Genomic DNA, 143,781 nt, shown 5'->3' on the forward strand with positions numbered 1-143,781 from the left:
TGAGGAAACGCCTCTATGAGTTTGGCCTGTAGGCAAGTCTGTGAGGAAATCTCATGATTAGATTGCCATAGAGGATCCCAGCCCACTGTGGTCCTAAGTTGCATAAAAAACTCAGGCCGAGAAAGCCAGGGGGAGTAACTCAGTAAGCAGTATTCCATGGCCTCTACTTCAGTTTCTGCCTCCAGGTTCCTCCTCAGTGAGTTCCTTCTCAGACTTCCCTTCATGATAAATTATAAACTTTGAGTTGAAATGAACTATTTAAGGTTATCCTCCAGGGTCTATCCTAATGATTGCCCCCTACAACCAAGTTTCTCATATTTCCTCAACCTATTGGATCTAGCCCAGATCCCCTAGTGAGTGCCCTGGCCTAGTCCTCCTCCAATGCTGAAGCCACTATCTATGCTTCAATCAGGACCTGCCCTTTATGCATTGATACATAGGTCTCTTTGCACCATCTCCACTCTGCCTTCCCCTACTCAGACTGCCCTAGTCCACCTCCAAGATCAAGCCTGGTGAATACCGCATCCTTCTCCACACACTTTCCTTAACCCACTAGATTCAACCTGGGTCTCACAACCATTTCAGCAACCTAATATGGCCTTCCCTGCCATCACTAAAAACCAACTCTAAGCTTGAGCCAGGATGTTGCAAATCTATCTGTGAAACTATATGACTCTCTCATATCATATCCAACCTTTCCACCCAGATCTATCTACTCCCACAGTCCACCTTGGAGCAGGAAGCACACCCAGTTCCCTATGTCCACATGATTTCATTTCACCAAAGACATTTCCAACCTCTAGACCCAACTATCTCCACAACAATATAAAAGATCAAGCAATTATCTGCTCTCTAAAATGTAACAGTCTAACAGAAATACTTACCAATGAGAGTTATCTAGATGATGGACAGGACACAGAATTTAAAAGAACAATCACAAACTTCAACAAAGATTCCAAGGAGTTTAAAAAGAATTCAATGAAATAGCTCAATGAAATCAAGGAGAAAGTGCTAAAAGAAAATAAATACCTGAGTAATGCCCAAGAAAATTCAAACAAGACTTGAGAACAGAATTCAAACAGAGATAGAAAAATGAAGAAGACTCAAGCTGAAATGAAGATGGAATTGAAAAACCCAACAGCCCAACTAGAAGACTCAAAGGAAAGCCTTATAAGTAGAAGGAGTCAAGCAGAAGACAGGATATCAGCTCTTGAAATAAAACAGAAGATCTAGACCAAATGAGCAAGGAACATAATTTTAAAAAATCACACAAAAGAATCAAACACGAAATGTAAGACACAATGAAAAAAAATCCTTGAATTATAAGTGTAAGTGAGGAAGAAGAATCCCATCAATAACAAGAGCACATCATCAAAAAGATCATTAAAAGAAAACTTCCAAACTAAGAAAAAACACACTCATACAAATACAATAAGCACAAAGAACACAAAACAGACAAGACCAAAAAAGAAAATCTCCACAGCATGCAAAATTTAAAAACATTAAGTGTATTTAACAAACATAGAGTATTGAAAGCTGCAAGACAAAAAACACAAGTCAAGTACAAAGGAAAACCTATTACAATAACAACAGATTTGTCAATGGAAAGTCTGAAAGCCAGAAGATTCTTGATCAAGGTATTTCAAGCCCTAAAAGACTATGAAAGCAAACCTAAAATAATACCTAGCAAAACTGTCTGAAAGGTTTGAAGAAGAAAGAGAAAATTTTCACAACATAAAAAGACTAAACAATTTATATCCAACAAAATAAACCTAATTATATTATAGGAATCATTATTTCAAGCTGAAGAGAGGAACTAGTATAGCAGAGAGACTGTGGAAAGAAATATGAAGCCATAATTATTAAAACATAAAATACCACTGAAACCACAAAACAGCAGCAAAAACAACAACATGATGACCATAATTAACACAACAATACCTTTAGATATCAATGTCCTCAATTCCCCAATCAAAAGACACAAACTGGCTGAATGGATCAAAACCTAAATTTATCTATCTGCTGCCTATAAAACATCTTTGTTTTCAAGATAGACACCACCTTAAGTAAAAGGATGAACAAAAGTACTCTAATCAAATGAGACCAGGTAGAAAGCAGACATCACTATGCTCATACCTGGCAAAATAGACTTTAATTAAAAAGTTCAGAAGAAATAAAGGGGAACATGACATTCTATTCAAGATAATACTTAACCAAGAAGATATTACTGTCTGAAACATATATGTACCAAGGTCTGGTGTACATAGTTTCATTTTAAATGGGACTACTGTTTTGTTGTCATTTTTGTTGTGTTGTTGTTAGATCAGTAGTGTTTGGTTTTACCCTAAGTCTCTGGTCTATCTAGTTTCTGGTTCTTAGTTACCCTGCCAGGGTCAAATACGGGTTCCATCTCATGGAATGGGACTTAAGTAAAATCAGACATTAATTAGTTACTCCCACAAATTCTGTGCCAACTTTGCCCTAGTATATTTTGCAGGCAGGACAGAATGTAGGACAATGGTTTTGTGGCTGGGATGGTGTCCACGTTTCTTTTTCAGTAGCCTGAAAAGTACCTTCCTGCACCAAGGAGACTATAACATGGGTGTGAAGGTTCCATATAGGCACCAGCTCAACTTCTCCATGTTCAATGAGTTTTGTGGGTGTTGTCCTCACCTTTGGGGCTATACTGTCAGTTCGTGGAGAGCAAACCTTTGTCTGAGAAACAGCCTGAGTTGTTTGGGGATTTCCATGAGACACCCCTGGTCCAACAACTCAATTAAGTGTATCCAAGTCCCACCACTGGAAGCCTCAACTGGCAACAAGAGATAGCTTGTCGAGACTCTGCATCCCCCGTTACTAGGAGTCCTCATTAGGCATTAGGATCACCTTCACACATCCCAGAAAGTTTCTACTGCACTAGGTTTCCACACAACCTCCCAAACACCAGTGGTCCTAAAAAAGTATCATAAAATGACAACAATGATATTGTGCTACACTCATAGATCAGTGCCTAATCCAGTCATCATCAGAAAAGCTTTGCCAGCAACAGGTGGAAACAGATGCAGAGACATTACATCTCTCAGAGCTCAGAGAACACCAAGAAAGAGGAGATGGAAAACATGTAAGATCCAGAGGGGATGGAGGACACCAGGAGAACAAGACCCTCTGAATCAAATAAGAAAAGTGTATATGAGTTGACATATAGTGAAACAGCAAGCACAGAGCCAGCATGTGTCTGGACTAGGTCTGCTGGCTACATATTATAGCTTTTAGCTTAGCATTTTATAGGGGAAAGAGGGGGAACTGTGGTTGGTATGCAGAATGAAAAAAAATTTTGAATGAAAAATACAGAACTAAGCAGAAAGTTCTCAAAAGATAAAACACAGATAACTAATAAACACTGAAAGAAATGTTCTACATCCTTAGCTACCAAGGAAATGCAAATCAAACTACTTTGAGATTTCTTCTTATCACAGTCAGAGTAGCCAAGATTAATAAAACATGGTAGCACATGCTAGCAAGGATGCAGAGAAATGCTAATTCATTGTTAGTAAAAGTACAAACCTGTACAGCCACTTCAGAAATCACTGTGCTTGTTCTTTAGCAAGCTAGGAATAGATCTACCATAAGACCCAGCTATACCACTCTTGAGATAATACTCAAAGGCCTCTACATCCTACTACAGAGACATTTGCTTATCTATGTTCATTACTGTTGTACTCATAATATCCAGATTTTGGAAACATCCCAGATGATTGGAAACATCCATTAACTGATTAATGGATAATGAAAATGTGGTATGTTTGCAGAATGGAATATTATTCACATGTTAAGAAAAATTAAATTATTAAATTCATAGAAAAATGGATAGCACTAGAAATGATCAACCTAAGTGAGGCAATGTAGATGCCCAAAACAAATATTGTATGTTTTTTTCTAAGTATGGATGTTATCTTTTAAGCTTTCAATATGTGTGCTGTAACCTGAATAACCCCAGAGGTTTGGTACCTAGTACAGGGCTACAGGGAGGAGAGAATCTTCCAAGGAAGGGGAAATAGAATATATTGTTATGGAGAGACAAAGAGTAATATAGAATATTGAGATTAAACAGGGAGAAGCTGGGAGAGAAAATGGAAGGAATATGGGGAGGAACAATTAACACTCAAAGACATTTAAAAACTATATGAAAACCTACTACTGTATAAGCTTCCTAAAATATGTATATAATATGAAAGGAATATAGAGTCACAAAAAAATAGGGGATAATGCTCCAATTAGACATCTTATGCCACCAAGTAAGACACCCAGTGCCAAGAATCAGCTACATTTTGTTAAGTCATTGAATAAAGGGGTTCTATGGAAGCCAGCAAACATCATAAGCTATGTGACCAAGACCAAAGTGACCAAGACCAGTGGAGATACCACTTACTTATATCATGAAACATGGAGAAATTGAACTGGTGCTTAATTAAAAGCTTCACCTCTACTGACTAGCATTCATGATACTGGGAGGTACTTTACATGATACTGGAAGGTACTCGGCATGCTACCAGAGGAGAAAGGTAATCATCAATATCACCCAGCTACAAACCCTGGTACCTACAGCAGTGACCTATCTGCAAGAAATACTGGTACAAGAGGGGCTCAAATGTTACAAGAATAACCATTCACTTTTAGATTGGACTTAAGGCCCATTCTATGAGAAAGAACCCATTCCTGACACTGTTAAAGTAGCCAAGAACCAGGGAGTAGATAGGATATGGACCTACACAAAACCCACTACCATTATTTGGCTAAAGCAATATAGCAGTAACATGAATCCTAATGTCATATTGCTATACCCATAGATCAGTACCTCATTCAACCCATATCAGAGGAGCTGCTTATTATTGTAGATGGGAATTAATACAGAGACCCACAACTGGACAGGGCATAGAGAGTGAGAGACTTTGGATTACTCAGTCCTAAATGGGATGTTTTTATCAAAGCCCTCTCCTCAACGCTCAGAGATCTATATAGGAAAGGAATGGGAAATGTTGTAGCAGCCAGAAACAATGAATGACTCTGAAGAAAACAGTGTCTTTCAGACACAACAAAATTGGTATACATATTAATTCTCAGAGGCTGTAGCAGCAGTCACAAGACCTGCACAGGTTCAGTTCAGACAAGGTCCAAGCACTGAGACGGGTAAGTGGACAAATGATTTTACCTCTAACCAAGAAGCTATCTGCAATGGATGCTTGATGGCAAAGAGAAAATCAGTTTTCTCCAATGGAGTGTCATTGTATGGACCTTCCCGAGCAGGTCCATGTCTTAGAGTAGTCTGCCAACACACAATGAACTCAATGGTATTTTTGTGTAGATTTTGTTCATTTTTTTGGCATTTTTAGTCTTATTAGTCTTTTGTTTGTTTATTTTGATTTTCACTTTTTGTGTTTCTTGTTCTTGTTTCCTGTGTATTTGAAGGAGATAGAAAGAGAACATAAAGTTGGGTGGGTATGGAAGTGAGGAGGATCTGGGAGGAATTGGAGAAGGGGTAAATGTGATCAAAATATATTATATTAAAAATTAAATAAGAATAACTAAATAATAATAATAATAATAATAATAATAATAATAATAGTAAATTAAAATCCTAAAAATGAAGATTAAGAGCTAGGATTCACAAATAATAGATATCATGCAGTGTTTGTCTTGCTGAGTCTGGGTTACCATGTTCAGTATAAAATTTTCCAATTCTGTCCATTTATCTGCAAATTTGATGATTTCATTTTTTAAGAAATCCCATATGGGTCTACATCTGTTTGCAGTTTTCTAAGTGTTTCAGGCTACCTGGTATTTTTTATGGTCAAGGATGTGCTCTTAGTACTTACTCAGGACTTTAGCATTCACTCCTTGCAAGCCCTTTGTCTCTTCTTTTATATTGATAACATTTGCTTGTAACTGATACATAAAATAAGAGCTTTCGCACAATTATGTGATACCATAGGATGTTTTACTCTCTGTGAACACTGTGAATTGTTTAAATCTGAGTGAATATATATCCTCAAACACTTGTTCATTGTGAAAACATTCAATATCCTTTTTCCATATTTTTCAGATGACAGTACATTTGTGTTGTCATAGTCACCCTACCTTGCTGTATAATATACTCGATCTTGCTCTCATTTAACTTGTAGCATAGTATCCAGTAAACAACTTTGCCTTATTGAGCACTATTCTGCACTCTTGGATCTTTCATTTCCACAATTCAGCTTAACTTTTAGGAGATAAAACTATTTATTTAAATTACATTTATGAGGAACAAAATGCAATATTTAAGTGAAACAGCTCTCTACACATAATGCTTTATTGTGACTCGTGCTCTCGAGACTCCTGACAATTAGTTGGTGTAATGTCCTCACAGTCCTTCCTCAGTCTTATGGATCTGAGAGAAAACCTAGGCTACTTTCTCTATGATTCTGTTTGCTATGATATATTTATCTCTTTGGTTCTTATTTATGTGAGTCTTCTTATTGGTATTATATATTCCTTGGCAAGCATCCAGCAAAATGCTACTTCACTTCAAATTCTTAGTCATTTAGCCTCTGAAGATCTTGCCGGGAATAGGCTGAGTCTCAGTAGCAATGTAAGATGTAGAAGAGGAAGCAAAAATAAAGATCTCAGGACAGATACTGTGCTGTCAAGCACAACATGATAATCAGCAAGGCTTAGGTACTTATGCAACTTCTATGTAAATATGTATAATTTCTACAGGACAAAGGATGAATCTTATGATCTTTCAGTCCTTAATCTTTGAATTTTACTCGCATTAATTTTGTTGCCAGTGATACTTTCAAGTAGGTACTCTTCGTTTTGAGATGGTGTATGGCCCCAGGCAGGTCTCAAACTCACTATGTATCTCAGGTTGGTCTCAAACTCACAAACCTCATGTTTTAATGTTCTATTCATAATTCAAAATTATTCAACCATTTTCATTGCTTATTCTTTGGACTGTGTATTGAAAATGATCATTTCTGGCTTGAAGTCTTGTATTTAGCAACAGAAAGACATTTTGAGGTAATAGGTAGACAATTAATAAATGATACAAGGTCTGCCCCAGGCTTGGAAGAGAACAACAATGTAGAGAGAAATTCAGAGAATGCAGTTAATCCAACGGTACCAATCTTGCAAACTTCAGAAAGTAATAAGTTATTTTATAGCAGAGTGAGCCTGATAAGGCCTGCCAGGTAGGATTTAGGTATGAATGGATGTAAATCGTGGCAAAAATTGTGTCTTTAGTCAATAGCAGTTATTGCTGTGATTATTTTCACCTAGGATTGTAAAAAAAAAATTCCTTTACAGAATTCTATTTTAAGCTCTATTAGAGAATATACAAGTTGCAGGGCACCCAAGGCTTTACAGACAGTTTATGTTCAGACAATGTGGTGATGATATAGATTTCCAGTATTAATCAGCTAAAAAACCTGGCTAAAAGCAGGTGTTCAGGGAACCATGAGTCAGTCAATAATGACTGACACTAGACATCCTTGAAACCCCAAAGTAAAAAGGGATGTTATCTAACTATTTTGGAAGAATGTCACTTTTGTGTGGCTCTTGTATAAATAAGGCCTTGAGGCTAGATTCGTTAGCTTTCACGTTTTCCATCTTGGCTCTGTGCGTCTGTTCATAGGCCTGCATGGCTACCTGGATGTGGTCTGTGTGGTGTGCCTATTTGTATACATGACTGTACCCACCTATGTGTGGCACCTGTGGGTTGCTATGTGCCCAGGTGCCTGACAATACCTTCCTGCCTAGTGACAGGTGTGTCCCTAAATAGAATATGAATTATCTGTCCATGGTTCCTAGAATTATTTTCAATTTCCTATCTTCCTATGACTCTCCTTTTCTGCCACTAGAGTGGACTGCAGCACACAAGTCTGGGACATAGATCAGTCATAGATCAGTTTTACTCTAAGTGAAACCAAGTATGTTTCCCAATTAAACAATGATATTAAATATATCTGGATATTTGTAGCTGAACTTGTTCTTTCTCAGCTATTGGTATTTCAAGTTCTTATTTCTTACTAAGGGCATCCAACTTTCTCCTTAGTGTTTCTATTCAAAACACTTTTGTATACTGTTGTAGAACAATATTTTAAGATGTGTCACATTCGTTTATGCTGTGAAGCATTTGTTTTAATGATGTAACAATGTGTTGCATTATTTTATGCTGCATTTGTTTAACTCTGTGAAGCTGTGTTACTTTGCCTGTCTAAAACATCTGATTGTTCTAATAAAGAGCTGAAAGGCCAAGAGGTTGGCAGGAAAGGATAGGTGAGGTTGGCAGGCAGAGGAATAAATAGGAGAAATACGGGATGAGAAAAAGAAAGAATGAGAAAAGAAGGAGGAGAACATCAGGGGCCAGCCACCCAACTACACAGCAAGCCATGGAAAAAGAAGAAAGGAATATAGAAATATGTTTGAATGGGAGCTCCACCTCACACAGCCCCTCCACAAACCTGCCCCTTCAGAGCCCACCAAGCACAGCTCCTCCTCCAGAGAGGCTCAGGATGACTCCCATAGGGGGTATATAAGCAGCATCCCCCAAAACAGACTCCTGGTTCTTTTGGTCTCATCCCCTTCTCCTCTCTGTGGAGCCAGGGAATCACCAGGGAGCACATAACCCATTAAACCTGAGCTTTCCAATTTGGTCTGATTTGGTTTGTTGCAATAGTAGAGAGGCCTTCAGCAGGCCTAAAACTTATCATCTGGAGGTCCCACCAAGGTGGGGGGGGTTGATTTTTTCTTCACTGGCCCAGGGCCACGTGGTAGGAAAACACTCTTCTCCCCCATACCTGCTCTCTGCCAGACAGAGATCAGCTCCTGGCTAGGTAAGTTTCCTTTTCAAGTCATTGCCTAGGAGGCCCAGGGCCTCTTCGTTTTGGGGGGTGTCCTGCCAGAGATGCAGCCATGCTAGGCCACTAACCCATTCTGGAGCACAGGGCTGCCTCTGCTCCACCTGACCCTTTCTGGTGTGGAGAGCTGCCTCCGCTCCACCTGACCCTTTCCAGAGCAAAGGGCTGCTTTTGTTACATGGGACTCCTTCTCCAGAAGATGTTCTGTTGAAGGGAATTTCCCACACACCCCTGGTTTTTTTACCCAAAACTTACCACAATGGATGCATTGTGCTAGGCTTCAGGTCTCCAGCATAGACTTGAGAAATGGCACTTGCCATTCAAAACCTGATCCCCAAACACCCTGCAGGGTCTTTTACAAAATTTATTCGAAATAGGGCTACAGAACTGCCCTATGGTTTTTGGGTTCTGCTTCCACGCTCCCTGCAATGGCCAATGTGGCCAATGTCTCACAGCACCAGCCCATTCACTGCTGGAGACACTGACCCCTCCTGCACTTCCCCCAAACTCTACCTACCCAACTCCCTCCTCAGGGCCACAAATCTAAGACCAAATTCCTCCTCCTTACCCTCCTTCCTGTCCTCCCCTCCCCCCACTGCTTCCCCCTACTCAGTCTCGCCAGACTCCTGCCTTCCCGCCCATTTCATTTCTCAGTCAGCACCAGATATTACAAAAAATTAAAAAAGGCTGAGGAAGATCCGCAAACTCCCCTACAGGAATTGGTGAAAATGGCTTCTAAAGTTTGTAATGCTCTAGAATGACAGCCGAGTCAACCCGACAGACAAGGCTGCAACAGAATATGCTCCAAGCCCAAGCCTTAGCAGCTTCTCTGAGGCCACCAGGGCCCCCACAAAGGGGTACAAGGGAAGTCGGATATGAGGCTCCATCTCACTGGAGCTCAGGCCAAGTCAACTCTGCCAAAAACTGGCTTCAAATGCAGAAAACAGGGCCACTGGCCATAGTATTGCCCTGACCCCCAGCCGCCTAGGAGGCCATGCCCTGTCTGCCAACAGCCTGGGCACTGGAAATCAGAATGCCCCCATGCAGGCTCGTCCTCTATGCCATGCCATGGAGGTCCAGCCTCACCAACTCTGGCAACTAAGAACTCCTAAAGCTGGCAGAGAACTGACGCGGCCTAGACCTGCTGACTCCCATTGCCCTCTCGGAGACTAGGGTGACAGTGTAGATAACAGGTAAGTCCATTGACTTTCTTTTGGACATGGGGCTACCTATTCTGTTTTGACATCTCATTCAGGTCCTACAGTTCCCTCACCAATTTTTTTGTCACAGGAGTGGACAGGATCCCTTCCTTCCCACTTAAGACCCTGACACTTCCCTGTATTTTTCCAAGGTGACCTAATTGTCCTGCACCCCTGCTTGGTCATAATGTGCTCAGCCTTTTTGGGGCCATACTCACCTTGGCCACCATACACTCTCCTGAGTATTTCACAGGTCCATCCACAGGGGCCCTCCAGATATGTCAGCCTCTGTACCACCTTTGAGGACATCAACCAGGTGAGGATTGTCAGGTAGACTTCATTCACATGCCCATACCTAAAGAACTCCATTACCTCCTAACTATGGTTGACACCTTTATCCTCAGGAAAGGTTGAGAAGGCCAATGGACTCATCAAACAACAGCTCACCAAGCTCTCCATTGAACTCAGGTTATCTTGGCCCTCCCTTCTCCCCATTGCCCTTACCTGCCTCAGGGCCACCCCATGCTCTCCTACAGGTTTGAGCCCTTTTGAGCTCCTTTACTGAAGGCCCTTCCTCCTCAATCACCACCTCCCAGCCCAAACTCCCCCACTGGCCAGGTACCTCCCCTACCTCTCCCTTCTGAGGTCCCTTCTCCATTCACATGCTGACAGCTATCTCCCTGCCCCAACACCAACAAACCCAGCTGCCCCTGAGCCTGCCCCACTCTCCCCAGGGGACAGACTACTCCTCAAAGAGCTAGCTCCTAAGTCTCTTGAGCCCTGATGGACAGGACCTTATACTGTGATCCTCACCAACCCCTCGGCTGCCAAGTTCCTGGGATATCCATGCTGATACCATCTCTCCAGGCTCAAACGGGCACCTATTCAGGATACATGGTCTATCCAACAGCTGGGACCCTCCACCCTCCGGTTTTCCAATATGTCCCACTAAAGGGCCTATCTGCTCTTCTGCTCTATACATTCATCTTTACAGTACAAAAAGGGCAGATGTTAATGATCTATTTTTTTTCCTACAAACTTGCCTTCTTTGCTTCCTCAGGTCTCCAGGATGACAATTAACCAGATGCTCCTCCACTCACACCTCCTGCTGAATGTGAGCTCACCAATTCCGACTCCTCTTCCCCACATCACCCCATGCCCACAGGAATTAGTCAGACTTGAATGGGTGTTCCTATACCCAAAAAGTCTGGAATGTTTGGATGGGAGCTCCACCTCAACCCCTGGCACCCTGGCACCCTGGCATCCCTATACCCAAAGAGTCTAGAGTAAAAGCTCCACCTCACACAGCTCCTCCCCAAACCTGCCCCTTCAAAGCCAACCAAACACAGCTCCTACCCCAGAGAGGCTCAGGACGACTCCCACAGGGGATATATAAGCTGCATTCCCCAAAACAGACTTGGGGTTCTTCTGGTCTTGTCTCCTTCTCCTCTCTGCGGGGCCAGGGAATCACCTGGGAGTGCTTTAACCCTTAAACCTGGACTTTCCAATTTGGTCTGATCTGTTTTGTTGCAAAAGTGGAGAGGCCTTCAGCAGGCCTAAAACTTATCAAAATAGAGAAAGATAAAAGCCCAGAGGCAAAAGATAGACAGGACAATTTAAGAAAAGCTGGCTAGAAATAAGTCGAGCCAAGGCCAAACATTTCCGAGAATGAATAAACCTCTGTGTGTATTTATTTGGGAGCTGGGTGGTGGACCCCCAAAAGAGTCAAAAGAGTAAAAAGAGAAAAAAAACCAACAACAGCATACCTTTCTTCACTACCAAAATATGAACCCATCTCTTAGAGTATGACAAACTATACTCTAAATAACCTAATTAAGATATTCTCTTGGGACCCACACTGAAATATTAGGACAAGCTCAGGGAATCTTGGGGAAGAGAGAGAAGAAGGATTGCAGGAACCAGAGGGGTCAAGGACATCACATGACAACCCACAGAAAAAGACTAACCTGGCTCGTGGAAACTCACAGAAACTGAACCAATGATCAGGGAACCTTCATGGGACTGACCTAAGCACTCTGCATATATGTGACAGTTGTGTAGCTTGGTCTACTTGTGGAACTCCTAAGAATGGGAGCAGAGACTGTCTCCAATGCTTTTGCTGGTTCTTAGGAAGGAACTTATTTCAATCATACTGGGTCACCTTGCCCAGCCTAAACATAAGAGGAGGTGCTGAGTCTTACTGAAACTTGATATGCCACGCTTTGTTGATACCCATGGGTGGTCTGCCCTTTTCTGAACAGAAACAGAGGAGGAGTATATTAGGGGTGGGTTGGGGGAGGGAATGGGAGAATAGGGGGACTGTAAAATAAATAATAAATTAAATAATAAAAAATAATGTCCTCTTGGAGGATGGGAATATGGCCTAGTCAGAAGAACACTTGCTGTACAACTGTGAGAGTTCAAGTATCAACACCCATGTAAAAACTTGGTGCATAAAATGCACCTGCAATCCCATAGCTGTTGAGAGGAAAAGTCAGAAATAGGAGGATCCAAAGTTCTAAACAGCCAGCTCATGCACTAAGGACAGATCCTGACTCAGCCTGGGTGTAGGGAGGAGGGGACTGGACCTGCCTCAACTGAATCTACCAGGCTGAGCTGAATCCCCAGGGGAGTCCTTGCCCTGGAGGAGATGGGAATGGGGGGTGAGCTGGGGGGAGGGTAGGGGGAGGCTGGAGGAGGGAAGACAGGGGAATCTGTGGCTGATATGTAAAATTAAATTCAATTATAAAATAATTTTTTTAAAAAAGAAATAGGAGGATTCATTGAAGTTGCTGTCTACTAGCCTAGCTCCAGGTTCAGTGAGGGAGCCTGTCTCACAAAATAAAGAGTGTGATGGAACAGGACATTCAGTGTTCTTCATTGGTCTCAATGCAAGAGTGCACACGTGTGTGTGCATGTACCACATGCTTGCACATTCATATGTGCATACATACAAACACAAAATATGTCCCTTTATTAAAATAGAATATGGGTCTACCAGCCCATACCAAGAAAGACAGCTCAGTGGTTTCTTGGTCCTCTTATCAGAATAGTATTACTAATACTTGTTAGAGAATCCTAGGACATCATGTGTGTAGTTTTTGCATGGTATTTACATGCACTAGGGCAATCACTTAGACTCCTTCCATTCTTATCAGAGGTGGCCACTTACTTCTGGTACTTTTAAAGTTCCAAATAAATGCTCAAGACTTGGTCTCTCTGCTGAAAGATAATGCTACCTGAGGTTTTGGACCTTGATCACCATCCCCACATTTTCACCTAACCCACTATGCATCACTGGAAGTTTTGTGCACTGAAAATGGAAATTCCTAATGTTCCAAACTAACTTCATAAAATAATTTACATTTGTCTGGTGTTTGAGATCTCTAGTTCTTTCTATTATCTTTTTACTTGTCTTCATATCATATCTCACCCTCTTCCTTATTTGTAGCTATGACTAGTCTCTAAATTCCTCTTGAATGCTGATTGAATTGGGTTTGGGGGTCCAAAGAACAGATGCTCTAATAAGCATTGGAGATAATAATGACACAATAAAAGAGTGAATAAGAAGTTTATTATAATTTATTAGTTCATACATTGAGTAAAGTAATCAAATCCAAGTTTGTATCAATTGATATTACAAACAGCAGACAAAACCATACATCCAATTAGGAATTTATCATGGTATCTGTTTCACCAATGTGTGACACTACATTTCCATGGGACTCACTTTTACAATTTCATGTTACCTTATCCAATACTAGAAAGAAATTTATGGAAAAATTTCAGTTGGTTTTTAAAGTAACAAAACTCTTTGGTTGTAAAATTGAAATGCAATAATAAATGTGTCAAGCATAACATCAAGAAACAAAGGCTGTGAAACAAATTCATTTTCCATTAATGGAACATCTGCAACTCACCAAAGCAATTATATATATATATATATATATATATATATATATATATATATAATCATTTACTCATTGTATAACAGAAAAAAAAAGAAAATATACGCTTTATTCCTGTGACCCATAAATCCCCCACTACATAGAAGGCTGACTCCTTTTCAAACAGAAAGTGAAAGCTCAACCTTGGTTGCACCTATTTGTGGGAGGAGTTGCAGGACATGCACCTGGGTTGAGCACTGGCCATGACAGCTGTGCAAGCCAAGACTGGAGATCCTGGCTGTGCTCTCTCCATTTGATCTTTAAGAGCTTCTTCATATGGAGTAGGGAAGAAGCTAGGAATGGTGTCATTGATCTTAGCCCAAACTTCCAGGACTTTCATTTTGCTGGTTTCTACATGGGCCCGGGAACCCCACAGGAAATAATATCTAGGGGATTTACCCTCAGACATCTTGTGGATCTCAAGGTAATTTTGCTCAACCAGATCTTTGGTTATGAGCCTTCGGGGCTCCCCAAAGATCAAGTGCTTCCTCCCTGCATACACTCCTAACACACTCAGGAATTTCCAGACCTCTTCCTCAGTGGCACGATTGCCTTTTGTGAATATCAGACCCAAGACGGTCATCAGGAGACCCATCTTTGGCAACCCCCTCTTGCCACTTAGAATTTCAGCAGTGGAGAGACCTAGCTTGCTGACAACAGCATAGGACTGACTATTGGGATTGATTTTCTTCAACTGCATTGCAAAGATCATTTCCATGCGGGAGGAAGATTTCCTGAGGATGTCAGAAAACTGCGTTTTGTATTTCTTGTTGACCACCTTCAGCATATCAGCATCTGTAAACTGCTCACTCTTCTTAAACTTCTCAAGCAGGAACTCTACCAACATGCTAGCCTTCTTGGTAAGAGCATCTCGGCATATCGGCTGAGTGATGGCTTCTACCTGGAATGCACGTGGACTTCCCCCAACAGCACGGGCATCACGACCCCCAGCACCTAGATCAGAGCCTGTGCAGGACATAACTGCATCAGGAGAGGCAGGAAATGCAGCTCCCTGAGGAGCACAGGCATTAGAAGAGCTTGGGGAATTAGCTTGGCCAACAGGAGGACATGCTGATTCTCTCTGAACAGCAGGTTGAGTACCCTGGAGACCTTGGCTCTCCTCAGGTGCCTGATTACCACGACGATGTTTGGAACGGGAGTGGCCCTTATTCTTGTGGCCCCTAGGCATGACTGCAGGGGTCAAAGACAAAGGTCAGGACTGTAGTTGGAGAACTGGCAAGGCAGGAACCTGGAGGGATACAATGACAACATGTGAGCACCATATCATCACAAAGTAAAGAATACTTAGCTTTTAGGAAGGTCTCCTTCTCTGTTTTCCTGGAGGGCAACATACTGTGTTCCTGCTCTTGTGTTCAGCTTGGTCAGGACTCCTGTTCTGTAGGTCAGCTTGATTCCCAAGAACCTTGCAAAAGAAATTAGAGTTTGTTAGACTGTTGTATGATAGCCCAGTTGGGGATTCCTAGAGTGAGAAAACAGGGTGTGCCCCCTGAATAAGAGTCAAAATGCTCATGGTTTACATTCCTAACCATATATCCGTGGTTGGTAAAGTCTGAATACCCACTTGTCACTGTTACTCTGAAGTTTGTGCTACAAACATCTATAGTTGCACGCAGGAAAATTCAAAGAGCATTTTACTGCTACCACTTTGTTCAAGGGACCTCAGGACTCCTAGTGCTGGCATGAGAGGAGATATTCTAGAGCCCTTGCTGTTACCAAGAATCTGATTCCCACAATGAACAAAGTCCTTACCAGGTAAGGCCCCTAGCAACAAAGTACCATCTCCCTATCCTATCAGAAACAAATGGAGGTAATATATCATTTTGGGGGGTGAGGGTGGGACTTCCCTGATCCACTCATGCTATCATACAGAGTTCTGGTGTGTATTGGTGAAATTATTTAGGCCACTCCACGTAGTTAAAAGGAGATTTATTTAATGGCGTAACTTACAAATTAAGGGATAGGTAGGTCGCGGGGTCTGGGGAAGGTGTATCACAGTCCAGCGGTGTTCTCTGGAGCTCTCCTCTGTCTACCTCCACCATCCAGCGTCCTGGAACCACGAGAGCGTTCGCCGATCCGGATCTCGGGTCCCCAGGCGCCTCCCTTGGCCCCGCCTTGTAGGCGTGACAGTTGCCGAAGTCTCAATGGGGGTTGGAACTTCCAGAACAAAGCTGGAATGGCTACCCACTACAGGTGTGTGCTCCCTTCCCTACCAGTTATGGAACATGAAATCTCCCTAATCTTAACAATGAACTTATTTGTAACACAGCAAGTTCCAAGAATTCTCCTTCTGCTGCCTGAATCAACCAGCCTCGCACCTGAGACGTCATTCCCTGAGAGATGCCTTGGTAAAGTTAATGGCTGCTTGTCCTAACTACCGTGTTCCAGAACTCTGGAGACAAGAGTAGGGTAGGACTTGCATGACCTCTTTTCCAGGAAGATGAATTATAGTTTGAGGGGAATCACTGAGGTTTAGGGTTGTCATCATTTTAATTCAGATTATCCCCCAAGGCACATAACAATACTTAGATGACTCTCTTACTTGATCAGAGGCCACACTTCTCAGATGAAAGCCTTGTCCCTGCAGGCTGGGGAAGCAGAAGTCAGAGTCATCTTCTTCCTGCCAACCCCCACACTCTTTTCTAGTTCTTGGAATAGAACCCCGAGGGTGGTCAGTTCCATTGTTCCAAAGAGGAGGAGGAGAGTTCATAGGTGGGAAAAACAGACTTTTTTCCTATTGATTTTTCAGGGGCTAGGATACCTTTTGAATGAGCTGAGTTGGGAACTAAAGACCTCATTTCCATTAGAGTCCTGAAATGGGAAGGAAGATGAAGGAATTTTGAGCTTAAGATTCATGCCCACCACCTTACCATAAATTATGGATAGGGCCCTAGGAGGTCAATTTTCTTTTGGGGATAGAGCCCTGAGTCATCAAAAAAGTTTTCTCTCCATTCTTTCTGGGAATGCCTGTATAGCCCAGGCTGGCCTAGAACTCCTGTTCATCCTTCCTGAGCTTCTAGAACCCAGAGTTAACACTAACACACTACATTGTTTGCTTGTTACAAATTTTTAAATTAGATATTAGTTTTTATATTTTTATTTTCATTTTGAGGCAGCTTCTAGCTATGTAGTCCAATATAGCGTCAGACTTGCTGTATAACTCAGGACGTCTTTCAATATTAGGAATTTATTTTGAAATAGTGTTTCATGGTATATTTTTTTAATTTAATTAGTTTAGCTTTTTTATAATTTCATATGTGTTTTACGTCATTTTCTCCCTTCTTCAGCTCCCTCTAAAATTCACAACTTCTTTTTCAATTACACATACACATGTACACACATTTTGATAGTATTTTGGGTTAGGACCACAGTTTGAGACTCTCAGTAAAAGTTTTACTTCTCTGTAGACTTTTAAACTCATTTATATTGGTCGTTTAAATTTAATTCATGTATTTAGAGTAATATAATAAATATTTCAATGAAAATATCCTCAAAATTTAAACAATAGTACAGAGGATAGAATAATAAATTCAATTATCTGACCTTCCTCGTCTTGAAGCTATATTCTTATGAGAAGCACTGTGTTCATTTAAAAGTTTCTTATCAGTAGTTGCACATTATAGGCAATGTTTTGTAAATACATTAGGTGTGTTGTCTTTTATGTTGCTATGTTGTCAGACATTACTTTTATTCATTTATATCTTAAGAAATACAGGATGTTAATTTTTTTAATTCTAAAATTCCTATCAGTTTAACTGAGACAGTCAATTAGCTTGAACTGTTTGGGAGGCCCCCAGGCAGTGGGAAATTAGCTTGAACTGTTTGGGAGGCCCCCAGGCAGTGGGACCGGGATATGTCCTTAGTGCATGAGCTGGCTTTTTGGAACCTAGGGCCTATGCTGAGACATTTTGCTGAGCCTGGGTGAAGGGAGGAGGGGACTGGACCTGCCTCAACTGAATCTACCAGGCTGAGCTGAATCCCCAGGGGCGTCCTTGCCCTGGAGGAGATGGGAATGGGGGGTGAATTGGGGTGCAGGGGGGCGCGGGAGGAGGGAGGACAGTGGAATCCGTGGATGATACGTAAAATTAAATTAAATTATAAAAGAAAAAAAAGAAAAAAAATTTCCTATCAGTTTATTACTAGAAATTCTTTGGGAAGACTCTTCATTTTCCTTCATTTATCATATTGTCATATTGATAATATGTAGTTATAACACTCCATTATTGATAGTAAATCCTTTATACAAACAAGATTCTTGTCTTTTTAGTTTACTGATATCATTTTTCTGATTATTTCATTTTTAGTTGGAATATGTATACATTTATTTATATAAATTATTATTTAACAATATTTTTATTCTTTGCAAGTTTAATACATGTATAGAATGCATATTAGTCATATCTAGCCAGCCAGCCTCCTTTCAACTTTCTGTACTGTTCCCCAAACTAACTCCCTCCCAAATTTATGTCCTCTTTCATGTATTGTTATTAATAATACATTTAATCCAGTTAGTGCTGCCCACAGGCATGTGACTATGTGGACATATACTGGGGCATAAGTGACCAACAAGTAACCACATCCAGAAAAAAGAGTAACTTTCTCTCAAAACTCATCAATTGCAAATAGCTCCTTCAATAAGGATGGAACTTCATGGGCCCCTCCCCATCTATGTGGAAATTTTGGCTGGCTTCATCTTGTGCAGGCCCTGTGCAGGTATCCAGAAATGGGTGAGTTGATAAGTGCAACAGCCATGTCATGTCCAGAACTCATCTTTCCTTCCTGTCTGCCAACTCTTACACTCTTTCTGCCCCTTCTTTCATAAATTTCTCTAGGCCTTAGGTAGAGGAAACTTAATATAGATAAATGGCCCATTCACAACTGAACACTCAGAGTTATTTGCACTCAATAATTTGACCAATTAGGAGTCTCTGTAATAACAACTACCCACTGCAAAATATCGCTAGTGCTATTTTGTAGGCATTCAATTTTGCATGTATCTTCATTATTTTTATCAGCAGTTTCTCATTAGTGTGATATTGATTCTCTAGTTTCCTGAATTTGAGGATATGTAAATTTTTTTCTTATAAACATGTTTTATAGTTTTGGTTCAGTTTTTTTTTTCTTTTAGATAAAGTCTCTCTAAATGGCCTTAGCCACCCAGGGACTTGCTTTTTATCTCACATTGACTTTCAACTCCAGTCTTTTTGCCTCAGCCTCCTAAATGCTGGTTGTACATGCGTGATGCAGAGCTGTAAATATTCAATGGAACAAATGCTCCTATAACCACCATAATTGCCATTTATAAAAAGTAATATTAATGAAGTTACTGAGTGGAGCTTAAATATTCGAAAAATTGAATATATCATTAATGTTCTATACTAGAGTTTATAATAGTTTTAATATGGAGATCTATATTAATATATTTTGAGAATATAATTATGTATACAAACACTAGGAAATGCAGCAGAATTATACAAAAGTTTCATAGTAATCCATGTGTTTGTTTACTGTGTTATATTTTGCTTATTAATGATGAGAAAGAAACTTGATGAAATTGAATCTCTAGTGACATATGTCTTTATATTTTGTAGAAATGAAAGTTTCACAAATACAAATTAAAAAATTATCCTACTGAATGTGTTCATGTATGATCCAGTAAAACAAATTCCACTCTAAATAGATAATTCGAAGAGATTTATTTTATGCATAGACTATTTTAGAGAAGTTTCATATTTTAAGAAAATTGGACAAAATGTTCTTTCACCAGAAATTGCCACATCTAATCTGCTTTTGTATCTCTTGATGTTAACATCTTGCGTTAGTGAGCTATATGTGTTACTATAAATGACTTAATATTGATGTATATTTATTAAGCAGCATTCACATTATGATTCACTTTAAGTATTCTATGATCTCATAAAATATTTGTACATCTGCCTTTATGGAATCATGTGAACCATATTACTACAGTAAGTCTTTTGTGCTGGACTTAATCATTTATATTTCCTTCTTCTTGAACACCTTAGCTTTTTGTGAAATGATTTATCTTTTAAAAATTATTTATTCTTTGACATTTTTATACGCACACACACACACACACATATATATATATAAAATAAGTTTTTTATCATATTCACACATAATTCCTTCTCTTATCTCCTTTTTCTATGCCTCTGGTACCCTTGTCCCTAACTTATTGCTCTCTTTTGTCTGTTTTTATAACCCACTTCTCTTAATTCGGATTATTTGCATAGACAAAGTTGTGTAATTATTTCTAGTGTCATGGTCAACTTAATAGTGTCTATGTTACTGAAGGAAAAATGTCTTTCTATACTCCAGCAGCCACTAACTGCCAAAAGCTTCTTGATAGAGATGGGACCTCATGAGCCTCCTCTCTTATCCTTAATATAATGCTGACAGGCCAATCTTGTACAGTTCTTATGAACATATCCATAGCTTTTAGTAAGTTCATAAGTGAAACAGCTAAGTCAACTCCAGAAGGTATTATTTCAAGGTACTCCTCCCCATCCTCTAGCTCTTTCCACAACTACTTCTGTAATGTTCCCTAAGCCTTGTTAGAAAGGTAATGCAGATGTTCCATTTAGTATCGAGTACCCTATAGCCCCTTATTCTTAGCATTGACTAATTATGAATCTCTTCATTAAAAGCTTTTAAAATTGTTTCCATGATTTGGTCTTTTTTATAACTGTATAAAGTTGGAACCATAGCAGGTTATCTTTTTCAGATAGGCTATTTCACTTTGCTGTATTCATTTAGGATTTTTCATGTCTTAATGACTTTTTTGAGATTAGAATATAATTACATCATTTACTCTTCCCTTTCTTCCCTCCAAACTCTCTAATATATATATATATATATATATATATATATATATATATATATATATATATATATATATATATATATATAAAACCCTCCACCTTGTTCTCTTTCAAATGCATGGCTTCCTTTCTGTTGTTGTTACTTATGTGTTTGTATATATTTCTAGATATATAAATATAACTTTCTCAGTTTATATAATGTTGTTTGTATGTATATGTTCTCCTGGCTAACCATTTGGTATTGGACAACCAATCAGTGTACTCTTCCCAGGGGAGGACTGTTTCTCCTGCTCTCAGCATTCCTTACTTGCCTACAGTTATTTTTCCTCCTTTGGAAACTTGCATAGTTGCTTTTCACACCATGAAAGTTAGCCATCAGAGAGGAGGCTTTGTCCAATACAGCTTGAATCCTCTGGACTCTGTGCCCCAAAGGGCATGCTATCTTTAGCAATAAGGACTTACCTTCCACCTCTGAGGGGCAACCAAGGAAATAGCCTACAATATTTTAGGACTCTCTTGGACAACTCTGACTAACAACTCAAAAGAAGACTTCTTGTTGGGGTTCAAGTGGTCCATAGTTCACTCCCCAAGCACAAACCCTGACCCAGATGTCGTCCTATGACTTCATAAAACTGTAGGAATGAAATAAAGCCTACAGTGAACATCCTTCACAGCAAAAACGAGACCAAAAGGGCAGGGAAGTGAAAAAAGCAATAACTCAAATAAAGGAGTCAAAGATACTGTTTGTTCAAATTCTGCTTGTAGTGCTATCTCCAATAGTTAGAAAAATCACATATGAACAGCAATGGGAATAATAATAATTTCATTCTTGAAGTAAACCCAGTCCTTGGTCTCTGTCTACCTGTACTTAGTTCTTTTTCTGGTTCCCATGATCCCCACAGCTGTGCTGGTTGTGGCAGCTTTTCATGCCTGATGTTGGAGTTATTGTTAGACAGTGCATAAATGTTGAGAGAAACATTGTCAGCCCAGATGGAAAAATTTCATTTAAACATTTTATGTACATTTATACAACAGCATACATGTGTTATAGGTCTTTTAGTTAAATAATTAATAGTATGTGCTGTGCTGACTAGTTCTTCAGAATCATTTATTTTGTTTTTGAAATTGTAATATAATTCCATCATCTCCCCTTTCCTTTTCCTCCCTCCAAACCTTCCCATATACCTCTCCTTGCTCTCTTTCAAATGCATGGCCTCTTTCCAAGAAATGTTGTTACATAGATATATGTATAACCTGCTCAGTCTGTATAATGGTACTTGTACATATGTTTCAGAGCTGGCCATTTAGTATTGGATAATCAATTGCTGTGATCTTCCCCAGGGAAACTATTTCTCCCACTCTTGGTATTCCTTGGTTGCCTGGAACTCTTTGTGTGGGATTGAGGTCTCATGAGCTTTCCTCTTCCAACATTCAGTATGTCATTGTTGTTGTTCTTATTCAGCTCATGCTTAATCAGTCTTACTGGTGAGACTCTATCTGGTTGTATCTTCTGACATTACTAGAAGACACAATCTCACAGAAAACTGGCTCTTATATTTTTTTTCTGCCCGTTTCCAACAATGTTCCCTGAGCCTTAGGTGTAGAGTTGCTTTATTTTTATGACACCCTGATGCAAGCTAGATTCATTTTGGAAGAGAGAGAGCCAATTGAGAAAACACCCTCACCAGATTGGCCTGTGGGCTCAACAGATTGGCCTGTGAGCCTGTGGTACATTTTCATGATTTATAATTGATATGGGAGCACCTTGCTGACTGTGGGAGGTGCCACTTCTGGGCTTGTGGTCATAGGTACTATACAAAAGCAGGCTGAGCAAGGCCTGAGGAACAAGCCTATAAGTAGCATTCTTCCATGACATCTGCATCAGTTCCTTCCTTCACATTCCTGTCTTGAGTTTCTGCCCTGATTTTGCTCAGTGATAATCTGAGACATGAAACTGTAAGCTAAAATAAACCCTTTCTTCTTCAAGTTGTTTTTGGTCATGGTGTTTTATCACAGAGATGCAAATCTGAACTAAGAAGGTTTCCTTATGTCTTTTTCAGACTTTTCTAACATTCTTTTACTCTCCTCCTTCCCGTCCTTTTCTACTCACCTCCCTCCACTCTCCATAATTAGACCCCTATTTCTCCCTATCCTTCCTTCAGATATCTTGGGTACCTTTTCACTTTCCTTGTTTCAGTAGACTTTTAAGACTTAGAAGATAGCTCAGTTAGTAAAGTGTTTGCCTTATACACCTGAGTTCAAATCCAAAAGCCCACATAAAATTCCGCTATACTTTTAATGCCCACACAATCATTATTTATGGCCTATCTTTGTATTTTTTATTTTCATAGCTTATATTTTTTCCTTCTAATGTGCCTTGAAGTCTGTAACTTTCACCAATCTTATGAAAAGGTTAGAATTTGTTTCTATTGGTTTTCTCTATTAAATTTTAGTTTCATTTGTTCATTTTAATTTGTTTAAATTTTCTTTTTATTATAATTACCTATGGTAGAAATTTTGCATGATTATATTAGATACCATTTCTTTTTTAACACATAAATTCATTCATATGAATTTCCCACTAAGTACTGTTTTCTCTGCCACTCAGATATTTTGATGAATTTGCATTCATTTCGTTTATCTCAAAGCACTTTTAATGTTTTTCTTTAAAGACTCCTTTGATTTGTGTTTTCTTTAGAAGTATGTTCTACAACATCTAAATATTTTAGGGTGTTATGATGATACTGTAGTTAATTTCTACATTAATTTCTTTATGGCCTTACAAAATACATTGTATGGTTTCTGTTCCTTCAAATTTGTCAGTGGTGTGTTATTAAATGGGGAAGAACCTGCTCTTTGTGTGTATGTATCTTTCGTAAGCTTATAGATGTGGTCTATTATGATCAATATTGTATAAAGAGATTGAGATAAGTGAAATGAAAACAAATTCTTTAAGATATCTGAGGGGCAGAGAAAGCAGTACATAGAAGGACTCATGCCTTTTGGCTTGTCAATGACTCATAAGATAATGTTTAAATGTTTAACTACACAAGTGGATTTGTCTTTATACCTATTTTGTTTTCATTAAAATTTTATGTGTGTGTGTGTGTGTGTGTGTGTGTGTGTGTGTGTGTGTGTGTGTCTCAGCGGCTTCCTTGCATGCATGTCTTCTTACCATATGCATCCCTGATACCTGCAGAGGCTAAAAGAAGGTTTAAGATTTCCTGGAACTGGAGTTACAAATGGTTGTAAGCTGTCATGTGGGTGCTGGGAATTAATTCTGGGTGCTGTGGAGGACCATATAGTGCTCTTAACTGCTAGGCCATCTCTCCAGCCCCTTCAGAACTATTTTTAACACAGGAATATTGAATCTATACACAACTATGATTGTCATATTTTCTTGGAGAATTAATCCCTGCAGTATTATATTATAGTCCTCTATCTCTGATAATTTTTCTCTATCTAAAATTTTGCTTTTTCTGAAATAGATACGGCTGTTTTGGCATTGTTTTTAATTTCTGTTAAAATGTTAGAACTTTCCACTCAGGTTCACCTTTAATATGGTTTTAATCATTGTATTTAAGACTATTTTTTCTAGACAAGACTTCCTTTTATAACCTACCATGAAACCTTTCAGCTTTTAGATAGTATGTTTAGTTCACTAACTTTTAGCATCTTTATTGTGATAGTTACACTAATATATAACAAGTGTCCTTTTGTTTTGTATTTTTTGTCATTTTTGGCTTTCTGTTTTGCTTTGATATTTTCTATAGTAATTGAGAAAATTTTATTTTTCTGTTTATTCTCTTAATATAGAAATTATACATTTTCAAATGTTTGTTACTGATGTCCTTCGATTTTGAAATGAATCTTTTCAAACAATCAAAGTCCACCTTGAAATTCTCTTATAACACTTCATGCTCTACACCATAGATGGTGCGAATATCTTCTAGCAGACTACTCTCTTTTGCTTCTTTCTCATAACATTTCTCTCATGTTATTTTATTATCATAAGATATAACTGAATACAGTTATTATCATTTCAAGCAAACTTTTATCAGCTAGATCTATTGAGAAAACCTAATAAAATATTTTGTTTTTAGTATTTATTTATTCTACAGCACAGTTATGCTTTCTTATAAATCTGAGTTTCTGACTTACATAATTTTTTTCTTTCTGAATGAGTTCTTTTAATATTTCTTTCAAAGCATGTCTATCAGTTGCAGAGCATGTTAGATTTTGCTTATCACAGAGAAACTTTCCATTCTTCATGTTGAAGGAAAATTTGGTGGCTATAGAATTCTAAGTTGGTGGGTTATTAAAAAACATTTTATATATTCAGCTTGATTCTCTCATATTTCTGCTTAAACTACAATTCATGTTCATATGTTATCCATTTTTTCTGTTATAATTCTTAAGATATTAACTATAGGTATTTTAATTACCTGTTCTGATAGTTCCTAAATGTATTCCATACTAGAGGCTTATCCTAATACTCATGCTATTTTATGAGTTCTTGACTTTTTGTCTTTTAGTATCTATGCATTATACTGTCTTGTTGAAAGTGAAGTATAATGTCTTATTTATAAAGAACTAAATTAATTAGGTATGCATTGTGAAATTTTATATTTTTCTAGCTAGGATTCATGTGTTTAGTATATCCATGGGTGTTAGAAGCAGAAACCTCCACTGCTATCCTTAATTTTGTCTCCCTTATTCTTCTGAAATATGTAATTTTATCCTTAATATTCCTGTGTTATTACACAGGAGCCTTCTGGATGTGGTGGTATAGTGTAAGGTAAGGAGAATCATTCTCTAATACTATGATTATGCTTCAATATCTTGGTGAGTCTTTGTCAATTGACTACTTCATGAGGAATTTTTTAAAGTTTCCACCCCAGATAAGGAAGAAAGTGAGGAGTTTATGCTACTTGACATTTTACTTCCATGTCTTAGAAAGCTAGAGTGGTGGGGGCTTGTCTATTCACCTTCCCAATTTGTTTGAACTCTAATAAAATCCTAAGTCATTTAGATTCTGTTAAATATTTTTAATTTATTTAATTCATTTTGTTTTCAAAATAGCAAGATCATTTCTTAAAATAAAAGTTTAAAATACAGTTTATTAAAAACTCAGTCAATAGAGAATATTGTTAAAGTTCTTATTTGCCCAAGAAAATGCAATAAAAATGATATTCATTTACAGGAATCTTGATGCTATGTGATCCCATAACTCTGTATATTGTCCTGGAAATGTTCAAAATAGCCTTTTTCTACTTCTGAAGCAGAAGACTCTAGTGAACATTTTCCATATTCTTAGTTGGCCATCTGCTATGCCAAGGTGACTGTGATTTTTATTCCAACTTTATCTGAGGGAGTCTATGCCCAATTATGAGAAATTTGCTTTGGCAGTTCATAGGGCTTACCATGATTGCTAACAGGCACGACTACCAAGTTCCCTAGTGAATATACAGTTGTGGCTCATTATTGAAGTATGGGACACATATGTTCCACCTTGTTTTCCAAAAGACTGAAAATCATTCTTGGTAAATCCATTATTTCCAAAAAGTTTCAAAACATAGCTCTCTCTTTTCCCAGGCTACTTTTCCAGGGTTCATCATTTGTTCCCTGTCTCTTCATCCATTTTGCCTTTTATTGCAATTTTCCTTATTAATTTTTTTCACAGAATATATTTTGATTATGCTTCCCTTCCCCAATTCCTCCCAGATCTCCTCCACCTCCCTACCTACCCAACTTCATGTTTTGTTTGTCTCTCTAAAACAACAAACATAAAAAACAAAAATATAAAATAAAAACAAAAACAAGACAAAAATGCCAAAACAAAATGAAACAAAAACACACCAAAACAAAACAGACCATGGAGTTCATTTTGTTGTTGTTTTTGTTAGCCAACTACTCCACTTTTTACAAATTAGACATACTCTTCTTTTTACCTGGATAATATTTGCCTAATAACATGATGTGTCCGTGATAGATAATCTTGGTTATCTACTTGACATAGCTTATGTTGTGTGGCATTTTCATTCAAACTGAAACAGTCCCTCTGAAATGAAACATTTTTCTACAGGAAGGAGGATAAGATCCATGAGACTCAGAGGGAAATTTTTTAAAATGTTACAAGTTTAGGAGAAGAAAAACTTATAAATTTCTTGAGAGCCTCTCCCCAGCATTATATAATGGAAGGCTGGTGGAGGAGATTCTGACCAGCCAATCTGCAAAGAGAACAGATATTCAGACTGTCAAGTAGCCTATGAGCTTTGCAGGGAACTTCAGTGTTGCAGTGTTTCCGAATCTTTACCCATGTGTAGGTGGACTTTTTTATGGTGAGATAGCTGCTTTTAAGTCATCCCTGCTTCTTGTAAGTAACACCTCTCCCATACTTCTGTTAGACTCAGTAAAAATTCACTGATTCACTAAACTGTATATTACTGAAATTGTTACTTTAGTATATCATGGGTTCCTTTTGTGAACAGACATGGGGTTGTTTGCTTTGATGTGTATGCGTGTGTGTGTGTGTGTGTGTGTGTGTGTGTGTGTGTGTATGTGTGTGTGTGTGTGTGTGTGTGTGTGTGTGTGTGTTCTGTATCTAAGAAATTTTTATCACACAACACCTGACAGTGAGGAGCCTTGGTTGGAGAATTGCCCCTATGGGATTGGCCTGAGGAGGCATTTTCTTGATTGCAAATAGATGAAGGAAGGCCCAAACATCCATTGTGGTCAGTTCCATCTACAGGTAGGTGGACCTGAGATGTATAACACAGGCATCTAAACATGAGTGAGGAAGCATGACAGTAAACAGTATTTCTTCATGGTCTTTGCTTGAGTACCTGCCTCCAGGTTCCTGCTTGAGATCTTTTTCTAGCTTCTGCTAGCTTCCTTCCCAAGTTGCTTTTGATTATGATGTTTTTCACTCAACATCAAACTAAGACAATTTCACATAGTCATTATCCATTCATCAGTTGATGGACATATTGGCTGTTTTGATTTCCTGGTTATTGTAAACAGAGCAGCAAGTACGGATAAGCAAGAATCTCTGTAGTAGGATATAGAGTCCTTTGGGAACATGTCCAGGAGTGATAGAGCTATTTCTAGCTTTTTGATGAAACTTCACACTGATTTCCATAATAGCTGAACCAGTTTGCATTGAACTAACAGTTAATTTGTTTACCTTTCCTTATATCCATGCCAGCACTTGTTTTTTGTTTTATTTGTTTTGTTGTTATTGTTGTTTTATCACAGCCCTACTGACTAGGGTAAGATGTAATCTCAAAGTAGTTTTAATTTGTTTCCCTGATGGCCAAGGATGTTGAACATAAAAATACTTTTATCAGTTTTTCATTTGTGTTCCTTTTAATGATAACTCTGTTTATATCTATGCCTAAAACTTAATCAGGTTGCTTATTTTCTTGATGTTCAGCTTTTTTAATTCTTTATGTATCCTAGACACAAGCCTTCTGTCAAAAATGTAGTTGTAAGGATTTTTCCTATTCTCTGGGCTGCCATTTCATTCAAATGATGGTGCCCTTTGCTGTACAGAATATGCATGCATGCAGTTCTCAAACAATAAAATAATAAAAAAATGTTTTATATTCTGCTCTAGAGAAAGTTACATGAGTTGTTGAGAAAAAATATATTTTCAGTAGCTTTACAATGGAATTTGTTGAGTCTGATTTATCTCTAGCACAGCTAAATTTTGATGTTTCTTTTCTGAGTGTATCTCTGGATGGCTTATCTGTTGATGAAAATTACATGTTGACATGAGCCTCAAGTTTTGTATTTGGACCTATATGCCCCTTTATGAAGAATAGTGTTACTTGTATAAAATTGAATAGACCAACATTCAGTCCTGATATACTTAAAACCAATTTATCTTTTTGGTAAATTGTCACCTTTATTTGTAAACACCTTTATTTATTCTGACTACATTTTTTTAACTAAATTTGATTTGGAATTCTGCTTTTACCAGGTAAGAATATAGATAGTTTGGCTCTCTTTCTGATTCCATTGGTTTGAATATACTTTTTTCCATTTTCCCATTCTTGATCTTTATACAACTTTGTAGATAAGGTACGTTTCTTGAATAAACTATGGTTTTCTTGCTAGTCGGTCACTATGTGTCCTTGGATGGGAGAATTAACACTACTGACCCTCAGGGTTATTTCAAATAATCTACTAATTTTTGTTTTCTCTACCTGTGTTTTCTTTTTCTTTTATTTATTTTGTATTTGTACTGAAAATTAATGAGGCAATTCCACGTAGTTTATCTGTTAGTCAAAAGAGGTTTATTTTGGATAAACTTACAGCAAGCAAAGGTGTGGGTTGTGGGATCCAGGAGAGGTGAGGCACAGTCCAATGCGGTTCTCGGGAGAACTCCGACTTGGTCTGCAGACCAGCATCCAGCATCCAGCATCATGAGGTTGCCAAGAGAGAGCTAGCACGTAAGCACCTGAGGTCTTAAGAGATCCCCCTCCTGCCCACACTCCAGGCAGGGGCAGGTACCTAGCAGTTATCTGCTGCCTACTAGGGGTGGTGCTTCAGGGATGAAGCACAGACAACTATCCCTACATGTATTTATTTATTTATTTATTAATCTATTTATTTATTTTATATCCTGGTCATAGTTTCCCTCCCTCCTTTCCTCTTACTCCCCACACCTCTGTTACCACCCCCAATCCACTCCTCCATTTCTGTTCAGGAAAAGACAGGCCTGCCATGGATATCAACAAAACAAGGCATATCAAGTTGCAGTAAGACTAAGCACCTCCCCATGTATTAAGACTGGGCAAGGGGACTCAATATTAGGCATAGGGTCCCAAAAGCCAGGGAAAGAGTCAAAGACAACCCCTGCTCCCATAGGATTCCCACACAAAGACCAAGTTACACAATTGTAACATACAAACAAAGTGCCTTGTTCAGTCCAATGCAAGCTCCCTGGTTGTCGGTTCAGTCTCTGTGAGCCCCTATGAACCCAGATTAGTTAATTCTGTGGATTTTCTTGTGGTATCTTTGACCCCTCTGGCTTCTACAATAATTTCTTCTCCTTTTCTGAAGGATTCTCTGAACTCCACTTAATGTTTGGCTGTGGGTCTTTGAATCTGTTTCCATCAGTTGCTGAGTGAAGCCTCTCTGATGACAATTGGGCTAGGCACTAATCTGGTTACAGGAGATGGCTAGTTCAGACTACTAGGGATCTAAGCTAGAGTCTTCCTTGAAGACTACTGAGAGATTCCCTTGCACCAGGTTTTTACCTGACAATGAAATGCCCCCCACTTCCAATAGTCCTTTTTAGTACTCTCCCTCTCCTTCACCCTCCACCACTTCAAGCTGATTGCTCATGTTCCTATCCCCACCCATCCTCAGTTCACTCATGAAATCTCTTTCATTTCCCCTTCACAAGGAGATCCACTCATTCCTTCTTTAGTCTTCCTTGTTACTTAGCTTCTCTGGGTCTGAGGATTGTAGCATGGTTATCTTTTACTTTATAGCTAATATCCACTTATAAGTGAGTGTATACCATGTTTGTCTTTCTGAGTCTGGGTTACCTCATTCAGGTTGATTTTTTTCTAGTTCCATCCATTTGGCTTCAAATTTCATGATGTCATTGTTTGTAACAACTGAGTAATACCCCATTGTGTAAATGTACCACATTTTCTTTATCCATTACTCAATTAAGAGACACCTAGATTGTTTCCATGTTCTGGCTATAACAAATAAAGCTGCTATGAACACAGTTGAGCAAGTGACTTTTGGTATGGATTAAACAGCCTTTGGATATATTCCCAATAGTGATATGCTGGGTCTTATGGAAAACTTGAGTCCCAGTTTTCTGAGAAACTGCCATATTGATTTCAAATATACTGTATTCTGTCATTATTATTAGAAATTTGATAGTTATTAAATAGTGATTGAATGTTTCTTAATTCACCTTCTCTATCTAATCTTCAAATAAGATTTGTGTTTTCTTGAGCTCTCATGATTGTGTATTTTGTTCTTTCTCATTGGGCTGTGCATAAGTTTCCTCTAAGTACCTTCTTCTGTAATGTTCGTCTAGTGGTTGTGCATTACCTTAGCTTATGCTTATCTTGGAAGATTATTATTTTTCATTTGATTTTTGAATACTAAATTTTCAGGAAATAATAAGCCAGGTTGGCAGTTATATTCTTTTAGTACCTAGAAACACCACTCCAAAATTTCCCAAGGTTTCATAGTTTCTGCCTGGAAATCAAAAGTTATCATGGTTTCCTTTCATAGCTGAATTGACATGTCACTGTGACAGCTATCAACAATCTGTTTTCCTCAATCTTGGCAGTTTAAATGAAATGCGATGTGGAGAAATTCTTTCTAGTTTTGTCTAAATGGTTTCAGTACCTTGATGTTCATAACTTTCTCAGAATTTGATTTTTTCCAATTATTTGTCTTAATAGGTTTTCTATACTTTCAGTATAATCCATGTGCACCTCCAACTAACTACTTTGTTCTTAAGATTGATCTCTTAATGTTATGTCAAATGTCCTCCTTGTTCTAGGCATAATTCATTTTTATTTTCAGATTTACTGTCAGGAGATAATTCATCAACATTATATTTAACCCTGGTAGTCTTCCTTCTGTTCCATTTACAATTCTGTTGAGGTTTGCAGCTGAATTTTTTCTTGAATTATTGAAGTTTTAATTCTAAGAAATATTGTCTGTAATCTGAGAAAATCAAAAACAGAGACAGGTAAATTGTGAATAGAAGCCAACCTGGGTTATATAACAAACAGCGTGTGAAAGAGAAAAAATAAATAAAAGTGAACAAAAAAATTTTAAAACAAGAAAAAAATATCAGCCGGGCATAGTGGCACACACCATTAATCCTAGCACTGGGTAGGCAGAAGCAGGCAGATCTTTGTTACCTTGGAGCCAGACTGATCTACAAAGTAAGTTCCAGGACAGCCAAAGATACACAGAGAAATCCTGCCTAGAAAAACCAAAGAAGTGGAGGAGAGAGGGGGAGAGAGAGAGAGAGAGAGAGAGAGAGAGAGAGAGAGAGAGAGAGAGAGAGAGGGAGAGAGAGAGGGAGAGAGAAATTATCATCAGAATATAAGTCTGTTTTTTTTTTAATTTTTTTTACCATCTCTTTGCTTTGTTTATTTCTTTCTACTGCAGTACTGCAGACCTAAAATGGAAGCAGGGTATTAGAGGTCAACCTGGATTATACAGCAAACACTGTATCAAAAGGAAACAAATGACCCCCCTCACTAACAGGTCATGGCCTGCCTCTCTGAGTTTACATGCCCAACACCCACCCACAACTCTCAAAATACTTCAATTACCAAACAGTGTTTTGCTACATAAGACCAGTGCCCTGGGCCCTGGATCCTCATCTCACTCCTGCCTATGCCAAAGATGTTAAATTTGATGTGGATGTCTGAGCCTTAGTACTTCAAGGTGTAGACAGATGTTGTAGCTGTTATAATGGGACCAAAGAGAAGAACAGTGATTATTGAACAGAGTTGGTGAAGCCCCAAAGTAATGAAAGATGAGGTGACTGTTGAAAAAAACCAACTGCCGGGCGGTGGTGGTGCACGCCTTTAATCCCAGCACTCGAGAGGCAGAGCCAGGCAGATCTCTGCGAGTTTGAGGCCAGCCTGGTCTACAGAGTGAGTTCCAGGAAAGGTGCAAAGCTACACAGAGAAACCCTGTCTCGAAAAAAACAACTGACTTAAAAATAATATAGGAATTGGAGAATTAAACTGGTTAAAGATGTCGTCAGTAAGTAAAATGAAGAGGCCTTTCATGGGCCCACCTCTGCTACTGTTCCATCATGTTCTATTGCCAGGGATCAGCAAAGCTGCTAGCCTGGTGGGAATGGGAGAAGTGTGATGTTGGCTGTGGTTACTGTAATTGCTGAAGTTCTAAAACAGTCTGAACCCATGACAACCCCTGAAGAAATTGCTCAGCTTGCTAAGAGTTCTGTAAGTGGAGACAAAGACATTGCATTTCTGATTCAGTAAAAAAAAAGGTTGGAAGAAAAGGTATCTATCACCACAGTGAAATATGGAAAATCTCTGAACAATGAATTATAAATGATTGAAGGAATGAAGTTTGATAGAGGATATATTTCTGCATATCTCATTAACACATCAAAAAGTCAAAAATGTGATGCCTATGTTCTGTAGAGTGAAAAGAAAAATTCTAGTGTTCAGTCCATTGTACCTACTTTCGAAATTGCCAGACCTCACTGGAAGCCCTTGGACATAATCACTGAAGCTGTTAATGGAGAGTCTAAGTCCACTGATTTTGAACAGGCTAAAAGTTGGTCTTCATGTTATATCAGTCAAAGCTCCAGGGATTGGGGACAATAAAAAGCAGCAGAAAGATATGGCTATTGCTATTGATGGTGCTGTAGTTGGAGAAGAGGGGTTGAATCTAAATCTTGAAGATGTTCAAGCTCATGACTTAGCAAAAGTATGAGAGATCATCAGCATCAGCAAAGATAACACCATGCTTTTGAAAGGAAATTGAAATTGAAAAACATATTCAAGCAATCACTGACCAGGTATATATGACAACTAGTGAATATGAAAATGAAAAGCTGCATGAGAAACTGCCTAAACCTTCCAATGGAGCAGCTGTGCTTAAGGTTGGAGGGACAAGTGATGTTGAAGTGAAAGAGACTACAGAGTTACAAATTTCCTAATTCTACAGGAGCAGCCCTGGAAGAAGGCATTGTTCTAGGAGGGGATTGTCTACTTTGGTGAATCCCAGCCTTGTATTCATTAAAGCCTGCCAATGAAGATCAGAAAATAGGTACAGAAATTATTCAAAGGGCACTCAAATTTCTTTCAGTGACTATTGCCAAGAATGCAAGATCTTTGATAGTTCAGAAAATTCTGCAGAATACCTCAGAAGTTGGTTATGATGGTGCACTCAGGTATTTTGTGCACATGGTGGAAGGGAAAATCATCAATCCCACAATGTTTGGAAGAACTGCATTACTAGATGCTGCTGGGGCAGCCTAACTGATAAGTACAGTGGAAGCTATAGTGACAGGAAATCCTACAGAAGAGACTGTCCCTGGTATGGAAGCAATGTGTGGAGTGGGAAGGGGTATGGGGGTGGCATGTTCTAACACCAAGAATAGTGTTTTGCCCTTATCATTTAATTGAGACAGGAAGCTCATGCCAGATTCCTCACCAGTGACATCAGAGAAGTCACCTGAAGAAAATGACTAAAGAAAAGGCTGACTAGTCACTATAACCGTCAATTAGTGGTTTCAGTTGACAATATACAATTGTTTACTGCTGTCAATGTCCATGACTAAAAATAGTTTTGTGTTTTTGAATAAAGATATTTCTTAAATTCCTGAAAAAAAGAGAAATAAATGAAATAAAAACTAAATACAGAAAATGTAGATTATAAAACAGAAAAAAAAGGAAGGAAGAAGAATGATAAGGATTAAATGACAAAATTTTGCTTCCTAGTGTTTTTGAATTTAGAAATTTCTTTCCAGGTTCTACTGGTGTGAAACAATGAAAGATAATGGAACATCAGATGAGTCTAATATAATTTCTGTATGTTCCCACTAAACAAGTATGCAGGCTAAGACTCAGGCCCAACCAAATAGTGATGTTAGTGACAAAGTAGCATTCATTCAAAATACTTAACTTCCCTGACCAGTAGTAACTACTGCTGGTGCCAATGAGCTTCGGACTTTTGAGTTAGACATTGTTGAACAAACTGCAGAGACTCCTAGTCTGTGCACCCCTTGGCATACTAAATGTCATCATCAAGACTTATTCTTACATGTGTTGGAGAGTTAGGAGAGTAAAAGAATCACTTGGTTTTACTCTTCCATGTGAGAATTTTAGTGAAATAAATAAATAGTTAAATAAATAAATCAAAACAAACAAACAAACCCATCTGTTGAACTTTGGCTCTAGGCTATCAGGCCTTACCCCAACTAAATCTGAAGGTGGGAAGGTTCTTTACCACAGATGATATAGGTCAGCAACAGCAATATACTTTACGACAAAAATGCCCTGCTGCATAACCCCTTAAGTGGGTTTATACCAGAGACTTCCCATCTCAATGCATTAATTTATGTCAGCCTTCCACACAAACATCTTGACAAGAGTGTTCCCAGGTTCTCTGACTAGTAATTTTTGTGATTATTCCATATATATCCAGATAACCAGAGTGGCTTCTAGTCAAACATTAAAGCTCCCTTACAAGATTTCCATTAGTTATAGCACTCTCCAGGTATGGGAAATGTCCAGGTGATATTTTCCAATGTAAGCCTTCAATGCAAGAGTAAGTTACCAGCACACTAATTACATGTGCTGAATTTAAAGCCTGGAAGAGCCATGGGTTTATTCTGTGGCTATGTCCACCAATCTTTTGTCACTAGGTTTTTCAGACCCCTGTGGGTTTTCATACACAAGATCTTGTAGTCCCCTTCTTAACAGGGAGCTTGCATTCTAATTATGGCCTGTTTTCTGCTTCTCTCTAGCCTGCCTTTCTGCTTTTCCATGTTTTTGAGATTTCCTGTCTCCTCTGCCTTGGTTCCTGATGCTATTTATGTTTATCATTATTTATAATATAGTTTCTTGAGCCGGGCAGTAGTGGTGCATGCCTTTAATCCCAGCACTCGGGAAGCAGAGCCAGACAGATCTCTGTGAGTTCAAGGCCAGCCTGGTCTACAGAGCGAGATCCAGGACAGGCACCAAAATTCCACAGAGAACCCTGTCTCGAAAAACAACAAATATATATATATATATATATATATATATATATATATATATATATATATATATTTTCTTTGACTGTCCTCACTGGCAGACTCAAATGGAAAAATCATTTAATTTTCTATCTTACCCAGGATTCCAAAGACTGATGATTTAATGAAGAAACCCTGTGAGCTCTGATCATCTCTTACAATCATTGCAATGAAGTCAAAAGTGGCTGATACTTAACATCCTTTGAAAGTATCTGGACCAAGAGATTGTATTTTCTGATCTGAACTAAGTGAACTACTTAAGGCTATGGGAGTAGATAAGCCTTAATTTCTTAAAGTTCCTTCATCCTCACTGGGAAATCTACCTGCTTTTTTGCACACAATGTAGTTAAATCATTTGTGTGCATAGAAGTCATCCATTACTGATCCTCCTTCCCCAAGCCTTTGGGTCCCTTTAAATGAGAAGTCTTAAAAAGAGTATGTAAATTTTCATGGATATATAAACATTTTCCCTGCCAGCATTTCAAAAATTGGACTTCTTAGAAATGTGTATCATTTCACCCTTAAATACAGATCTTTATTCCAATGCTTTTATTTAACGTAACAGAAAATTCTGTCCTGTGAGAGTTTATAGTTTAATCTTATATGGACATGCTGTGCAGAATTATTTGCACTGCCAGAAAAATGCCAGGAAACCAGAAACTTTATGATATTTGGTATATTGTGTGTTTGGTTTTAGATTCTGAGACAAGGTAGATGTGGACATTTTCCAGTGGGAAAAGATTAGTCATATGATTCCTTTCCATAAAAAGCTGATATCAAGTGAAACAAAATTAAAAAAAAAATTCTCCCTTGGTTTTTCAGCTATTCTCTCACAGTAAGGAGAAAATTTTACTAATAAAATGTGGATGTCATCATGGACATGGGCCCTTTTTCATTCATGCTAATTTCACCAGTTTCTTGAAACTCGTAGACATTCATACAATGGATGATCATTGGTGGGCACCTACCAGTACACCAGGGATTTCTGTGCTCCAAGTGTATATTGGCAAGTTCTGACTCTTCATATATGAAGTCCTTGTCCCAGGAGATATGTATATGTTTACTTTTATTTAATGTGTATGCATGCATGTACATACCATAGTACACATGTAGAAGTCAGAAGACAAGTTCCAGTAGTCTTTCTCTCCTTATACCATGGGGGTCTCAGGGATTGAACCCACACACCTCAGGCTTTACAGCAAAAATCTTCAGCCATTGAGCTCTCTCACCAGCATACATGCCCAGATCTTTGTTTGTTAGTTTCTATGTAGGGTCTATTTTAGTTTAGTTTTGTTTTTTGAAACAAGTTCTTGCTATTTACTTGAAACTCATTCTGTAGAACAGGCTATCCATGAACACATAGAAATACACCTGCCACTGACTCCTAGGTGCTAGGATGAAAGATGTGCACCACCACACCTGGATTCATATGCTCATATTTTATTCCACAATGCAACTTATGTAACAAACTTTTTCACTTCAGAAATCTCAAGCAGGAATTACATTAACATTCTCATGTATCTTTTTAGAGAGTCTCTACATGAGCAGTGAGTGGAAGATGCTGGCTGTGAGGCCATTGATCTTTCCCCATTTTGAGTCTAGTCTATTTAATCAAATTGTACTCCTGAAATGCCTGCCAAGTAATATTGATGGCCAGATCACAGAGAGACCTTCTCAGCAGTAGAGGATCTCTAGGAAATATCTCTACAAAAATAAGGAAATGAAGTTGGATATTCTTGACCTCTGGTAGTAGCATGAATATCCTAAAGTCCATATGGTGTTTCTCACAGACACATAATTCACTCTTTTTCTCTGAGTCATATCTTGAGTGAGAGATAACAGACTTGAGTTGGTTATGTAATTCAGATGCATGTCATAAGCAGAATGAGATGATATTAGCAGCAAGTCTACTCTGACTTTTGCTTAGACTGAAAATACAAATTTCTTTGATATCACTGGCCTAGGAACCTAAATGGTGACTTACTAAGCATAACCTCTGTGTGGGAAATAGAAGTATGCCACCCTTGTCTGAGGCATACTCAGGAGACTGCATGACATCCCAGTTAGGATCCTTATGTTTGGAAGTAGGAGGTCTGCCCAGTTTAAATTCAGGATCATAGTGTCAAGCTGTAGCAGCACTCAAAAGTTTCCAACAAAGATAACTTGAAACCTCAAGAAGTAAATGATAGGAGCCTCATTATATCACCCCCACCAGAGCTGATGTAATTCTAAGTAATGACAATTCTAGGAAACCCATTCTGTCCTGGGATAATTTATCCATAGTCCTTTGTCAGAGTTCTAATCTTTATCTCTGGTGGTTGATACAATGCAGACTGGGTTTTGTTGTTGTTGCTGCTGTCATTTGTTTGTTTTTTAATTACTGATCCTTTTTTGCCTTTTAATAAAAATAGACATTTTCTCACAGAATATATCCTAATCATACTTTCCCCTCCCTCTACTCCTCCTAATTCTTCCTCACCTCCCCTACAATCCATATCCACTCACTTTCTCTTTCTCATTAGAAAACAAATGGACTTCTAAGTTACAAAAATAAATTATAATTAGGTAAAACAAAAAATAACACATTGGGATTGGACAAAAAATAAACAAACAGAAGGAAAAGAGCTCCAAAAAAGGTACATGAATCAAAGACCCACTTGTTATCACTCTCAGGAATCCCATCAAAACAACAAACTGGAAATATATATGCAGAAGACTTAGTGCAGGCCCCGTGCATACTGCCTCACTCTCTGTAAGTTCATATGAGCTTTGATCATGTTAGTTTAGAGGGCCTTGTTTTCTTGGTGTCCCTCCATCTCCTCTGGCTCTTATAGTCTTTCCAAATCCTCTTCCAAAGGGTTCCCTGAGTGCTGAGGAAAGATTTGATAGGGACATCCCATTTAGGACTGAGTGGTTCAAAGTCTCTCATTCTCAGCAAATATGTCTGGCTGTGGGTCTCTGTATTTGTTTCCAACAGGACAAAGCTTCTCTGATGATGCGTGAGCAGTGCTCTGATCTATGAATAAAACAGGATGTCATTAGGTGTCATATTGTTTCTATTTTATTTTGGATAGTAGTATTTAGTTTTACTCTAGGTCTATGAGCTATCTAGACTCAGGTTCTTGGTCAACCAAGTAGTGTTGGATTCGAATGGGTTCTTTCTTTTGGAGTGGGTCTTAAGTCAAATCAGACACTGGTTGACTATTCCCACAAGCTGTATGTGTCCATTTCCCTCATATATCTTGCAGGCACGACACCATTTTAGATGAAAGGCTTTGTGTCTCTTTTGGTGTTTATGTATCTTTTGGTAGCCTGCAGGGTACCTTCCCATACCTAAGACACTAGAAAGGAAGAGTGAAGACTCTATGTAGGCACCTGCATGACTTCTTCATGTTCAATGGGTTATATAAGTGTTGTCTTCAGCAGTGGGTCCTTGCTGTCAGTTTGTGGAGAACAACTTAAAATCTTGGCAACAGTCTGCATCATTTGGGAATTCCTATTGGACCCCTTTGGCCAACAACTCAATTAGATGGAAACCAATCCCAGTACTGGATGCTTCATTTGGTGAAAAGAGATGGCCAACTGGGACTCTGTCTCCTCCATTATTTGGTAAATTCCTTTAGTTCATCTTCATATATGTATATATTTTATGACCTTCTACTGTATTTACTTTCCATACTTACCCTCAAATGGCCCTTACTTTTATCTATCTGTATATTCCCTCCCTTGTCCCCTCTCTCCTTCCCCACTTCCACCCCATGTGATCCTAACATTCCAGCACCCCTATCCATATATAACTATTCTATTTCTCTTTCCTAAGGAAAATATCTGCCCATCTTCCTCAAGTCCCTTACTCTACACCTAACCTCTGTGGTTCCACTCATTGTAGCTTGTTTTCATTGACTTAAGAGCTAACATCCACATATGAGCAAATTCATGCCATATTTGTCTTTCTGAGTCTGGATTACCTCACTTGGGATGTTTTGTTCCAGTTCCATCCATTTAACTGCAAAGTTCAAGATTTCATTTTTTTTAGTCCTGAGGAATATTACTCATTGTGTAAATGTAGCACATTTTCTTTATGCATTCATCTATTGAGGGACATCTAGCTTTTCCTGGCTATTAGGAATATGGTTGAACAAGTGTTTCCATGGTAGGATGAAGCATCTTTTAGATATATGCCCAAGAGTGGTATAGCTGGATCTTGAGATAGATTGATTCCCATCTTTTTGAGGAACTGCCACACTGATTTCCACAGTGGTTGTAGAAGTTTGAACTCTCACCAGCAATGGATGAGAGTACCCCTTACTCCACATCCTCACCAGCATGACCTGTCACTTGTTGAATTGATCTTAGCCAGTCTGTCAAGTATAAGATGAAATCTCAAGGTAGTTTTGATTTGCATTTCCCTGCTGACTACGGATGTTGAACATTTCTTTTTTTTTTAATTTATATTATTTTATAATTTAACTTAATTTTATATATCAGCCATGGATTCCTTTGTTCTCTCCACTCCCGCCCCCACCCCCGTCTTCCCCCCAGTCCACCCCCCATTCCCATCTCCTCCAGGGCAAAGACTCCCCTGAGGATTGAGTTCAACCTGGTAGATTCAGTCCCCGCAGGTAAGTGTTTCTCAGCCATTTGAGGTTCCTCTTTTTGAGAATTCTTTGTTAAGATCTGCACTCCATTTCAATTTGGTTATTTGTTTTCTTAATGACTAACTTTTGAGTTCTTTATATGTTTTGGATATTAATCTTCTGTTGGATATTTTATTGGCAAAAATGTTTTCATATTCTGTAGGCTGCCACTTTGTCCAAATGACAATGCCCTTTGCTGTGCAGAAGGTTTTCAGTTTCATGATGTCTCATTTCATGATTGATGATCTTAGTTTCTGTGCTATTTGTGTTCTGTTCAGGAAGCTGTCTTCTGTGCCAATGAGTTTAAGGCTATTCCATACTTTCTCTTCCATCAGGTTCAATGTATCTGGTTTTAGGTTGAAGTCTTTGATCCTTTGGACATGAGTTTTTGTGCAGGATGATAAGTATAGATCTTTTTGGATTCTTCTATTTGCAAACATTCAGTTTCACCAGCACCATTTATTGAAGATGCTGTCTTTTCCAGTGTGTATTTCTGACATCTTTATCAAAGATCAGGCTTACATAGGTGTATAGATTTATGTCTGGGTCTTCAGATCAATTCTGTGGATCAACATGTCTGTTTTGTGCCATTTCCATGCTGTTTTTATTACTATAGTTCAGTAATACAACTTGAGATTGGGAATAGTGATACTTCCTGCAGTACTGTTATTATTCAGATTGCTTTAGCTTTCCTGGCTTTGCGGGGGCGGGGGTCTGTCTGTCTGACTGTCTGTGTTTTCTTATGAAGGTGAAAATTGTCTTTTCATGATCTGTGAAGAACTGTGATACAATTTTGATGGAGATTGTGTTGAATCTGTAGATTTTTTGCTAGGATAGCAATTTTTACTATATTAATCCCACTGTTCTGTTAGCATGAACAATCTTTACATCTTATGATAAATTTTTCACTTTATTTCCTCGATGTCTTGAAATTTTTATCATAAACTTTTCACTTGTTTGCTTAGAGTTACCCCAAGACATTTTACATTATTTGAGGCTATTGTGAAAGTTGCTGTTCTGATTTTTGTGAGTTAATTTTGTATCCAGCTATTTTGCTAAAAGTGTTTATCAGCTGTAGTAGTTTCCCAGTGGAACTATTAGGGTCAGTTATGTATACAATCATATTATCAGCAAATAAAGCTACTTTGATTTCTTTCTTTCCAGTTTGTATCTCCTTGATCTCCTTCAATTGTCTTATTACTCTAGCTAAAAAATCAAGTACTATGCTGTTTCTTCTTGGGTATAATTAAGCTTCTTAGGTTGGAGTTTTCTTTCAAGTGCCTTAGGTAGGGATGGAATTTAGATAGATATTTCTTAAATATTGTTTTATTATGTAATATCTCCATCTGCTGTGATTGAAATCTTCCTGGATATAGTAGTCTAGGCTGGCATCTGTGGTCTCTTAGAGTCTTTAGCACACATGTCCAAGCCCTTCTGGCTTTTAGAGTCTTCATTGAGAAGGCAGGTGTAATTCAAATAAGTCTACCTTTATATGTTACTTGATCTTTTTCTCTTTCAGCTTTCAACGTTCTTTCTTTGTTCTGTACATTCAGTGCTATGATTATTATATGCCCCAAGGACTTTCTTTTCTGGTCCAGTTTTGGTCTTCTGTATGATTCTTGTATTTTGTTAGTCTTCTTCTTTAGGCTAGGAAATTTTTCTTCAATGATCTTGTTGAAAATATTGTCTATGCCTTTGACCTGAGATTCTTCTCCTTCCTCCATTCTTACTAGTCTTAGATTTGGTCTTTTCATAGTGTCCCAAGTTTTCTAAATGTTTTGTGTAAGGAGATTTTTGGATTTAACATTTTCTTTGACTGTGATATCTATTTGTTTTATCATTTTTTAAATACCTGAAATTCTCTCTTCCATCTCTTGTATTCTGTTAGTTAGGCTTGCCTCTGAGGTTCCTGTCTGAATTCCTAAATTTTTCATTTTCAGATTTATAGTGATATATTGTGTTCCCCAATATACTGATTCTCTCAATAAAATTTGCCTGGAGATCAGAGAAAAAAGCCAGCCACTATATAGAAGTCAAACAATAGTAGCATATGCCTTTAATCCTATCACTTAGGAGGCAGGGATCTGTCTGGATCTATGTGAGTTCAAGGCCATACTGGGAACAGAGCCAGATGTGGTGGCACATGCCTTAAATTCCAGCATTAGTTAACCATGGAGGTCTGGAGATCTGTACAGACAGACAGGAAGTGACAGAGCTGGGCAGGAAGAGAAAGTGATATAGCTAGACAGAGAGAGCAAATCAGATGACAGAACAGCAAGGCATACCGGCATAGGTAGACAGGAAATAGCTCGCTTTTGGAAGCTGCAGAGTTGGTGAGGTAAGACTAGCTGTGGCTTTCCCTATTTCCCTGATCTCTCAGGTTTTCACCCCTATATCTGGCTCTGTGCTTTTTATTTAATAAGAGTGTTTAGAAATTCATCTACATTGATTTCCCTCTTTTTTATTGATTTTATTTACACTTTCAGATCTTGAGCTGTTTTATTCTTTTCTTTTGACTCTTAGTGTTTTCATAGATTTCTTTAAGGTACTTCTTCATTTCGTCTCTAAGGTCCTCTTAAATTCACAAAACCTACTTTAAGGTCTCTTTTATGTGATTCAGCTTTGTTGCAATTCCCAGGGCTTACTGTAGTAGGCTTGCTAGGCTCTAGTGGAGACATATTGTCCTAAATGTTATTGGTTGTGTTTTCACACTGGCAGCTAGGTATCTGGGAATGGGAAGATTGTAATCTTAGGTGCTGATATCTGGTCTTGTCTTTGTTGGGTGGGTGTTTTGTTCCTTGTTTTTTGTTACCCTCTCTGGTTCTTAGGAGCTTGTGGTGCTTGTGTGTTGCCTGTTAGGAAAGTCTTCTGGGATGCTAATAGGTGTGGCCACTGGCAGTTTCAGGTGAAATCTGTCTGGACATTGAGAGCTGATATCTGATTCACCCCCTGGGGATGAGAGTTGAGAGCAAGAAGAGGCCACAGCAAAGGAGTTGGGGATGAGACTGGGGGATTGGACTTGGAATAGAAAAATGGAGAATAAAGATCTATAGTTAGCCTACTTGTTTCCTTGGTAAGAGTAGCCTCTGTGTTCCCAGAAAATGCCTGCTGGAGTTGGGGCCTGGGATAATGCAATGTGCAGGAGGACAGAGTTTAGCAGGGGATGATCTGTGTGGTCCACTGGAAATGGGAATGGGGTGATGGCTTCAGCTGGTGGTCTTCTGAAGTGAAGGGCATGAGACTGGGAGATTGGTTTTGGAGGAACTGAAGGAGATATAAAGATCTGCTGTTAGCCTACCTTCTTCCCTGGCCAGAGTGGGGATCCAGCCTTCTATTTTTATTGGCTTCACTTTTAGTCTGAAAAATGACATACATTAGGCTGGAGCATTCAAGCTAACAGGGAGGCTCTGTTATCAAGCCCTCTCTTGGTTTTTAGCTGATGGTATCATGGATAGAGCCAAATTTTGGCTTTTTTCTCTATTGAAGTGGATGATGTAGTGTTGCCTTATCATGTTTTCTATTGTTATAATAGAATATGACATTTGGGGTAATTTATATAGATGGAGAATTTGTCAGCATAAAGCTCTGGAGACTGAGATACTGATAGACCACATCTGACGAAGGCTATCTTTCATTTTTTTTATTTCATTGAGAATTTCATCCAATGAGTTTTGACCATATTCACCCCTTCCCCAACTTTTTCCAGACCCACCTCACGCTATTTCCTAAACACTCAATTTTGTGTTCTCTTTATCTTTTATCCATTCATTTGAATTTGTGCTTCCTCTACATTCATGTATATTTGGCCTTCTACTGGAGCATTGTCAATCTACCAGTGGCCTTTCTGGTGGGAACTACCTATAGAGTCCTTATGTGAACTGGAGTACCTCACTGAGAAATAGAATGTGTTTGGGATACAAATATATACTAAATTCACCAGAGATTCACTGTTAAGATATACATAAATTAATTAATTGTCCATGAACAAGTATATGCTTAATCACTACTTCAAGGTTTGCTAGTCACACTGATAAATCATATGAGAATTAAATTTCAACATGAATTTTAACAATGATATATGTATACCATAATAAGTGTGGTCCCATCAATCTTCGCTCACTGTTCTTACTTTGACTTCTTGTGGGGAATCCAACTCATCTCTCTTAACTGAGAATATCTTCTTATAATAAAATTCTGACCTCTCTCAGATCTATTTCAGAGAACAGTCTCTTGCCTTGCTTGGTCATAGCTATATGCTAACACAGAGATCTGTGGCAGGCAAATTTTGTACTCAATATGATTGCTCTCAAAGATCTTCTTATAGTTTTCCATCTTTACATACATTCCATGCAACCATAACAAAATGTAACCCTCAGTTGAAGTTTTCCAAATCATAATCAAAAGAAACTCCTCTTAGATACCCTTCTAATGCAATTGAATCCGATTTTTCCAGGGCAAGGCAAAAAATCCAATGTAGTAACTTCTCTACATCTAATCTTAAACGAAGGTCATTCTTCCTATTTCTCAGAAAAGTTTTGGGAACAATATGCACAGACCACCTGCTATGCAAACAGTGTACCCTAACAGTGAAGATAGAATACATGGCACCTCCCGTTCCTGTCAAAGTAGAGAGTTCCCCATGTATACACCATCTCAAAGTTACTTATGAAAGTAGTTGGCCACTATGAATTGAAAGTATGTGATCCTTAAATTAGCATGGAAAGGTATTATTATGAAATGCGGTGGGAGGGGTTGAACAGATGGCTCAGTGGTTGAGAGCACTAGCTGCTCTTCCAGAGGATCTGGGTTCAGTTCCAACATGGCAGATCACAATTGTCTGCAACTCTAGTTCCATGAAATCTGACATCTTCACACAGACTTACATGCAGGCAAAACACCAATGCACATAAAATAAAAATAAATAATAAAAAAATTACTGGATTATGGTGGTGCATGCCTTTAATCCCAGCATTTGGGAGGCAGAGGCAGGTGGAGCTCTGTGAGTTTGAGGCTAGCCTAATCCTGAGAGCTAGTTCCAGGACAGCCAAGGCTGCACAAAGAAACCCTGTCTCAAAAAAAAAATCTGGTGGCATTATAATGATGGACTTCTGTAGCTGAAGTTTTCCTGTGTCCTGCCTGGTCTACAGCTGCTCAGATCCAAGTAAACACACAGAGGCTTTTATTAATTAAAACTGCATGGCCATTAGCTCAGGCTTCCTACTGACTAGCTCTTACACTTAAACTCAGCCCATTTCTTTTTTGCCAATACTTTTTATTTTATTTTATAATTTAATTTAATTTTACATATCAGCCATAAATTCCCTTGTTCTCCCCCCTCCCGCCCCCCTCCCACCCACCCCCACCTTCCCCCCAGCCCACCCCCCATTTCCATCTCTTCCAGGGCAAAGACTCCCCTGAGGATTGAGTTCAACCTGGTAGATTCAGTCCAGGCAGGTCCAGTCCCCTCCTCCTAGGCTGAGCCAAGTGTCCCTGTATAAGCCCCAGGTTTCAAACAGCTAACTCATGCAATGAGCACAGGACCCAGTCCCACTGCCTGGATGCCTCCCAAACAGATCAAGCTAATCAACTGTCTGTTAATCCTTATGTTGCCACGTGTTCTGTGGCTTTACATGTGTGCCATTACATGCTGCTTCCTAGATGGCAAGCTGGTGTCTCCTGACTTAGCCTTCCTCTTCTCAGAATTCTCCTTGTCTGCTTACCCTGCCTATACTTCCTGCCTACCTACTGGCCAATCAGCATTTTATTAAACCAGTGTACAAAAGCATTATCCCACAGCATTTCCCCTTTTCTGTTTAATTAAAAAGGAAAGTTTTAACTTTAATATAGTAAAATTACATATAACAAAACAGTTGCCAAGCAAGAATTACAGTTATAATATCTAGTCTACTTGGAGACTTCAGAAGTAATTATGATTTAATGATGTTAAGAAGGTGAAGCCCCCATTTGGTGATTCATGGCCCTATCAACAGCCTCAGAGTCTAGCTCTGTAAGGCTACCTCAAGAATTCAGGTCAGAAGGTGCATCATAGCAAAAGGAACTTAGAATATTTTTGATTTGAGGGGCTACAAAATAACTCACATGCATGCTTTTCCAGTCATGTCATTGTTCTGCTCCTCATTTTAAATGTTTCCAGTTTATATACATATACAACAGCAATTCTTTGGAAATAGAAAGGTTACAATGCTTCTTTCCCAGGGTCATAAAACAGATAAGAGTCATACAAAGCAATAGCTTGTTCACTTTTTTATGGTTGCTGGCAGATGTGGCTGTAAAAAGTTCCAGCTATCTCTTAAAGGGGAAGGGGTCATGAAGGGGAAAAACTAAGCCAATAGAGAAATCTAAAAAGGGAAAAGAGAATATGTGTACTATTCTACATTACCTAAGTGTGACTAAATATATAAGCTAAAAGTTTGTGATCAATTTATCTCAAAAAAAGGCGAAACATAGCAGACATCGATTCTCTCATGCCAGGAATGCAGCTAAACCAAGGAAGCCAGAGTAAACCATGGAGGAAGCCTGAAGCATTTGATACACGTCAGCATATTCACCAAAGATTAACTGGCAATAAAGAACCTTTCAGGTCTAAAAGATACACCTTTATCCTAAGTGGTTAGAACAAAGAGGTGATCTGTAACTATTTTGTACAAAATCTGGATCCTTGCATCTCCCAGCCACTCTGGCCACTTGTGGCATTCATTCCCATGATGACTGTGTGAGAAAATTATCTCTCTTCAGAGCTGGTCAATAGGTTAACAAACTCTTTCTGTTAATCATACAGATCTCAGGGCTAAAACATAAACAGTTAGTCTCCTAAGCTAAAATCTTGCATCAATAAACCAAGGTGAAAGTATACACAAAGTGTTAATAGCCTTCTGAAGTCAAAGAAAGGATTGCTGAGTTGCACTTCCCATTGTTATCAGGCAAGGTGATTTTAAGGCATTCTGTTCTTTTCTTCTCTGAGGGGTTTTGATTCAACAAATCCAGACATGATGCAATTCTGTCCTTGAGTCTATCTGTGAAAGTCCCATTTGTGATTTTTTTACATAGACACCTTGTCCGACCAAATTGCTCTGTCATAAAGATAATTATAGAGAACAGACTTCTAAGTTTTTATTGAAATGTGGAACAAATATGGGGCTTATTTTTCTCATCAGAATTACACAGTATGTGGAAGAAGTCATCCTTCTATCAATATATAGGAATAATTGTACCTGACAAATGAGGAATATATTGCTAAGTTTGTGGAACAAGTCCCAAAGCTGTTATGGGTGAGGGGAAGCAATGGCATTACATAAGAGATTTACAGTAAGAAGCAGTCATCTATTCAAAAGGCAATAATCCTCATCATCCTTCATATGAGTTTGTCCTCCATCAGATATGTACATTTCTGGTGGGTTGGCCTTCTAAATATCAGATATAATCTACTTTATAATCTTGTTGACTCGATCATGGCCCTATAACAAAAGAGCAGAATTTCTCTTTCTTTCTCCATCCCTCTCCATATTTCTATTTCTCTCTTTTCTCCTTCTCCTTCTCTCCCTCCTTTTCCCTGTATCCTCCCCTAGTTTTCCCTGTCTCTCCCCTCTACCCTCATCTCCTTCCATCCTCCCCTCCTCATTCTCCTGTAGTTGACATACTGTGTACCCCAATAAATTTATCTGGGGGTCAGAGAGCAAAATGGCCACTATATTAAACATGGAGGTTAGGCAGTGGTAGCACACACCTTTAATCCTAGCATTCTGGTGGTAGAGATCCATCCGGATCTCTGTGAGTTCAAGGCCACACTGGAAACAGCCAGGCATGGTGACACATATCTTTAATCTCAGCACTTGAGATCTCATGTATTGCTTGGTAAAGATATGTGCCTTTAATCCCAGGAAGTGATGGCAGGAAGCAGAAAGGTATATAAGGCATGAGGACCAGGAACTAGAAGCTTTTTAAGCTTTTAGGCTTTTAGCAGCAGTCAGCTGAGATCCATTCAGATGAGGACTCAGAGGCATCCAGTTTGAAAAAACAGAATCGGCTGAGAAGTTGGCAAGGTGAGGCTGGCTGTGGCTTGTTCTGTTTCTTTGAACATTCAGCATTCACCCCAATACCTGGCTCTGGGTTTGTTTTTATTAATAAGACCTTTTAAAATTCATGCTACATTCTCCTTCTCCTTTTCCCCTTCCTCCATCCTCTTCCCTCTTTTTCTCTCAACCCCTGTCTCTTTCCTCCTTCTTTTCTTCCCTCCATTCTTCTCTATAGGTCAGGAAGTATACTGTCCTCAGGAACTGGACAGTAGACAGCCTGAACTTGTACTTCCTAGCCTCTGAGATATAGAAAATTAAGTATCAGTTAAGGAGATGCATATCTCCCACCCATTGTATATTTTGTTTTGGAAACCAACACAGACTTAAAAGATTCTGCCCCTTGACTCTGAAGCATATCATCTGAGGTTATGTATGTACTGACATTTCTTTGAGTCCAGTTAGCCCACCACCTACCTACATGACCAATGAAAATTATATAACCTGTTATGTGGGACTTTACCCCACCAGAAACTTAGATCATCTCTGAGGAGGTGGTCTAGAACCAAGGAAAGGTAAGTGCACCTTTTACCCAGAGACAATCAGATGCTGCGGGGAGTCATGTCAAGCAGGAACTCACTTATTATTAGGCAGTAAGCATCGTTTATAGCAGAAAAACCTCAGAACCCTAGGAGGGGGTGAAAGGAACTAACCAATCGTTTTAAAGATCACCCTATATTCGTTCCCTTATCTATGAGCTGTTTATGTACTGATATCATCCTATCTGAGTTTTGTATCCAATTTCAGCATAAACAACTTGGGCTCCATTTGTCCAACTTCCTCTTGGCACCATCTTTGCAGCCCTGTATTCCCCACAGATTTTCCCTTTTTGTTTTTAAGCAAGCCCATCTTATTTTAAGGTTCAGGCTCAGGGCACCTCTTTGTGAAGATTACTCCAGCTATAGCAGGGACATGTGTCATCTGTGTCCTGTGGTGACCACTCCAAACACGGAGGGTGTGTCACAACTGTTTAAGTGTGTTGTCATTGGCAGATCAGCCCTATTGTCCCTGGGGGATTTAGTCATGAAGCAAACACAGTGTAAGTCCCTAGTCCCAACACTAGTTAAAAATTTTAGGGGTTTTTTGAGTATCTCAATAAAGTACAGCACACATCCAAACAGACTTTTACTCTAGTATTGTGTGCCCTGTGTACTGTTGTGATGTGTAACTACAGGAAAGTAAATCTTGAGAATTAGTGAGAGGTGTGGGTCAATTTATATTTAATTTTGTCTTGCAATCTAGCCCTGTGATGGCTACCGGCAAGCTCAGCCCTTCTAGGAAATCAGCCTTGAGCTATGAGCATGCCTACATTGAGATTTGGTTCAAGGAATGTGAGCTAAAGGTTTGGACAGGAGGCTCGTGGGCGGAAGAAAAGGATTTTATCATCTGAAGTACTTACATGAACATCTACAGAGAGAAGAGTCAAGAAACCCATTAAAAGTACAAAGAGAGAGCTGTCCTTTCCAACACATATCACCAAAGATGGCTGATGATTTCCAAAAGGAGGCTGCTCAAGTCACATTTAGGAATTACTAGGATAAATCCATCTTTGAGTCCAATCCCATGGAGAATTGTCAGTCCCACACCTGGCTCTGTACATGCAAGACAAACAGTGCGATGGTGACAATTGCCCCGTGTGGGAACAGGTGAGAGAGGAGGCCTTGTCTCTTGGTTTCTTATCTAATACAATTAAAGAAGAGTGAGCAGTGTTGGTCGGAGTTTCGTGTGGTGACCATGGAGCCCGTAGCATTTCAAGACTCCAATGCCTGGGCCCCCACACACGCCACTGGTGCCAGTGCTTCTGACAGAGCTAAGGAGCCCCCCGCAAGGCTACGAATCCGGCCCCAGGAACTCTTGTCTCCTGGCTGTGGATGCCGCAGCTGAGACTGTGCCAAGGACCCCTGTTCATCCCTCACATTAATAGTGGTATAGTTGAGGTCGTTCTAGAAACCCACAGAGGTCTCTCCATGCATGGGAGAACCACGGCCTCCGGGACAGCCAATCAAAGCTCCAGGCTGACCTGGGTTCCACGGCCTAGCCTGTGGCGCTGGTGGCACAGCCAGAGGGCAGTGTCTGTCCTGGCGAATTGGTTGGCTCATCTCTTCCTCCCAGGAGGTCACTGCCTTCACTGCTTTTCCTGAGAGAGACATTTTCCACAGAGGCCGAATTGTGGTGCTTGGAGTTGTGGGCGAAGGACGGAGACACTGGAGTGATGGTGGTGGTAGAGGAGAAGGTCTCTGAACTGTGGCAATGTCGCCCCACCGTGGGTCTGCACAGATGATCTTGGCACCCTGTTGGGGATCAGGGGACTGGCTGACTTGAAGAAAGGCCTCTACTCCAGACATCTGATCCATGAGACTTAGGTGCTTCAAACCCGATGTCATTTGGGCTCCTTCTGGCTTTGGGGGTGCTGCAATAGGTTGTGGCAGGGTAGTGGCCATGCCTAAGTCCATCCCAGTATAGTTACCATTGTCCCCAGGCTCCGAGGATGTTGAGGAGCCAGTGGTGGGGCCCTCAGAAGTGGCAGTAGATGCTGGAGGCAGGCCAGGCAGTAGAGCTCTCCTGAAGTGTGTGGCAGAGGCTGCTGCAGGAAAGAAGGGGAGGCGGAAGAATCAGAGAAAGGGAGCACCGGCTGCTGGCTGTCACTGCTGGTGCCTGGGGTACCTGAGCCCAGAGACGAAGCAGGTGATGCCAGCAGTGGAGGGGTGGGGCAGGTGGGGACAGATGGATACCCATCTCACCGAAGTCAATGTCTGACAGCACTGACCCAGGAAGCCCTCAGGGCAGCCACTGCTGCCCCTTGGCCTCATGGGGGAAGGCACTGCTGAGTGATGAGGCTAGGTGTGATCACCCCCAGCTTCCCCAAAGGTGTCATCCAACTAGGAGGTCCCTGGGGTGGCCTGGGGTTTTAGCCTCTCCTCTTCCAAGATTCGCCCCACCATATTTGGAAATGTCTATGGTAGTTTGATTACTTATAGGACATACATAAAAGTCAGTGTCCTGAAGGGCCACTCTTTTCATAATGTGAAAGCACCCCAGGCTCCTGGGGTCAGGGGTATGAGGCAGAGTGCACCTGTCCTTCCAGTCCCCAACATCCCAGGAGCACCTCGCCAGGTCACAAAGATCGAAGAACAGTTCAGGCCACCAGGTTCCAGGTACAGTCTCACGAGTGGTGCTATTGAGGATCTCTCCATTGCCAGCACTGATCACCACCCAGGTCACCCACTGAGGTTGGTGTGGGTCCCTCTGGGCTGCAATCTGGCATCAGGATAGCACACACTTGCGGCTCATGCAGCAAGGGCCACTCTCATCAGAAGGGTTTAACTTTCACAGTTTGTGTTGCAAAACTTACTATCTCACTTACTAACACATAGAAGGCATCCTCCACACCCTGTCAGGGCTTGGCTGATGTTTCAATGTAGGGGATACCATAGCTGTGGGCAAGGTACTGGACTTGTCAAGACTCAACAGTATGAACTGCCAGATCACATTTGTTCCCCACCAGCACCATTGGCACATCGTCTGAGTCCTTCTCCCACTTGATCTGCTCCCTATACTGATGGATATCTTTCAAGGACTTGGTGTTGTTGATGGCAAACCCTCCCCTGTGCACATGTACTGGTCCCGCAGGGCACTATAATCCTCTTGACCTGCTGTGTCTAAGATGTCCAGCAGACATGTCTCCCCATCAATGACCACCTGTTTCTGATAGGAGTCCTCTATGGTGAGGTCATTCTCATCCACAAAATGGTTCTAGATCAGCTGGGTGGTCAGGGCACTCTTTCCCCTGCCTCTAGCACCCACCACCACAAGCTTGTATTCTGTCATTGCTTCTATAGGGACTGTCACTCCAGGAGCTCCTGCCCCACAAGAGGCACGAAGGAGTGACTGGGGAGCAGAAGGCCCTGATTAGGGCCTGATGTGGGTGTCCTTGTAGCCCCAAGGCTAGAACATGATAGCCTGCAGGGTTCCGAGTAACTGAATATGGGGCCTAATTCCCCCTTTTGTTCTATTGAAACAAAAATATATTTAAGTTTGCTAAAGGATGTAAAATGGGTAACATCTGTTGGTGAGAGGATATTTAGCTCTACGCCTCTGAGGTTAACTCCCTGCGTTTGTAAAAATGGGTACCTTTAGAAAGGGCTGACATGCCTTGTAAACCTATATTGTTCTCTCCATGTTAGTCAGCCTGACCTTGGGCATCTTTCTGTTGGGGTGCGGGGGTGGGAAGAAATTTTAGATTTCTGGCTAGGAGCCAGATCGGGGCTGTCTCTCCAAATGGGAAAACACAACCCTACCCTCTCCCCACAGTAAGCAGGGGATGTGGTCCTCTCTACTGAAGTGTTAGAGGATCCTACCATCGTACTTGAATTTGAGGTTTGGGGTTTAATTGACCCCAATGTTTTTGAAATCTGGTTTATTGGCTCCTTTGGACAAATTCAAAATAATAGTAAATAAGACCTGATGTATTTGAATATGGGGGATTACTCCTCTTTTTTGTTTTAAAAGTTGTTCTTTGAAACATTGATGGTTTCTTTCAACGATTGCCTGTCCCTGATGGTTGTGGGGAATTCCCATAATATGTTTTATGTGCCATTGTTCAAAGAATTCTGTCATGGTTTTACTGACAAAACAAGGCCCATTGTCTGCCTTAATCTGTGCTGGCAACCCCAAGATAGCAAAGCATTAAAGAAAGTGAGAGTGTGCATGTTTGGTCCTCTTGCTGGTATGGGCTGAAGCCCAGAAGGCCCCTGAGAAGTTGTCTATTGAGACAAAGATATATTTAAGCTTGCCAAAGGGTGCAAAATGAGTGACATCAGTTTGCCAGAGGATGTTTGGTCTCAGGACCTAGGATTGACTCCTGGTGGTTTTTTTTGTTTGTTTGTTTTGGTTTTAGTTTTTTTGTGTGTGTGTGTGGGGGGGGTACTCTTAGAAAGGGCTGGCCGGCCTTGCAGGTATGAACTATCTTTTTAAGTCCCTTATAGGAATATGAGGAAATCTATGTTGTAGACCTCTCCAGTTAAGATGAGTCAGATCATGTAGGTGAGTGGCCTCTTGTAATGTTGATATTTGGGCACCCAAGGCCAGAGTATCCACCCAGTCATTTCCCATAGGCTGAAATCCTGGGAGCTTAGAAGGTCCCCTCATATGTTGAATATAGATAGGATAGTTTCTTCCCTCCAGTAACCCTCTAAGGGTCACCATTAGCAGGGAAATGGGATTATTGTCCAGGTGAATATAGGCCTGGGATAAATGAGGTAATAGATTTATTACATATAGGCTATCAGAATACAAATTGAAAGGTTCCTGAATACTCTGGAAGGCCATAATAACTGCAAGCATTTCCTTATATTGTGCTTATCCCTGACAGGGTCAGAATTCCTGTAAGCTCAGAGAGTCCTGATTGTCCCTGAAAGCAGCATGAGTCAAGCCGTTTGGGCCCCATCTGTAAACACATGAAGAGCATCTAGAATAGGCTCAGGTAAAATCAATAGGGGCAGCCTCAACGGGAGCCTCCAAAGCATAACTGTCCATGGGGAGGATCCATAGTGACAATCAAGAAGTCCCAGGAATCCTTCAAAGGGAGAGGGCAAGATGGGCATTGGTTCTAGAAAGCCATTCAACATCCACCATCCGGAAGGGGAAGATGATAGACTGAGGATCCGTTCCAAAATGGCTCTGGGCTTGTGACCGACCTCTGATTATAGCATCAGCAAGCTGGTCAGCCTGGGAGTATACCCTTGGGGTATCTCCCAGGGAGGTATGGGTCCATTCTATTGGCTCTCCTTTTTGCACCAGCACTGCAGAGATCAATATAGTGCTTGTGAACAGCCAGAGGGAAATAGGAAGGTCAGCAGAATACCTCCTCAGGGAAACTTTATCAAGAGCATTCTGAAATTGTAAAAGCATGGCCCAGTGTTCTGAGGTAAGAGCAATAACATCCTGAGGTTACTTATTTTTTAATAGAGAGAATAAGGGTACAAGACTGTCTTTGGAGATGGGAAACCAAGGTGGTATCCAATTGATCTCTCCCAGGATACTCTGCAACTGAGTCAGAGTCAAAGACACAGGAATGTCTAGCTTAGGCTTAAGTGGGCAGGCTTGGGTCAGGGTAAGTTCGGTACCAAGAATCTTAAAGGGGGGTTGTAGCTAGAGTTTTCCTGCCTGGCCCACAGTCAGGACAAATCTCTCTCACCTGCCAGTCCCACAGCCACTCAGACCCAACCAAGTAAACACAGAGACTTATATTGGTTACAAACTGTATGGCCGTGGCAGGCTTCTTGCTAACTGTTCTTACAGTTTAAATTAATTCATTTCCATAAATCTATCCCTTGCCACATGGCTCGTGGCTTACCAGGATCTTCACATGCAGCTTGTCATGGTGGCGGCTGGCAGTGTCTCTCTGCCTCAGCCTTCCACTTCCCAGCTTTATTCTCCTCCTTGCCCCGCCTATACTTCCTGCCTAGTCAAAGGCCAATCAGTGTTTTATTGATTAATCAGCAACACATTTGCCATACATCCCACAGCAGGGGGTACCCTCTGGACTTTGTTAGGAGCCACTGTGAACCCTCCTCTCTGAAGCCATGCAAACACCTGCTCCAACAAGTCCTGCAGACAAGAGGGGTTCTTATGTCCCAAAATAATATCATCCATATAAACATAGGCAAGTGTCTTATCCATCTTTAGCAGGGATCCTAACAGGATAGCCAGGTATTGTTGGCAGAAGGTCAGGCTATTAGCCACTCCCTGGGGTAATATAGTCCATTCAAATCTCTGATCAGGTTGGGAGAAATTGAGGGAGGGCATAGAGAAGGCAAACTTGGCACAATCATCCGGATGGAGGAGGATAGAAAAGAAACAGTCCTTAACATCAATCACCACCAGGACATATTCTGAGAGTATTGCTGGCACCCAAGGCAGACCCCTCAAGGGGGTGCCTACCAGCTCCATCCTCTCATTTACTTTCCATAGACCCTGTAACATGTGCCAGGCTTCTGAGGCTTTTTTAATAACAAAGACAGGTATATTCTAGGGACTTATGGAAGGGTGCACATGTCCAAGGAAGGTCTGATTGTTCCTTAACCAGAGCATAGAGTGCCTCTAATTTAGGTTTAGCAAGTGGCCACTGTTCCACCCATACTGGGTCACCTGGCCTCCACCTAAATGGGGGTACCAGGGGGGCAGTGGCCTCTAGGGTTGGGGGTAAAACCAAGTGGATTTTTTGAAGTCATTTCTATAGTGGGTTAAGAAGTCCTCTCCTTTTATCTCCTCTTCTCCCCATCCCCTTCCATGGGCCTCTTCTTCCTCCATAATATCATGATAGAAAGCTCAGTGGTCGGTGGTGAGTACTGCATCCATTTGGGACAACATATCCTGCCCTAATAAGTTAGCAGCAATATTCTCAGCTACCAGGGGGCATATCTTGCCCTGTTCCCCATCTGGGCTGGTCCATTTAAAGAGAGCAACTGTTTCAAGAGATTGAGCATTACCCCCTACTCCCAATATTTGGGGTCCCGCAGACAGGTCCCAGTCAGGGGGCACCTCCTCCCGGTGGAGCATGGTCCTGTCTGCCCCTGTATCCACCAGGAAGTGGAATCTTCTCCTACCTATGATAATATTCATCTTGGAGTGGTGTCCCAGGACCAAAAGAACAGTCCAGTTGGCATGGGCCACTCCGAGGGGACATGCCTCCCCGCTAAGGGAGTTCCTCCTTTGGCTAATGGGACCGGAGAGCACTCCCTTATCTAGTTTAAAGATTTCCCATCTACGTTGGATTTTGACCTGCAGTCCTTTTTCCTTTTCTGTACCTAGGGCAGGGATTGGAAGGGGCCTTTATTTCTCCTGGCCGACTTAAAACCTTTTGTTAGATGGTAAGAGGCTGTTGCAGAGGACACTCTCACTTAAAATGTCCCTCCTGCCCACATCTAAAGCAGGCCCTCAGGTCGCAGGCTTTGAAGTCCCCTGACTCTGGGTTGCCAGGGCCCTTGAGAAAGCCTCAGTCAGGGCAGCCATCTGGAATTGAAATGGTAAGGCTAGCATCTGAGTCTGGTGGTGTTGGGTGCCCAGATCCTGGGTGGCAACTACCCATCAGCCCATGGAAGCCTCTTTCAGCCCTGTATAGGCAGCATGGTGTTCTGAATTCATTCCATCCCAGACCAGAATCTTATAAATTGGTCCCAGAGGTGTCCAGTTGGTAGTTTGAAACTAATGCTCTGTTGGACCTGGTCTATAAACTCTGGTAGGGTCTCATTGGACATCTACCCGACTCTGGCTATGGGGGATTCTGTAGGTCCCTCATCTAGCTTACCCCAGGCTGCTAGCACCACTTGTCACACTTGGTCTCAGTATGGTGCCAGGACCGTGGCCTGCTGGACCCCAGTAGAGTACACTTCAGCAGTTTCCTCCAACATACCATAAGTAATTGGGATCATGGGCTGAGCAGCTTGATTGGCCTCTGCTTGGACTCTATATTCCTCCTTTCAATTGGCACACTATTTGATACATTGACTGCTTGAAAGGACAGTCTCAGCCAGGTCCAGCCAATCCTTGGGGACACAGGGATTATATGCAATATTCTGCAGTAGGGTCTGGGACCAAGGGGCATTCAAACCATCCTCTGCCACTGCCTTGCAGAGTTCCTTAAGGTCTTTGGACTCCCAAAGGTACCATTCTTATGGCCTATTAGGGGAAGGGGCCAGATTAACAGCAAATGCCTGTGGGGTCTGCTCTTGGGGCCCTGTGCCTTGCCTCCCTTGGGGCCCTATCTGGGTAATATAGGCCTCTGCATAAGTAGGTTCATTGGCTCCCTGATCCCCAGCTAATGGCAGGTCATAGGTACCCCAGTCACGTAGGTCCTTTCTAAGGGTAGTATATGGTGAAGAACATTCCCGTTTCAGGGATGTAAAGCAGGGGGGCCTGCTCCTTTGGGCGCATGGCTCACGGGGCATGGAGGGGGTGACTTTCACTTTCATGTCAAACTTGGTCTCTTCACCCTCCTGTTCCTCTTTGCCTTCTTTAGCCTCCCTTGGCTCTTGGGGATCTTTTGGAAAAATTGCATTAGCCATACTGAGGGTTTCACTTACCCTGGAAGACAGCTTGGCCTTAGCCGAATGTACTTTCAAGCCCCACATTGGAGCACCAGCTGCAATCCCATCCTGAATTTAGATCACTTCTGAGGAGGTGGTCTAGAACCAAGGAAAGGTAAGTGCACCACTCGCCCATTTCCCAGCCTACCTCTTACCCAGAGACAATCAGATGCTTCTAGGAGTCATGTCAAGCAGGCACTCATTTATTATTAGGCCGTAAGCATCGTTTATAGCAGAAAAACCTCAGAACCCTAGGAGGGGGTGAAAGGAACCAACCAATCGTTTTAAAAGTCACCCTATATTCGTTCCCTTATCTATGAGCTGTTTATGTACTGATATCATCCTATCTGAGTTTTGTATCTAATCTCAGCATAAAAAACTTGGGCTCCATCTGTCCAACTTCCTCTTGACACCATCTTTGCACCCCTGTATTCCCCAATCTGTTATGTTATTTCAACTTCCCCTAATATCACATGTTCTTTATTCACTATATTTCCAATTAATAGATTACATTAAAAAAACCCTCATATTTTCAATCTACCTTAACTAATAAAAAGTAATTAAATATAGCGATTGAGCTGCAGTTCTGATTTAAAAATTCTAAAAGTAGAAGCAAATGATTTAACTTAGCATCCCAGTTTGACCAGTGTGCTAAAGGAAGTTTTGGTGAACAGCAGGTAAGAAGAACAAATTTTGAGTAATAAAAATTTAATTACTTCAACTTTATTTCTTAAGCAAAGAATAACATTTAATTGCATGTAACCTTACCAAACCACATAGTAAAAAGGAAAGAAAGAAAGCTAGATTTGAACATCTTTTAATCCTTCTAACTGTAGAATTATTTCATATTTTCAAGAAAACCTTTTTTTTTTTCATGAATTATGTCCTTATCTCAATGACAGGAAAACTTTAGGGGTCAACAGGGACGGCGGAATTTGCTGGTAATTTTACTGAGGAATCTTCACCAGTTTGGTCAGTGGCATCAGAGTCATCTTCATCTCTGGCTTCTGTTTGTTCTTGGTCACCTTTCAAAACCTCTTCGTAAATGGCAGACATGGCACTAGGTGTTGTTTGGTTTGTCTTGGCCAAATATTCCAGGACTTTTATCTTGCTTGTTTCAGCATAGGCTTGGGGACCCCACAGGAACTCATAGCGTGGAGGATCACTGCCGGCCACCTGCCTGTACTCCAGGTACTTCAGCTTCACCAAATAATGGGTCATGAGCTTCCGGGGCTCACCAAAGATGCAGTGCTTCTTTCCTGGATAGATTCGCTTCATCTTCAGAACTTTCCAGATGTCTTCTTCACTGGCACAATTGCCTTTAACGAGGATGATACCTAAGACACACATCACGAAAGCAGTCTTGGGAAAGCCTCTGCCAGCACGAATCCTCCCATTGTTGGGGAGCTTCAGCTTGCTGATGAGGTTGTATGAGGGCTCACTGGAGTTGACTTCCCTCACTTCCACTGCAAAGGCATCTTCGAGCTTCTGAGAGGCTTTCCTGAAGATCTCAGGGAAGTCGTCTTCATACTTCTTGGTGATAAGCTTCAGCATGCCTTCCTTGGTAGTAAGCTGCCTCAGATTGTAGTTGTGAAGCAAGTACTGTAAGAGCACCATTACCTTACTTGCAACCATATCTTGGTGAGTACGGACGGTGCAGGGCTTGTCCTCAACAGGGCATTCCTTTTCCTGGAATTCATCACTTTCCTCAAAGAAACTCTCACGTGATTCGGAGGAAGAAATACTCAGAGTGCCTGAGGCAGATGGTGTTGCTTTCTGAGGAGCCTCGGGAGTGCTGGAAGACTCAGCCCCAGGCTGGCTCTGGGAAGCAGCAGAGGACTTTTCTGCTGCCTCTTGTGGTTCCTCTGCTATTTCCTGAACACCTCCACAAGCCTGAGCCTCACCTCGGGTCTGGTGGCGTTTCTTCCGGGCATGGCGCTTACTCTTCTGACCACGAGGCATGATGACTCTTGGCTAGGGGCAACAGCAAGATGTGTGGGCAGGATGCTGGTGATGCAGACACCTGCCAAGGGGAGAATGAAATTATGTGAGCACTTTCATCTAGGGGAATTCACCCTTTGTTAATCTAAGTTAGACTCTGCATGTTTCCATGAGAGCACCAATTTTAGGAACCTACTGTCCTTCTGTTCTCAACTGCCTGTTCCCTAAGGAAGAAACAGAGTAAGTCTGGGGTTACAGCCTATCATTCTTGCCTCTGCTGGGCTTGGCTGAATGCAGCAGGCTGGCACTCATGCCTTCTAGCTCCTTAGAGTTGTTGGAGCCCTCTCAGTTTCCAGTGAGAATCGTTAAGCAAGTTCTTGGAAATCCTGAACCTCTCTCCTCTACCTCTTGCCAATTGTCTCCCTGTGATATACTCTGTTGTACGTGTTCTCCTCAAATGTGACTTAAACTTCCTTGTAGAAAATTTAGGCCATGTCCTCTAACCAAAATCCTTACCACTATTTCAGCTACAGCCTCATAGCATGGGAGCAAACGGGGGCCTGACCCATTACTACTGCACAGAAAATCTAGGCTCTTAGCAGGGGAGAAGTACTCTGATTCCCCCATGGAGTCCTTATCTGATTTCTGACCGTACTCAGAGGACTTATCTGGCTAAAGGACCCTCCATTCACCCTAAGAATCTCATTACTCTTAAGACTCTTCTGATAGTAATTATCACAATAGCCCTACATGTACCTCCAAGGATTGATGGAAGGGGTAGGCTGTTAACCTCCTGAATGTATTGGGATGGGGGACTTCCCTCAGGACACACTCTAGGTTCTTCTCTTAATTCCCTACAAAAAATAGTGTTGCTTCTTTGGCCAACATGAGGATCTTTTCCCCTCATGTCAAGAGCCTCGGTTCTCTAATTCTGTAGGAACAGAGGGCATATGTCTGTGGGACACCCATGCTTGGCCTTTGTGAGTATCTCTACCTGTGTTTTTCTGCATTTTCTATTGTCAGTGTGGGCTTCTTTCCTCTACTAAAGTGTGGCCCACATTTTTATTGACTGTGCCATTTTTGAAGCCATAAATGCATAAACAAGCATGTATTTCAATTACCCCATTCTTCTCAGGGCTTCTCTAAATTGTTAGAGGTATTTTTTTCTTCTGGGGTGTTCCACTACTGCAAACATGGACCATCTTCCTGAGGGGCAATGTGAGTCCTTCTCTGAAAGTAACAGAGACTGAGAACAAGGGTGTGTGTGGCAGGGGAGCAACAGCTATTATACATACTGCACGAAAACAGATTAAAATGGTGGTCACAGACTGTAGTTCTTGTCTAGGGTTGAAGCCTCCTTTCAGGAGGCCATGGGAGTATACAGTGAATGACAACTAGTATTTAACAGGTCGAACCACCAGCCCTACCTGATGGGGAGCCTCATCTGGCAATGCCATGGAGTCCTTGACTGTAAATGACTAGTTGTTTGTCTGTAGTTTTTCTCATGTGCCACTTCATTTTTTCCCTAATAACAGCTATGGGTATTTTCCCTAATGCTTAATTGTTTATCTCATAAAAATTCCATCTTTGGGAACACTTATAGGTCAGAAAGATGATTTCTGTTAAAGCTGTATAATTCTGATGAATAAAAATTGTACTAGAATATTTTTCATGACCAACACATGATAGTAACTGTATTCTCAGTCACAAAAGACAGCTAATTTTAGATTTCAGAACAAATTCAAAACAGACTATCTGCCCTTGCAGAGAACACACAGATGTAAATTCCATTTGTTAATTGCTAAATCAAGGTCAGAACTGAAGCAACATTGGTAGACATAACCCCCTGCAATAATTCTCTTTCTGCATGTACTCCAACCACTCAAGTTTTAGCCAACTACTGTTATTGTTAAGTCCTGAATTTCAATGTTATTCTATGTCTGGGAACACTAACCACTCAGGCTACATGCTTGGCCAAGTGTTACCCACTGGCCAGTCAGTGTTACCTTCCTAGCCTGAGAAAAACTATGTGACTTATCATATGTTATGAGAATGAGTCAGACCCTGAAAATGTAACATATAATTGTACAGAGTTTGGCTATGAGAGGAAGAAGGAGGAATGAGAGAATGTGTGAACATATATGTGGGTATGCAGAAGGAACTGAACAAAGAGAATGAATAACTAGGCAGGAAAGCAAGAAAAAGACAGACTTTCAGAAAGAGAATCTGAGGGTGTGTGTGTGTGTGTGTGTGTGTGTGTGTGTGTGTGTGTGTGTGTGTGTGTGTGTGTGTGTATGCAAGCTCAGGAGATAAAGCAGTCTTTAAGAGAACCAGCTCCATAACTGCATCCAGGGTATGCAAAAAATCCGTGAATTTGATGAGAGAGAGAGAGAGAGAGAGAGAGAGAGAGAGAGAGAGAGAGAGAGAGAGAGAGAGAGAGAGAGAGAGAGTCCATTTTTGTTTAGTTTTTATTAAGAAAAAAATTGTATTCATTTTATACACCAATCAATGATCCCTCTCGTCCTTCCTCCCACCCCTCCAGCCATCACCTCCCAATCCACAACCCATTCCTTCCTACAAGAATGTAAAGCCTCCCATGGGGAGGTACATTCAGTTGGGGCATGTCCAAGCCCTTCCCCCTGACTCAAGGCTGTGCAAGGTGTCCCACCCTAGGTAGTGGGCTCCAAAAAGCCAGCTCATGCACCAGGGACAGATTCTGATCCCATTGCCATCCGCTTTATGCAGTTCAAGCTACAGACCTGGGAGACAGATTTTCAGAGAAAGAGATTTTTTAAGATGAAATGAAAGAGAAAGTTACCATCAGAAAGCATGTATATTTCCTTATTTTCCCCCTCAGATAGAGAAAATCTAACCCTCAGGTGGATAAGAATTTTTCCTAAGCCCTCACCAAATTCATGGATTTTTTTTTTGTATACCCTGGATGCAGTCATGGAGCTGACTCTCTTAAATATTGCTTTAACTCCTGAGCTTGCCTCCTCTCACATGAACATGCCGACTGGTGTCCTCCCTGTCCCCATCTTGTTTGGACTCCAGTCACCCTGAAAACATGTAGCATGTAACACTATATGGATTGACCAGGAAGTATTTTGTATTTAGTAATACTCACAAACCACTACCACTACCACCAACAACACTGCCACCTACATCACCACCACAACCACTACCAACAAATAAAGAAAAAGAGACCAGGAATTTAAAAGTGAGCAAGGCAGATACATGGATGTGTTTGGAAAGAGGGAAGGGAAGTGGAGAAATGATGGAATCGATGATATTACAATCACAAAAAATAAAATTATTTTTAAAATATCAACATAAAAAATGGTGGTTACTGAGGTAAAGGTAGATTTCTTCTGCAGTGGATAAAATAGAGAACAAGCTCTATTATTTGAGATGGAGGTGCTCCTCTGAGTTGGACCAAAACTGTTAAAAAGAGAACAGTTTCCTACGGGACTGGGATGCTTCTTTATGGTTAGGAGAGAATGTCACTCAGGACGTACTTTATGGGCCTTGGCTATTTTTGGAGATGGAACAAGACTAAAATAAAGGGAATCCAGTAGGGTGAGAATGGTGTTATTCTCTTTGGTTAGTATAGAGACGAAGAACAATGATATTGCTTTTGAGGGGTTGTTTGTTTGTTTTTGTTTTTGGGTTTTTGTTTTTGTTTTTTCCGTTTTTTCAGTAAGGGTTTCTCTGTGTAGCTTTGGAGCTTTTCCTGGAACTCATTCTCTAGATCAGGCTGGCCTCAAACTGACAGAGGTTTGCCGGGCTCTGCCTCCTGAGTATTAGGATTAAATCCCTCCTCCCCCACCACCACTGCCTCTGCCTCCCAGGTACAGGGATTAAATCCTGCAGGATCTGCCTCCCTAGTGCTGGAATTAAATCCTCCAGCTTCTTCCTCCAGGTGCTGGGATTAAATCCCCCTGCATCTGCCTCCCAAGTGCTGGAATTCAATTCTTCAGCCTCTGGCTCTGTCTCCAAATGCTGGGATTAAATTCCCCACCTCTGCCTCCCAGTGCTGGGATTAAATGCACCTGCCTCTGCCTCCCAGTGATGGGATTTAATTCCCAGCCTCTGCCCCCGAGTGACAGGATTAAATCCCCCTGCCTCTGCCCCCGAGTGAGAGGATTAAATCCCCCTGCCTCTGTCTCCCAGTGCTGGGAATGAATCCCCCTGCCTCTGGCTCCCAGTGATGGGATTAAATCCCCTTGCCTCTGCCCCCGAGTGACAGGATTAAATCCCCTTGCCTCTGCCTCCCAACTGACAGGATTAAATCTCCCTGCTTCTGCCTCCCAGTGATGGGATTAAATCCCCCTGCCTCTGCCTCCCGTGCTGTGATTAAATCCCCTTGCTTCTACCCCCGAGTGACAGGATTAAATCCCCCTGCATCAGCCCCCGAGTGACAGGATTAAACCCCCTGTCACTGCCTCCCAGTGCTGGAATTAAACCCCCCTGCCTCTGCCTCCCAGTGATGGGATTAAATCCCCCTACCTCTGCCCCAGAGTGACAAGGAAAAAAATCCCCCTGCCTCTGCCTCCCAAGAGCTGAAATTAAATCCCCCTGTCTCTGCCTCCCAGTGCTGGAATTAAATCCCCCTGCCTCTGCCTCCCAAGTGACAGGATTAAATCCCCCTGCCTCTGCCTCCAAGTAATGGGATTTAATCCCCCTGCCTCTGCCTCCCAATGCTGGGATTAAATCCCCCTGCCTCTGCCTCCCAATTGCTGAAATTAAATCCTCCAGCTTCTGCCTCCCAGTGCTGGGAATAAATCCCTCTGCCTCTGCCTCCAAGTGACAGGATTAAATCCCCCTGCCTCTGTCTCGCAGTGCTGGGAATAAAATACCCCTGCCTCTGCCTCCGAGTGACAGGATTAAATCCGCCTGCCTCAGCCCCCGAGGGACAGGATTAAATCCCCCTGCCTCTGCCTCCCAGTGCTGGGATTAAATCCCCTTGCTTCTGCCCCCGAGTGACAGGATTAAATCCCCCTGCCTCTGCCTCCCAGTGCTGGGATTAAATCCCCTTGCCTCTGCCTCCCAAGTGACAGGATTAAATTCCCCTGCCTCTGTCTCCCAGTGCTGGGATTAAAACCCCCTGCATCTGCCTCCCAGTACTGGGATTAAATCCCCTTACCTCTGCCCCAGAGTGACGGGGAAAAAATCCCCCTGCCTCTGCCTCCCAAGAGCTGAAATTAAATCCCCCTGACTCTGCCTCCCAGTGCTGGAATTAAATCCCCCTGCCTCTGCCTCCCAAGTGACAGGATTAAATCACCCTGCCTCTGCCTCCAAGTAATGGGATTTAATCCCCCTGCCTCTGCCTCCCAATGCTGGGATTAAATCCCCCTGCCTCTGCTTCCCAATTGCTGAAATTAAATCCTCCAGCTTCTGCCTCCCAGTGCTGGGAATAAATCCCTCTGCCTCTGCCTCCAAGTGACAGGATTAAATCCCCCTGCCTCTGTCTCGCAGTGCTGGGAATAAAATACCCCTGCCTCTGCCTCCGAGTGACAGGATTAAATCCGCCTGCCTCAGCCCCCGAGGGACAGGATTAAATCCCCCTGCCTCTGCCTCCCAGTGCTGGGATTAAATCCCCTTGCTTCTGCCCCCGAGTGACAGGATTAAATCCCCCTGCCTCTGCCTCCCAGTGCTGGGATTAAATCCCCTTGCCTCTGCCTCCCAAGTGACAGGATTAAATTCCCCTGCCTCTGTCTCCCAGTGCTGGGATTAAATCCCCCTGTCTCTGCCTCCCAGTGCTGGCATTAAATCCCACTGCCTCTGCCCCCGAGTGACAGGATTAAAACACCCTTCCTCTGCCTCCCAGTGCTGGGATTAAATCCCCTTACCTCTGCCCCAGAGTGACAGGATTAAATCCCCCAGCCTCTTCCTCCCAGTGATGGGATTTAATTCCCCAGCCTCTGCCCCCGAGTGACAGGATTATATCCCCCTGCCTCTGCCCCCGAGTGACAGGATTAAATCCCACTGCCTCTGCCCCTGAGTGACAGGATTAAATCCCCCTGCCTCTGCCTCCAAGTAATGGGATTTAATCTCCCCTGCCTCTGCCTCCCACTGCTGGGATTATATCCCCCTGCCTCTGCCTCCCAATTAATGAAATTAAATCCTCCAGCTTCTGCCTCCCAGTGCTGGGAATAAATCCCTCTGCCTCTGCCTCCCAGTGCTGGGATTAAATCCCCCTGCCTCTGCCTCCCAAGTGACAGGATTAAATCCCCCACCCTCTGCCCCCGAGTGACAGGATTAAATTCCCTTGCCTCTCCCTCCCAAGTGACAGGATTAAATCCCCCTGCCTCTGCCTCCCAGTGCTGGGATTAAATCCCCTTGCCTCTGCCTCACAAGTGACGGGATTAAATACCCTGCCTCTGTCTCCCAGTGCTGGGATTAAATCCCCCTGCCTCTGCCTCCCAATTGCTGAAATTAAATCCTCCAGCTTCTGCCTCCCAGTGCTGGGAATAAATCCCTCTGCCTCTGCCTCCAAGTGACAGGATTAAATCCCCCTGCCTCTGTCTCGCAGTGCTGGGAATAAAATACCCCTGCCTCTGCCTCCGAGTGACAGGATTAAATCCGCCTGCCTCAGCCCCCGAGGGACAGGATTAAATCCCCCTGCCTCTGCCCCTGAGTGACAGGATTAAATCCCCTTGCCTCTGTCTCCCAGTGCTGGGATTAAATCCCCCTGCCTCTGCCTCCCAGTGCTGGGATTAAATCCCCTTGTTTCTGCCCCCGAGTGACAGGATTAAATCCCCCTGCCTCTGCCTCCCAGTGCTGGGATTAAATCCCCTTGCCTCTGCCTCCCAAGTGACAGGATTAAATCCCCCTGCCTCTGTCTCCCAGTGCTGGGATTAAATCCCCCTGTCTCTGCCTCCTAGTGCTGGCATTAAATCCCCCTGCCTCTGCCCCCGAGTGACAGGATTAAAACACCCTGCCTCTACCTCCCAGTGCTGGGATTAAATCCCCTTTCCTCTGCCCCCGAGTGACAGGATTAATTCCCCTTGCCTCTGCCTCCCAAGTGACAGGATTAAATCTCCCTGCTTCTGCCTCCCAGTGCTGGGATTAAATCCCCCTGCCTCTGCCTCCCAGTGCTGGGATTAAATGCCCCAGCCTCTGCCCCCGAGTTACAGTATCAAATCCCCCTGTCTCTGCCCCCGAGTGACAGGATTAAAACCCCCTGCCTCTGCCTCCCAGTACTGGGATTAAATCCCCTTACCTCTGCCCCAGAGTGACGGGGAAAAAATCCCCCTGCCTCTGCCTCCCAAGAGCTGAAATTAAATCCCCCTGACTCTGCCTCCCAGTGCTGGAATTAAATCCCCCTGCCTCTGCCTCCCAAGTGACAGGATTAAATCCCCCTGCCTCTGCCTCCAAGTAATGGGATTTAATCCCCCTGCCTCTGCCTCCCAATGCTGGGATTAAATGCCCCTGCCTCTGCCTCCCAATTGCTGAAATTAAATCCTCCAGCTTCTGCCTCCCAGTGCTGGGAATAAATCCCTCTGCCTCTGCCTCCAAGTGACAGGATTAAATCCCCCGCCTCTGTCTCGCAGTGCTGGGAATAAAATACCCCTGCCTCTGCCTCCCAGTGACAGGATTAAATCCGCCTGCCTCAGCCCCCGAGGGACAGGATTAAATCCCCTTGCCTCTGCCTCCCAGTGCTGGGATTAAATCCCGTTGCTTCTGCCCCCGAGTGACAGGATTAAATCCCCCTGCCTCTGCCTCCCAGTGCTGGGATTAAATCCCCTTGCCTCTGCCTCCCAAGTGACAGGATTAAATCCCCCTGCCTCTGCCTCCCAGTGCTGGGATTAAATCCCCTTGCCTCTGCCTCCCAAGTGACAGGATTAAATTCCCCTGCCTCTGTCTCCCAGTGCTGGGATTAAAACCCCCTGCATCTGCCTCCCAGTACTGGGATTAAATCCCCTTACCTCTGCCCCAGAGTGACGGGGAAAAAATCCCCCTGCCTCTGCCTCCCAAGAGCTGAAATTAAATCCCCCTGACTCTGCCTCCCAGTGCTGGAATTAAATCCCCCTGCCTCTGCCTCCCAAGTGACAGGATTAAATCACCCTGCCTCTGCCTCCAAGTAATGGGATTTAATCCCCCTGCCTCTGCCTCCCAATGCTGGGATTAAATCCCCCTGCCTCTGCTTCCCAATTGCTGAAATTAAATCCTCCAGCTTCTGCCTCCCAGTGCTGGGAATAAATCCCTCTGCCTCTGCCTCCAAGTGACAGGATTAAATCCCCCTGCCTCTGTCTCGCAGTGCTGGGAATAAAATACCCCTGCCTCTGCCTCCGAGTGACAGGATTAAATCCGCCTGCCTCAGCCCCCGAGGGACAGGATTAAATCCCCCTGCCTCTGCCTCCCAGTGCTGGGATTAAATCCCCTTGCTTCTGCCCCCGAGTGACAGGATTAAATCCCCCTGCCTCTGCCTCCCAGTGCTGGGATTAAATCCCCTTGCCTCTGCCTCCCAAGTGACAGGATTAAATTCCCCTGCCTCTGTCTCCCAGTGCTGGGATTAAATCCCCCTGTCTCTGCCTCCCAGTGCTGGCATTAAATCCCACTGCCTCTGCCCCCGAGTGACAGGATTAAAACACCCTTCCTCTGCCTCCCAGTGCTGGGATTAAATCCCCTTACCTCTGCCCCAGAGTGACAGGATTAAATCCCCCAGCCTCTTCCTCCCAGTGATGGGATTTAATTCCCCAGCCTCTGCCCCCGAGTGACAGGATTATATCCCCCTGCCTCTGCCCCCGAGTGACAGGATTAAATCCCACTGCCTCTGCCCCTGAGTGACAGGATTAAATCCCCCTGCCTCTGCCTCCAAGTAATGGGATTTAATCTCCCCTGCCTCTGCCTCCCACTGCTGGGATTATATCCCCCTGCCTCTGCCTCCCAATTAATGAAATTAAATCCTCCAGCTTCTGCCTCCCAGTGCTGGGAATAAATCCCTCTGCCTCTGCCTCCCAGTGCTGGGATTAAATCCCCCTGCCTCTGCCTCCCAAGTGACAGGATTAAATCCCCCACCCTCTGCCCCCGAGTGACAGGATTAAATTCCCTTGCCTCTCCCTCCCAAGTGACAGGATTAAATCCCCCTGCCTCTGCCTCCCAGTGCTGGGATTAAATCCCCTTGCCTCTGCCTCACAAGTGACGGGATTAAATACCCTGCCTCTGTCTCCCAGTGCTGGGATTAAATCCCCCTGCCTCTGCCTCCCAATTGCTGAAATTAAATCCTCCAGCTTCTGCCTCCCAGTGCTGGGAATAAATCCCTCTGCCTCTGCCTCCAAGTGACAGGATTAAATCGCCCTGCCTCTGTCTCGCAGTGCTGGGAATAAAATACCCCTGCCTCTGCCTCCGAGTGACAGGATTAAATCCGCCTGCCTCAGCCCCCGAGGGACAGGATTAAATCCCCCTGCCTCTGCCCCTGAGTGACAGGATTAAATCCCCTTGCCTCTGTCTCCCAGTGCTGGGATTAAATCCCCCTGCCTCTGCCTCCCAGTGCTGGGATTAAATCCCCTTGTTTCTGCCCCCGAGTGACAGGATTAAATCCCCCTGCCTCTGCCTCCCAGTGCTGGGATTAAATCCCCTTGCCTCTGCCTCCCAAGTGACAGGATTAAATCCCCCTGCCTCTGTCTCCCAGTGCTGGGATTAAATCCCCCTGTCTCTGCCTCCTAGTGCTGGCATTAAATCCCCCTGCCTCTGCCCCCGAGTGACAGGATTAAAACACCCTGCCTCTACCTCCCAGTGCTGGGATTAAATCCCCTTTCCTCTGCCCCCGAGTGACAGGATTAATTCCCCTTGCCTCTGCCTCCCAAGTGACAGGATTAAATCTCCCTGCTTCTGCCTCCCAGTGCTGGGATTAAATCCCCCTGCCTCTGCCTCCCAGTGCTGGGATTAAATGCCCCAGCCTCTGCCCCCGAGTTACAGTATCAAATCCCCCTGTCTCTGCCCCCGAGTGACAGGATTAAAACCCCCTGCCTCTGCCTCCCAGTACTGGGATTAAATCCCCTTACCTCTGCCCCAGAGTGACGGGGAAAAAATCCCCCTGCCTCTGCCTCCCAAGAGCTGAAATTAAATCCCCCTGACTCTGCCTCCCAGTGCTGGAATTAAATCCCCCTGCCTCTGCCTCCCAAGTGACAGGATTAAATCCCCCTGCCTCTGCCTCCAAGTAATGGGATTTAATCCCCCTGCCTCTGCCTCCCAATGCTGGGATTAAATGCCCCTGCCTCTGCCTCCCAATTGCTGAAATTAAATCCTCCAGCTTCTGCCTCCCAGTGCTGGGAATAAATCCCTCTGCCTCTGCCTCCAAGTGACAGGATTAAATCCCCCGCCTCTGTCTCGCAGTGCTGGGAATAAAATACCCCTGCCTCTGCCTCCCAGTGACAGGATTAAATCCGCCTGCCTCAGCCCCCGAGTGACAGGATTAAATCCCCTTGCCTCTGCCTCCCAGTGCTGGGATTAAATCCCGTTGCTTCTGCCCCCGAGTGACAGGATTAAATCCCCCTGCCTCTGCCTCCCAGTGCTGGGATTAAATCCCCTTGCCTCTGCCTCCCAAGTGACAGGATTAAATCCCCCTGCCTCTGCCTCCCAGTGCTGGGATTAAATCCCCTTGCCTCTGCCTCCCAAGTGACAGGATTAAATTCCCCTGCCTCTGTCTCCCAGTGCTGGGATTAAAACCCCCTGCATCTGCCTCCCAGTACTGGGATTAAATCCCCTTACCTCTGCCCCAGAGTGACGGGGAAAAAATCCCCCTGCCTCTGCCTCCCAAGAGCTGAAATTAAATCCCCCTGACTCTGCCTCCCAGTGCTGGAATTAAATCCCCCTGCCTCTGCCTCCCAAGTGACAGGATTAAATCACCCTGCCTCTGCCTCCAAGTAATGGGATTTAATCCCCCTGCCTCTGCCTCCCAATGCTGGGATTAAATCCCCCTGCCTCTGCTTCCCAATTGCTGAAATTAAATCCTCCAGCTTCTGCCTCCCAGTGCTGGGAATAAATCCCTCTGCCTCTGCCTCCAAGTGACAGGATTAAATCCCCCTGCCTCTGTCTCGCAGTGCTGGGAATAAAATACCCCTGCCTCTGCCTCCGAGTGACAGGATTAAATCCGCCTGCCTCAGCCCCCGAGGGACAGGATTAAATCCCCCTGCCTCTGCCTCCCAGTGCTGGGATTAAATCCCCTTGCTTCTGCCCCCGAGTGACAGGATTAAATCCCCCTGCCTCTGCCTCCCAGTGCTGGGATTAAATCCCCTTGCCTCTGCCTCCCAAGTGACAGGATTAAATTCCCCTGCCTCTGTCTCCCAGTGCTGGGATTAAATCCCCCTGTCTCTGCCTCCCAGTGCTGGCATTAAATCCCACTGCCTCTGCCCCCGAGTGACAGGATTAAAACACCCTTCCTCTGCCTCCCAGTGCTGGGATTAAATCCCCTTACCTCTGCCCCAGAGTGACAGGATTAAATCCCCCAGCCTCTTCCTCCCAGTGATGGGATTTAATTCCCCAGCCTCTGCCCCCGAGTGACAGGATTATATCCCCCTGCCTCTGCCCCCGAGTGACAGGATTAAATCCCACTGCCTCTGCCCCTGAGTGACAGGATTAAATCCCCCTGCCTCTGCCTCCAAGTAATGGGATTTAATCTCCCCTGCCTCTGCCTCCCACTGCTGGGATTATATCCCCCTGCCTCTGCCTCCCAATTAATGAAATTAAATCCTCCAGCTTCTGCCTCCCAGTGCTGGGAATAAATCCCTCTGCCTCTGCCTCCCAGTGCTGGGATTAAATCCCCCTGCCTCTGCCTCCCAAGTGACAGGATTAAATCCCCCACCCTCTGCCCCCGAGTGACAGGATTAAATTCCCTTGCCTCTCCCTCCCAAGTGACAGGATTAAATCCCCCTGCCTCTGCCTCCCAGTGCTGGGATTAAATCCCCTTGCCTCTGCCTCACAAGTGACGGGATTAAATACCCTGCCTCTGTCTCCCAGTGCTGGGATTAAATCCCCCTGCCTCTGCCTCCCAATTGCTGAAATTAAATCCTCCAGCTTCTGCCTCCCAGTGCTGGGAATAAATCCCTCTGCCTCTGCCTCCAAGTGACAGGATTAAATCGCCCTGCCTCTGTCTCGCAGTGCTGGGAATAAAATACCCCTGCCTCTGCCTCCGAGTGACAGGATTAAATCCGCCTGCCTCAGCCCCCGAGGGACAGGATTAAATCCCCCTGCCTCTGCCCCTGAGTGACAGGATTAAATCCCCTTGCCTCTGTCTCCCAGTGCTGGGATTAAATCCCCCTGCCTCTGCCTCCCAGTGCTGGGATTAAATCCCCTTGTTTCTGCCCCCGAGTGACAGGATTAAATCCCCCTGCCTCTGCCTCCCAGTGCTGGGATTAAATCCCCTTGCCTCTGCCTCCCAAGTGACAGGATTAAATCCCCCTGCCTCTGTCTCCCAGTGCTGGGATTAAATCCCCCTGTCTCTGCCTCCTAGTGCTGGCATTAAATCCCCCTGCCTCTGCCCCCGAGTGACAGGATTAAAACACCCTGCCTCTACCTCCCAGTGCTGGGATTAAATCCCCTTTCCTCTGCCCCCGAGTGACAGGATTAATTCCCCTTGCCTCTGCCTCCCAAGTGACAGGATTAAATCTCCCTGCTTCTGCCTCCCAGTGCTGGGATTAAATCCCCCTGCCTCTGCCTCCCAGTGCTGGGATTAAATGCCCCAGCCTCTGCCCCCGAGTTACAGTATCAAATCCCCCTGTCTCTGCCCCCGAGTGACAGGATTAAAACCCCCTGCCTCTGCCTCCCAGTACTGGGATTAAATCCCCTTACCTCTGCCCCAGAGTGACGGGGAAAAAATCCCCCTGCCTCTGCCTCCCAAGAGCTGAAATTAAATCCCCCTGACTCTGCCTCCCAGTGCTGGAATTAAATCCCCCTGCCTCTGCCTCCCAAGTGACAGGATTAAATCCCCCTGCCTCTGCCTCCAAGTAATGGGATTTAATTCCCCTGCCTCTGCCTCCCAATGCTGGGATTAAATGCCCCTGCCTCTGCCTCCCAATTGCTGAAATTAAATCCTCCAGCTTCTGCCTCCCAGTGCTGGGAATAAATCCCTCTGCCTCTGCCTCCAAGTGACAGGATTAAATCCCCCGCCTCTGTCTCGCAGTGCTGGGAATAAAATACCCCTGCCTCTGCCTCCCAGTGACAGGATTAAATCCGCCTGCCTCAGCCCCCGAGTGACAGGATTAAATCCCCTTGCCTCTGCCTCCCAGTGCTGGGATTAAATCCCGTTGCTTCTGCCCCCGAGTGACAGGATTAAATCCCCCTGCCTCTGCCTCCCAGTGCTGGGATTAAATCCCCTTGCCTCTGCCTCCCAAGTGACAGGATTAAATCCCCCTGCCTCTGTCTCCCAGTGCTGGGATTAAATCCCCCTGTCTCTGCCTCCCAGTGCTGGCATTAAATCCCCCTGCCTCTGCCCCCGAGTGACAGGATTAAAACACCCTGCCTCTGCCTCCCAGTGCTGGGATTAAATCCCCTTACCTCTGCCCCAGAGTGACAGGATTAAATCCCCCAGCCTCTTCCTCCCAGTGATGGGATTTAATTCCCCAGCCTCTGCCCCCGAGTGACAGGATTAAATCCCCCTGCCTCTGCCCCCGAGTGACAGGATTAAATCCCACTGCCTCTGCCCCTGAGTGACAGGATTAAATCCCCCTGCCTCTGCCTCCAAGTAATGGGATTTAATCTCCCCTGCCTCTGCCTCCCAATGCTGGGATTAAATCCCCCTGCCTCTGCCTCCCAATTGCTGAAATTAAATCCTCCAGCTTCTGCCTCCCAGTGCTGGGAATAAATCCCTCTGCCTCTGCCTCCAAGTGACAGGATTAAATCCCCCTGCCTCTGTCTCCCAGTGCTGGGAATAAAATACCCCTGCCTCTGCCCCCGAGTGACAGGATTAAATCCCCCTGCCTCAGCCCCTGAGTGACAGGATTAAATCCCCCTGCCTCTGCCCCTGAGTGACAGGATTAAATCCCCCTGCCTCTGCCTCCCAGTGCTGGGAATAAATCCCCCTGCCTCTGCCTCCCAGTGCTGGGATTAAATCCCCCTGCCTCTAGCCCCGAGTGACAGGATTAAAACACCCTGCCTCTGCCTCCCAGTGATGGGATTAAATCCCCTTACCTCTGCCCCAGAGTGACGGGAAAAAAAATCCCCCTGCCTCTGCCTCCAAAGAGCTGAAATTTAATCCCCCTGCCTCTGCCTCCCAGTGCTGGGATTAAATCCCCTTGCCTCTGCCTCCCAAGTGACAGGATTAAATCCCCCAGCCTCTGACTCGCAGTGCTGGGAATAAAATACCCCTGCCTCTGCCCCCGAGTGACAGGATTAAATCCCCCTGCCTCTGCCTCCCAGTGACGGGATTAAAGCCCCCTGCCGCTGCCTCCCAGTGCTGGAATTAAATCCCCATGCCTCTGCCTCCCAGTGATGGTATTTAATTCCCCAGCCTCTGCCCCCGAGTGTCAGGATTAAATCCCCCTGCCTCTGCCCCTGAGTGACAAGATTAAATCTCCCTGCCTCTGCTTCCCAGTGCTGGAATTAAATCCCCCTGCCTCTGCCTCCCAGTGCTGGGATTAAATCCCCTTGCATCTGCCCCCAAGTGGAGTGACAGGATTAAATCCCCCTGCCTCTGCCTCCCAGTGCTGGGATTAAATCCCCTTGACTCTGTCTCCCAAGTGACAGGATTAAATCCCCCTGCCTCTGCCCCAGAGTGACAGGATTAAATCCCCCTGCCTCTGCCTCCCAGTGCTGGGATTAAATCCCCCTGCCTCTGCCCCCGAGTGACAGGATTAAATCCCCCAGACTCTTCCTCCCAGTGATGGGATTTAATTCCCCAGCCTCGGCCCCCAAGTGACAGGATTAAATCACCCTGCCTCTGCCCCCGAGTGAGAGGATTAAATCCCCCTGCCTCTGTCGCCCAGTGCTGGGAATGAATCCCCCTGCCTCTGGCTCCGAGTAATGGGATTAAATCCCCTTGCCTCTGCCCCCGAGTGACAGGATTAAATCCCCTTGCCTCTGCGCCTGAGTGACAGGATTAAATCCCCCTGCCTCTTCCTCCCAGTGCTGGGATTAAATCCCCTTGCCTCTGCCTCCCAAGTGACAGGATTAAATCCCCCTGCCTTTGTCTCTCAGTGCTGGGAATGAATCCCCCTGCCTCTGCTTCCCAGTGACAGGATTAAATCCCCCTGCCTCTGCCCCCGAGTGAGAGGATTAAATCCCCCTGCCTCTGTCTCCCAGTGCTGGGAATGAATCCCCCTGCCTCTGGCTCCCAGTGATGGGATTAAATCCCCTTGCCTCTGCCCCCGAGTGACAGGATTAAATCCCCCTGCCTCTGCCTCCCAATTAATGAAATTAAATCCTCCAGCTTCTGCCTCCCAGTGCTGGGAATAAATCCCTCTGCCTCTGCCTCCAAGTGACAGGATTAAATCCCCCTGCCTCTGTCTCCCAGTGCTGGGATTAAATCCCCATGCCTCTGCCTCCCAAGTGACAGAATTAAATCCCCCAGCCTCTGCCCCCGAGTGACAGGATTAATTCCCCTTGCCTCTGCCTCCCAAGTGACAGGATTAAATCTCCCTGCTTCTGCCTCCCAGTGCTGGGATTAAATCCCCCTGCCTCTGCCTCCCAGTGCTGGGATTAAATGCCCCAGCCTCTGCCCCCGAGTTACAGTATCAAATCCCCCTGTCTCTGCCCCCGAGTGACAAGATTAAAACCCCCTGCATCTGCCTCCCAGTACTGGGATTAAATCCCCTTACCTCTGCCCCAGAGTGCCGGGGAAAAAATCCCCCTGCCTCTGCCTCCCAAGAGCTGAAATTAAATCCCCCTGACTCTGCCTCCCAGTGCTGGAATTAAATCCCCCTGCCTCTGCCTCCCAAGTGACAGGATTAAATCCCCCTGCCTCTGCCTCCAAGTAATGGGATTTAATCCCCCTGCCTCTGCCTCCCAATGCTGGGATTAAATCCCCCTGCCTCTGCCTCCCAATTGCTGAAATTAAATCCTCCAGCTTCTGCCTCCCAGTGCTGGGAATAAATCCCTCTGCCTCTGCCTCCAAGTGACAGGATTAAATCCCACTGCCTCTGTCTCGCAGTGCTGGGAATAAAATACCCCTGCCTCTGCCTCCGAGTGACAGGATTAAATCCGCCTGCCTTAGCCCCCGAGGGACAGGATTAAATCCCCCTGCCTCTGCCTCCCAGTGCTGGGATTAAATCCCCTTGCTTCTGCCCCCGAGTGACAGGATTAAATCCCCCTGCCTCTGCCTCCCAGTGCTGGGATTAAATCCCCTTGCCTCTGCCTCCCAAGTGACAGGATTAAATCCCCCTGCCTCTGTCTCCCAGTGCTGGGATTAAATCCCCCTGTCTCTGCCTCCCAGTGCTGGCATTAAATCCCCCTGCCTCTGCCCCCGAGTGACAGGATTAAAACACCCTGCCTCTGCCTCCCAGTGCTGGGATTAAATCCCCTTACCTCTGCCCCAGAGTGACAGGATTAAATCCCCCAGCCTCTTCCTCCCAGTGATGGGATTTAATTCCCCAGCCTCTGCCCCCGAGTGACAGGATTAAATCCCACTGCCTCTGCCCCTGAGTGACAGGATTAAATCCCCCTGCCTCTGCCTCCAAGTAATGGGATTTAATCTCCCCTGCCTCTGCCTCCCAGTGCTGGGATTATATCCCCCTGCCTCTGCCTCCCAATTAATGAAATTAAATCCTCCAGCTTCTGCCTCCCAGTGCTGGGAATAAATCCCTCTGCCTCTCCCTCCCAGTGCTGGGATTAAATCCCCCTGCCTCTGCGTCCCAAGTGACAGGATTAAATCCCCCACCCTCTGCCCCCGAGTGACAGGATTAAATCCCCTTGCCTCTCCCTCCCAAGTGACAGGATTAAATCCCCCTGCCTCTGCCTCCCAGTGCTGGGATTAAATCCCCTTGCCTCTGCCTCACAAGTGACGGGATTAAATACCCTGCCTCTGTCTCCCAGTGCTGGGATTAAATCCCCCTGTCTCTGCCTCCCAATTGCTGAAATTAAATCCTCCAGCTTCTGCCTCCCAGTGCTGGGAATAAATCCCTCTGCCTCTGCCTCCAAGTGACAGGATTAAATCCCCCTGCCTCTGTCTCGCAGTGCTGGGAATAAAATACCCCTGCCTCTGCCTCCGAGTGACAGGATTAAATCCGCCTGCCTCAGCCCCCGAGGGACAGGATTAAATCCCCCTGCCTCTGCCCCTGAGTGACAGGATTAAATCCCCTTGCCTCTGTCTCCCAGTGCTGGGATTAAATCCCCCTGCCTCTGCCTCCCAGTGCTGGGATTAAATCCCCTTGTTTCTGCCCCCGAGTGACAGGATTAAATCCCCCTGCCTCTGCCTCCCAGTGCTGGGATTAAATCCCCTTGCCTCTGCCTCCCAAGTGACAGGATTAAATCCCCCTGCCTCTGTCTCCCAGTGCTGGGATTAAATCCCCCTGTCTCTGCCTCCTAGTGCTGGCATTAAATCCCCCTGCCTCTGCCCCCGAGTGACAGGATTAAAACACCCTGCCTCTACCTCCCAGTGCTGGGATTAAATCCCCTTTCCTCTGCCCCCGAGTGACAGGATTAATTCCCCTTGCCTCTGCCTCCCAAGTGACAGGATTAAATCTCCCTGCTTCTGCCTCCCAGTGCTGGGATTAAATCCCCCTGCCTCTGCCTCCCAGTGCTGGGATTAAATGCCCCAGCCTCTGCCCCCGAGTTACAGTATCAAATCCCCCTGTCTCTGCCCCCGAGTGACAGGATTAAAACCCCCTGCCTCTGCCTCCCAGTACTGGGATTAAATCCCCTTACCTCTGCCCCAGAGTGACGGGGAAAAAATCCCCCTGCCTCTGCCTCCCAAGAGCTGAAATTAAATCCCCCTGACTCTGCCTCCCAGTGCTGGAATTAAATCCCCCTGCCTCTGCCTCCCAAGTGACAGGATTAAATCCCCCTGCCTCTGCCTCCAAGTAATGGGATTTAATTCCCCTGCCTCTGCCTCCCAATGCTGGGATTAAATGCCCCTGCCTCTGCCTCCCAATTGCTGAAATTAAATCCTCCAGCTTCTGCCTCCCAGTGCTGGGAATAAATCCCTCTGCCTCTGCCTCCAAGTGACAGGATTAAATCCCCCGCCTCTGTCTCGCAGTGCTGGGAATAAAATACCCCTGCCTCTGCCTCCCAGTGACAGGATTAAATCCGCCTGCCTCAGCCCCCGAGTGACAGGATTAAATCCCCTTGCCTCTGCCTCCCAGTGCTGGGATTAAATCCCGTTGCTTCTGCCCCCGAGTGACAGGATTAAATCCCCCTGCCTCTGCCTCCCAGTGCTGGGATTAAATCCCCTTGCCTCTGCCTCCCAAGTGACAGGATTAAATCCCCCTGCCTCTGTCTCCCAGTGCTGGGATTAAATCCCCCTGTCTCTGCCTCCCAGTGCTGGCATTAAATCCCCCTGCCTCTGCCCCCGAGTGACAGGATTAAAACACCCTGCCTCTGCCTCCCAGTGCTGGGATTAAATCCCCTTACCTCTGCCCCAGAGTGACAGGATTAAATCCCCCAGCCTCTTCCTCCCAGTGATGGGATTTAATTCCCCAGCCTCTGCCCCCGAGTGACAGGATTAAATCCCCCTGCCTCTGCCCCCGAGTGACAGGATTAAATCCCACTGCCTCTGCCCCTGAGTGACAGGATTAAATCCCCCTGCCTCTGCCTCCAAGTAATGGGATTTAATCTCCCCTGCCTCTGCCTCCCAATGCTGGGATTAAATCCCCCTGCCTCTGCCTCCCAATTGCTGAAATTAAATCCTCCAGCTTCTGCCTCCCAGTGCTGGGAATAAATCCCTCTGCCTCTGCCTCCAAGTGACAGGATTAAATCCCCCTGCCTCTGTCTCCCAGTGCTGGGAATAAAATACCCCTGCCTCTGCCCCCGAGTGACAGGATTAAATCCCCCTGCCTCAGCCCCTGAGTGACAGGATTAAATCCCCCTGCCTCTGCCCCTGAGTGACAGGATTAAATCCCCCTGCCTCTGCCTCCCAGTGCTGGGAATAAATCCCCCTGCCTCTGCCTCCCAGTGCTGGGATTAAATCCCCCTGCCTCTAGCCCCGAGTGACAGGATTAAAACACCCTGCCTCTGCCTCCCAGTGATGGGATTAAATCCCCTTACCTCTGCCCCAGAGTGACGGGAAAAAAAATCCCCCTGCCTCTGCCTCCAAAGAGCTGAAATTTAATCCCCCTGCCTCTGCCTCCCAGTGCTGGGATTAAATCCCCTTGCCTCTGCCTCCCAAGTGACAGGATTAAATCCCCCAGCCTCTGACTCGCAGTGCTGGGAATAAAATACCCCTGCCTCTGCCCCCGAGTGACAGGATTAAATCCCCCTGCCTCTGCCTCCCAGTGACGGGATTAAAGCCCCCTGCCGCTGCCTCCCAGTGCTGGAATTAAATCCCCATGCCTCTGCCTCCCAGTGATGGTATTTAATTCCCCAGCCTCTGCCCCCGAGTGTCAGGATTAAATCCCCCTGCCTCTGCCCCTGAGTGACAAGATTAAATCTCCCTGCCTCTGCTTCCCAGTGCTGGAATTAAATCCCCCTGCCTCTGCCTCCCAGTGCTGGGATTAAATCCCCTTGCATCTGCCCCCAAGTGGAGTGACAGGATTAAATCCCCCTGCCTCTGCCTCCCAGTGCTGGGATTAAATCCCCTTGACTCTGTCTCCCAAGTGACAGGATTAAATCCCCCTGCCTCTGCCCCAGAGTGACAGGATTAAATCCCCCTGCCTCTGCCTCCCAGTGCTGGGATTAAATCCCCCTGCCTCTGCCCCCGAGTGACAGGATTAAATCCCCCAGACTCTTCCTCCCAGTGATGGGATTTAATTCCCCAGCCTCGGCCCCCAAGTGACAGGATTAAATCACCCTGCCTCTGCCCCCGAGTGAGAGGATTAAATCCCCCTGCCTCTGTCGCCCAGTGCTGGGAATGAATCCCCCTGCCTCTGGCTCCGAGTAATGGGATTAAATCCCCTTGCCTCTGCCCCCGAGTGACAGGATTAAATCCCCTTGCCTCTGCGCCTGAGTGACAGGATTAAATCCCCCTGCCTCTTCCTCCCAGTGCTGGGATTAAATCCCCTTGCCTCTGCCTCCCAAGTGACAGGATTAAATCCCCCTGCCTTTGTCTCTCAGTGCTGGGAATGAATCCCCCTGCCTCTGCTTCCCAGTGACAGGATTAAATCCCCCTGCCTCTGCCCCCGAGTGAGAGGATTAAATCCCCCTGCCTCTGTCTCCCAGTGCTGGGAATGAATCCCCCTGCCTCTGGCTCCCAGTGATGGGATTAAATCCCCTTGCCTCTGCCCCCGAGTGACAGGATTAAATCCCCCTGCCTCTGCCTCCCAATTAATGAAATTAAATCCTCCAGCTTCTGCCTCCCAGTGCTGGGAATAAATCCCTCTGCCTCTGCCTCCAAGTGACAGGATTAAATCCCCCTGCCTCTGTCTCCCAGTGCTGGGATTAAATCCCCATGCCTCTGCCTCCCAAGTGACAGAATTAAATCCCCCAGCCTCTGCCCCCGAGTGACAGGATTAATTCCCCTTGCCTCTGCCTCCCAAGTGACAGGATTAAATCTCCCTGCTTCTGCCTCCCAGTGCTGGGATTAAATCCCCCTGCCTCTGCCTCCCAGTGCTGGGATTAAATCCCCCAGCCTCTGCCCCCGAGTTACAGTATCAAATCCCCCTGTCTCTGCCCCCGAGTGACAAGATTAAAACCCCCTGCATCTGCCTCCCAGTACTGGGATTAAATCCCCTTACCTCTGCCCCAGAGTGACGGGGAAAAAATCCCCCTGCCTCTGCCCCTGAGTGACAGGATTAAATCTCCCTGCCTCTGCTTCCCAATGCTGGAATTAAATCCCCCTGCCTCTGTCTCCCAGTGCTGGGAATGAATCCCCCTGCCTCTGCCTCCCAGTGCTGGGATTAAATCCCCTTGCTTCTGCCCCCGAGTGACAGGATTAAATCCCCCTGCCTCTGCCTCCCAATGCTGGGATTAAATCCCCTTGCCTCTGCCTCCCAAGTGACGGGATTAAATCCCCCTGCCTCTGTCTCCCAGTGCTGGGATTAAATACTCCTGTCTCTGCCTCCCAGTGCTGGAATTAAATCCCACTGCCTCTGCCCCCGAGTGACAGGATTAAAACCCCCTGCCTCTGCCTCCCAAGAGCTGAAATTAAATCCCCCTGCCTCTGCCTCCCAGTGCTGGAATTAAATCCCCCTGCCTCTGCCTCCCAAGTGACAGGATTAAATCCCCCTGCCTCTGCCTCCAAGTAATGGGATTTAATCCCCCTGCCACTGCCTCCCAATGCTGGGATTAAATCCCCCTGCCTCTGCCTCCCAATTGCTGAAATTAAATCCTCCAGCTTCTGCCTCCCAGTGCTGGGAATAAATCCCTCTGCCTCTGCCTCCAAGTGACAGGATTAAATCCCCCTGCCTCTGTCTCGCAGTGCTGGGAATAAAATACCCCTGCCTCTGCCTCCGAGTGACAGGATTAAATCCGCCTGCCTCAGCCCCCGAGGGACAGGATTAAATCCCCCTGCCTCTGCCTCCCAGTGCTGGGATTAAATCCCCTTGCTTCTGCCCCCGAGTGACAGGATTAAATCCCCCTGCCTCTGCCTCCCAGTGCTGGGATTAAATCCCCTTGCCTCTGCCTCCCAAGTGACAGGATTAAATCCCCCTGCCTCTGTCTCCCAGTGCTGGGATTAAATCCCCCTGTCTCTGCCTCCCAGTGCTGGCATTAAATCCCCCTGCCTCTGCCCCCGAGTGACAGGATTAAAACACCCTGCCTCTGCCTCCCAGTGCTGGGATTAAATCCCCTTACCTCTGCCCCAGAGTGACAGGATTAAATCCCCCAGCCTCTTCCTCCCAGTGATGGGATTTAATTCCCCAGCCTCTGCCCCCGAGTGACAGGATTAAATCCCACTGCCTCTGCCCCTGAGTGACAGGATTAAATCCCCCTGCCTCTGCCTCCAAGTAATGGGATTTAATCTCCCCTGCCTCTGCCTCCCAGTGCTGGGATTATATCCCCCTGCCTCTGCCTCCCAATTAATGAAATTAAATCCTCCAGCTTCTGCCTCCCAGTGCTGGGAATAAATCCCTCTGCCTCTCCCTCCCAGTGCTGGGATTAAATCCCCCTGCCTCTGCGTCCCAAGTGACAGGATTAAATCCCCCACCCTCTGCCCCCGAGTGACAGGATTAAATCCCCTTGCCTCTCCCTCCCAAGTGACAGGATTAAATCCCCCTGCCTCTGCCTCCCAGTGCTGGGATTAAATCCACTTGCCTCTGCCTCACAAGTGACGGGATTAAATACCCTGCCTCTGTCTCCCAGTGCTGGGATTAAATCCCCCTGTCTCTGCCTCCCAATTGCTGAAATTAAATCCTCCAGCTTCTGCCTCCCAGTGCTGGGAATAAATCCCTCTGCCTCTGCCTCCAAGTGACAGGATTAAATCCCCCTGCCTCTGTCTCGCAGTGCTGGGAATAAAATACCCCTGCCTCTGCCTCCCAGTGACAGGATTAAATCCCCCTGCCTCTGCCCCTGAGTGACAGGATTAAATCCCCTTGCCTCTGTCTCCCAGTGCTGGGATTAAATCCCCCTGCCTCTGCCTCCCAGTGCTGGGATTAAATCCCCTTGCTTCTGCCCCCGAGTGACAGGATTAAATCCCCCTGCCTCTGCCTCCCAGTGCTGGGATTAAATCCCCTTGCCTCTGCCTCCCAAGTGACAGGATTAAATCCCCCTGCCTCTGTCTCCCAGTGCTGGGATTAAATCCCCCTGTCTCTGCCTCCCAGTGCTGGCATTAAATCCCCCTGCCTCTGCCCCCGAGTGACAGGATTAAAACACCCTGCCTCTGCCTCCCAGTGCTGGGATTAAATCCCCTTACCTCTGCCCCAGAGTGACAGGATTAAATCCCCCAGCCTCTTCCTCCCAGTGATGGGATTTAATTCCCCAGCCTCTGCCCCCGAGTGACAGGACTAAATCCCCCTGCCTCTGCCCCCGAGTGACAGGATTAAATCCCACTGCCTCTGCCCCTGAGTGACAGGATTAAATCCCCCTGCCTCTGCCTCCAAGTAATGGGATTTAATCCCCCCTGCCACTGCCTCCCAGTGCTGGGATTATATCCCCCTGCCTCTGCCTCCCAATTAATGAAATTAAATCCTCCAGCTTCTGCCTCCCAGTGCTGGGAATAAATCCCTCTGCCTCTGCCTCCCAGTGCTGGGATTAAATCCCCATGCCTCTGCCTCCCAAGTGACAGGATCAAATCCCACAGCCTCTGCCCCCGAGTGACAGGATTAAATCCCCTTGCCTCTCCCTCCCAAGTGACAGGATTAAATCCCCCTGCCTCTGTCTCCCAGTGCTGGGAATGAATCCCCCTGCCTCTGCCTCCCAGTGATGGGATTAAATCCCCTTTCCTCTGCCCCCGAGTGACAGGATTAATTCCCCTTGCCTCTGCCTCCCAAGTGACAGGATTAAATCTCCCTGCTTCTGCCTCCCAGTGCTGGGATTAAATCCCCCTGCCTCTGCCTCCCAGTGCTGGGATTAAATCCCCCAGCCTCTGCCCCCGAGTTACAGTATCAAATCCCCCTGTCTCTGCCCCCGAGTGACAGGATTAAATCCCCCTGCCTCTTCCTCCCAGTGATGGGATTTAATTCTGCAGCCTCTGTCCCCGAGTGACAGGATTAAATCCCTCTGCCTCTGCCCCTGAGTGACAGGATTAAATCCCCCTACCTCTGCCCCAGAGTGACAGGAAAAAAATCCCCTTGCCTCTGCCTCCCAAGAGCTGAAATTAAATCCCCCTGCCTCTGCCTCCCAAGAGCTGAAATTAAATCCCCCTGCCTCTGCCTCCCAGTGCTGGGATTAAATCCTCCTGCCTTTGCCTCCCAGTGCTGGGATTAAATCCCCTTGACTCTGCTTCCCAAGTGACAGGATTAAATCCCCCTGCCTCTGTCTCCCAGTGCTGTGAATAAATCCCCCTGCCTCTGCCTCCCGTGCTGTGATTAAATCCCCTTGCTTCTGCCCCCGAGTGACAGGATTAAATCCCCCTGCATCTGCCCCCGAGTGACAGGATTAAATCCCCCTGTCTCTGCCTCCCAGTGCTGGAATTAAACCCCCCTGACTCTGCCTCCAAGTGATGGGTTAAATCCCCTTGCTTCTGCCCCCGAGTGACAGGATTAAATCCCCCTGCCTCTGCCTCCCAGTGCTGGGATTAAATCCCCTTGCCTCTGCCTCCCAAGTGACAGGATTAAATCCCCCTGCCTCTGCCTCCCAGTGCTGGCATTAAATCCCCCTGTCTCTGCCTCCCAGTGCTAGGATTAAATCCCCCTGCCTCTGCCCCCGAGTGACAGGATTAAAACCCCCTGCCTCTGCCTCCCAGTACTGGGATTAAATCCCCTTACCTCTGCCCCAGAGTGACGGGGAAAAAATCCCCCTGCCTCTGCCTCCCAAGAGCTGAAATTAAATCCCACTGCCTCTGACTCCCAGTGCTGGAATTAAATCCCCCTGCCTCTGCCTCCCAAGTGACAGGATTAAATCCCCCTGCCTCTGCCTCCAAGTAATGGGATTTAATCCCCCTGCCTCTGCCTCCCAATGCTGGGATTAAATCCCCCTGCCTCTGCCTCCCAATTGCTGAAATTAAATCCTCCAGCTTCTGCCTCCCAGTGCTGGGAATAAATCCCTCTGCCTCTGCCTCCAAGTGACAGGATTAAATCCCCCTGCCTCTGTCTCCCAGTGCTGGGAATAAAATACCCCTGCCTCTGCCCCCGAGTGACAGGATTAAATCCCCCTGCCTCTGCCTCCCAGTGCTGGAATTAAATCCCCCTGCCTCTGCCTCCCAGTGATGGGATTTAATTCCCCAGCCTCTGCACCTGAGTGACAGTTTTAAATTCCCCTGCCTCTGCCCCTGAGTGACAGGATTACATCTCCCTGCCTCTGCTTCGCAGTGCTGGAATTAAATCCGCCTGCCTCTGCCTTCCAGTGATGGGATTTAATTCCCTAGCCTCTGCCCCTGAGTGACAGGATTAAATCCCCCTGCCTCTGCCCCTGAGTGACAGGATTAAATCTCCCTGCCTCTGCTTCCCAATGCTGGAATTAAATCCCCCTGCCTCTGTCTCCCAGTGCTGGGAATGAATCCCCCTGCCTCTGCCTCCCAGTGCTGGGATTAAATCCCCTTGCTTCTGCCCCCGAGTGACAGGATTAAATCCCCCTGCCTCTGCCTCCCAATGCTGGGATTAAATCCCCTTGCCTCTGCCTCCCAAGTGACGGGATTAAATCCCCCTGCCTCTGTCTCCCAGTGCTGGGATTAAATACTCCTGTCTCTGCCTCCCAGTGCTGGAATTAAATCCCACTGCCTCTGCCCCCGAGTGACAGGATTAAAACCCCCTGCCTCTGCCTCCCAAGAGCTGAAATTAAATCCCCCTGCCTCTGCCTCCCAGTGCTGGAATTAAATCCCCCTGCCTCTGCCTCCCAAGTGACAGGATTAAATCCCCCTGCCTCTGCCTCCAAGTAATGGGATTTAATCCCCCTGCCTCTGCCTCCCAATGCTGGGATTAAATCCCCCTGCCTCTGCCTCCCAATTGCTGAAATTAAATCCTCCAGCTTCTGCCTCCCAGTGCTGGGAATAAATCCCTCTGCCTCTGCCTCCAAGTGACAGGATTAAATCCCCCTGCCTCTGTCTCGCAGTGCTGGGAATAAAATACCCCTGCCTCTGCCTCCGAGTGACAGGATTAAATCCGCCTGCCTCAGCCCCCGAGGGACAGGATTAAATCCCCCTGCCTCTGCCTCCCAGTGCTGGGATTAAATCCCCTTGCTTCTGCCCCCGAGTGACAGGATTAAATCCCCCTGCCTCTGCCTCCCAGTGCTGGGATTAAATCCCCTTGCCTCTGCCTCCCAAGTGACAGGATTAAATCCCCCTGCCTCTGTCTCCCAGTGCTGGGATTAAATCCCCCTGTCTCTGCCTCCCAGTGCTGGCATTAAATCCCCCTGCCTCTGCCCCCGAGTGACAGGATTAAAACACCCTGCCTCTGCCTCCCAGTGCTGGGATTAAATCCCCCTGCCTCTGCCTCCCAGTGCTGGGATTAAATCCCCCAGCCTCTGCCCCCGAGTTACAGTATCAAATCCCCCTGTCTCTGCCCCCGAGTGACAGGATTAAAACCCCCTGCCTCTGCCTCCCAGTACTGGGATTAAATCCCCTTACCTCTGCCCCAGAGTGACGGGGAAAAAATCCCCCTGCCTCTGCCTCCCAAGAGCTGAAATTAAATCCCCCTGCCTCTGCCTCCCAGTGCTGGAATTAAATCCCCCTGCCTCTGCCTCCCAAGTGACAGGATTAAATCCCCCTGCCTCTGCCTCCAAGTAATGGGATTTAATCCCCCTGCCTCTGCCTCCCAATGCTGGGATTAAATCCCCCTGCCTCTGCCTCCCAATTGCTGAAATTAAATCCTCCAGCTTCTGCCTCCCAGTGCTGGGAATAAATCCCTCTGCCTCTGCCTCCAAGTGACAGGATTAAATCCCCCTGCCTCTGTCTCGCAGTGCTGGGAAGAAAATACCCCTGCCTCTGCCTCCGAGTGACAGGATTAAATCCGCCTGCCTCAGCCCCCGAGGGACAGGATTAAATCCCCCTGCCTCTGCCTCCCAGTGCTGGGATTAAATCCCCTTGCTTCTGCCCCCGAGTGACAGGATTAAATCCCCCTGCCTCTGCCTCCCAGTGCTGGGATTAAATCCCCTTGCCTCTGCCTCCCAAGTGACAGGATTAAATCCCCCTGCCTCTGTCTCCCAGTGCTGGGATTAAATCCCCCTGTCTCTGCCTCCCAGTGCTGGCATTAAATCCCCCTGCCTCTGCCCCCGAGTGACAGGATTAAAACACCCTGCCTCTGCCTCCCAGTGCTGGGATTAAATCCCCTTACCTCTGCCCCAGAGTGACAGGATTAAATCCCCCAGCCTCTTCCTCCCAGTGATGGGATTTAATTCCCCAGCCTCTGCCCCCGAGTGACAGGATTAAATCCCCCTGCCTCTGCCCCCGAGTGACAGGATTAAATCCCACTGCCTCTGCCCCTGAGTGACAGGATTAAATCCTACTGCCTCTGCCTCCAAGTAATGGGATTTAATCCCCCCTGCCACTGCCTCCCAGTGCTGGGATTATATCCCCCTGCCTCTGCCTCCCAATTAATGAAATTAAATCCTCCAGCTTCTGCCTCCCAGTGCTGGGAATAAATCCCTCTGCCTCTGCCTCCCAGTGATGGGATTAAATCCCCATGCCTCTGCCTCCCAAGTGACAGGATTAAATCCCCCAGCCTCTGCCCCCGAGTGACAGGATTAAATCCCCTTGCCTCTCCCTCCCAAATGACAGGATTAAATCCCCCTGCCTCTGCCTCCCAGTGCTGGGATTACATCCCCTTGCCTCTGCCTCACAAGTGACGGGATTAAATACCCTGCCTCTGTCTCCCAGTGCTGGGATTAAATCCCCTTGCCTCTGCCTCCCAAGTGACAGGATTAAATCCCCCTGCCTCTGCCTCCGATTGACGGGATTAAAGCCCCCTGCCGCTGCCTCCCAGTGCTGGGAATAAATGCCGCTGCCTCTGCCTCCCAGTGCTGGGATTAAATCCCCCTGCCTCTAGCCCCGAGTGACAGGATTAAAACACCCTGCCTCTGCCTCCCAGTGCTGGGATTAAATCCCCTTACCTCTGCCCCAGAGTGACGGGAAAAAAAATCCCCCTGCCTCTGCCTCCAAAGAGCTGAAATTTAATCCCCCTGCCTCTGCCTCCCAGTGCTGGGATTAAATCCCCTTGCCTCTGCCTCCCAAGTGACAGGATTAAATCCCCATGCCTCTGCCTCCCAGTGATGGTATTTAATTCCCCAGCCTCTGCCCCCGAGTGTCAGGATTAAATCCCCCTGCCTCTGCCCCTGAGTGACAAGATTAAATCTCCCTGCCTCTGCTTCCCAGTGCTGGAATTAAATCCCCCTGCCTCTGCCTCCCAGTGCTGGGATTAAATCCCCTTGCATCTGCCCCCAAGTGGAGTGACAGGATTAAATCCCCCTGCCTCTGCCTCCCAGTGCTGGGATTAAATCCCCCTGCCTCTGCCCCCGAGTGACAGGATTAAAACACGCTGCCTCTGCCTCCCAGTGCTGGGATTAAATCCCCTTACCTCTGCCCCAGAGTGACAGGATTAAATCCCCCAGCCTCTTCCTCCCAGTGATGGGATTTAATTCCCCAGCCTCTGCCCCCGAGTGACAGGATTAAATCCCCCTGCCTCTGCCCCTGAGTGACAGGATTAAATCCCACTGCCTCTGCCCCTGAGTGACAGGATTAAATCCCCCTGCCTCTGCCTCCAAGTAATGGGATTTAATCCCCCCTGCCACTGCCTCCCAGTGCTGGGATTATATCCCCCTGCCTCTGCCTCCCAATTAATGAAATTAAATCCTCCAGCTTCTGCCTCCCAGTGCTGGGAATAAATCCCTCTGCCTCTGCCTCCCAGTGCTGGGATTAAATCCCCATGCCTCTGCCTCCCAAGTGACAGGATTAAATCCCCCAGCCTCTGCCCCCGAGTGACAGGATTAAATCCCCTTGCCTCTCCCTCCCAAGTGACAGGATTAAATCCCCCTGCCTCTGCCTCCCAGTGCTGGGATTAAATCCCCTTGCCTCTGCCTCACAAGTGACGGGATTAAATACCCTGCCTCTGTCTCCCAGTTCTGGGATTAAATCCCCTTGCCTCTGCCTCCCAAGTGACAGGATTAAATCCCCCTGCCTCTGTCTCCCAGTGCTGGGATTAAATCCCCCTGTCTCTGCCTCCCAGTGCTGGCATTAAATCCCCCTGCCTCTGCCCCCGAGTGACAGGATTAAAACACCCTGCCTCTGCCTCCCAGTGCTGGGATTAAATCCCCTTACCTCTGCCCCAGAGTGACAGGATTAAATCCCCCAGCCTCTTCCTCCCAGTGATGGGATTTAATTCCCCAGCCTCTGCCCCCGAGTGACAGGATTATATCCCCCTGCCTCTGCCCCCGAGTGACAGGATTAAATCCCACTGCCTCTGCCACTGAGTGACAGGATTAAATCCCCCTGCCTCTGCCTCCATGTAATGGGATTTAATCTCCCCTGCCTCTGCCTCCCAATGCTGCGATTAAATCCCCCTGCCTCTGCCTCCCAATTGCTGAAATTAAATCCTCCAGCTTCTGCCTCCCAGTGCTGGGAATAAATCCCTCTGCCTCTGCCTCCAAGTGACAGGATTAAATCCCCCTGCCTCTGTCTCCCAGTGCTGGGAATAAAATACCCCTGCCTCTGCCCCCGAGTGACAGGATTAAATCCCCCTGCCTCAGCCCCTGAGTGACAGGATTAAATCCCCCTGCCTCTGGCCCTGAGTGACAGGATTAAATCCCCCTGCCTCTGCCTCCCAGTGCTGGGAATAAATCCCCCTGCCTCTGCCTCCCAGTGCTGGGATTAAATCCCCCAGCCTCTAGCCCCGAGTGACAGGATTAAAACACCCTGCCTCTGCCTCCCAGTGATGGGATTAAATCCCCTTACCTCTGCCCCAGAGTGACGGGAAAAAAAATCCCCCTGCCTCTGCCTCCAAAGAGCTGAAATTTAATCCCCCTGCCTCTGCCTCCCAGTGCTGGGATTAAATCCCCTTGCCTCTGCCTCCCAAGTGACAGGATTAAATCCCCCAGCCTCTGACTCGCAGTGCTGGGAATAAAATACCCCTGCCTATGCCCCCGAGTGACAGGATTAAATCCCCCTGCCTCTGCCTCCGAGTGACGGGATTAAAGCACCCTGCCGCTGCCTCCCAGTGCTGGGAATGAATCCCCCTGCCTCTGCCTCCCAGTGCTGGGATTAAATCCCCCTGCCTCTAGCCCCGAGTGACAGGATTAAAACACCCTGCCTCTGCCTCCCAGTGATGGGATTAAATCCCCTTACCTCTGCCCCAGAGTGACGGGAAAAAAAATCCCCCTGCCTCTGCCTCCAAAGAGCTGAAATTTAATCCCCCTGCCTCTGCCTCCCAGTGCTGGGATTAAATCCCCTTGCCTCTGCCTCCCAAGTGACAGGATTAAATCCCCATGCCTCTGCCTCCCAGTGATGGTATTTAATTCCCCAGCCTCTGCCCCCGAGTGTCAGGATTAAATCCCCCTGCCTCTGCCCCTGAGTGACAAGATTAAATCTCCCTGCCTCTGCTTCCCAGTGCTGGAATTAAATCTCCCTGCCTCTGCCTCCCAGTGCTGGGATTAAATCCCCTTGCATCTGCCCCCAAGTGGAGTGACAGGATTAAATCCCCCTGCCTCTGCCTCCCAGTGCTGGGATTAAATCCCCCTGCCTCTGCCCCCGAGTGACAGGATTAAATCCCCCTGCCTCTGCCTCCCAGTGCTGGGATTAAATCCCCTTGACTCTGTCTCCCAAGTGACAGGATTAAATCCCCCTGCCTCTGCCCCAGAGTGACAGGATTAAATCCCCCTGCCTCTGCCTCCCAGTGCTGGGATTAAATCCCCCTGCCTCTGCCCCCGAGTGACAGGATTAAATCCCCCAGACTCTTCCTCCCAGTGATGGGATTTAATTCCCCAGCCTCTGCCCCCAAGTGACAGGATTAAATCACCCTGCCTCTGCCCCCGAGTGAGAGGATTAAATCCCCCTGCCTCTGTCGCCCAGTGCTGGGAATGAATCCCCCTGCCTCTGGCTCCGAGTAATGGGATTAAATCCCCTTGCCTCTGCCCCCGAGTGACAGGATTAAATCCCCTTGCCTCTGCGCCTGAGTGACAGGATTAAATCCCCCTGCCTCCTCCTCCCAGTGCTGGGATTAAATCCCCTTGCCTCTGCCTCCCAAGTGACAGGATTAAATCCCCCTGCCTTTGTCTCTCAGTGCTGGGAATGAATCCCCCTGCCTCTGCTTCCCAGTGACAGGATTAAATCCCCCTGCCTCTGCCCCCGAGTGAGAGGATTAAATCCCCCTGCCTCTGTCTCCCAGTGCTGGGAATGAATCCCCCTGCCTCTGGCTCCCAGTGATGGGATTAAATCCCCTTGCCTCTGCCCCCGAGTGACAGGATTAAATCCCCCTGCCTCTGCCTCCCAATTAATGAAATTAAATCCTCCAGCTTCTGCCTCCCAGTGCTGGGAATAAATCCCTCTGCCTCTGCCTCCAAGTGACAGGATTAAATCCCCCTGCCTCTGTCTCCCAGTGCTGGGATTAAATCCCCATGCCTCTGCCTCCCAAGTGACAGGATTAAATCCCCCAGCCTCTGCCCCCGAGTGACAGGATTAAATCCCCTTGCCTCTCCCTCCCAAGTGACAGGATTAAATCCCCCTGCCTCTGTCTCCCAGTGCTGGGAATGAATCCCCCTTCCTCTGCCTCCAAGTGATGGGATTAAATCCCCTTTCCTCTGCCCCCGAGTGACAGGATTAATTCCAATTGCCTCTGCCTCCCAAGTGACAGGATTAAATCTCCCTGCTTCTGCCTCCCAGTGCTGGGATTAAATCCCCCTGCCTCTGCCTCCCAGTGCTGGGATTAAATCCCCCAGCCTCTGCCCCCGAGTTACAGTATCAAATCCCCCTGTCTCTGCCCCCGAGTGACAGGATTAAAACCCCCTGCCTCTGCCTCCCAGTACTGGGATTAAATCCCCTTACCTCTGTCCCAGAGTGACGGGGAAAAAATCCCCCTGCCTCTGCCTCCCAAGAGCTGAAATTAAATCCCCCTGCCCCTGCCTCCCAGTGCTGGAATTAAATCCCCCTGCCTCTGCCTCCCAAGTGACAGGATTAAATCCCCCTGCCTCTGCCTCCAAGTAATGGGATTTAATCCCCCTGCCTCTGCCTCCCAATGCTGGGATTAAATCCCCCTGCCTCTGCCTCCCAATTGCTGAAATTAAATCCTCCAGCTTCTGCCTCCCAGTGCTGGGAATAAATCCCTCTGCCTCTGCCTCCAAGTGACAGGATTAAATCCCCCTGCCTCTGTCTCGCAGTGCTGGGAAGAAAATACCCCTGCCTCTGCCTCCGAGTGACAGGATTAAATCCGCCTGCCTCAGCCCCCGAGGGACAGGATTAAATCCCCCTGCCTCTGCCTCCCAGTGCTGGGATTAAATCCCCTTGCTTCTGCCCCCGAGTGACAGGATTAAATCCCCCTGCCTCTGCCTCCCAGTGCTGGGATTAAATCCCCTTGCCTCTGCCTCCCAAGTGACAGGATTAAATCCCCCTGCCTCTGTCTCCCAGTGCTGGGATTAAATCCCCCTGTCTCTGCCTCCCAGTGCTGGCATTAAATCCCCCTGCCTCTGCCCCCGAGTGACAGGATTAAAACACCCTGCCTCTGCCTCCCAGTGCTGGGATTAAATCCCCTTACCTCTGCCCCAGAGTGACAGGATTAAATCCCCCAGCCTCTTCCTCCCAGTGATGGGATTTAATTCCCCAGCCTCTGCCCCCGAGTGACAGGAATATATCCCCCTGCCTCTGCCCCCGAGTGACAGGATTAAATCCCACTGCCTCTGCCCCTGAGTGACAGGATTAAATCCCCCTGCCTCTGCCTCCAAGTAATGGGATTTAATCTCCCCTGCCTCTGCCTCCCAGTGCTGGGATTATATCCCCCTGCCTCTGCCTCCCAATTAATGAAATTAAATCCTCCAGCTTCTGCCTCCCAGTGCTGGGAATAAATCCCTCTGCCTCTGCCTCCCAGTGCTGGGATTAAATCCCCCTGCCTCTACCTCCCAGTGCTGGGATTAAATCCCCTTTCCTCTGCCCCCGAGTGACAGGATTAATTCCCCTTGCCTCTGCCTCCCAAGTGACAGGATTAAATCTCCCTGCTTCTGCCTCCCAATGCTGGGATTAAATCCCCCTGCCTCTGCCTCCCAGTGCTGGGATTAAATCCCCTTGCTTTTGCCCCCGAGTGACAGGATTAAATCCCCCTGCCTCTGCCCCCGAGTGACAGGATTAAAACCCCCTGCCTCTGCCTCCCAGTACTGGGATTAAATCCCCTTACCTCTGCCCCAGAGTGACGGGGAAAAAATCCCCCTGCCTCTGCCTCCCAAGAGCTGAAATTAAATCCCACTGCCTCTGACTCCCAGTGATGGGATTTAATTCCCCAGCCTCTGCCCCTGAGTGACAGTTTTAAATTCCCCTGCCTCTGCCCCTGAGTGACAGGATTACATCTCCCTGCCTCTGCTTCGCAGTGCTGGAATTAAATCCGCCTGCCTCTGCCTTCCAGTGATGAGATTTAATTCCCTAGCCTCTGTACCTGAGTGACAGGATTAAATCCCCCTGCCTCTGCCCCTGAGTGACAGGATTAAATCTCCCTGCCTCTGCTTCCCAATGCTGGAATTAAATCCCCCTGCCTCTGTCTCCCAGTGCTGGGAATGAATCCCCCTGCCTATGCCTCCCAGTGCTGGGATTAAATCCCCTTGCTTCTGCCCCCGAGTGACAGGATTAAATCCCCCTGCCTCTGCCTCCCAATGCTGGGATTAAATCCCCTTGCCTCTGACTCCCAAGTGACGGGATTAAATCCCCCTGCCTCTGTCTCCCAGTGCTGGGATTAAATACCCCTGTCTCTGCCTCCCAGTGCTGGAATTAAATCCCACTGCCTCTGCCCCCGAGTGACAGGATTAAAACCCCCTGCCTCTGCCTCCCAAGAGCTGAAATTAAATCCCCCTGACTCTGCCTCCCAGTGCTAGAATTAAATCCCCCTGCCTCTGCCTCCCAAGTGACAGGATTAAATCCCCCTGCCTCTGCCTCCAAGTAATGGGATTTAATCCCCCTGCCTCTGCCTCCCAATGCTGGGATTAAATCCCCCTGCCTCTGCCTCCCAATTGCTGAAATTAAATCCTCCAGCTTCTGCCTCCCAGTGCTGGGAATAAATCCCTCTGCCTCTGCCTCCAAGTGACAGGATTAAATCCCCCTGCCTCTGTCTCGCAGTGCTGGGAATAAAATACCCCTGCCTCTGCCTCCGAGTGACAGGATTAAATCCGCCTGCCTCAGCCCCCGAGGGACAGGATTAAATCCCCCTGCCTCTGCCTCCCAGTTCTGGGATTAAATCCCCTTGCTTCTGCCCCCGAGTGACAGGATTAAATCCCCCTGCCTCTGCCTCCCAGTGCTGGGATTAAATCCCCTTGCCTCTGCCTCCCAAGTGACAGGATTAAATCACCCTGCCTCTGTCTCCCAGTGCTGGGATTAAATCCCCCTGTCTCTGCCTCCCAGTGCTGGCATTAAATCCCCCTGCCTCTGCCCCCGAGTGACAGGATTAAAACACCCTGCCTCTGCCTCCCAGTGCTGTGATTAAATCCCCCTGCCTCTGCCTCCCAGTGCTGGGATTAAATCCCCCAGCCTCTGCCCCCGAGTTACAGTATCAAATCCCCCTGTCTCTGCCCCCGAGTGACAGGATTAAAACCCCCTGCCTCTGCCTCCCAGTACTGGGATTAAATCCCCTTACCTCTGCCCCAGAGTGACGGGGAAAAAATCCCCCTGCCTCTGCCTCCCAAGAGCTGAAATTAAATCCCCCTGCCTCTGCCTCCCAGTGCTGGAATTAAATCCCCCTGCCTCTGCCTCCCAAGTGACAGGATTAAATCCCCCTGCCTCTGCCTCCAAGTAATGGGATTTAATCCCCCTGCCTCTGCCTCCCAATGCTGGGATTAAATCCCCATGCCTCTGCCTCCCAATTGCTGAAATTAAATCCTCCACCTTCTGCCTCCCAGTGCTGGGAATAAATCCCTCTGCCTCTGCCTCCAAGTGACAGGATTAAATCCCCCTGCCTCTGTCTCGCAGTGCTGAGAATAAAATACCCCTGCCTCTGCCTCCGAGTGACAGGATTAAATCCGCCTGCCTCAGCCCCCGAGGGACAGGATTAAATCCCCCTGCCTCTGCCTCCCAGTGCTGGGATTAAATCCCCTTGCTTCTGCCCCCGAGTGACAGGATGAAATCCCCCTGCCTCTGCCTCCCAGTGCTGGGATTAAATCCCCTTGCCTCTGCCTCCCAAGTGACAGGATTAAATCCCCCTGCCTCTGTCTCCCAGTGCTGGGATTAAATCCCCCTGTCTCTGCCTCCCAGTGCTGGCATTAAATCCCCCTGCCTCTGCCCCCGAGTGACAGGATTAAAACACCCTGCCTCTGCCTCCCAGTGCTGTGATTAAATCCCCCTGCCTCTGCCTCCCAGTGCTGGGATTAAATCCCCCAGCCTCTGCCCCCGAATTACAGTATCAAATCCCCCTGTCTCTGCCCCCGAGTGACAGGATTAAAACCCCCTGCCTCTGCCTCCCAGTACTGGGATTAAATCCCCTTACCTCTGCCCCAGAGTGACGGGGAAAAAATCCCCCTGCCTCTGCCTCCCAAGAGCTGAAATTAAATCCCCCTGCCTCTGCCTCCCAGTGCTGGAATTAAATCCCCCTGCCTCTGCCTCCCAAGTGACAGGATTAAATCCCCCTGCCTCTGCCTCCAAGTAATGGGATTTAATCCCCCTGCCTCTGCCTCCCAATGCTGGGATTAAATCCCCCTGCCTCTGCCTCCCAATTGCTGAAATTAAATCCTCCAGCTTCTGCCTCCCAGTGCTGGGAATAAATCCCTCTGCCTCTGCCTCCAAGTGACAGGATTAAATCCCCCTGCCTCTGTCTCGCAGTGCTGGGAAGAAAATACCCCTGCCTCTGCCTCCGAGTGACAGGATTAAATCCGCCTGCCTCAGCCCCCGAGGGACAGGATTAAATCCCCCTGCCTCTGCCTCCCAGTGCTGGGATTAAATCCCCTTGCTTCTGCCCCCGAGTGACAGGATTAAATCCCCCTGCCTCTGCCTCCCAGTGCTGGGATTAAATCCCCTTGCTTCTGCCCCCGAGTGACAGGATTAAATCCCCCTGCCTCTGCCTCCCAGTGCTGGGATTAAATCCCCTTGCCTCTGCCTCCCAAGTGACAGGATTAAATCCCCCTGCCTCTGTCTCCCAGTGCTGGGATTAAATCCCCCTGTCTCTGCCTCCCAGTGCTGGCATTAAATCCCCCTGCCTCTGCCCCCGAGTGACAGGATTAAAACACCCTGCCTCTGCCTCCCAGTGCTGGGATTAAATCCCCTTACCTCTGCCCCAGAGTGACAGGATTAAATCCCCCAGCCTCTTCCTCCCAGTGATGGGATTTAATTCCCCAGCCTCTGCCCCCGAGTGACAGGATTAAATCCCCCTGCCTCTGCCCCCGAGTGACAGGATTAAATCCCACTGCCTCTGCCCCTGAGTGACAGGATTAAATCCCCCTGCCTCTGCCTCCAAGTAATGGGATTTAATCCCCCCTGCCACTGCCTCCAGTGCTGGGATTATATCCCCCTGCCTCTGCCTCCCAATTAATGAAATTAAATCCTCCAGCTTCTGCCTCCCAGTGCTGGGAATAAATCCCTCTGCCTCTGCCTCCCAGTGCTGGGATTAAATCCCCATGCCTCTGCCTCCCAAGTGACAGGATTAAATCCCCCAGCCTCTGCCCCCGAGTGACAGGATTAAATCCCCTTGCCTCTCCCTCCCAAGTGACAGGATTAAATCCCCCTGCCTCTGCCTCCCAGTGCTGGGATTAAATCCCCTTGCCTCTGCCTCACAAGTGACGGGAATAAATACCCTGACTCTGTATCCCAGTGCTGGGATTAAATCCCCCTGTCTCTGCCTCCCAATTGCTGAAATTAAATCCTCCAGCTTCTGCCTCCCAGTGCTGGGAATAAATCCCTCTGCCTCTGCCTCCAAGTGACAGGATTAAATCCCCCTGCCTCTGTCTCGCAGTGCTGGGAATAAAATCCCCTTGCCTCTGCCTCCGAGTGACAGGATTAAATCCCCCTGCCTCTGCCCCTGAGTGACAGGATTAAATCCCCTTGCCTCTGTCTCCCAGTGCTGGGATTAAATCCCCCTGCCTCTGCCTCCCAGTGCTGGGATTAAATCCCCTTACCTCTGCCCCAGAGTGACAGGATTAAATCCCCCTGCTCTGCCTCCCAGTGCTGGGATTAAATCCCCTTGCCTCTGCCTCCCAAGTGACAGGATTAAATCCTTCTGCCTCTGTCTCCCAGTGCTGGGATTTAATCCCCCTGTCTCTGCCTCCCAGTGCTGGCATTAAATCCCCCTGCCTCTGCCCCCGAGTGACAGGATTAAAACACCCTGCCTCTGCCTCCCAGTGCTGGGATTAAATCCCCTTACCTCTGCCCCAGAGTGACAGGATTAAATCCCCCAGCCTCTTCCTCCCAGTGATGGGTTTTAATTCCCCAGCCTCTGCCCCCGAGTGACAGGATTAAATCCCCCTGCCTCTGCCCCCGAGTGACAGGATTAAATCCCACTGCCTCTGCCCCTGAGTGACAGGATTAAATCCCCCTGCCTCTGCCTCCAAGTAATGGGATTTAATCCCCCCTGCCACTGCCTCCCAGTGCTGGGATTATATCCCCCTGCCTCTGCCTCCCAATTAATGAAATTAAATCCTCCAGCTTCTGCCTCCCAGTGCTGGGAATAAATCCCTCTGCCTCTGCCTCCCAGTGCTGGGATTAAATCCCCATGCCTCTGCCTCCCAAGTGACAGGATTAAATCCCCTAGCCTCTGCCCCCGAGTGACAGGATTAAATCCCCTTGCCTCTCCCTCCCAAGTGACAGGATTAAATCCCCCTGCCTCTGTCTCCCAGTGCTGGGAATGAATTCCCCTGCCTCTGCCTCCCAGTGATGGGATTAAATCCCCTTTCCTCTGCCCCCGAGTGACAGGATTAATTCCCCTTGCCTCTGCCTCCCAAGTGACAGGACTAAATCTCCCTGCTTCTGCCTCCCAGTTCTGGGATTAAATCCCCTTGCCTCTGCCTCCCAGTGCTGGGATTAAATCCCCCAGCCTCTGCCCCCGAGTTACAGTATCAAATCCCCCTGTCTCTGCCCCCGAGTGACAGGATTAAATCTCCCTGCCTCTGCCTCCCAGTGATGTGATTAAATCCCCCTGCCTCTGCACCCTAGTGACAGGATTAAATCCCCCTGCGTCTTCCTCCCAGTTATGGGATTTAATTCCGCAGCCTCTGCCCCCAAGTGACAGGATTAAATCCCTCTGCCTCTGCCCCTGAGTGACAGGATTAAATCCCCCTACCTCTGCCCCAGAGTGACAGGAAAAAAATCCCCTTGCCTCTGCCTCCCAAGAGCTGAAATTAAATCCCCCTGCCTCTGCCTCCCAAGAGCTGAAATTAAATCCCCCTGCCTCTGCCTCCCAGTGCTGGGATTAAATCCCCCTGCCTATGCCTCCCAGTGCTGGGATTAAATCCCCTTGACTCTGCTTCCCAAGTGACAGGATTAAATCCCCCTGCCTCTGTCTCCCAGTGCTGTGAATAAATCCCCCTGCCTCTGCCTCCCGTGCTGTGATTAAATCCCCTTGCTTCTGCCCCCGAGTGACAGGATTAAATCCCCCTGCATCTGCCCCCGAGTGACAGGATTAAATCCCCCTGTCTCTGCCTCCCAGTGCTGGAATTAAACCCCCCTGCCTCTGCCTCCAAGTGATGGGTTAAATCCCCTTGCTTCTGCCCCCGAGTGACAGGATTAAATCCCCCTGCCTCTGCCTCCCAGTGCTGGGATTAAATCCCCTTGCCTCTGCCTCCCAAGTGACAGGATTAAATCCCCCTGCCTCTGTCTCCCAGTGCCAGGATTAAATCCCCCTGTCTCTGCCTCCCAGTGCTAGGATTAAATCCCCCTGCCTCTGCCCCCGAGTGACAGGATTAAAACCCCCTGCCTCTGCCTCCCAGTACTGGGATTAAATCCCCTTACCTCTGCCCCAGAGTGACGGGGAAAAAATCCCCCTGCCTCTGCCTCCCAAGAGCTGAAATTAAATCCCACTGCCTCTGACTCCCAGTGCTGGAATTAAATCCCCCTGCCTCTGCCTCCCAAGTGACAGGATTAAATCCCCCTGCCTCTGCCTCCAAGTAATGGGATTTAATCCCCCTGCCTCTGCCTCCCAATGCTGGGATTAAATCCCCCTGCCTCTGCCTCCCAATTGCTGAAATTAAATCCTCCAGCTTCTGCCTCCCAGTGCTGGGAATAAATCCCTCTGCCTCTGCCTCCAAGTGACAGGATTAAATCCCCCTGCCTCTGTCTCCCAGTGCTGGGAATAAAATACCCCTGCCTCTGCCCCCTAGTGACAGGATTAAATCCCCCTGCCTCTGCCTCCCAGTGCTGGAATTAAATCCCCCTGCCTCTGCCTCCCAGTGATGGGATTTAATTCCCCAGCCTCTGCCCCTGAGTGACAGTTTTAAATTCCCCTGCCTCTGCTCCTGAGTGACAGGATTACATCTCCCTGCCTCTGCTTCGCAGTGCTGGAATTAAATCCGCCTGCCTCTGCCTTCCAATGATGGGATTTAATTCCCTAGACTCTGCCCCTGAGTGACAGGATTAAATCCCCCTGCCTCTGCCCCTGAGTGACAGGATTAAATCTCCCTGCCTCTGCTTCCCAATGCTGGAATTAAATCCCCCTGCCTCTGTCTCCCAGTGCTGGGAATGAATCCCCCTGCCTCTGCCTCCCAGTGCTGGGATTAAATCCCCTTGCTTCTGCCCCCGAGTGACAGGATTAAATCCCCCTGCCTCTGCCTCCCAATGCTGGGATTAAATCCCCTTGCCTCTGCCTCCCAAGTGACGGGATTAAATCCCCCTGCCTCTGTCTCCCAGTGCTGGGATTAAATACCCCTGTCTCTGCCTCCCAGTGCTGGAATTAAATCCCACTGCCTCTGCCCCTGAGTGACAGGATTAAAACCCCCTGCCTCTGCCTCCCAAGAGCTGAAATTAAATCCCACTGCCTCTGCCTCCCAGTGCTGGAATTAAATCCCCCTGCCTCTGCCTCCCAAATGACAGGATTAAATCCCCCTGCCTCTGCCTCCAAGTAATGGGATTTAATCCCCCTGCCTCTGCCTCCCAATGCTGGGATTAAATCCCCCTGCCTCTGCCTCCCAATTGCTGAAATTAAATGCTCCAGCTTCTGCCTCCCAGTGCTGGGAATAAATCCCTCTGCCTCTGCCTCCAAGTGACAGGATTAAATCCCCCTGCCTCTGCCTCCCAGTGCTGGAATTAAAGCCCCCTGCCTCTGCCTCCCAGTGATGGGATTTAATTCCCCAGCCTCTGCCCCCGAGTGACAGTTTTAAATTCCCCTGCCTCTGCCCCTGAGTGACAGGATTACATCTCCCTGCCTCTGCTTCCCAGTGCTGGAATTAAATCCCCCTGCCTCTGCCTTCCAGTGATGGGATTTAATTCCCTAGCCTCTGCCCCTGAGTGACAGGATTAAATCCCCCTGCCTCTGCCCCTGAGTGACAGGATTAAATCTCCCTGCCTCTGCTTCCCAATGCTGGAATTAAATCCCCCTGCCTCTGCCTCCCAGTGCTGGGAATGAATCCCCCTGACTCAGCCTCCCAGTGATGGGATTAAATCCCATTGCCTCTGCCCCCGAGTGACAGGATTAAATCCCCCTGCCTCTGAGCCTGAGTGACAGGATTAAATCCCCCTGCCTCTGCCTCCCAGTGCTGGGATTAAATCCCCTTGCCTCTGCCTCCCAAGTGACAGGATTAAATCCCCCTGCCTCTGTCTCTCAGTGCTGAGAATGAATCCCCCTGCCTCTGCCTCCCAGTGATGGGATTAAATCCCCCTGCCTCTGCCCCTGAGTGACAGGATTAAATCCCTCTGCCTCTGCCTCCCAGTGACAAGATTAAATCCCCCTGCCTCTGCCCCCGAGTGACAGGATTAAATCCCCCTGCATCTGTCTCCCAGTGCTGGGAATGAATCCCCCTGCCTCTGCCTCTCAGTGACAGGATTAAATCCTCCTGTCTCTGCCGCCGAGTGACAGGATTAAATCCCCCTGCCTGCGCCCTGAGTGACAGGATTAAATCCCCCTGCCTCTGCCTCCCAGTGCTGGGAATAAATCCCCCTGCCTCTGTCTCCCAAGAGCTGAAATTAAATCCTCCTGCCTCTGCCTCCCAGTGCTGGAATTAAATCCCCCTGCCTCTGCCCCCTAGTCACAGTATTAAATCCCCCTGTCTCTGCCTCCAAGTAATGGGATTTAATCCCCCTACCTCTGCCTCCCAGTGCTGGGATTAAATCCCCCTGCCTCTGCCTCCCAGTGACAGGATTAAATCCCCCTGCCTCTGCCCCTGAGTGACAGGATTAAATCCCCCTGCCTCTGACCCCGAGTGACAGGATTAAATCCCCCTTCCTCTGCCCCCGAGTGACAGGATTATATCCCCCTGCCTCTGCCTCCCAGTGCTGGGATTAAATCCCCCTGCCTCTGCCTCCCAGTGCTGGGATTAAATCCCCCTGCCTCTGCCTCCCAGTGCTGGGATTAAATCCCCCTGCCTCTGCCTCCCAAGTGACAGGATTAAATCCCCTTGCCTCTGCCCCTGAGTGACAGGATTAAATCCCCCTGCCTCTGACCCCGAGTGACAGGATTAAATCCCCCTTCCTCTGCCCCCGAGTGACAGGATTATATCCCCCTGCCTCTGCCTCCCAGTGCTGGGATTAAATCCCCCTGCCTCTGCCTCCCAGTGCTGGGATTAAATCCCCCTGCCTCTGCCTCCCAAGTGACAGGATCAAATCCCCCTGCCTCTGCCCCCGAGTGACAGGATTAAATCCCCCTGCCTCTTCCCCTGAGTGACAGGATTAAATCCCCCTGCCTCTGCCCCGGAGTGACAGGATTAAATCCCCCTGTCTCTGCCTCCCAGTGACAGGATTAAATCCCCCTGCCTCTGCCTCCCAGTGACAGGATTAAATCCCCCTGCCTCTGCCCCTGAGTGACAGGATTAAATCCCCCTGCCTCTGCCCCTGAGTGACAGGATTAAATCTCCCTGCCTCTGCTTCCCAATGCTGGAATTAAATCCCCCTGCTTCTGCCTCCCAGTGCTGGGAATGAATCCCCCTGACTCAGCCTCCCAGTGATGGGATTAAATCCCATTGCCTCTGCCCCCGAGTGACAGGATTAAATCCCCCTGCCTCTGAGCCTGAGTGACAGGATTAAATCCCCCTGCCTCTGCCTCCCAGTGCTGGGATTAAATCCCCTTGCCTCTGCCTCCCAAGTGACAGGATTAAATCCCCCTGCCTCTGTCTCTCAGTGCTGGGAATGAATCGCCCTGCCTCTGCCTCCCAGTGATGGGATTAAATCCCCCTGCCTCTGCCCCTGAGTGACAGGATTAAATCCCTCTGCCTCTGCCTCCCAGTGACAAGATTAAATCCCCCTGCCTCTGCCCCCGAGTGACAGGATTAAATCCCCCTGCATCTGTCTCCCAGTGCTGGGAATGAATCCCCCTGCCTCTGCCTCTCAGTGACAGGATTAAATCCTCCTGTCTCTGCCGCCGAGTGACAGGATTAAATCCCCCTGCCTGCGCCCTGAGTGACAGGATTAAATCCCCCTGCCTCTGCCTCCCAGTGCTGGGAATAAATCCCCCTGCCTCTGTCTCCCAAGAGCTGAAATTAAATCCTCCTGCCTCTGCCTCCCAGTGCTGGAATTAAATCCCCCTGCCTCTGCCCCCTAGTCACAGTATTAAATCCCCCTGTCTCTGCCTCCAAGTAATGGGATTTAATCCCCCTACCTATGCCTCCCAGTGCTGGGATTAAATGCCCCTGCCTCTGCCCCCGAGTGACAGGATTAAATCCCTCTGCCTCTGCCCCTGAGTGACAGGATTAAATCCCCTTGCCTCTGCCTCCCCGTGCTGAGATTTAATCCCCCTGCTTCTGCCCCCAAGTGATGGGATTTAATTCCCCAGTCTCTGCCCCCGAGTGACAGGATTAAATCCCCCTGCCTCTGCCTCCCCAGTGCTGGAATTAAATCCCCCTGCCTCTGCCCCGGAGTGACAGGATTAAATCCCCCTGCCTCTGCCCCCGAGTGCTGGGATTAAATCCCCCTGCCTCTACCCCTGAGTGACAAAATTAAATCCCCCTGCCTCTGCCTCCCAGTGACAGGATTAAATCCCCCTGCCTCTGCCTCCCAGTCCTGGGATTAAATCCCCCTACCTCTGCCCCAGAGTGACAAGATTAAATTCCCCTGCCTCTGTCTCCCAGTGCTGGGAATGAATCCCCCTGCCTCTGCCTCCCAGTGATGGGATTAAATCCACCTGCCTCTGTCTCCCAGTGCTGTGAATGAATCCCCCTGCCTCTGCCTCCCAGTGATGGGATTAAATCGCCCTCCCTCTGCCTACCAGTGCTGGGATTAAATCTCCTTGCCTCTGCCTCCCAAGTGACAGGATTAAATCCCCCTGCCTCTGTCTCCCAGTGCTGGGAATAAATCCCCCTGTCTCTGCCTCCCAGTGCTGGGATTAAAACCCCTTACCTCTGCCCCAGAGTGATGGGAAAAAAATTCCCCTGCCTCTGCCTCCCAAGAGCTGAAATTAAATCCCCCTGCCTCTGACTCCCAGTGCTGGAATTAAATCCCCCTGCCTCTGCCTCCCAAGTGACAGGATTAAATCCCCCTGCCTCTGCCTCCAAGTAATGGGATTTAATTCCCCCTGCCTCTGCCTCCCAATGCTGGGATTAAATCCCCCTGCCTCTGCCTCCCAATTGCTGAAATTAAATCCTCCAGCTTCTGCCTCCCAGTGCTGGGAATAAATCCCTCTGCCTCTGCCTCCCAGTGCTGGGATTAAATCCCCCTACCTCTGCCCCAGAGTGACGGGAAAAAATCCCCCTGCCTCTGCCTCCCAAGAGCTGAAATTAAATCCCACTGCCTCTGCCTCCCAGTGCTGGAATTAAATCGCCCTGCCTCTGCCTCCCAAGTGACAGGATTAAATCCCCCTGCCTCTGCCTCCAAGTATTGGGATTTAATCCCCCTGCCTCTGCCTCCCTATGCTGGGATTAAATCCCCCTGCCTCTGCCTCCCAATTGCTGAAATTAAATCCTCCAGCTTCTGCCTCCCAGTGCTGGGATTAAATCCCTCTGCCTCTGCCTCCAAGTTACAGGATTAAATCCCCCTGCCTCTGTCTCCCAGTGCTGGGAATAAAATACCCCTGCCTCTGCCCCAGAGTGACGGGAAAAAATCCCCCTGCCTCTGCCTCCCAAGAGCTGAAATTAAATCCCACTGCCTCTGCCTCCCAGTGCTGGAATTAAATCGCCCTGCCTCTGCCTCCCAAGTGACAGGATTAAATCCCCCTGCCTCTGCCTCCAAGTAATGGGATTTAATCCCCCTGCCTCTGCCTCCCTATGCTGGGATTAAATCCCTCTGCCTCTGCCTCCCAATTGCTGAAATTAAATCCTCCAGCTTCTGCCTCCCAGTGCTGGGATTAAATCCTTCTGCCTCTGCCTCCAAGTTACAGGATTAAATCCCCCTGCCTCTTTCTCCCAGTGCTGGGAATAAATCCCCCTGCCTCTTCCTCCCAGTGCTGGGATTAAATCCCACTGCCTCTGCCTCCCAGTGCTGGGATTAAATCCCCTTGCCTCTGCCTCCCAAGTGACAGGATTAAATCCCCCTGCCTCTGCCTCCCAAATGACAGGATTAAATCCCCCTGCCTCTGCCCCCAAGTGATGGGATTTATTTCCCCAGCATCTGACCCCTAGTGACAGGATTAAATCCCCCTGCCTCTGCCCCTGAGTGACAGGATTAAATCTCCCTGCCTCTGCTTCCCAGTGCTGGAATTAAATCCCCCTGCCTCTGCCTCCCAGTGCTGGGATTAAATCCCCTTGCCTCTGCCCCCAAGTGACAGGATTAAATCCCCTGCCTCTGCCCCCGGAGTGAGAGCATTAAATCCCCCTGCCTCTGTCTCCCATTGCTGGGAATGAATCCCCCTGCCTCTGCCTCCCAGTGCTGGGATTAAATCCCCTTGCCTCTTCCCTGGAGTGACAGGATTAAATCCCCTTGCCTCTGCCTCCCAAGTGACAGGATTAAATCCCCCTGCCTCTGTCTCCCAGTGCTGGGAATAAATCCCCCTGCCTCTGCCTCCCAGTGCTGGGATTAAATCCCCCTACCTCTGCCCCAGAGTGACGGGAAAAAATCCCCCTGCCTCTGCCTCCCAAGAGCTGAAATTAAATCTCCCTGCCTCTGCCTCCCAGTGCTGGAATTAAATCCCCCTGCCTCTGCCTCCCAAGTGACAGGATTAAATCCCCCTGCCTCTTCCTCCAAGTAATGGGATTTAATCCCCTGCCTCTGCCTCCCAATGCTGAGATTAAATCCTCCAGCTTCTGCCTCCCAGTGCTGGGATTAAATCCCTCTGCCTCTGCCTCCAAGTGACAGGATTAAATCCCCCTGCCTCTGCCCCTGAGTGACAGGATTAAATCCCCCTGCCTCTGCCTCCCAGTGATGGGATTAAATCCCCCTGCCTCTTCCTCCCAGTGTTGGATTAAATCCCCCTGCCTCTGCCTCCCAGTGCTGGGATTAAATCCCCTTGCCTCTGCCTCCCAAGTGACAGGATTAAATCCCTCTTCCTCTGCCCCTGAGTGACAGGATTAAATCCCCCTGCCTCTGCCCCCAAGTGATGGGATTTAATTCCCCAGCATCTGACCCCTAGTGACAGGATTAAATCCCCCTGCCTCTGCCCCTGAGTGACAGCATTAAATCCCCCTGCCTCTGCCTCCCAAGTGACAGGATTAAATCCCCCTGCCTCTGCCCCCGAGTGACAGGATTAAATCCCCCTGCCTCTGCCTCCAAGTAATGGGATTAATTCCCCCTGCCTCTGCCTCCCAATGCTGGGATTAATTCCCCCTGCCTCTGCCTCCCAATTGCTGAAATTAAATCCTCTGGCTTCTGCCTCCCAATGCTGGGATTAAATCCCCCTGCCTCTGCCCCCGAGTGACAGGATTAAATCCCCCTGTCTCTGCCCCCGAGTGACAGGATTAAATCCCCCTGCCTCTGCCCCCGAGTGACAGGATTAAATCCCCCTGCCTCTGCCTCCCAGTGATGGGATTAAATCCCCCTGCCTCTGCCCCAGAGTAACAGGATTAAATTCCCCTGCCTCTGCCTCCCAGTGCTGGGATTAAATACTGCTGCCTCTGCCCCCGAGTGACAGGATTAAATGCCTCTGCCTCTGCCCCTGAGTGACAGGATTAAATCCCTCTGCCTCTGCCTCCCAGTGCTGGGATTAAATCCCCCAGCCTCTTCCCCCGAGTGACAGGATTAAATCCCCCTGCCTCTTCCCCCGAGTGACAGGATTAAATCCCCCTGCCTCTGCCCCCAAGTGATGGGATTTAATTCCCCAGCCTCTTCCCCCGAGTGACAGGATTAAATCCCCCTGCCTCTGCCCCGGAGTGACAGGATTAAATCCCCCTGCCTCTGCCTCCCAGTGACAGGATTAAATCCCCCTGCCTCTGCCTCCCAGTGATGACAGTAAAGGCCCGCACCAAGGCCACCGCCAGGGCCAGGCTCATGGTGTCTTTCGAAATGGCGGCGACCGGTAGAAAAGCCGAGAAGGGGGGGTGGCAGCTGAAAGGCGGGAGGAGGTGGCGGTGAGAGGGAGGGAAGCTGTCCGGAGGGAGGTGAAGGGGTTTATTCTGAGATGGACCACCTCTGGGAACAGGGGCCCACGGGCCGGGCGGGGAGACGGTCCCCGGCTTCGACGACGTGGGGCTTTACGTAAACAAGGGGGCGGTTGGTGCGAAGCGAGGTCTAGAGGACAGAAACCGAGACCGAAGGCACGGGTTCAAGAGCAGGGGAAACTCGACTCTGAGATGGCTGTTTCTCAACCTCCTCACCTCGAACCACACAGTCTGGGGCTTGTTTCCTGGTCCTGTTGAGCAGGCGGCCGCGGACAGCGCTCCTCACGCCGCCCGGTCTCGAACTGTGGAGAAGGAAATCACGCCCTCGCTGGGGGAAGAACCCGGAGAGACGCCGCGGGAAGCCTCGGCTCTCTGGCGCCCCCTCTGGCGTGGGGGGGTACTTTCTCAGTCTCATAGACCAGCGGCCGTCGGATACTCCAGCGCTTTGACTCGATTGCTTCTGCGGCTCCACCTTCCTGGACGTCTGCCTCTGAAATCCTCCTTCCACAAGTCACCCTCTCCGAGCTAACTCTCTTTAAACCTCAGGTTTCAGCACCGAGAAAGGAAGTTTCTGCACAATTTGTTTCTCTTATGTCTGTAATTATCCCGACCTCTGCCATGGCTCCCGTCTCTTTTAAATTTCACGGCAGATGTCAATCTGTAAATATTCACGAGTGGTACCCCCTGCAAACACCGGGAAAAGCAGGCGTGTGTCTTCGGAGTGTTGGGAGAAGGTCAAGTTGAACATCAGGAAGAGGGCTTAGAATAGGAGGAAGTAACTTGAAGAGAAAATATGTATTCCTTCTCTTTATTATGCAGACTCAAGTTTTCAAGGTATTTGATCAGTACAGGAAAGAGACTAAGCCATGTGAGTTTGTAGATCCCAATCTGTTGAAGCTACACTTTACATAGACATATTTACGTTCTTACCAGTTTCCCCCTTTATTAATCAAACCCTTCATTTATGTTCATATTCGTTTTACTCTGGCAGTGGATTCAATCCAGTATTTTGAGCATAAAATCTCTTTTCAAATCACCTGGGATACAATTTTGTGTTATTATGGGAGGGGGGTGTATTTCTTGTGCTTTTTTTATTTTTTTTTAATTCTAGTTTTTGGTTTGTTTTCTAAAGAGAGACAGAAAGACACAGAGGAGAGAGAGAGAGAGAGAGAGAGAGAGAGAGAGAGAGAGAGAGAGAGAGAGAGAATCGAGAAGCTGGGTAGGTGAGTAGATGGGAAAGATCTGGGAAGATCCTTTCATGGGAAGGGAAACCATGATCAGAATTTATTGTATGAAAAAGTGTTTCAATAGAAAAGAATATATGGAAAAGGCCAGTGGAATGTATAGTGTACTCTTTGCGTTTACAGAAATGTCTCCATTTTAAGGATATTAGGCTAAGGAAATAGCTATAGTTTGCATTTCATTTATGTATGTAGTTACAAAACTTCCACATATCTGATCTATCCCACCACCTTGAGATTATCTCCATGAACTTCTACAAATAATGGAATGATTTAAAAATACAAGAAAGTCGTCAGGCAGCTGTGACACATGCCTTTTATTCCCAGCACTCAGGAGGCAGAGCCAGGCAGATCTCTGTGAGTTCGAGGCCAAGCCTGGTCTACAGAGTGAGATCCAGCGTAAGCACCCAAACTACACAGAGAAACCCTGTCTCAAAAAAAAAAAAATAGATGAATGTTAATAAAAAGATATCAAGTTCAAAAAAAAAAAGTAGTGAAGAAAAAAAAACGCATAAAACCCCAAAAGGTCAGCTTTACTGTGGGAAGAGTAGAATAGCACATGCTAGATGGGTCAACAGTCTGTCCTTGCTCCAATATTTAATACCTTAAGAAGCTTGAGAATATTTAAATTTATTTGTATATATATGATATATTTATGTATATATATATATATATTTATTCATTATATATGTATATATATCTGTACTGTGTGTGTGTGTGTGTGTGTGTGGTTGTTTGTGCATGCTTGTATGTATGCATCTTCACCACCTCTGTGTGTGTGGTGCTCCTAGAGGCATTAGATCTCCTGGAACTGGAGTTACAGAAGGTTGTGAACTACCTTGTGGGTGTTAAAAATTGAATCCAGGGCTTCTGGAAAAAAACAGTCACTGTTTTTTTTAATCTTTTTTTAATTTTTTTTAATTTGATTTAATATTACATATCAGCTATGCATTCCCCTGTCCTCCCTCCTCCCCCCTTCCCCCCAGCCCACCCCGCCATTCCCATCTCCTCCAGGGCAAGGACTCCCCTGGGGATTCAGCTCAACCTGGTAGATTCAGTCCAGGCAGGTCCAGTCACCTCTTTCCAGGCTGAGCAAATGTCCCTGCATAGGCCCCAGGTTCCAAACAGCCAGCTCATGCACTAAGGACAGGTCCCGGTCCCACTGCCTGGCTACCTCCCAAACAGTTCAAGCTGATCAACTGTCTCACTTATCCAGAGGGCCTGATCCAGTTGCGGGCTCCTCAGCTATTGGTTCATAGTGCATGTATTTCCACTAGTTTGGCTATTCGTTCTGTGCTTTTTCCAATCTTGGTCTCAACAATCCTTGCTCATACAGTGCTCTTAACTGCTGACCCTTCTCTCCAGTTCTGAACCTTGAGAATTGTGTTGGTTATTTATTGTACAATTGAGACTATTAAATTTTGTTATGGACTCAGTATTTATGGTTTTTTTTCCAAACTTCATATGTAGTACTTTATTTTTTCTTTTGTGTGTATGTGTGTGTGAGAGAGATACAGGGGTATAATGTAGCTGGAGTTTTCTGTCCAGGTCCTGCCAAGCCCTGGCAGTCTCACAGCCCACTTATAAAATAAACACACAGACGCTTATATTACTTACAAACTGTATGGCCAAGGCAGGCTTCTTGCTAACTGTTCTTATATCTTAAATTAACCCATTTCTATAAATCTATACCTTGCCACGTGGCTCGTGGCTTACCAGCATCTTCACATGCAGCTTGTCATGGCGGCGGCTGGCAGTGTCTCCTTCCTCTGCCTTCAACTTCCCAGAATTCTCCTGTATTCTTGTCCCGACTATACTTCCTGCCTGGCCACTGGCCAATCAGTGTTTTATTTATACAGAATGATATCCACAGCAGTATAATATCCAGGAACATGTGAAAAACAGGAAAACACAGTATCACTGAGTAACTTCCCTAGCATTTGCTTTAATTTTTTACTTTTAGATAGCATCAGGTTAAATTGCTCAGGTTGATAGTTGATATTGAAGACATTTTGTAGCTTAGATAGGCCTTGAACTTGCATTCCTCCAGCCTTATCTTTATGTACAGCTTAAATTACAGAGCACCACACACAGCTTATAAGTTGAAAAATAACTGCTAATGTAACAGTAGAAGTAACCAGGTCCTTAGGAAGCTGATTTTGTTTTTTTGTCCATTTATTTACTTTTGAAACAGGATCTCACTGTATATCCTTGGATGGCCTGGAACTTATCACATAGACCAGGCTGGCCATGAACTCAAAGAAATCCACCTGACTTTGCCTTCTGAGTGTTAGAATTAAAGATATTTGACACTACTCTTGGCAATAATTATATTTAGATTGAATAATGATTATAGCAACTTTATAGTAGATTACGACCCTTCATGCAAAAAGACCAGAAATATTGTGTCCCAATCTACACCCTATGAGGATGAAGCAAGAAAGAAAGTATGTGAAGGGGTGAGGGGCACACCAGGTACCCAACTGGCAGCTATTTGTTCTTGGACATTCTGTCCTCCAGGATATAAAGTAGTAAATATTTTGTTGTTGTTGTTAAAGCTGCCTAGTCTATGCTATTCTGTTATTGACCCCAACTAAATTAAAAGTTTTATATAATAATTGAATATGTGACATGTATAAAATACCTGGCAAGGTAACTGCCAAATATTTAGTAGTTAATGAATGGCAGGTATAGTAATTTTGTACTGTAGAATGTCACCATCTTCTATGAGTCATATGAGAGAAAAGGAAATGCTTTCAAATAACAGCTAAAATTTTGCTTTAGCAAGTACAATTAGATTCTTCACTATGGTAACCCATGTTATTTAATTTGGATATTGGGCTTGTTCTCCACCAAGCTACACTTCAAAGCTCCTAGAGTTTTGTGAAGCATCAAATCCTTCAGTGCCTCTCAACTAGCCTTCTTTTCTCATTCTACATTCTTTTCTCATTCATTTCATCCCACAAAAAACTTCCCTTATGTTTAGCCAAAATACATTTAATATACTCTAATAGGTAAGCAAATCAGTACAGTTCTGGGCTAACCATAGTAACACAATGGCATCTGCACCTCTCACCTTAGGGGGATATTACTCTTACTTTTCAGTAACTATCCAGCAATACACAAAGAATGTCTATTTGAGCATTGTGTTCTAGTAAATGGGGGAACCAAATATTTCTCATTCTTGTCCATTATAATTTTTCTTTTTTTTTTCATTTATTCTTCTTTCATACAATACATTCTGACCACAGCCTGCCTTCCCTCCACTCATCCCAGTCACACACACCCCATCTCCCTTCTTCCCCAGATGCTTTCCCCTCTATTTTCCTTCAGAAAGAGCAGGCCTCCAGTGATTTCACCTGAACATGGCATAACAAGATGCAATAAGACAAGGCACAAACACTCATATCAAGGCAGGAGGAGGCAACCCAGTAGAAGGAAAATGTTCCCAAGAACAGGCAAAAGACTCAGGGATACCCCTATTCCCATTCTTAGGAGTCACAAAAAAAAAAACCCCAAACTAAACAATCACAACGTATATGCAGAGGGCATAACTTAGATCCATGCAGGCTCTGTGATTGCCACTTGGGTCTCTGTAATACCCTATGAGCCCAGCTTAGGTGATTTTCTGGGTGGTGTTCTCCTGGTGTCCTTGACCCCTCTGGCTCCTACAATCCTTCCTCCACCTCTTCTGCAGGGTTTCCTGAGCTCCATCTAATGTTGGGCTGTGGCCCTCTGCATCTGCACCTATCAGCTGCTGGAGGAAGCCTCTCTGATGACAATTGGGAAAGGGACTGAGAAATAGCAAAATATCATTAGGAATCATTTCATTGTTTTTTGCCAGTTGTGTTTTGTTCTACCCTAGGTTTCTGAACCATCCAGGAATTTTCCGTTGCATTAGATTTCCACATTGTGCTTTGCCTGCCACCAATTCCAGCTGCCTCTAATCCCACTCTCTCCTAATCCCATTCCCACCCACCCCCAAGCCATCTACAAAATCAATTCTATTTCCCCTTCCCAAAAAGATCCATGTGCCGCCACCCCCCCCCCCCCAAGGCCTCCTGGTTACTTAGCCTTTCTGAGTGAGGCAACCCAGACCCAGAAAGCAAACATGATATGTACTCACTTATAAATGTAACTTAGCTGTTAAGTAAATGAAAATCATGATACAATCCACAGGCCCATTATAATTTTATTGAATTCCCACTGTGCACATGCAGAGAGACTGCCCTATGAATTGACAGCAAGAAGATGCCACTTAAGTGAAGGACAGAAGCCTCACAGCAAATCAAATTTGCTGACATCTGAATATTGGACTTCTGGCTTCCAGAATTGTGAGAAAATAAATACATTTATCCTATTTAAGTCAATGTGTTACTTTCATAGTATCCCACATAAGTTTACAGATTTTCCTGCATACTATTCTTTCTGGATTGTCTCTGACCACAACATACTTCATAATCATGTTTTAATGACCCATTTAATCTGCATGTGGTTTAAAAAGGAATTTCTATTATAGGACTATGTGATATTTAAACACAAAACACTAGATTGTATATAGAAATGATGGGAATTGATTAACCATTCACATGTTTATTATACTCATAGTCATGAGAGTCTTGTATTACTTGAAATACAAGGCCACACAGGGTTGGTCATACATGATAAATAAGCAAGGTCACTAGAAGTCAGATTATAATAATCAAGGAAGAACATCATACTCTATGCAATGCCAATAAATGTGAAGCTGTATTCTGAAACAGAGTAAACAAATGCTGAGGTCATTTGATGTCCTGCTGGTTCCACTGAATGTCAAGACAGTGTATCATATTAAAGCCTAATTTTATAACCTCTTTAAAAAACTAGTTTTACATTCAGTAATCTTTCAATATTCTGATATATCATATGGAGACCTGTATACTGTTCATCCATATCATAGGCTCAAATAACTGACCACACAACTTACTTTAAAATATATTACATTATATTGACTTGAGATTTTCAAAATCCAAAGTGCCTTGCCTCAGGAACTTCACTCTCACTTTTATCTATTCTTACTTTGCTGTAATCCCCATAGGGCATTGTAATATTTTCCTCATAAGGTATTATTTCCTTGTTTCTGAAATTCTATGGGATGAAGTTTGATCTTTTTCTGAGCATCAGCAGTACTACCACAGAACTTCCCAAAGAGCAGATACTCAGTTGATATATGCAAATATGAGAGATAACGAGAACTAACTTCCTAAAAATCAGTGTCCTCTTCCTATATACAGCACTCACTCAGTCTTCTTCATTCCAGAGAATCTTGGCAGGCCCAAGCTTTCCCTCCTCACATTATTCAAATGTATTTTTAACTGATAAAACCACAAAATATTATTCTTAGTAAATTTTAAAGAGCTCAGGAGGTAGCTCAAAAGGTAAGGATACTTGCTGTGTATGCCTATGAACCTGGGTTTTGGTGTCCATGTACAAATTTATACATGGTCACATAGGGGCCAGTTCCCCCGGTTCTATAAAGACAGAGACAGGAGGATCCTTAAAGCTTGCTGGCCATCATCTTGGCTCCAACCTCAGTGATAGACTCCTGTCAAAGTAATAAACCATAAAATGATAAAGCGGGGTAGCCAGTGCTCTCATCTGGATTCCTCATGTGTGCACAGGCACGTATCTGCACATACTGGTGGGCATGTACCACACATATCTATCATACACACACACACTCTCGTCCCCCCTTCTTCATGTTTTTGTCTTGGTCTTCATAGCTTATATACTATCTCACCTTCTTTCTTACTTGTACTTGTTGTCAGGCTTCAATACTTTTGAGGGACTGGTAGATAATTTTTCTTGTACCATCTCTGGTACTATTAAGGGAGACTGTTATTTAGAGCAGTTGCTTAATTAATGTACATGTAAAAACAAAGTATTAAAAAGAGTTAAAATTTTGAATTATTACAAATCAATTTCTCTCATACACTTGGAGAAAACTTAATTCCAAATTCAATTAACATAATAAGCAAAGGATAAAATGTACATAAAACTATGTTATGAACAAACTATGATATGGTCAGGCCCCAGAAGAGGAAGGAGTGTATACTGAGAAGAGTCTGGCAAAGGATGCTGTACTTTGCTAAGGCCTACGTTTTATCATACCAGGAATACCAACTCCTGTATCATGTTGCCTTTCAGGAAACAAAAGCTTAGGGCCAGTATCTAAAGATTTTTTAATCTATTCATTTGCCTTTTATCGACTTGTTTTCTTTACTCTGAATACTAGTATCATTTTTTTCTTGTCTGAGAGCCACTTTAGAATAGTGAGAGAAAAAATACTGAATTAGAGGCAGAGCATATTCAAATAGTAGGAGTGGAAGAGTGCACCAGACAAATGTATATCAGGATTTAGTCTTACTATTCTATCTACCAGCCTTAAAAAGAAAACCACAAGCTCAACATCAACCAAGTGAGTCTTATGTGGGCTCTATCTGGTTGGAGGAAACAGCTGGAAAACAATGCTCAGTCTTTGTAAAGTTACTGTTATAATATTGGTCACAGGTGATACATCTAATTGTCGTACATCTTGTTCTCATATCTTGAAAGTATTAGAGCATATAGAATAGTCTCATAAAAATTATAGTACAGAGGGCAAAATAATGAGTACAACTATGTTAAATTTCAGAATGACCACTCTAATTTGAGTGTGGGGTGCGCTGTACCAGATGACTACAATTCAAGGTCTTAGAATTTGTGACAAGGTCAAATCTTTTCACTGCCCCATGATGTCCTTCTGTCCAGCTGCCTCACTTTAATCATTATTGACTGAACAAAATGTAGCCCTTGATAAGTGTTTGTGAAATGAAAATTAAGATAACTAAATATTAAATGCTCTTTTCATCACTTAGGATCTACTTTTCAGTGCAAGTCAAATGGTGATGATGTAGTGGTTTCTATGGATCTCATATTACATGAGGGATCTCTCAAAATGTTGACAGAATGTGCACCAATCACGATTTTCAAACTGACCTACCTGCACTGAGAAGAGAATCTAGGACATATTTCCTTCCTGCCCAAATGGAGATTTGTGTTCCATTTGCCCACCAACCCAATCACTTACACCTTTCCCTGTCTTCACTTTGCCTTTCCTTTCCTTTTTTCCATCCCTTACTCCCCTGTTCTTTTCCTCTCTCAAAGTTTTAAAGAAGAATAGCGTTATTTAGAACTGGGTCAGCTGTCACCTTGATCTTACAATTTTCAGCATCCAGAACTATAAAAATTAAACCACAATTAAGGTGACACACCTCCATCCGACCCCAACCTGCAGTGTGTATTTTCTCTGTGTTGCTAGCAAAGACTTACAGGATTTTCCTCAAAAAACTGTAAGGCATACCATCTAAGGGGATGGCATTTATTCATTACTTTTAAAGTCCAGTCAGCCCAACACCTTCATGACCAACGAATGAAAATTGCATCTGTTTTCCAAGTTTTGGGAATTTTACTTTTCCACATGCCTTGCTCAATGAATTTCAACTTGATTGCCCTCATAAGAAAACACCATTGTCCTTATTCCTTTTTACTTTACCTTAAGTCAAAAAGAGGAAATCCAATCTTACTGGTAAAACTGCAGATACTGGCTCAAAATTTCTAAAATTGGAGGCTGGAATATTATATTATCATTCTAATACTTTCACATGGGCTCCTAAAGATAATATATTTGATATAGATTTGTACAATATCAGTAAATAAACACAAAGTCTAATTCATAAACATTTGACTTTTATTGACTTGTTTTACAAACCAAGGGAAATATTTAATTACATTTATTGCATTTAACTTTGCCAAACCACATAACAAATGCAATTAAAGGAAACTAGACTTAACTGTGTTCTAATCCCCTGTTATTCCCAGTGTACTGACCTACTAACTCTAAGATTATTTCATATTTTCAAGAAAACCTTTTTGTTCCATGCTTTATGTCCTTATCTCAACGACAGGAAAACTTTAAGGGTCAACGGGGACGGTGGAATTTGCTGGTAATTTTACTGAGGAATCTTCACCAGTTTGGTCAGTGGCATCAGAGTCATCTTCATCTCTGGCTTCTGTTTGTTCTTGGTCACCTTTCAAAACCTCTTCGTAAATGGCAGACATGGCACTAGGTGTTGTTTGGTTTATCTTGGCCAAATATTCCAGGACTTTCATCTTGGTTGTTTCAGCATAGGCTTGGGGACCCCACAGGAACTCATAGCGTGGAGGATCACTGCCGGCCACCTGCCTGTACTCCAGGTACTTCAGCTTCACCAAATAATGGGTCATGAGCTTCCGGGGCTCACCAAAGATGCGGTGCTTCTTTCCTGGATAGATTCGCTTCTTCTTCAGGACTTTCCAGATGTCTTCTTCACTGGCACAATTGCCCCTAATGAGGATAATACCTAGGACACACATCACGAAAGCAGTCTTGGGAAAGCCTCTGCCAGCACGAATCCTCCCATTGTTGGGGAGCTTCAGCTTGCTGATGAGGTTGTATGAGGGCTCACTGGAGTTGACTTCCCTCACTTCCACTGCAAAGGCATCTTCGAGCTTCTGAGAGGCTTTCCTGAAGATCTCAGGGAAGTCGTCTTCATACTTCTTGGTGATAAGCTTCAGCATGTCTTCCTTAGTAGTAAGCTGCTTCAGACTGAAGTTGTGGAGCAGGTGTTCTAGGAGCACCATTACCTTTCTTGCAACCATATCTTGGTGAGTACGGATGGTGCAGGGCTTGTCCTCAACAGGGCATTCCTTTTCCTGGAATTCATCACTTTCCCCATAGGAACTCTCACGTGATTCGGAGGAAGAAATACTCAGAGTGCTTGAGGCAGATGATGTTGCTCTCTGAGGAGCCTCGGGAGTGCTGGAAGACTCAGCCCCAGGCAGACTCTGGGAAGCAGCAGAGGACTTTTCTGCTGCCTCTTGTGGTTCCTCTGCTATTTCCTGAACACCTCCACAAGCCTGAGCCTCACCTTGGTTCTGGTGGCGTTTCTTCCGGGCATGGCGCTTACTCTTATGACCACGAGGCATGATGACTCTTGTGTGGGCAGGATGCTGGTGATGCAGACACCTGCCAAGGGGAGAATGAAATTATGTGAGCCCTTTCATCCAGGAGAATCCACCCTTTGTTATTTATCTAAGATAGCTTCTGCATGTTTCCATGAGAGCACCGATTTTAGAAACCTACTGGTCTTCTGTTCTCAACTGCCTGTTCCCTAAGGAAGAAGCACATTAAGTCTACTTGGCTGAATGCAGCAGAGTGGCACTAATGCCTTCTAGCTCCTTAGAGTTGTGGGAGCCCTCTCAGTTTCCAGTGAGAATCTTCAAGCAAGTTTTTAGAAATCATGAACCTCTCTCCTCTACCACTTGCCAATTGTCTCCCTGTGATATACTCTGTTGTATGTGTTTTCTTCATACATTACTTAAACATCCATGTAGAAATATTTAGGCCAAGTCCTCTAACCAACATCCTTTACCCCTTCCTCTCACTCTCAGTTCTGGGATTAAATTCCCTTGCGTCTGCCTCCCAGTGTTAGAATTAAAACCCCCTGACTCTCCCTCCCAGTGCTGAGATTAAATCCCCCTGTCTCTCCCTACCAGTGCTGGGATTAAAACCACCTGCCTCTGCCTCCCAGTGCTGGGAATTAATCCCTTGCGTCTGCCTATGAGTAATGGGATTAAATCTGCCTGCTTCTGCCTCCCAGTGCTGTGATTAAATCTCCCTGCCTCTGCCTCCCAGTGCTGGGATTAAATCCCCCTGTATCAGCCTCCCAAGTGCTGTATTACATCCTCCAACTTCTGCCTCCAAGTGCTGGAATTAAATTTCCCTGCTTCTGCCTCCCACTGCTGGGACTAAAACCCTTACCTCTGCCTCCCAAGTGCTAGGATTAAATCGCCCTACCTCTCCCTCCCAGTACTGGAATTAAATCCCCCTGCCTCTGCTCCTGAGTGACGGGATTAATTCACGCAGACTCTTCCTCCCAGTGCTGAGATTAAATCCCCCTGATTCTTCCCCCAAGGGAAGGGATTAAATCCCCCTGTACCAGGCTCCTGAGTGTTGGAATTAAAACTCCCTGCCTCTGCCTCACAGTGCTGATTAAATCCACCTGCCTCTGCCTCCCAGTGTTGGGATTAAATCCACCTGCCTCTGTCTCCCAGTGCTGGAAATAAATCCACCTGACTCTGCCTCCCAGTGCTGGGATCAAATCCCCCTGCCTCTGTCCGCAAGTGATAGGATTTAATTCCCCTGCCTCTGCCTCCCAGTGTTGGGATTAAATCCCCCTGCATCAGCCTCCCAAGTGCTGAAATTAAACCCTCTGGCTTCTGACTCTGAGTGCTGGAATTGAATCCCCGAGCTTCTGCCTCCCAGTGCTGACATTATATCCTCCTGCCTCTGCCTCTGAGTGCTGCGATTAAATCCCTCTGGCTCTCCTTCCCAGTGCTGGGATTGAATCCCCCTACATCAGCCTCCCAAGTGCTAGAACTAAATGCCCCTTCTTCTCCCTCCCAGTGATGGGATTAAATTCCCTTGCCTCTGCCCCCCCCCCAGTGATGGGATTAAATCCCCCTGCCTCTATCCCCAATGATGGGATTAAATCCCCCAGTATCAGCCTCACAGTGCTGGAAATATATCCCCTTTCTTCCTCATCACAGCGCTGGGATTAAATCTCTCTGCCTCCCAGTGCTGGGATTAATTCCCCTGCCTCTGCCTCCAAGTAATGGGATTAAATCTGCCTGCTTCTGCCTCCAGTGCTGGTATTAATTCCCCTGCCTCTGCCTCCAAGTAATGGGATTAAATCTGCCTGCTTCTGCCTCCCAGTGCTGTGATTAAATCTCCCTGCTTCTGCCCTCAAGTGATAGGATTAATCCACCTTCCTCTGGCTCTGTGTGCTGCGGTTAAATCCCGCTGGTTCTCACTCCCAAAGCTGGGATTAAATCCCCTGCATCAGCCTCCCAAGTGCTGTATTACATCCTCAAACTTCTGCCTCCAAGTGCTGGAATTAAATGCCCCTGCCTCTGCCTCCCACTGCTGAGACTAAAACCCTCTTCTGCCCCCCAAGTGGTGAGATGAAATCCCCCTGCCTCTGTCCCTGACTGACGGAATTAAATATCACAGCCTTTGCATCCCAATGCTGAGATTTAATCCCCCTGTCTATTCTCCCAAGTGCTGGGATTAAATACTCTGCACCAGGCTCCCGAGTGTTGGAATTAAACCCCCTTACATCTCCCTCCCAGTGCTGGGATTAATCCCCTTGTCTTTGCTCCAAGTGCTGAGATTGAATCCCCCTGCCTCTGCCCTGGAGTGACAGAATTAAATCACGCTGCCTCTACCTCCCAGCGCTTGGATTAAATCCCCCTGTCTCTTCCCCCAAGTGCTACAAATAAATCCCCCTGTACCAGGCTCCGAAGGTTGGAATTAAAACCCCCTGCCTCTCCCTCACAGTGCTGATTAAATCCCCCCTGCCTTTGCCTCCCAGTTTTGGGATTAAATCCACCTTGCTCCACCCAGGAATGACAGGATTAAATCCCCCTGCCTCTGCCTCTCAGTGCTGGGATTATATCACCCTGCCTCTGCCTCCCAGTGCTGGGATTAATTCTACCTGCCTCTGCCTCCCAGTGCTGGGATTAAATCCACCTGCCTCTGTCCCCAAGTGATAGGATTTAATTCCCCTGCCTCTGCCTCCCAGTACTGGGATCAAATACCCCTGCATCAGCCTCCCAAGTGCTGAAATTAAACCGTCCAACCATCCGGCTTCTGCCTCTGAGTGCTGGAATTAAATCCCCAAGCTTCTGCCTCCCAGTGCTGACATTAAATCTCCTGCCTCTGTCTCCATGTGCTGCAATTAAATCCCTCTGGCTCTCCCTTCCAGTGCTGGGATTGAATCCCCCTACATCAGCCTCCCGAGTGCTAGAAGTAAATGCCCCTTCTTCTCCCTACCAGTGCTTGGATTAAATTCCCTTGCCTCTGACCACCAGTTCTAGGATTAAATTCCCCTGCCTCTGTCCCCAAGTGATGTTATTAAATCCCCTCCGCCTCTGCCCCCAAGTGTTGGGATTAAATCCTCCTTCTTCTCCATCACAGCACTGGGATTAAATTCCCTTGCCTCTGCCACCGAGTACTGTTATTAAATCCCCCTGCCTCTGCCCTGGGGTGACAAGATTAAATCCCCCCGTATCTGCCTTCCAATTGCTAGGATTAAATACCCCTGCCTCTTCCTCCCAGTACTGCGATTTCATACCCCTGCCTCTGCCTCCCAGTGCTGGGATTATATCACCCTGCCTCAGCCTCCCAGTGCTGGGATTAAATCCACCTGCCTCTGTCCCCAAGTGATAGGATTTTATTCCCCTGCCTCTGCCTCCCAGTGTTGGGATCAAATCCCCCTGCATCTGCCTCCCAAGTGACAGGATTAAATCCACCTGCCTCTGTCTCCCAGTGCTGGGAATAAATCCCCCTGCCTCTGCCTCCCAGTGCTGGGATTAAATCCCCCTACCTCTGCCCCAGAGTGACGGGAAAAAATCCCCCTGCCTCTGCCTCCCAAGAGCTGAAATTAAATCCCCCTGCCTCTGCCTCCCAGTGCTGGAATTAAATCCCCCTGCCTCTGCCTCCCAAGTGACAGGATTAAATCCCCCTGCCTCTGCCTCCAAGTAATGGGATTTAATCCTCCAGCTTCTGCCTCCCAGTGCTAGGATTAAATCCCCCTGCCTCTGCCTCCAAGTGACAGGATTAAATCCCCCTGCCTCTGCCTCCCAGTGCTGGGATTAAATCCCCCTGCTTCTGGCCCCAAGTGATAGGATTTAATTCCCCAGCCTCTGCCCCCGAGTGACAGGATTAAATCCTCCTGCCTCTGCCTCCCAAGAGCTGAAATTAAATCCCCCTGCCTCTGCCTCCCAGTGCTGGAATTAAATTTCCCTGCCTCTGCCTCCCACTGCTGGGACTAAAACCCTCTGCCTCTGCCTCCCCAAGTGCTAGGATTAAATCATGCTGCCTCTGACTCCCAGTGCTGAGATTAAATCCCCCAGCCTCTTCCCCCAAGTGCTGGGAATAAATCCCACTGCACCAGGCTCCCAAGCATTGGAATTAAAACACCCTGCCTCTACCTCCCAGTGCTGAGATTAAATCTCCCTGCCTCTGCCTCCCAGTGCTGGGATTAAATCCCCTTGCCTCTGCCTCCAAGTGACAGGATTAAATCCCCCTGCCTCTGCCTCCTAGTGCTGGGATTAAAACCTCCTGCTTCTGCCTCCAAGTGACAGGATTAAATCCCTCTGACTCTGCCCCCGAGTGACAGGATTAAATCCCCCTGCCTCTGCCTCCCAGTGATGGGATTAAAACCCTCTGCATCTCTCTCCCAAAGCTGAGATTAAATCCCCCTGCATCAGCCTCCCAAGGGCTGTAATTAAGTACTCCAACTTCTGCCTCCAAGTGCTGGAATTAAATTTCCCTGCCTCTGCCTCCCACTTCTGGGACTAAAACCCTCTGCCTCTGCCTCCCCAAGTGCTAGGATTAAATCATGCTGCCTCTGACTCCCAGTGCTGAGATTAAATCCCCCAGCCTCTTCCCCCAAGTGCTGGGAATAAATCCCAATGCACCAGGCTCCCAAGCATTGGAATTAAAACACCCTGCCTCTACCTCCCAGTGCTGAGACTAAATCTCCCTGCCTCTGCCTCCCTGTGCTGGGATTAAATCCCCCTGCCTCTGCCTCCAAGTGACAGGATTAAATCCCCCTGCCTCTGCCCCCAAGTGATGGGATTTAATTCCCCAGCATCTGACCCCTAGTGACAGGATTAAATCCCACTGCCTCTGCCCCTGAGTGACAGGATTAAATCCCCCTGCCTCTGCCTCCCAGTGATGGGATTAAATCCCCCTGCCTCTGCCTCCCAGTGACAGGATTAAATCCCCCTGCCTCTGCCTCCCAGTGACAGGATTAAATCCCCCTGCCTCTGCCCCTGAGTGACAGGATTAAATCCCCCTGCCTCTGACCCCGAGTGACAGGATTAAATCCCCCTTCCTCTGCCCCCGAGTGACAGGATTATATCCCCCTGCCTCTGCCTCCCAGTGCTGGGATTAAATCCCCCTGCCTCTGCCTCCCAGTGCTGGGATTAAATCCCCCTGCCTCTGCCTCCCAAGTGACAGGATTAAATCCCCCTGCCTCTGCCCCCGAGTGACAGGATTAAATCCCCCTGCCTCTGCCCCGGAGTGACAGGATTAAATCCCCCTGCCTCTGACTCCCAGTGACAGGATTAAATCCCCCTGCCTCTGCCTCCCAGTGACAGGATTAAATCCCCCTGCCTCTGCCCCTGAGTGACAGGATTAAATCCCCCTGCCTCTGCCCCTGAGTGACAGGATTAAATCTCCCTGCCTCTGCTTCCCAATGCTGGAATTAAATCCCCCTGCCTCTGCCTCCCAGTGCTGGGAATGAATCCCCCTGACTCAGCCTCCCAGTGATGGGATTAAATCCCATTGCCTCTGCCCCCGAGTGACAGGATTAAATCCCCCTGCCTCTGAGCCTGAGTGACAGGATTAAATCCCCCTGCCTCTGCCTCCCAGTGCTGGGATTAAATCCCCTTGCCTCTGCCTCCCAAGTGACAGGATTAAATCCCCCTGCCTCTGTCTCTCAGTGCTGGGAATGAATCCCCCTGCCTCTGCCTCCCAGTGATGGGATTAAATCCCCCTGCCTCTGCCCCTGAGTGACAGGATTAAATCCCTCTGCCTCTGCCTCCCAGTGACAAGATTAAATCCCCCTGCCTCTGCCCCCGAGTGACAGGATTAAATCCCCCTGCATCTGTCTCCCAGTGCTGGGAATGAATCCCCCTGCCTCTGCCTCTCAGTGACAGGATTAAATCCTCCTGTCTCTGCCGCCGAGTGACAGGATTAAATCCCCCTGCCTGCGCCCTGAGTGACAGGATTAAATCCCCCTGACTCTGCCTCCCAGTGCTGGGAATAAATCCCCCTGCCTCTGTCTCCCAAGAGCTGAAATTAAATCCTCCTGCCTCTGCCTCCCAGTGCTGGAATTAAATCCCCCTGCCTCTGCCCCCTAGTCACAGTATTAAATCCCCCTGTCTCTGCCTCCAAGTAATGGGATTTAATCCCCCTACCTCTGCCTCCCAGTGCTGGGATTAAATGCCCCTGCCTCTGCCCCCGAGTGACAGGATTAAATCCCTCTGCCTCTGCCCCTGAGTGACAGGATTAAATCCCCTTGCCTCTGCCTCCCCGTGCTGAGATTTAATCCCCCTGCTTCTGCCCCCAAGTGATGGATTTAATTCCCCAGTCTCTGCCCCCGAGTGACAGGATTAAATCCCCCTGCCTCTGCCTCCCCAGTGCTGGAATTAAATCCCCCTGCCTCTGCCCCGGAGTGACAGGATTAAATCCCCCTGCCTCTGCCTCCCAGTCCTGGGATTAAATCCCCCTACCTCTGCCCCAGAGTGACAAGATTAAATTCCCCTGCCTCTGTCTCCCAGTGCTGGGAATGAATCCCCCTGCCTCTGCCTCCCAGTGATGGGATTAAATCCACCTGCCTCTGTCTCCCAGTGCTGTGAATGAATCCCCCTGCCTCTGCCTCCCAGTGATGGGATTAAATCGCCCTCCCTCTGCCTACCAGTGCTGGGATTAAATCTCCTTGCCTCTGCCTCCCAAGTGACAGGATTAAATCCCCCTGCCTCTGTCTCCCAGTGCTGGGAATAAATCCCCCTGTCTCTGCCTCCCAGTGCTGGGATTAAAACCCCTTACCTCTGCCCCAGAGTGATGGGAAAAAAATTCCCCTGCCTCTGCCTCCCAAGACCTGAAATTAAATCCCCCTGCCTCTGACTCCCAGTGCTGGAATTAAATCCCCCTGCCTCTGCCTCCCAAGTGACAGGATTAAATCCCCCTGCCTCTGCCTCCAAGTAATGGGATTTAATCCCCCTGCCTCTGCCTCCCAATGCTGGGATTAAATCCCCCTGCCTCTGCCTCCCAGTTGCTGAAATTAAATCCTCCAGCTTCTGCCTCCCAGTGCTGGGAATAAATCCCTCTGCCTCTGCCTCCCAGTGCTGGGATTAAATCCCCCTACCTCTGCCCCAGAGTGACGGGAAAAAATCCCCCTGCCTCTGCCTCCCAAGAGCTGAAATTAAATCCCACTGCCTCTGCCTCCCAGTGCTGGAATTAAATCGCCCTGCCTCTGCCTCCCAAGTGACAGGATTAAATCCCCCTGCCTCTGCCTCCAAGTAATGGGATTTAATCCCCCTGCCTCTGCCTCCCTATGCTGGGATTAAATCCCTCTGCCTCTGCCTCCCAATTGCTGAAATTAAATCCTCCAGCTTCTGCCTCCCAGTGCTGGGATTAAATCCTTCTGCCTCTGCCTCCAAGTTACAGGATTAAATCCCCCTGCCTCTTTCTCCCAGTGCTGGGAATAAATCCCCCTGCCTCTTCCTCCCAGTGCTGGGATTAAATCCCACTGCCTCTGCCTCCCAGTGCTGGGATTAAATCCCCTTGCCTCTGCCTCCCAAGTGACAGGATTAAATCCCCCTGCCTCTGCCTCCCAAATGACAGGATTAAATCCCCCTGCCTCTGCCCCCAAGTGATGGGATTTATTTCCCCAGCATCTGACCCCTAGTGACAGGATTAAATCCCCCTGCCTCTGCCCCTGAGTGACAGGATTAAATCTCCCTGCCTCTGCTTCCCAGTGCTGGAATTAAATCCCCCTGCCTCTGCCTCCCAGTGCTGGGATTAAATCCCCTTGCCTCTGCCCCCAAGTGACAGGATTAAATCCCCTGCCTCTGCCCCCGGAGTGAGAGCATTAAATCCCCCTGCCTCTGTCTCCCATTGCTGGGAATGAATCCCCCTGCTTCTACCTCCCAGTGATGGGATTAAATCCCCTTGCCTCTTCCCTGGAGTGACAGGATTAAATCCCCTTGCCTCTGCCTCCCAAGTGACAGGATTAAATCCCCCTGCCTCTGTCTCCCAGTGCTGGGAATAAATCCCCCTGCCTCTGCCTCCCAGTGCTGGGATTAAATCCCCCTACCTCTGCCCCAGAGTGACGGGAAAAAATCCCCCTGCCTCTGCCTCCCAAGAGCTGAAATTAAATCCCCCTGCCTCTGCCTCCCAGTGCTGGAATTAAATCCCCCTGCCTCTGCCTCCCAAGTGACAGGATTAAATCCCCCTGCCTCTTCCTCCAAGTAATGGGATTTAATCCCCTGCCTCTGCCTCCCAATGCTGAGATTAAATCCTCCAGCTTCTGCCTCCCAGTGCTGGGATTAAATCCCTCTGCCTCTGCCTCCAAGTGACAGGATTAAATCCCCCTGCCTCTGCCCCTGAGTGACAGGATTAAATCCCCCTGCCTCTGCCTCCCAGTGATGGGATTAAATCCCCCTGCCTCTTCCTCCCAGTGTTGGATTAAATCCCCCTGCCTCTGCCTCCCAGTGCTGGGATTAAATCCCCTTGCCTCTGCCTCCCAAGTGACAGGATTAAATCCCTCTTCCTCTGCCCCTGAGTGACAGGATTAAATCCCCCTGCCTCTGCCCCCAAGTGATGGGATTTAATTCCCCAGCATCTGACCCCTAGTGACAGGATTAAATCCCCCTGCCTCTGCCCCTGAGTGACAGCATTAAATCCCCCTGCCTCTGCCTCCCAAGTGACAGGATTAAATCCCCCTGCCTCTGCCCCCGAGTGACAGGATTAAATCCCCCTGCCTCTGCCTCCAAGTAATGGGATTAATTCCCCCTGCCTCTGCCTCCCAATGCTGGGATTAATTCCCCCTGCCTCTGCCTCCCAATTGCTGAAATTAAATCCTCTGGCTTCTGCCTCCCAATGCTGGGATTAAATCCCCCTGCCTCTGCCCCCGAGTGACAGGATTAAATCCCCCTGTCTCTGCCCCCGAGTGACAGGATTAAATCCCCCTGCCTCTGCCCCCGAGTGACAGGATTAAATCCCCCTGCCTCTGCCTCCCAGTGATGGGATTAAATCCCCCTGCCTCTGCCCCAGAGTAACAGGATTAAATTCCCCTGCCTCTGCCTCCCAGTGCTGGGATTAAATACTGCTGCCTCTGCCCCCGAGTGACAGGATTAAATGCCTCTGCCTCTGCCCCTGAGTGACAGGATTAAATCCCTCTGCCTCTGCCTCCCAGTGCTGGGATTAAATCCCCCAGCCTCTTCCCCCGAGTGACAGGATTGAATCCCCCTGCCTCTTCCCCCGAGTGACAGGATTAAATCCCCCTGCCTCTGCCCCGGAGTGACAGGATTAAATCCCCCTGCCTCTGCCCCCGAGTGACAGGATTAAACCCCCCTGCCTCTGCCCCCGAGTGACAGGATTAAATCCCCCTGCCTCAGCCTCCCAGTGATGACAGTAAAGGCCCGCACCAAGGCCACCGCCACGGCCAGACTCATGGTGTCTTTCGAAATGGCGGCGACCGGTAGAAAAGCCGAGAAGGGGGGGTGGCAGCTGGAAGGCGGGAGGAGGTGGCGGTGAGAGGGAGGGAAGCTGTCCGGAGGGAGGTGAAGGGGTTTATTCTGAGATGGACCACCTCTGGGAACAGGGGCCCACGGGCCGGGCGGGAGACGGTCCCCGGCTTCGACGACGTGGGGCTTTACGTAAACAAGGGGGCGGTTGGTGCGAAGCGAGGTCTAGAGGACAGAAACCGAGACCGAAGGCACGGGTTCAAGAGCAGGGGAAACTCGACTCTGAGATGGCTGTTTCTTAACCTCCTCACCTCGAACCACACAGTCTGGGGCTTGTTTCCTGGTCCTGTTGAGCAGGCGGCCGCGGACAGCGCTCCTCACGCCGCCCGGTCTCGAACTGTGGAGAAGGAAATCACGCCCTCGCTGGGGGAAGAACCCGGAGAGACGCCGCGGGAAGCCTCGGCTCTCTGGCGCCCCCTCTGGCGTGGGGGGGTACTTTCTCAGTCTCATAGACCAGCGGCCGTCGGATACTCCAGCGCTTTGACTCGATTGCTTCTGCGGCTCCACCTTCCTGGACGTCTGCCTCTGAAATCCTCCTTCCACAAGTCACCCTCTCCGAGCTAACTCTCTTTAAACCTCAGGTTTCAGCACCGAGAAAGGAAGTTTCTGCACAATTTGTTTTTCTTATGTCTGTAATTATCCCGACCTCTGCCATGGCTCCCGTCTCTTTTAAATTTCACGGCAGATGTCAATCTGTAAATATTCACGAGTGGTACCCCCTGCAAACACCGGGAAAAGCAGGCGTGTGTCTTCGGAGTGTTGGGAGAAGGTCAAGTTGAACATCAGGAAGAGGGCTTAGAATAGGAGGAAGTAACTTGAAGAGAAAATATGTATTCCTTCTCTTTATTATGCAGACTCAAGTTTTCAAGGTATTTGATCAGTACAGGAAAGAGACTAAGCCATGTGAGTTTGTAGATCCCAATCTGTTGAAGCTACACTTTACATAGACATATTTACGTTCTTACCAGTTTCCCCCTTTATTAATCAAACCCTTCATTTATGTTCATATTCGTTTTACTCTGGCAGTGGATTCAATCCAGTATTTTGAGCATAAAATCTCTTTTCAAATCACCTGGGATACAATTTTGTGTTATTATGGGAGGGGGGTGTATTTCTTGTGCTTTTTTTTTTTTTTTTAATTCTAGTTTTTGGTTTGTTTTCTAAAGAGAGACAGAAAGACACAGAGAAGAGAGAGAGAGAGAGAGAGAGAGAGAGAGAGAGAGAGAGAGAGAGAGAGAGAGAGAGAGAATCGAGAAGCTGGGTAGGTGAGTAGATGGGAAAGATCTGGGAAGATCCTTTCATGGGAAGGGAAACCATGATCAGAATTTATTGTATGAAAAAGTGTTTCAATAGAAAAGAATATATGGAAAAGGCCAGTGGAATGTATAGTGTACTCTTTGCGTTTACAGAAATGTCTCCATTTTAAGGATATTAGGCTAAGGAAATAGCTATAGTTTGCATTTCATTTATGTATGTAGTTACAAAACTTCCACATATCTGATCTATCCCACCACCTTGAGATTATCTCCATGAACTTCTACAAATAATGGAATGATTTAAAAATACAAGAAAGTCGTCAGACAGCTGTGACACATGCCTTTTATTCCCAGCACTCAGGAGGCAGAGCCAGGCAGATCTCTGTGAGTTCGAGGCCAAGCCTGGTCTACAGAGTGAGATCCAGCGTAAGCACCCAAACTACACAGAGAAACCCTGTCTCAAAAAAAAAAATAGATGAATGTTAATAAAACATATCAAGTTAAAAAAAAAAGTAGTGAAGAAAAAAAACGCATAAAACCCCAAAAGGTCAGCTTTACTGTGGGAAGAGTAGAATAGCACATGCTAGATGGGTCAACAGTCTGTCCTTGCTCCAATATTTAATACCTTAAGAAGCTTGAGAATATTTAAATTTATTTATATATATGTATATATTTATGTATATATATTTATTCCTAAATATGTATATATGTGTGTATATATATAATATATATATATGTAGTGTGTTTGTCTGTGTGTGTGTGTGTGTGTGTGTGTGGTTGTTTGTGCATGCTTGTATGTATGCATCTTCACCACCTCTGTGTGTGTGGTGCTGCTAGAGGCATCAGATATCCTGGAACTGGAGTTACAGAAGGTTGTGAACTACCTTGTGGGTGTTAAAAATTGAATCCAGGACTTCTGGAAAAAACAGTCACTGGTTTTTTTTAATCTTTTATTTTTTTATAATTTGATTTAATATTACATATCAGCCATGCATTCCCCTGTCCTCTCTCCTCCCCCCTTCCCCCCAGCCCACCCCCCCATTCCCATCTCCTCCAGGGCAAGGACTCCCCTGGGGATTCAGCTCATCCTGGTAGATTCAGTCCAGGAAGGTCCAGTCACCTCTTCCCAGGCTGAGCAAATGTCCCTGCATAGGTCCCAGGTTCCAAACAGCCAGTTCATGCACTAAGGACAGGTCCTGGTCCCATTGCTTGGGTGCCTCCCAAACAATTCAAGCTGAACAACTGTCTCACTTATCCAGAGGGCCTAATCCAGTTGTGGGCTCCTCAGCTATTGGTTCATAGTGCATGTGTTTCCACTCGTTTGGCTATTCGTTCTGTGCTTTTTCCAGTCTTGGTCTCAACAATACTTGCTCATACAGTGCTCTTAACTACTGACCCATCTCTCCAGTTCTGAACCTTGAGAATTGTGTTGGTTATTTATCGTACAATTGAGACTATTAAACTTTGTTATGGACTCAGTATTCATGTTTTTTTTTCCAAACTTCATATGTGGTACTTTATTTTTTTCTTTTGTGTGTATGTGTGTGTGAGAGAGATACAGGGGTATAATGTAGCTGGAGTTTTCTGTCCAGGTCCTGCCAAGCCCCGGCAGTCCAACAGCCCACTTATAAAATGAACACACAGATGCTTATATTATTTACAAACTATATGACCGTGGCAGGCTTCTTGCTAACAGTTCTTATATCTTAAATTAACCTATTTCTATAAATCTATACCTTGCCACGTGGCTCGTGGCTTACAGGCATCTTCACATGCGGCTTGTCATGGTGGCGGCTGACAGTGTCTCCTTCCTCCGCCTTCCACTTCCCAGAATTCTCCTCTCTTCTTGTCCTGCCTTATACTTCCTGCCTGGCCACTGGCCAATCAGTGTTTTATTTATACAGAATGATATTCACAGCAGTATAATATCCAGGAACATGTGAAAAACAGGAAAACACAATATCACTGAGTAACTTCCCTAGCATTTTGCTTTAATTTTTATTTTTAGATAGCATCAGGTTAAAGTGCTCAGGTTGATAGTTCATAGTGAAGACATTTTGTAGCTTAGATAGGCCTTGAACTTGCATTCCTCCAGCCTTATCTTTATGTACAGCTTAAATTACAGAGCACCACACACAGCTTATAAGTTGAAAAATAACTGCTAATTTAACAGTAGAAGTGACCAGGGCCTTAGGAAGCTGATTTTGTTTGTTTGTTCATTTATTTACTTTCGAAACAGGGTCTCACTGTATATCCTTGGATGGCCTGGAACTTACCATATAGATCAGGCTGGCCATGAACTCAAAGAAATCCACCTGCCTTTGTCTCCTGAGTGTTAGAATTAAAGATATGTGACACTACTCTTGGCAATAATTATATTTAGATTGAATAATGATTATAGCAACTTTATAGTAGATTACGACCCTCATGTGAAAAGACCAGAAATATTGTGTCCCAGTCTACACCTTATGAGGATGAAGCAAGAAAGAAAGTATGTGAAGGGGTGAGGGGCACACCAGGTACCCAACTGGCCAGCTATTTTATCTTAGACAGTCTGTCCTCCAGGATATAAATTAGTAAATATTTTGTTGTTGTTGTTGTTAAAGCTACCTAGTCTATGCTATTCTGTTATTAAATCCAACTAAATCAAACCAGTTTTATATAATAATTGAATATGTGTCACGTATAAAACACTTGTCAAGGTAACTGACAAATATTTATTAGTTAATAAATGGCAGGTATAGTATTTTTGTACTGTAGAATACCACCATCTTCTATGAGTCATATGAGAAAAAAGGAAATGCTTTCAAATAACAGCTAAAATTTTGCTTTAGCAAGTAGAATTAGATTCTTCCCAAAGGTAACCCATGTTATTTAATTTGGATATTGGGTTTGTTCTTCATCTAGCTACACTTCAAAGCTCCTAGAGTTTTGTTAAGCATCAAATCCTTCAGTGCCTGTCAACTAGCCTTCCATCTACATTCTTTTCTCATTCATTTTATCCCAACAAAATCTTCCCTTAAGTTTAACCAAAATACATTTAAAATACTCTAATAGGTAAGCACTTCAGTACAGTTCTGGGCTAACCATAGTAACACAATGGAATCTGAACCTCTCACTTTAGGGGGATATTACTCTTACTTTTCAGTAACTGTCCAGCAATACACAAAGAATGTCTATTTGAGCATTGTATTCTAGTAAATGGGGGAACCAAATATTTCTTCTTCTTGTCCGTTATAGTTTTTCTTTTTTTATTTATTCTTCTTTCATACAATACATTCTGACCACAGCCTTCCTTCCCTCCACTCATCCCAGTCACACACACCCCACCTCCCTACTTCCCCAGATGCCTCCCCCTCTTTTTCCCTTCAGAAAGAGCAGGCCTCCAGTGATTTCACCTGAACATGGCATAACAAGATGCACTAAGACAAGGCACAAACACTCATATCAAGGCAGGAGGAGGCAACCCAGTAGAAGGAAAATGTTCCCAAGAACAGGCAAAAGACTCAGGGACACCCCTATTCCCATTCTTAGGATTCACACAAAAACCCCAAGCTAAACAATCACAACATATATGTAGAGGGCATAACTTAGATCCATGCAGGCTGTGATTACCACTTTGGTCTCTGTGATACCCTATGAGGCCAGCTTAGGTGATTCTCTGGGCCATGTTTTCCTGATGTCCTTGACCCCTCTGGCTCCTACAATCCTTCCTCTACCTCTCTGCAGGGTTTCCTGAGCTCCATCTAATGTTTGGCTGTGGGCCTCTGCATCTGTACCTATCAGCTGCTGGAGAAAGGCTCTCTGATGACAATTGGGCTAGGTACTGGTGTATGAGTGTAGCAGAGTATCACTAGGAATCATTTCATTGCTTTTTGTCAGTTGTGTTTTTTTCTACCCTAGGTTTGTGAGCCATCTAGGAATTTTCTGCTGCACTAGGTTTCCACATTGTGCCCTATATGCCCCCAATTCCAGCTACCCCTCCCCTACTCTCTCCTACTCCCATCCCCACCCACTCCCAAGCCACCCACAAAATCTACTCTATTTTCCCTTCCCAGAAAGATCCATGTGCACCCCCCCAACCCTCCTTGTTACTTAACGTTTCTGAGCGAGGCAAACCAGACCCAGTAAGATAAATATGATATGTACTCACTTATAATTGTATCTTAGCTGTTAAGTAAAGGATAATCATGCTACAATCCACAGGCCCATTATAATTTTATTGAATTTCCACTGTGCACATGCAGAGAGACTGCCCTATGAATAGACAGCAAGATACCACTTAAGTTGATGACAGAAGCCTCACAGGAAATCAAATCTGCTGACATCTGAATATTGGACTTCTGGCTTCCAGAATTGTGAGAAAATAAATATATCTTATTTAAGTCAATGTGGTACTTTCATAGTATCCACACAAGTTAATAGATTTTCCTGCATACTATTCTTTCTGGATTGTCTCTGACTACAACATTCTTCATAATCATATGTTTTAACAACCCATTTAATCCGTGTGTGGGTTAAAGAGGAATTTCCCTAATAAGATTATGTGATATTTGAGCATACAACACTAGATAGTATACAGTGGAAATTGACTAACCATTCACATGTTTATTATACTCATAGTCATGAGAGTCTTGTATTACTTGAAATACAAGGCCACACAGGGTTGGTCATACTTGATAAATAAGCAAGGTCACTAGAAGTCAGGTTATAATAATCAAGGAAGAACATCATACTATGCAATGCCAGTACATGTGAGGTTGTATTCTGAAACAGAGTAAACAAATGCTGAGGTCATTTGAGGTTATGCTGGTTCCACCAAATGTCAAGGCAGTGTATCATATTAAAGTCTAATTTTACACCTCCTTTACAAAGTAGTTTTACATTCAGTAGTCTTTCTTCAATATTCTGATATATCATATGGAGACCTGAATAGTGTTCATCTGTATCATAGGTTCATATAACCGACCATGCAGCTTACTTTAAAATATATTACATTATATTGACTTGAAATTTTCAAAATCTCAATTGCCTTACCTCAAGAATTTTACTCTCACTTTTATCTATTCTTACTTTACTGTAATTCCCATAGGGCATTGTAATATTTTCCTCATAAGATTTTATTTCCTTGTTTCTGAATTCTATGGGATGAAGTTCGATCTTTTTCTGAGCATCACCAGTACTAGCACAGAAGTTCCCAAAGAGCAGATACTCAGTTGATATATGTGAATATGAGAGATAAGAACTAACTTCCTAAAAATCAATGTCCTCTCCCTATACACAGCACTCACTCAGTCTACTTCATTCCAGAGAATCTCGGCAGGCCCAGGCTTTCCTTCCTCACATTATTCAAATGTATTTTAACTGATAAAACCACAAAATATTATTCTTAGTAAATTTTAGAGAGCTCAGGAGGTAGCTCAAAAGGTAAGGATACTTGCTATGTATGCCTAAGAACTTGGGTTTGGGTGTCCATATACAAATTTATACATGGTCACACATGGGCCAGTTCCCCCAGTTCTATAAAGACAGAGACAGGAGGATCCTTAAAGCTTGCTGGCCATCATCTTGGCTCCAACCTCAGTGAGAGACTCTTATCAAGGTAATAAACCATAAAATGATAAAATGGGGTAGCCAGTGCCCTCCTCTGGATTCCTCATGTGTGCACAGGCACATATCTGCACATACTGGTGGGCATATACCACATATACCATACACACACACTCTCGTCCCCCCTTCTTCATGTTTTTGTCTTGGTCTTCATAGCTTACATACTATCTCACCTTCTTTACATGTACTTGCTGTCAGGCTGTCAGTTTTTTTGAGTGACTGGTAGATAATTTTTCTTGTACCATCTCTAGTGCTATTAAGCGAGACTACTATTTAGAGCAGTTGCTTAATTAATGTTCATGTATAAACAAAGTATTAAAAAGAGTGAAAGGTTTGAATTAGTACAAATCAATTTCTCTCATACACAAGGAGAAAACTTAATTCCAAATTCAACTAACACAATAAGCAGAAGATAAAATGTACATCAAACTATATTATGAACAAACTATGATTTTGTCAGGCTCCAGAAGAGGAAGGAGTGTATACTGGGAAGATCCTGGGGAAGGGTGCTGTACTTTGCAAAGACCCTCAGGTGTATCATACCAGGAATACCAGCTCCTGTATCATGTTGCCTTTCAGGAAACAAAAGCCTAGGGCCACTATCTAAAGATTTTTTTTAAATCTATTCACTTGCCTTTTATCAACTTGTTTTCACTACTTTGACTACTAGTATCATTTCTTTTTTTGTCTGAGAGCCAGTTTAGAATAGTGAGAGAAAAAATACTGAATTGGAGGCAGAAAGTCGTCAAGTAGGAGGAGTGGAAGAGTGCACCAGACAAATGTATATCAGGATTTAGTCTTACTATTCTATCTACCAGCCTTAAAAAGAAAACCACAAGCTCGACATCAACCAAGTGAGTCTTATGTAGGCTCTATCTGGTTGGAGTACACAGCTGGAAAATAATGCTCAGTCTTTGAAATGTTACTGTTATTATATTGATCACAGGTGATACATCTACTTGTACACCTTGTTCTCATATCTTGAAAGTATTAGAGCATATAGAATAGTGTCATAAAAATTACAGTACACAGGGAAAAAGTAATGAGTACAACTATGTTAAATTTCAACATGACAGCTCTAATTTGAGTGTGGGGTGGCTTGTCCCAGATGACTACAATTCAAGGACTTAGAATTTGTGATAAGGTCAAATTCCACTGCCCCCATGATGTCCTTCTGTCCGGCTGCCTCATTTTAGTCATTATTGACTTAACAAAATGTAGCCCTTGATAAATGGTTGTGAAATGAAAATTAACATAACTTAACATGAAATCCTCTTCTCATCAGTTAGGATCTACTTTTCAGTGCAAGTCAAATGGTGATGATGTAGTGGTTTCTATGGATCTCATCTTACTTGAGGGATCTCTCAAAATGTTGCCAGAATGTGCACCAATCACCTGATTTTCAATCTAACTTACCTGCACTGCAAAGAGAATTTAGGACACCTTTCCTTCCTGCCCAAATGGAGATTTGTGTTCCATTTGCCCACCAACCCAATCACTTATACTTTTCCCTGTCTTCACTTTGCCTTTCCTTTACCTTTGCCCATCCCTTACTCCCTTGTTCTTTTCCTCTCTCAAAGTTTTAAAGAAGAATACCGTTATTTAGAACTGGGTCAGCTGTAACCTTGATCTTACAATTTTCAGCATCAAGAACTATAAAAATTAAACCACAATTAATTAAACACAATTAATTAAAAATTAAACCCCAACCAACCCCAACCTGCAGTGTGTATTTTCTCTGTGTTGCTAGCAAAGACTTACAGGATTTTCCTCAAAAAACTGTAAGGCATACCATCTAAGGGGATGGCATTTATTCATTACTTTTAAAGTCCAGTCAGCCCAACACCTTCATGACTAACGAATGAAAATTGCATCTGTTTTCCAAGTTTTGGGAATTTTACTTCTCCACATGCCTTGCTCAATGAATTTCAACTTGATTGCCCTCATAAGAAAACACCATTGTCCTTATTCCTTTTTACTCTACCTTAAGTCAAAAAGAGGAAATCCAATCTTACTGGTAAAACTGCAGATACTGGCTCAAAATTTCTAAAATTGGAGGCTGGAATATTATATTATCATTCTAATACTTTCACATGGGCTCCTAAAGATAATATATTTGATATAGATTTGTACAATATCAGTAAATAAACACAATGTCTAATTCATAAACATTTGACTTTTATTGACTTGTTTTACAAGCCAGGGGAAATGTTTAATTACATTTATTGCATTTAACTTTGCCAAACCACATAACGAATGCAATTAAAGGAAACTAGACTTAACTGTGTTCTAATCCCCTGCTATTCCCAGTGTACTGACCTACTAACTCTAAGATTATTTCATATTTTCAAGAAAACCTTTTTTTCCATGCTTTATGTCCTTATCTCAACGACAGGAAAACTTTAAGGGTCAACGGGGACGGTGGAATTTGCTGGTAATTTTACTGAGGAATCTTCACCAGTTTGGTCAGTGGCATCAGAGTCATCTTCATCTCTGGCTTCTGTTTGTCCTTGGTCATATTTCAAAGCCTCTTCGTAAATGGCAGACATGGCACTAGGTGTTGTTTGGTTTATCTTGGCCAAATATTCCAGGACTTTCATCTTGCTTGTTTCAGCATAGGCTTGGGGACCCCACAGGAACTCATAGCGTGGAGGATCACTGCCGGCCACCTGCCTGTACTCCAGGTACTTCAGCTTCACCAAATAATGGGTCATGAGCTTCCGGGGCTCACCAAAGATGCGGTGCTTCTTTCCTGGATAGATTCGCTTCATCTTCAGGACTTTCCAGATGTCTTCTTCACTGGCACAATTGCCCCTAATGAGGATAATACCTAGGACACACATCACGAAAGCAGTCTTGGGAAAGCCTCTGCCAGCACGAATCCTCCCATTGTTGGGGAGCTTCAGCTTGCTGATGAGGTTGTATGAGGGCTCACTGGAGTTGACTTCCCTCACTTCCACTGCAAAGGCATCTTCGAGCTTCTGAGAGGCTTTCCTGAAGATCTCAGGGAAGTCGTCTTCATACTTCTTGGTGATAAGCTTCAGCATGTCTTCCTTAGTAGTAAGCTGCTTCAGATTGAAGTTGTGGAGCAGGTGCTGTAGGAGCACCATTACCTTTCTTGCAACCATATCTTGGTGAGTACGGATGGTGCAGGGCTTGTCCTCAACAGGGCATTCCTTTTCCTTGAATTCATCACTTTCCTCATAGGAACTCTCACGTGATTCGGAGGAAGAAATACTCAGAGTGCTTGAGGCAGATGATGTTGCTCTCTGAGGAGCCTTGGGAGTGCTGGAAGACTCAGCCCCAGGCTGGCTCTGGGAAGCAGCAGAGGACTTTTCTGCTGCCTCTTGTGGTTCCTCTGCTATTTCCTGAACACCTCCACAAGCCTGAGCCTCACCTCGGGCCTGGTGGTGTTTCTCCCAGACATAGCTTTTACTCTTTTGATCTCGAGGCATGATGACTCTGGCTAGGGACAAGAACAGAATATATTGGAAGGGTGCTGGTGTTGAAAACACCTGTAAGAAAAAGAATATGAAGAGTTTAATCAGAGAGAGAAAACCTTGTTTGTAAGGAAGGCTGCCTCTTCAGGTTTCCATAAGTGCAGTGCTTTTGGAATCCAAATGCTACTCTTATAAAGAGCTTAACCCCTGAGTAAGAATGGAGAAGCTTTTTTTCAGCATATCTCTTCTCTATCTTGCCTGTTGTACTGGGCTCATGAGCAGGGGTGGCAGTGGAAGATTTCTGTTTTGATATACCAGAAATCTCTCAGTTTCTCTCAGTTCACATCACCAGCTGAAAAGCTTTGGGCCTGTCTCCTTTTCTACTCTAAAGCTGCCATTTCTGTGAAATTCTAGTCTCTGTTTAGACAATATTCTTCATTTTAGCTCCCCCAAATATCCAGAATTCCTTTTAGTGTGGATTTAATCCATCTCTTTCACCAAAAAAAAAAAATCTGTCACTACTTTTATTATAATTACCTCTTGAAACTGGAGTAAACCAGTGTCTCTTCCATCACAACTACCTTGTCAATGCAGCATGTGATTAATAGAGGACTTATATAGGTCCTCCTGCACCCTTACCTTGATTTCTGGCCACATTTAAGATTTTTTTCTATGCTGATTTGAGGATCCTCTACTCACACTGAGTTCTTCATATTCCCGTGTAGAAACAGCCCAATAGATTTTCATGGAGACTCTCAGGGTTGATGGCAGAGATATGCCTCAAGCCTCCTGCCTCATGTAGGATGGTTAATTCCCTCAGAAATCACTCAGTGTTCTCTCTTTTAATTTCCTAAAGAGCACACTTCTCTTTTTGCTTAATGACAGCAGATTTACCTTGAGGCTAAGCTCTGTTCTCAACACACATATTTGACAGTCTCAGTTACCCATATGTGATCTTTACTGGTATTTCCACCTCAGTAAGTTTCTTTGCATTTTCTGTTAACATAGGCTTTTCCTACCTCTGCTGCCTAGGTTTCTTCACTGTCTCATTCCAGAGACTTTAGAAGCCAAATGAGTGAGGAGCTCTACTGGCCCACTCTCCTCAGGATTTCTCAAGAATGAGGACAATGGAGCTGGAAAGATGGTTTAGTGCCCATACTGATTTTACAGAAAACCTGAGTTGCATTCTCAGCATCCAAGAAGGATGGCTCTCAATCACCAGTAACTCCGCTCCAGGGTACCCAGCACCCTCTTGTGGCTTCTGCTGGCAACTGCACTCACATGCGTATACCCACACAAAGATAAGGATTATTAAAAATGAAATAAATCTTAAGAAAAAAAAAAGACTGAGGACAAGGGTGCAATTAACGATAGTGGCTCTTTTATGAGGAATCCTGCAGCCAAGGGTGAACAGTGAGTTTTCTGGAATGGGATCTTAAGCCTTCAACATTGATAAAGACAGCAAAAACCACCACTTACCTGCCCACCCCCTACCCCCACTTTGGTTTGTGGATGGAGGGCTATCTTCTAAGCTGGCAGAAATGGAAAAAGTCACTCAGAACAAGGAAATAGCTTGTGGGGTTGAAGGATAGGGACTAAGGGACACTATTTTCTGAGACTGGCCATGAATGAAACTGGAGCACTGGTGGACAGAAGGAGAGGTGCAGTGCAGTGCATAGAGTTTCTTCTGAGGGAAAACTATGAAAATAGGAGTTGCCACTTGCTTGTGGAGAACTTGAGGCTCTTTTTTGGTGGGCAGAGATCGAGAATTAATTCCAGGATAGTGTGTCTGTGGTAGAGTGGTAGCAGTGTTCTCATCTAAGGTCATCTAAACCTAACACCGATGCTACAGCTGGTTCCTGTAAGGACTCAGGAAACGGAGAATGCTGCTTGTTCTCTAGTGGAAATGTTGGGAACCGAGCAGCACTGGGGAGGGTGGCTCTCTTCAGGTGACTGAGAAGAAAAAAAAAACGTGGCTTTAGGGGGTCTTTAACTCCTGACCTTGACTCTGGCTGAAACTTGGGCCTGTTTCTTGCTTCTTCTGAAGTAGAGGTTAGCTTTGTACAGAGCTCCAGATTGCCTCTCTTCTGGCTTCACACTGGCTTTTGAGCTCCAAGGAGGAAGTGAATACTGTCACACCTAGGAAAGCAACTTCAAGGAAGAGAGGCTCATTGCATATGCTGCTCTTCTGGCCCTTCCTCTGGCGTGGAGTGAGTGGTCTCCCTCTGTCCCATAAAATTCTGAATATGTGATACTTTGTGCTTTAGGTTGACTCTGCTGCCACTCTTGCTAGTAAGACTTCAGCACTTTTAATTCTGAGATCCTCATTGCAGAAGTCCACACGAAGTAGGAAACTTGGGGTCTCTTTGTCTAATCACAGGTAATGGAAAGTCCCTATGTGAACCTTTCTGTTCCGTGTTATCAGTAACTGTTCAGGTCACCAGCATGGGTGCTATTTTTTTTAATAATAGTTTTGTTCACGATTGGCAAATACCTGCATGCTATTGTTAATTTTGGAACAAGTTTGTTTCGCAAGAGTCTTGGGATATAGGGAAGCTGAAAGAATAAAGCAGTGGGCTTAGTGTAGGAAATGTCTTTCAGGATACATACTTATCGATCTTTTCCTTTTCTCTAACATGCAAACTCAATTTTTGTTAAACTTCTCTTCTTCAACTTCAATTACTACAGGAAAATTATGAGTTAAGATTTTTTGTTAGGTGCTATTTTTTTTCCGTGAAAATCAAGATATTTTATTATTATTTTGATTTGGTCCATGGGAAAAAGAGCACAGTTTCAAATGAGACTGTTTTCTGTAGGATCATTACTGAATTAAACTCTCACCAAACAGAATACATTTGAATTAAGTGCTTTATGGAATAAATCCAGGCCGAGATTAGAGTACAGATCTGCATACATTTTTGAAAGATACAACTAATTGAATCCAGTTGTCTTCTTATGTAAATATGTATTCACACTTTGATCTTTGAGCAGATAGAACTATACATAAAATATTCAAAGAAATTTGTTCACTTTATTTTGCTTTTTAAATTTAAAATTAATTTGAGAGTTCAATACTATAAGTATTATATTTATGTTATTTCCACCACTGCTTCTCCTTAATCCTTTGAAACAAAGTAAACATCATAAACTTGGATATTCATTTTGTTAGAAAAAATGCATTGCTTATTATTTAATCCCATAATTTATTTTGATGTTTCTTTTCTCTACTATGGATCTAATCCCAATACTTTCAGCAAAATATTTTAATAAATCATCTGAAATGCACTCAGGAGTATTGTGGGAGAAAATGAATAAAGATCAGCATATCTTCTTAACTGTAGCTGTACTGGGATAACAGAGCCCTAGATGATTTCTGATTAGCAATGTATCCTCATTCCATCACTACTATAATAATATGAGAAATGAGAATTTTATAATTTGGGTTCACTTATCATCCAATTGACTTTCATAAGGCTTTATATATTGTCAGCATTTGCATTCCTTAAAATTTACATGCGGAAATGTGTGTTTTTCTTACTCTTGTCCTTTTTTTTTTTCCTTTTTTTTTGGTGATACTGGAGATTCAACCCAGGGAAAACCCATATTTATTTCCTAGATACATATATTTAACAATTAGAAGCTAAGATCCATATATTAGAGAGAACATATGATATTTGTCTTTCTGAGTTTGCATTATACCACATAATATGTTTACCAGTCCCATCCTTTGTCTTGAAAATTTTATTTTTCTTTTTAAATTAAAATTATCATATTTATTTATTGTATTATCCTATAGATATGAGTATTTTCCCTGCATATATATCTGCACCATACATATGCCTGATGCCTATGGAGGTCAGAAGAGAGTGTCAGATCCTCTGGAATTAGAGTTACAGAAGGTTGTGAGTTGCCATGTGGATACCAGGAATCAAACACAAGTACTTTGCAAGAGCAAAAAGTGCTCTTAACTGCTGAGCTAACTCTCCAGCTCAAGTAATTTCATTTTCCTTTACAGATTAATAAAATTCTGCTGTGTATATTAATCACATTTTTATTATCTATTTATCTGTTGATGGATATATAAGCTGGTTCTATTTCCTTGTTATTGTGAGTAGAAGAGCAAGAAATCTGAAGTATATCAAGGCAAGTATATCTTTAGTTAGATGTAGAACCTTTGGGGTATATGCTTAGGAATGATGTAACTTGGACATATTTTCAGTATTAGTTCTGGGGTCTTTCTAAGTTACTAACGCTGATCTTTAACTACTACATAACCAAAAAGCCCATAAACTTATTATTTTATTGACTTAGCTTGAATTACAGGTAGCTTGAATTACAGGCCTGCACCGGCATGTTTAGTTCATAAGTTGAACATTAATTTCAATGTGACAGTGTTAAGAAATAGGGCATTTGGAAGATATTTGTGTTAGTTGAAGTCATGTGGATGGGAGTGCTATCATTTTTTTATACTGTCCTTATAGAAACATACCAGAAAAGTTTTGCTCTTTCTATTGCCACCACATGAGGATACACCAAAATGACATTTATCTGAAAAAGAAACTTCACCATATACCAATTTTGTCATCACCTTCATCTTGCATATTCTTGCTTCCAGAATATCAACAAAAATATTTCTGTTTAAAGCCATGTAGCCTAAAACATTCTTCTATAAAATCTTAATCATATCAAATCAATAGTGTAAAATAATTAGAATGTATATCTTATAGAAAATCCTAGTCATAATGACTGGCAAATACTTTGTGTTTAATGAATATCAGGTTTGATGAATTTTTTTACTCAAATAATTTCACCATCATGTCTGGGAATTTATTTTTTGAATCAAAGATAAGGAAAAAAAATAAATAATCTGAGATAATGCTAAAAGAGCCAAAACATGTTCTTACTTTTCAAAAACTCCAGCTACTTTGGATATTTTATAGAACATTGAGAAAAGACAAATATACCACCAATTCTTGTCTATTTGGCACTGAACTGTAACTCTCTAAATTTCATCATATTGAATTTTCACCTTCACCAAGTCAGAGGCAACTCTATTGAAAGATCAGGGCTTTAAGATTAAAATTTTAGAGTAAACACTAATCCTGGGGCACAGGGGTGACCTTATATGAAAATATTAGTACACACAAGAGGACAATAGGGATGAGCATACACAAAGGTACCACCATATGAAGAGACAAAAAATAAAATAAAAAGGAAAAGATGAAGATCCTTGTCTCATAAAAAGTCCATAATTATGCCACCTTGATTTTGAACTTCTAGTTTCCATAACTGTAAGAAAAGAAATTTCTGCTATTAAGCCACTCAGCCTGTAGTATTTTTATGATAGGCTACATAAGTGAATGCATTATCCTTTATAGAGATTTATTTCTAGAATATTTCTGATCCTAAAACAATTTGTAAGAAAACACTTTAATGACCTATTCTATTTGTTAAGGAGAAATTTTTGCAGGATCATTTGGGGGGAGCCAAACACTAGACATTGTATAGATAAAAATCAGTGGTAACTATTATTTCACCATGGCTGACAGTTGTGGTGAGCATCATCCTACCTCCACCATAGGGCCAAATAGAGATTGATAAAAATAAGTAAACAGGGTCTAATGGGAGATAGGATTTATAGATCAAGGCATAGTAACATTTAATTCATATGAAAGGATGTCTTTCTTGTTTCAGTCATTGTAAAGGCTGGTAGAATAGAAAGGCCCAATGCTTAGGAATAAGTAAGATGGGTTCTTGGTCCTCCAGGTGAATTTTCATCAAGGAGAAGTTACTTGATATAACCAGACACTTTTCTCTGTCCCACCCTGGTCCCGCAGTCCCACAGCCACTTTTAAAATAATCACTCAGAAGCTTAACATTAATTATAAACTGTTTGGTATATCGCTCAGGCTTATTGCTAGCTATCTCTAACATCTTAAATTAACCCATTTCTATTAATCTATATTTTGACATATGGCTGTGGCATTACTGGTCTGGTGGCATCTTGTTCCTTGGGTAACTAGATGGCATCTGCCCAATTCTGCCTTTCTTCTCCCTGTATCTCTCTTATATTTCCCACCTGACTCTATTCTGCCTTGCCATAGGCCATAGCAGCTTCTTTATTAACCAGTGATAGCAACATATATTTATAGTATACAGAAAGGCCATCCCATAGCATTTCCCCTTTTCTGTCTAATCAAAAAGGAAGATTTTCATTTTAACATAGTAAAATTACATATAACAATACAGTTATCAAGCAAGAATTTCAGTTACAATATCTAGTCTATTTGTATTTAGTAAAATTAAAGAAAATACTGCATCATCAATCCTATATCCTCAGCTTTGCACTAGATACAAATAGGAGTAGCAACCCTGATGCTACTGCCAGGCTAGTGCAGTTAGCTAGCTAGCTAGAATGGCTGTGTCAGGCTGTTTCTCCTACTCTTGTTGACATCTGGGGCTTTTTCCACCATCTACAAAAGAAATAGGGCATCACAAAGAGTTTTTTTTTTCTAAAATCTGAAAACAAACAAACACGAACAAAAGACAAAAAATAAAACTACAGTTAGGTTTTGAATAGAACCTGGTGGCCCAAGAGGACACTGAGACAGATCACTGGGCACTAAGGGAATGCATTAGAATAATTACTACTGAATAGTTACACAGATAGAAGGGCAACAACATGGCACAGGCTCTGAGGAGAGTTCAGGCCAATCAAAGCCTGTGTGATGGAAGAGACAGCCTTTCCTTACACATTTGCAGGGGCATGGAGTTCACAGTGAACCCCTGTTGCTAGGCTCCATATATATATGCAGAGGAGCTGGGGCAGACCCATACAGACCTGATTATGTGCTTCAGTCTTTGTGAGTTCACATGATATTTGGTCATGTTGATTTAGAGGTGTTTGTTTTCTTGGTGTCCTCCAGTCCCTCCGCCTTTTACATTCTTTCGAAACCCTCTTTTACAGGATTTCCTAAGGTAGGAGGGAAAGGATTTGATGGAAAGATTACATTTAGGGCATAGTGTTTCAAGATCTCTCACTCTCTGCATAATGTCTGGCTTTAAGTCTCTATATTTGTTCCCATCTTCCTGCAGGAGGAAGCTTCTCTGATGATGGCTGAGCAAGGCACTGAAATATGAGCATAGTAGAAAATCACTAGGAGTCATTTTACCACTATACTTTTTTTCTTCTTTAGACCAGAAGTATTTGGCTTTACCCTAGGTCTCTGGGCTATCTAGAATATGGTTCTTGATCACCCAAGCAGTTTGGAGTATGGGTTTCATCTTGTTGAGTGGACCTTAAGTCAAATCAGATATTGGTTGGTTACTTCCACAAGCTCTGTGCCACCATTTCCCTAGCATATCTTGCAGCCAGCACACCATTGTAGATTAAAGTGTTTGTGACTATGTTGACTGAAAGCTCTGTTAGATGTAACCCAATCCCAGTACTGGAAACTTCATTTGGTAGCAAGAGATAGTCAGGACTATGTCTCCCCCATGATTTGATGATTTCATTTAGATTCCCTGTGTGTGTGTGTGTGTGTGTGTGTGTGTGTGTGTGTGTGTGTGTGTGTGTGTGTAGCTTCTACTGTAATTAGGTTCCCACACTACCTTTTAAATGGCCCTTACTTTTAGTTATCTCTCCTTCCCTCAACCCCCATTCCTCTACCTCTCCCCACTGAGCCTTCCATTCCATTTCCCCAATCTATCCATTATTATCTATTCTATTTCCCTTTCCTAATGAGATCTATTCATACCCACTAGTTCCTTACTCTATACCTACCCTAAGTAGTTCTATGAGTGTAGCTAGGTTATCATTGACTTAACAGCTAACATCCCACATATAAGCAAATACATACCACATTTGTCTTTCTGGGTCTGGGATACCCCACTCAGCATGATTTGTTTCTAGTTCTATCTATTTGCACACAAATTTCATGATGTTATTTTTTTAACAGCTGAGTAATACTCCATTGTGAAAATCTACCACATTTTCTTTATCCATTTTTCTCTTAAGGGACATTTAGGTTGTTT

General features: G+C 45.5%; 4 protein-coding genes and 3 pseudogenes across 5 annotated transcripts; 1 reads left to right on the top strand and 6 right to left on the bottom strand.

The window, feature by feature from the left end:
• Positions 1-14,069: 14,069 nt before the first annotated feature.
• LOC131899218 (melanoma-associated antigen B4-like) lies at positions 14,070-16,681 on the bottom strand. Of its 2 annotated transcripts, none has more exons than XM_059250634.1 (2): positions 16,604-16,681; positions 14,070-15,292 (listed from the first exon to the last, which is right to left on the bottom strand). In XM_059250634.1, the coding sequence occupies exon 2, from the start codon at positions 15,230-15,232 to the stop codon at positions 14,198-14,200; it is 1,035 nt and encodes a 344-aa protein (XP_059106617.1). In that variant the 5' UTR covers positions 15,233-15,292; positions 16,604-16,681; the 3' UTR covers positions 14,070-14,197. The 2 variants fall into 2 exon arrangements, with proteins under 2 accessions (XP_059106617.1, XP_059106616.1); XM_059250633.1 differs by lacking the exon at positions 16,604-16,681 and adding an exon at positions 15,398-15,445.
• A 16,495-nt stretch (positions 16,682-33,176) lies between these two features.
• On the top strand, positions 33,177-33,661 carry LOC131900023 (60 kDa heat shock protein, mitochondrial-like; annotated as a pseudogene).
• A 16,434-nt stretch (positions 33,662-50,095) lies between these two features.
• LOC131900024 (insulin receptor substrate 2-like) lies at positions 50,096-51,600 on the bottom strand (annotated as a pseudogene).
• A 70-nt stretch (positions 51,601-51,670) lies between these two features.
• On the bottom strand, positions 51,671-52,249 carry LOC131899812 (GTPase HRas-like; annotated as a pseudogene).
• Positions 52,250-58,261: 6,012 nt separating this feature from the next.
• LOC131899404 (melanoma-associated antigen B3-like) lies at positions 58,262-106,134 on the bottom strand. The gene is made up of 2 exons (XM_059250846.1): positions 105,976-106,134; positions 58,262-59,515 (listed from the first exon to the last, which is right to left on the bottom strand). Exon 2 carries the CDS (start codon positions 59,452-59,454, stop codon positions 58,402-58,404), a length of 1,053 nt encoding a protein of 350 aa, XP_059106829.1. The 5' UTR covers positions 59,455-59,515; positions 105,976-106,134; the 3' UTR covers positions 58,262-58,401.
• An 8,616-nt stretch (positions 106,135-114,750) lies between these two features.
• On the bottom strand, positions 114,751-116,045 carry LOC131899324 (melanoma-associated antigen B3-like). Its single transcript, XM_059250750.1, has one exon. It carries the CDS (start codon positions 116,043-116,045, stop codon positions 114,993-114,995), a length of 1,053 nt encoding a protein of 350 aa, XP_059106733.1. The 3' UTR covers positions 114,751-114,992.
• Positions 116,046-134,465: 18,420 nt separating this feature from the next.
• Positions 134,466-135,762, bottom strand: LOC131900025 (melanoma-associated antigen B5-like). Its single transcript, XM_059251468.1, has one exon. It carries the CDS (start codon positions 135,760-135,762, stop codon positions 134,710-134,712), a length of 1,053 nt encoding a protein of 350 aa, XP_059107451.1. The 3' UTR covers positions 134,466-134,709.
• Between the last annotated feature and the right edge of the window lie 8,019 nt (positions 135,763-143,781).

The sequence above is a fragment of the Peromyscus eremicus genome, chromosome X, assembly GCF_949786415.1.
Source record: "Peromyscus eremicus chromosome X, PerEre_H2_v1, whole genome shotgun sequence".
Lineage (NCBI taxonomy): Eukaryota > Metazoa > Chordata > Mammalia > Rodentia > Cricetidae > Peromyscus > Peromyscus eremicus.

Excerpts from the sequence above, each read along its gene's own strand:
- LOC131899324 (XM_059250750.1), bottom strand. The coding sequence starts at position 116,045 with ATGCCTCGTGGTCATAAGAGTAAGCGCCATGCCCGGAAGAAACGCCAC.
- LOC131899218 (XM_059250634.1), bottom strand. The coding sequence starts at position 15,232 with ATGCCTAGGGGCCACAAGAATAAGGGCCACTCCCGTTCCAAACATCGT.
- LOC131899404 (XM_059250846.1), bottom strand. The coding sequence starts at position 59,454 with ATGCCTCGTGGTCAGAAGAGTAAGCGCCATGCCCGGAAGAAACGCCAC.
- LOC131900025 (XM_059251468.1), bottom strand. The coding sequence starts at position 135,762 with ATGCCTCGAGATCAAAAGAGTAAAAGCTATGTCTGGGAGAAACACCAC.